At 39.8% G+C, this 143,186-nt stretch overlaps 9 protein-coding genes across 16 annotated transcripts; 5 read left to right on the top strand and 4 right to left on the bottom strand.

Annotated features, from left to right (window-relative positions):
• The first annotated feature begins 6,363 nt into the window (after positions 1–6,363).
• Positions 6,364–9,909, top strand: LOC121635418 (hemopexin-like). The gene is made up of 5 exons (XM_041978547.1): positions 6,364–6,392; positions 6,518–6,623; positions 9,159–9,289; positions 9,387–9,534; positions 9,650–9,909. Exons 2-5 carry the CDS (start codon positions 6,557–6,559, stop codon positions 9,874–9,876), a joined length of 573 nt encoding a protein of 190 aa, XP_041834481.1. The 5' UTR covers positions 6,364–6,392; positions 6,518–6,556; the 3' UTR covers positions 9,877–9,909.
• Positions 9,910–16,112: 6,203 nt separating this feature from the next.
• LOC121635516 (gap junction alpha-3 protein-like) lies at positions 16,113–20,428 on the bottom strand. The gene is made up of 2 exons (XM_041978721.1): positions 20,364–20,428; positions 16,113–17,059 (listed from the first exon to the last, which is right to left on the bottom strand). The coding sequence occupies exons 1-2, from the start codon at positions 20,426–20,428 to the stop codon at positions 16,207–16,209; spliced, it is 918 nt and encodes a 305-aa protein (XP_041834655.1). The 3' UTR covers positions 16,113–16,206.
• Positions 20,429–21,250: 822 nt separating this feature from the next.
• On the top strand, positions 21,251–26,726 carry LOC121635515 (equistatin-like). The gene is made up of 10 exons (XM_041978720.1): positions 21,251–21,346; positions 21,763–21,779; positions 21,961–22,044; positions 23,485–23,597; positions 23,698–23,803; positions 25,166–25,278; positions 25,379–25,484; positions 26,005–26,111; positions 26,222–26,300; positions 26,611–26,726. Exons 1-10 carry the CDS (start codon positions 21,282–21,284, stop codon positions 26,724–26,726), a joined length of 906 nt encoding a protein of 301 aa, XP_041834654.1. The 5' UTR covers positions 21,251–21,281.
• Positions 26,727–26,866: 140 nt separating this feature from the next.
• LOC121635417 (hemopexin-like) lies at positions 26,867–30,537 on the top strand. Its single transcript, XM_041978546.1, has 5 exons — positions 26,867–26,957; positions 27,083–27,188; positions 29,787–29,917; positions 30,015–30,162; positions 30,278–30,537. The coding sequence occupies exons 2-5, from the start codon at positions 27,122–27,124 to the stop codon at positions 30,502–30,504; spliced, it is 573 nt and encodes a 190-aa protein (XP_041834480.1). The 5' UTR covers positions 26,867–26,957; positions 27,083–27,121; the 3' UTR covers positions 30,505–30,537.
• Positions 30,538–45,045: 14,508 nt separating this feature from the next.
• LOC121635196 (gap junction alpha-3 protein-like) lies at positions 45,046–50,273 on the bottom strand. Its single transcript, XM_041978279.1, has 5 exons — positions 50,187–50,273; positions 49,613–49,908; positions 49,346–49,540; positions 47,436–48,295; positions 45,046–45,243 (listed from the first exon to the last, which is right to left on the bottom strand). The coding sequence occupies exons 1-4, from the start codon at positions 50,253–50,255 to the stop codon at positions 47,443–47,445; spliced, it is 1,413 nt and encodes a 470-aa protein (XP_041834213.1). The 5' UTR covers positions 50,256–50,273; the 3' UTR covers positions 45,046–45,243; positions 47,436–47,442.
• Positions 50,274–59,862: 9,589 nt separating this feature from the next.
• On the bottom strand, positions 59,863–80,017 carry LOC121635650 (gap junction beta-6 protein-like). 5 transcript variants are annotated; one of them, XM_041978916.1, is made up of 8 exons: positions 79,940–80,017; positions 67,788–67,874; positions 67,651–67,704; positions 66,809–66,979; positions 64,974–65,126; positions 60,615–60,763; positions 60,331–60,537; positions 59,863–60,197 (listed from the first exon to the last, which is right to left on the bottom strand). In XM_041978916.1, the coding sequence occupies exons 4-8, from the start codon at positions 66,977–66,979 to the stop codon at positions 60,110–60,112; spliced, it is 768 nt and encodes a 255-aa protein (XP_041834850.1). In that variant the 5' UTR covers positions 67,651–67,704; positions 67,788–67,874; positions 79,940–80,017; the 3' UTR covers positions 59,863–60,109. The 5 variants fall into 5 exon arrangements, with proteins under 5 accessions (XP_041834850.1, XP_041834851.1, XP_041834848.1 ...); XM_041978917.1 differs by lacking the exon at positions 79,940–80,017 and adding an exon at positions 79,192–79,261 and having other exon boundaries at positions 60,306–60,537; XM_041978914.1 differs by lacking the exon at positions 79,940–80,017 and adding an exon at positions 79,192–79,261.
• On the top strand, positions 74,470–76,064 carry sap18 (Sin3A-associated protein). Its single transcript, XM_041978920.1, has 4 exons — positions 74,470–74,649; positions 75,375–75,484; positions 75,578–75,700; positions 75,811–76,064. The coding sequence occupies exons 1-4, from the start codon at positions 74,578–74,580 to the stop codon at positions 75,965–75,967; spliced, it is 462 nt and encodes a 153-aa protein (XP_041834854.1). The 5' UTR covers positions 74,470–74,577; the 3' UTR covers positions 75,968–76,064.
• On the top strand, positions 79,271–82,168 carry rtraf (RNA transcription, translation and transport factor). The gene is made up of 8 exons (XM_041978919.1): positions 79,271–79,430; positions 79,752–79,876; positions 79,983–80,082; positions 80,324–80,404; positions 80,999–81,087; positions 81,413–81,481; positions 81,568–81,616; positions 81,723–82,168. Exons 1-8 carry the CDS (start codon positions 79,370–79,372, stop codon positions 81,875–81,877), a joined length of 729 nt encoding a protein of 242 aa, XP_041834853.1. The 5' UTR covers positions 79,271–79,369; the 3' UTR covers positions 81,878–82,168.
• A 40-nt stretch (positions 82,169–82,208) lies between these two features.
• nid2a (nidogen 2a (osteonidogen)) lies at positions 82,209–134,844 on the bottom strand. Of its 4 annotated transcripts, XM_041978910.1 has the most exons (38): positions 134,590–134,844; positions 131,747–131,932; positions 131,448–131,564; positions 125,281–125,382; positions 125,030–125,169; positions 123,268–123,400; positions 122,813–123,157; positions 122,295–122,406; positions 117,077–117,116; positions 116,807–116,916; positions 116,560–116,693; positions 116,365–116,476; positions 115,808–116,008; positions 113,984–114,214; positions 107,500–107,646; positions 106,727–106,852; positions 103,441–103,566; positions 100,911–101,035; positions 100,724–100,829; positions 100,454–100,587; positions 100,271–100,376; positions 98,531–98,664; positions 98,345–98,450; positions 96,908–97,020; positions 96,682–96,787; positions 94,911–95,023; positions 94,712–94,817; positions 94,432–94,547; positions 94,248–94,353; positions 92,763–92,892; positions 90,992–91,092; positions 90,738–90,910; positions 90,197–90,326; positions 89,832–90,003; positions 86,716–86,873; positions 85,994–86,117; positions 85,763–85,875; positions 82,209–82,988 (listed from the first exon to the last, which is right to left on the bottom strand). In XM_041978910.1, exons 1-38 carry the CDS (start codon positions 134,794–134,796, stop codon positions 82,978–82,980), a joined length of 5,052 nt encoding a protein of 1,683 aa, XP_041834844.1. In that variant the 5' UTR covers positions 134,797–134,844; the 3' UTR covers positions 82,209–82,977. The 4 variants fall into 4 exon arrangements, with proteins under 4 accessions (XP_041834844.1, XP_041834847.1, XP_041834846.1 ...); XM_041978913.1 differs by lacking the exons at positions 94,911–95,023; positions 96,682–96,787; XM_041978912.1 differs by lacking the exons at positions 96,682–96,787; positions 96,908–97,020.
• Between the last annotated feature and the right edge of the window lie 8,342 nt (positions 134,845–143,186).

Here is a 143,186-nt window from a genome sequence, read left to right as displayed (position 1 = left end):
TCATCACTTTTTTCTGCTGGGATTGCACGATGACTTCTAAACTGATGATAAAACCACCAGGGTCTTGGGGAGGCGGGGGCGCCTACAGCGGCCAGCTGGGGAGTTGGCTGCCTGGGACGGGGATCTCTCTCCCAGTTGTGCCCCTCCTCGGGCCCGGCTGGGACGGGGATCTCTCTCCCAGTTGTGCCCCTCCCCGAGCCCCTCTCCTCCCCCGCCACCCCACATCACACACACTACACATAGGGCACTGTGGGGCGGGTGGAGGCAGTGGGTTTGGCTGGGGGGTCCCCATTGCGGGATCCCCCGGTGGACCCCTGCGACTGCCCGCCCCACTAGATTTTAATCACAACCTAGACATCAATATACATTTAGGGCCTCGGGGGGTGGGCACATGGGCTGTGGGTGGGCGGAAAGGAGCCACCGAGGTGGCCCTTCCTCCATCCCCTCCCTTTGTGACCTCTCTCCCCCCGATTTTTTTTTTTTTTTTTTTTTAACCTGTCTTGTCCAGCATCGTTGCAAACAGAATGATTGTCTGGCTGCTGTCTGGTGCTGGGCAATTTTACTCTATCAAGCAGGGATTTATACTACATGTATAAAGTCCCTCTTGATGACATGAAAAACTTTATTAAATCAGACTCTTAATGCTGGACTCGACCGGAGGGGACAGAGAGAGAGAGAGAGAAAAGAAAGTAGAGAGAAGAGGGAGGGGAGAGAGAGGGACAGAAAGGGTGTGGGGAGTGCGGGTGGGGACTTGAAACATCATACAGAAGACCATGTAATCCATACTACTTACAACATATATAGCTAAGATCATCCTAGCCAGTAGGTCATTACACAACTAGTTGATAATAGTAACAATAATAATAATAAGAGTAAGAGTAATAATAATAATAAGAACAGAAATAATTAAAAAAAGAAACAAAATATGATAATAGATATAAGTGAAACTGCTGTATTCAAGAACACGCGCAGAGAAACCTGTGTGGATGTGTTGGAGAACTCGGCCACACGGCGACGCAAAGACTGTGTGGAGACGTTCAGGAAGGAGTGACCATGCAGAGTGATCATGCAGATGCCACCTCACTTGAACAGAGGCCAGAGTCAGGCCAGCGGTCCCGAGACCCAGGCCACCAGCCCCCCCGCAGGCAACAGATCCCGACCGGTCCACAGAGACGACCACTCGCCCGCCCAGGAAGGCAGCAGCAGGAGACCCCAGCAGGAGCCGCCCCGCGGACACAGGGCACCGGCCCCGGCGGGCCGAGGCCAGTAGTCCCCGACCCCCCCGGGCACCGGCCGCCCGGGACAGACGGGGCAGAGGGCCCGGGCCCAGGGGCGCAGGGACACCCCCCCCCCCCACAGGCCGATTTTATTTACATGTTAGACACTGCTGCTCTGTCTGCTTTGGCTGTCCCGGGCTTGGTACTCTGTGGATCTGCTTGGCCTTTGGGGCCTCGGGCTCCCCCCGTCCCCCCCTGATGCTTTGGGGTGCGGCGTGATCTCGGCCCTCTTGCGGGTACACATTTCATCCTTGTTGCATGGTCACACATGCATATTAACACGTGCATGCTCACAAACGTGCTCGTCTCTCCATCCGCTTCTCACTAGATGTAGCTGATGTTTGTGTGTTGGTACGTTCATCTGCAGGTACGTTTGATGACTATTGTAATTTTTTTATATCATCATCATTCTATCTTTCTTTCAGTATCATGTAGTACTGTGGTAGTTTATGTTGTTGTTTTTTTTTTGTGATATGTTCTGGGCAGCATAGACAACTGTTATTTCCACATTTTAATCCTGTCCTTTTCTCCCTTTTTTTTTTTTTTTTTTTTTTCTCTCTCTCTTCCTCTATCTCCCTGTCAGGTTCGGCACTGACATATAAGACTAAAAAAAAAGATTACATAAAAATAATAAAAATATCAAGGGCAGCCATGTATATAACATGTCTCCCTTGGTAGAGCAAATCTGTCAAGCAAAATATGGCAAAAAAAAAAAGAAAAAAAACAAAACAAAAAAAAACACCAGCCAATTTTGTTAATAATGATTGATCTACCACATGTATGGATGCAACATTACATGAAAAACAACATAATCACAACAAGGTGATTATCGATAACAACTGTTTAGTGCTGTTTACACCAGGAACTTAGTGGATACAAACCATATTAGAAAGAAATTGAATAAAGAAAATTGAAAACAGGTGGTGCTAGATGCATCCGTCTATAAATCGTGAATCTCAGGGTCCTCTGCTAGGTGGGAGTTCTGTTTGAAAAAACAAGGTTATCTCATTATTTCCAGCAAAAATTCCTTCAGAAAACAACCTGGGAAGATAACTGGAAGGCAGCGATACCTTGGTAACCACGGCGCTCCGTGTGTGATGTCATGTGAGTCACTTCAGGGCCACGACGGTTCACACTGGAGTCTGGTGGAAAACCAGAGGAGCTCAGCTAAGAACTGGAACTGAGCATCAAGACCTGCAGTATGAATATAGTCTAATGGTGCTCCACTGCCTCTTTTCCTTTAATTGGCACAATGAGCAAGTGAAACTAAAGCCGTGAACTTATGACATAATTTTCATTGTTAGAAGTGAAAAGTAAACTCACATTCTCTTAAATTTTTCAATCTCAGCACCCCCCCGAATATTTACACAATAACTGTATAATTATTCCTCCTGAAAAGACCTTACTGTCTATTTCTTTTAAAACTGAGCAAACGTTTATCTAATTTGTGTCTAGACATAACGGAGCGCCACTGTGAGCACCATAAAAAACGTGTGGAGGCCAGAGGCCATTTAATGGGAGCTTATTTACCACAGTGTGATGACAACGGACAGTATCTGCCAGACCAGGTTAGCATCTACTGAGAATTTCATTTTGTATTATCATCTTGATTGAAATAATTGTTATTTAAATTTACAGTCATACCTGAACAATCTTTTATTATTATGCTAGCGCCATGGCTCCACTGGATATCATTGGTGTGCAGACAGCAAAGGACAGAAAATACCAGGAACTGACACGCCACCTGGTGTACCAGATGTAAACTGCAGCAAACCAGGTGAGGCTTTAAACTTCTCCTGACATGCAATATATAGACACATTAATGATCCAAGTCACATCTGAAAGGGAAGATGTAAGTTGAGGTTGTTTAATAATGCACTTTGGTAATGTTAATCCTTAAAACTCCATCACTTATATCATCAGCAGTGTCTCAGGAGCGGTAGTGTGTAGCTCTGTGGGGTGAACCATGATGGAAAGCTTACCATTTAGATTATCTACATAAGTTTTCCAGACATTTCTATCCCATCTAGGAGGTTTACAATCCAGCCACTAAATGTAGTTTTATTCAGAAACTCTATCTGGTAAATCCACAATGATCCATGATAACAGCATTATTTATCATATTTCATCATAAAAACATCACCATCACTACTATGCTGCTAAGAGACCTCTATTTAGACCTGGACATGATGATGAAGCCACTTCCTGTCAGACTTTCCACCAATCAGAGAGCTTAGATTGACGATAACGTCCAATCAGGAGCAGCCAAAGATCAACCAGTGAGCAGAAAATTCTATGTGTGTGTGAAAAGAAGAAAAATAATGCTCCTCTATGGCTGGAATAAAGCCAAGAAGACGTTTCTGATGCACGGTGGCGCCACAAAGCAGCTGAGCTGGAGTTGGTTTAGTGAGGATAGCAGGTAAATAGTAGCAGGAATAACTGGAAATGAGGAAAAAGTGGAAACATGGAAATAGTTTCTGTTGTGTGTTTGTTTCAATAACAATATTTTTTCTCCTGAAAGCCAAGACTTGAGAGAACGATGAGATGAGAAAAGGGTTGGTCACTGTTGATCTGTGTGTTATTTCTACAAAGTTCTGTTAAGTATAATACACACAAAAAGATCATCGGGCGGTTTTGTCCTGATTTTGCCTCTTCCTGACCAAGGATGGCAAACACTCGATTATCATGAGTCTTAAGATTTTCCTGTACAATTATCATTTGGTCTGAGGTGTGTTAAGAGCAGATTTGTCTCAATAATCGGCTCCAAAACGGGTCAAAGCCGAGAATCAGAAATATTGAATATGTTTAATATTTACGACCCGATATCTTCATATGTGTGAGGAAAGCCGAAGACTCCTGAATTGTGACTGTGTGGACGGTGACGTGGAACGGAACGTAGCCAATCAGAGAGCGAGCTGGCTGGGGAACAAGGAAGGACATAAAGTCCATGTTCACACCGTCTCCAGTCAGTTGTTTGTTTCAGTTCTGGCTTTTTCTGTTAACAATAGTCCGAAGACCACCATCATTCCCTCGTTCTGTTCATCCTCTTCCACGCTGGGTGTTGTGTTTCCGGTTGTTGCTATGTTTCTTCTTCGTTTTTGTTAGATCACGTTTGGTCACGTGAGATTTCTGGCTTTTTTTTTTAACCAGATGAACCACAACGTCTCTGTCAGCGCCACCGAGACCGCCAGAAAGGCATCGATGCTTCAGTTGGAGTCTTTGTACCAGAGTGTGATGAAAATGGAGAGTATCAACCAAAGCAGGTTGGCATCTCTTAACTTTATTCTGTATTAGATCAATTTAAGTGATTTCATTTCACATCTGCAGTCATTATAACTACATGATCTTTTATTACTGTGGTAGTGTCATGCTTCCACTGGAGAATGCTGGTGTGTGGACAAGAGAGGAATCCAAATATCAGAAACCAAAATCCCAGCTGGTTCACCACCTCCAGACTGCAGCAAAGCAGGTGGAGCTTCACGTTATTTATGAACCTAAAAAGGAGAGGGGATCACTCCTAATTCTCTTAAATGATTGCATGGCTGGTTTAGGTCCAGCTGTAGTGTGCAGGATGGGGGTCACCAGGTCAATGAAATATCATTTTAGGGCATGAATAACTAATTTACTGCTGCTGACACACTACATCTCTTTGCTTCACCTGATAACTGTGAAACAAATGAGTCCCGTCTGTTTTGCTATTAATTCTCAAGAACACACCTGTTCAAGAACGACTGGTTTTTGAGTAGGTGTGTAAAATGTGAGACAATAGTTTTGTACATGTAAAACCAACTTGTATTTTCAGACTTGCAGAGTAATCTGTACTTGTACATGTGATTTGTTCCTTTACTTGTTCTTACACTTAAAATATGAAGGCAAAAGTCACAAAACTGGAGACATTAGTTATAAAATTTATGTCCTTATTCTAGTGCCATATTTAAACAAAAAATGCTAATATTTCTTGTCTGGCTGTATGTCCCATTCTTAACCAGTTGAGCGTCACTATGAGCACCCAAAACCCCTACTAGAGGCCGATGACAACATCTTCGATACCTTTTCGTCAATGTGTAAAAAACGTGGACAGATTATACCACCAGAGGTTAGCATCGTTCGGGAGACTCTGATTTACAGTTTTACTCTTTTTCTTTTTCTTTTTTAGTAACTGTTCTTTAAAGTTGCAGTTGTTCTAACTACACTGTCTTTTACTAGATCCATGGCAGGGATGCACAATGTCAGTGTGCGAGAAAACAACAAGCAATTGGACCAATGGGTTTCGGTTGCACCTCAGGAGGTAAAGCTTTCACTTTGTTTGTACACCGAGTATATAAAACACCAATTCCAAAGCAGTTGGGATTGTGTTAAAATTTAAAATAAAATTCATCTATTTGTAAATCTCATAAACCTGTATTTGGTTCTCAATAAAACATAAACAACATGTCAGTTGTTGAAACTGAAACATTTGACTATTTTCATGGAAATTTGAGCTCATTTTGAATTTGATGGCAGCAACACAACTTTAAAGAAATGAAAGAGGGGCAACAAAAGTCTGGGAAAAGTAATTGGTTACTGCCTAACCACTGTAATTTGCTTTGGAAAAAAGTGTCTGCTAAATTAGGGGGCGGCATGATTCAGAGGGTAGAGTGGTCTACCTGTAACCCAAGGGTTGCTGGTTTGATCCAGGCCCATGGAGCTCATGTTGAGGAGGGTTGTGGTTAGTGCCTTGCATGGCAGCTTCCGCCATCAGTGTGTGAATGTGTGTGTGAATGGGTGAATGTGACGTATATGTAAAGTGCTTTGGATAAAATGGTAAAATGGTAAATGGTCCGTATTTATATAGCGCTTTACTGTACCTGGGATGATACCCAAAGCGCTTTACATTATACATCACATTCACACACATTCACACACACATTCACACACTGATGGCGGAAGCTGCCATGCAAGGCGCTCGACCACGACCCATCAGGAGCAATTAGCGTTATATATTGGTACAGACCATTTACCATTTACTGTAATGTAATTTAATATTTACCAAATGTTACTCTAGATCCCATTTTTAAGAATCTGCTTGTGTTTTATTTTAATGCAGGGGTGTTTCATGGTTATCCACCACAGCAGGTTAGCATTTCTTGAGATTTTTTTTCAATGAATTATTGTTTGCCAACTTATTACTTAAAGTAATTGTATATTTACATTGGCAGTCCTACTAACTAGGCCTACATTATATTTTATTTCCTTGCTAGTGCAATGACTCCACTGGACATTGTTGGTGTGTGAACAAAATGGGAAGGGAAAGACCAGGAACCAGAACTCCACCTGGTACACAACCTGTGGATTGCGACAAAGAAAGTAAGGTCTTAAACTTGTACAATATGTGATGCAAAATTTCCATTTCTACAATACCAGGTCATAGTTAATAGATGACAACGTCTTTCATATCAGTATATTAACAAAAACCTCATGTACATGTTAGCAGGCTAGAGTTAGCATTTAGCTGCATCTATATATTAGAATTTTGAAGCTTGTAACTACTAGAAGAGGTGGTGAAACTGACACCTGACAATTTTTTAAACAACATATAGATTCACATTTAGGAAATTTTATTCAGGTTTTATTTTATTAGCAAACACTGGTCTCTAAGCTTATGTCAGTGGCCTATCTTTAAGGCATTAGTCTCAAGTTAAGCAAAGCTAGTGTCTATAAGACTAATTCAAACTGGTGTCTTAGCAAGGTTAGTGGCCTCTCTCTATGAGACATGAAGCCAAGCTAGTATTTATAAAATTAGTTAGCTTAGACTTGTGTCTAAGCTAATGTTGGTAGCCTGTTCATGAGACATCAATCTTAAATTAAGCTAAGCTACCGTTGAGACTCACGGATTTGAGTGGCTTCACATGCTCTCCCGCTAAATTTGTCATGCTGAAATATACATGAAGAGCAATGCCGGCTAATCGGGAGGTTCCGGAGGATTCAAAGCATTACTCTTGGGCCGGTGTCCCGGTGAAACAAAGAAAATAAATAAATACATATGTGGGTAAGTATCTAAGTAAGTAAGGATCTAAGTATCTGAGAAGAAAAAACAGTAGTGATGTACGAACCAGTAGTAAAATATCTATTCCTCCTATTACAACATTTATATAACTAAACTTTCAGGATAGGTAGGAACTACTTTCTCTTCCGCCTGCCAGCATATGCGATACAAGATGCACCGTTGGGTCGCGGCAGCGCGTGGTTCATTAAGCGCTCAGTGATCAGTCCAACATGCAGGGATGAATGGAGATATTTCAGCTTCACAAACAGAAACGATGCAGTTTGATGTGTGTGAAGACCACAAACCTCCTTAAATGTCTAAGAAGCCGTCGTAACAGAATCAAAGGTGATGAGGTGAACTAAAGAGTAGAGGTGGAGGAGGACAGGTGCAGCTAGGACGGAGACAGATGTCTGTGTCTTGGTGCTGCAAGCAGGTACTATCAGGGGGAGAAAATGTGCAGCAGTGACTGTCGCTGGTTTTTAGGAAAGTCATTTACGTCTGCTGCTGCTGGCTTAAGTTTCTGTGTTGATGTTTAAACAACAGAAGCTCCCTGCAATCTTAAAACTAAGGCTTCATGTTTTGTTCAAATGTGCAGTAATAAATATCAGCCACTCTGTAAACAGTGCGACGTCAGTGAGACTGGTCCATAGAAAATGAATGGATGGACGGACGGATGGATCAGAAAGCTGTCCAGCCTGCATCTTATAAGATACGGAGTAGAACAAGTTTACAGTAAGACAGGAGGGACAATACAAAACATGACTCGTGTTTGTTGGTGTATCCTAGCAAACGGCTTAGTGCATAACAATCATATATACTTAACCTTTCAGCACCACTTTAACATTATAGCATCAGTGTTGTCAAAGATGAACATTATGAACCACATGGTCCTCAGTTTCAGACCCAGCAGCAGCAGCAGGTCCATCATCCCGTCCAGATGAGTCGGAAGTTCTTCAGTTTACAACTCATCTGAAGCTGGTTAAAAGAAAATGTCATGATCACATTAAGTTTTATTCTATGTATGTTCTGCTACATGCAGGTTCAGATTATCTTGTATCTATCTAGTCTATATGGGGTCTGTCCTCCTTGTAGCAGAGAGTAAAGCTTGTTACTCTGTAAGAAGCAAGAAGTTTCTTCTTGTTCTCGTCCACAAGAACAAGACAAACGTTTGTACTGGTCCGGTCATTTCATCCTCCACAAGAAGCTTCGTCCACAACGGGTGGGATTACTGCAGGGGGGTGTCTGTGTTTGTATGTGCAATAAACATCTGACCTGGTGATTTCATATCTTTATTTTCCATGTGCTGTATTCACTTTCATACTTTCCCACCACCTCCATCATCTGTTAATTAAAGCCTGAAAAAGACCACAAGCCAGTCCGACAAGGCACACAGATCTACAGACATTATTAATGTTGTGAAATTCAGTGAAGTGTCACTTCCTTAGTGTGGTTGAGTTGTTTCCTGTTTTATTTTGAAGTTTCTGTTGGTACTTTGATAAACGTTTTAAAATTTGTAAAGCTTTTTTTTTACATTTTGTTACTCCTGAGTGCTGTATTTTATGATTAAACTGGCACAAAATGACACAATGGTCCACAAGACACAAGTCCAAGTTAGCTTGGACTTGTGTCTAAGCTAACAGTGACCTGTCAGTGACCAGCGACTTGTTTATAGGACATTAATCTTAAATTAGCTCAAGCTAAGGTTTCTCTGGTCTTTGATAACAGTGTGAGCAGTGTTTACGTCCTCATCTAACTTCAAAGCAAATATGTTAAAGAAATACTAAAACGGGATTTTGTAGGAGAAATTGTTTGAGCTTGCTACAAGTTTTTACTAAGGGCTTGTCCGATCTGCACAGGTCGTTTCTACATGCGTCTGGATACCGTCCGTGATGGCCTCCACTCCTTACCTATAACCAGGGCATGGCAAGAAGTAGGTGACAGGGTGGATGCTGCTTTCTTCTACACCAACAAGATGTACTTGATTAAGGTACGCCTTACAAGAAAATATTATCTCAATTTTTTCATTAAAGTTTCAATGGGAAAAAAGGAAATTAAATCTCCTCTCTCTTACCAAACATTTGCAGGGTGAACAGGTTTACATCTATCTGGTAGATTCAAATTTCACTCTCATTGGCGGCCGTCCTCAAAGCTTGAAATCTGAGCTGGGCATTGAGGGACCTGTGGATGCGGCTTTTCACTGTTTTAATGACCACTTGGTTCATATAATCCAAGGTAACCTTTTTAAAGTCTAATCTTAAAAACAAAAGATATAAAAACCTGCTTTTGAATGTTGGATGTTTGCTTATGAGTGATTTCCAGATTTCTTGACAAGTTTTTCTTCCAACAGGAAACAGAATGAGAGACATTAACCTTATTGCCACGCCCAGGTTCATCATGAAAGATCGGACTTTGCCGTTGTCCGATATTGATGCTGGTCTGTGCGATTCAGATGGTGTTAAACTATTTAAGGGCTCAGACTATTACCACTTCCGTAATGTTGAATTATTGGCTAGGGCAAAAATTGCTCCTGAGCCGAAGAAGATCACCTCAGCAATGTTGGGTTGTGAGGATTAAGAATTGGAATAAAGATTTCACAGCACCTTACAATCAATACATTCTATATAACCAACGACTGCAGCCCAGCTGTGTCAGTGTGGAGCAAATAAACACCTGGATGAGAGAGAATTTTCTAAAACTAAATGAAGATAAAACTGAGATTATTCTGTTTGGTAGCAAAGAGAAGAGGGTCAGCATTGGTAAACACCTGGAGACTCGGGCTCTTAAAATCACCAACCAAGTTCGTAACCTTGGAGTGTTGATAGACTCAGACCTGACTTTCAGCAGCCACATCAAAGCTTCACTAAGAAGCTTTTTACCAGCTCAGAAACATCAACAGAATTAAAAGTTTAGTCTCCCAGAAAGACCAAGAGAAATTCCTCCATGCATTCATCTCCAGTAGGCTGGATTACTGTAATGGTCTTTTAACAGGACTTCCTAAAAAGAGCATTAAACATCTGCAGCTCATCCAGAACACTGCTGCTAGAGTTTTAACCAGGACTAAGAGATCTAAACACATCACACCAGTTTTAAAGTCTTTACACTGGTTTCCAGTCAGTCACAGAATAGATTTTAAAACCCTTCTGATTGTTTACAAATCCCAGAATGGTTTAGGTCCAGAATACATCTGTGATATGTTCAGAGAATATAAACCTAGCAGAGCTCTTAGATCCAAAGACTCTGGTCAATTAGTCCAGACCAGAGTCCAGACTAAACATGGAGAAGCAGCATTTAGCTGTTATGCTGCAAACAAGTGGAACAAACTGCCAGTGGAGATTAAACTTTCACCAAATGGAGACACTTTAAAATCCAGGTTACAAACATTTCTGTTCTCATGCTTTTAATCATTTTAATTTATGTTATGATTTTATTATGATTTTTGCTATTTGTACCTTTTATGCTTTCTTGCACCATGTGTGATGATTTAAATGTTTTATGTAAAGCACTTTGAATTGTCTTGTACATGAAATGTGCTGTACACATAAACGTTCCTTGCCTTTTCTCTGGTGAATTAAAAAGTACAGTAAAACCCAATGGAGTGCAAGTTTTTTTTCTAGCTTTACCATAAATACTGTTTCACCATAAACTCTATCCTCTTTATTTCCAGTTTGCAGGTGTTATTTCAGAGTTTAGCCTCTAGAGGACCCACTGCACAAAAGAAAGGGTTAGACCAGACATTCATTGTTAACCAAAGCTGCTTCAGTCTCGATTAGACTGTTTAATGTACTCACCACCAAAAACATGGAGTAAATAGTCTACTGTGACCCTGATTTTGCTGCAGTCATGTAGCCTCATGTCAAAATCTGTCATGTTATCCTAGTTTTATACCCAACTTCTTTGTTGGTTTCCCCAACTTGCAAACAACAAATACGTTGCCACTGTTTAGAATATATTTTGTTTCATCATGACACAGACTATATCATCTTTAAACAGGTCTGAATTACTGGGTATAAAATTATACACAGCCCAATAGACCTTGGTTAGGTTAAATTCTATCCAAGGGTTGATATAAACCTTTTCTTGATGATTCCCATTTTTTTCTGCCTTCAAAATCAAGATATTTTTCACTGTGAGAGAGTTAATTCGCCTGGAACACAGTAGAAAATGTAAATAGTTATCTCCTTCTAGAAGACAACGGCATTACTTTCAGTGAGAACCAGAGAATAGCAGCCCAGTTCATCTAGGAATGAGTAATGTCTGACGAGAAACTGAGCAAAGTAGAAGCTAAAAGAATTTAACCTGAACAGTTTTCCTGATGTTTTAATAGAGGTGTTATGCAGATAAATATCTCAGAAAGCCATCGGCCGATGTTGATGATGGTCACCTCTATCGATGGTGAGAGTCAGGAGGATCCAGGGGTATCCCCCACATTCACACCTTAGAAACATCATGAGGGTCCAGAAAAAAGTGAAGCCCATGATAGTCAGTAGCTGCGTTTCTATTAAAGTAATTCGCAAAATAAAAGCAATATTTCTAAAATTTCAACAAAGTGCAATTGCGATTTGCAGGTGTTTCCTTTGAATGGTGTTTAGCGCATTAGCCGTTGTTCTCGTAAAATTTCATCCCGCCAGTCTCCACTTAGAGGTGGAAGGAGTTTTCTAATTCTTTGTAAAACTCTTGCATTTCGCTGTTGTTTGCTATCAACGATGGCAGTTATGTTTTTTCTTTGTTTGTAAAAGGATTTCCGTCTCCTCCTGCATCTACTCATCTTTATTTGATATGAACTGGTCACGTGACCCCTTACATCATGTCCAGGTACGTGTAAATGCAAAAAGCTGTTTCCATTATACTTTTGTGATTTACTTTTATATTGACACGTCTAAAAAACCACCTCATGAGAGCCTAAAAACTTTTTAGAGATATTTGAGAGGTTTTTTGAAATGCAGGTGTTTCCATTACTGGTTTTTTATTGTGATATTTAGGTTTTTAAGCAGTTCAAGGGGTAATGGAAACGCACCTTATGATAACAGTGAATACTAGGGATCGACATTCGAATAAATTGTCTTAATTGATCATCGGGAGTTAATGATCAATTTTCTAATGATCATTAATATTTTTATGTTACTATTCAGTATTTATAGGCTATATTAAAATGCAGTGAAAGTTGAAAAACAGCATTGATCTTTATTACAAGATCAACAGGATTTATTTAGTGGTTATACTTGAAAATATGAGCTCTTAAGCAGCAGATGCTGATAAACAAAACTGACCTTCTTCTTGTCTCCAAATTATTATTAATATATAAGAAACAATCATGTTAAACAATAACTTAACCAAGAATTTAATAATTTGGTCTGACAGGTTTTGTCAAATGTAACATAAAACTATTTAAAAAAGAAAAAGAAAAAAAGGGCGAAGTTGAGAAAGAAGTCGAGAGAGAGATCAGCGTACCGAACACTGAATTAGGCTCATTAACTAAGTTTCATAAAAAAATACCACTAACTAACATACAACTTCAGGACCAGTTTACTGATTTTTGCTGAGAAAGATGAACATGTAAACATGCTCAGGGGTCAGACGTGAACGCAGCCTGGTCACCGTCAGTCCAGCCGCTCTAAGGGGACTGACGTCGTTGTGATATGCAGGTACCTCCATACCGAGTTGATGCTAGGTCGAGATCGAGAGCAGGATGTGCCGCCACTAACCAGGGTCGGTTGTGCGTTGTTCAAGTGGTACATCATTTGCGTCGTGGACGAGTTGTACTTATACACAGCTTTGCAGTGTTGGCAGTGAACCGAGTCAGTTTTTAAAGTCAAAGTGGTCCACGCTGCACTTCGCCATGACCGCTTCATCGTTAGGCTACTTTTGAAATACACAGAAACTCGCAGGTATCTGAGGAAACATTGCCCTGTGTGGTAAAGTGTTTAATTACTGCCACATAGCAAAATTCACTAATGCACTAGTTTTATCAAAAAAAAAAAAAAAAAAAAGTCAGACGCAATTCTTAATAATTATGCCCATCCCTAGTGAATACGTCACTATAAAACCTCCATCTCCATGAAAACTAGCAGGACCTTCATGATTCATTTCAAACAAAGGCAGTCATAGGAGAACACAGCAGAGTTTTTAGAGCTGGAATCAAACTTTTCACCACAAAACAGCAAAAGTGTTTCTGTCCCGATGATGAGACTCTAGTCAAGAAGAGGTTACAGTAAAACTATGGCAAAAGAAAACATACAGAGAAACAGAGAATCTTTCTGGGTGATTTTGAATCACCGTTTTCTTCTTGTGGTCATTACGTACTGGTTGGGTTCATACATGAGGGCTGTACAGTAGATCAGTTAGGAAGTTTACAGCTTCAGTATTTTGGACCAGCTCTTATTTCATCTCTGTAGACCTGTACAGAGTTCACACCTCTGGCAAAGCTCACCCAGTTTGACTGTCAATCTCTGACACTAGCTTCTTCCATTGATGCAGAGACTCATTCTCAACCCAAAGTGAGCAATCCACCGTTTTCCGACTAATGACTGTGGCCTAGACTCGAAGAGGCTGATTCAGATTTGGTTAACATTTAGAGATCTCAGCTTGGAAAAGAAACAATTATTTTAAAGATATAGAGTTGCTAATTGCTACGAATGGACCCCTCAGAGACAGAAGGATGATTAACAAGGTTCAGTGATAGAAAGGAACTGGAGGAATGATCCTACGACTGGGAGAAGCAACGGAGGAGATAACAGAACATCCTGGAGACATTAAGCCGAGAAAGAAGAAAGAAAGAGGATCGGTCCAGTAGTGATGTAATCAATCAATCAATCAAAACTTTATTTATAAAGCGCCTTTCGTACAGGATTGTGGCTCAAAGCGCCTTACATTTAAAAACATTCCCATCCAATCACCCTCACCCCCCAACCCCCATACAGGCACACACACTCCTTCAGCCTAGAATAATTCAAAGTACATGATGCCAGGTGCAGATGGACAAATGAGGAAACCTCATCAGTAGGGGATCCATCTGCACCAAGGGTGGGACAGTATTCTGCCAAGTTTCTGCAACTGCAGGGACACAGGAGCACGGCGGCCCGGGGAGACCTGGCTGAGACACCAGCCCCCACCGCCAAGACGTACGTCCCACCGCACCGATCAGCCACAGCCGGACACCACCCCCAGTACAGACGGACCCCCGTAGAGGGGGTAATGATAAGGTCCAACAGGGAATATGTGTGTGGTGCTGCAGAATACACTGCAGGGTGAGTGGATTGGATACAGGTGTGAATGATTAGTGATCCAGAGTGGAACCTGGTGTGGGTGTAACACTAATCTTTCCTGTCATTGTTTATGCTTTTTGACCATCAAACCTAATAAATTCCTGATGTCCTTGTTATTTTTGTCCTGGTCTCATTATTACAATAAACAGTGGTTTAGTAACTGTCTGTGCCCATTTTGGACCATATAGGTACAATCCAGCCTGCAAGAGTCCAGAGGTCGGGGCAGCATTATCAGGCATTCAGGGCCTTTTCACTCCATGGAGAGTTTTTGTTCAGATAAAATCCCTGGGACTTTCAGTGTCAGATTGCATATCTGATCCAAGATGACCTTGCAGCAAGACTCATCCACAGTCTCCATTTCAACTTCCGTCAACAGTGCAGACTTAAAACTACAAACCAGTGTTTAAATCATGTTGTTTGACCAAGTAAAACTGAGTTATGATAAAAAATAAATAAATAAATAAATAAAAAATAATTACGGGACACTTTTTCAGGTAAATTACCATTACATTTGATAGAAAATGCTAATTATATGATGTGAAAAATATTAGATCAGTTTAGCTTAAAGTAGTTTAGGTTAGCTTAACATAGGTTAGCTTAACATAGGTTAGCTTTGTAGAATTTAGTTTAGTGTAGCTTAGCTTAGCTTGGGCTAGCTTGGGTTAGCTTAGCAGAGTATAAACAGAGCTAGCCTGGATTCAGTATCACTACTTCTCAAAAATATGACTCATTGGATGGAAATAGAAGGAAAATAAGCAAAAGCAGCTCATTTTTTATGTGAGACAGCGAGATATCTTAACCAATAGACTTGACGTTTTATTTAGTTTCTTTAATTAATTCTTAATTTTAAATTTATTTCAGATGTAACAGCTTCTTGCTACATCTTTTGACCAGGTTAGAGATAGCTGTGAGAAATAAATATCCACAACTCAGAACAGCAGCTAAAAGCTTTTAAAATATAGTTTACTAATTAACTTGTGTTTCATTTTCTTGATTCATACACAAAAAGAAATGTGAACACATTAGCTAATGAGTCAGAATGCTCCTAAATAAAGGATTTTTAGACTCCAGACTGTTTTCCAAAACAGCCAAAAACGTCAGGAGCTGCAGCATCTCAAAATTGACATTCAGTGCAACAGTTATACTTTTGCAACTTTACTGCAATATTAAAAATACTTTGGTAATAACAGACAATCTCCAGAAATACCAAACTGCTAAGGCACATGGTGGTGTTGTGATACTGTCGCCTCAGAGCACAGAGGCTCAAGTATTTTTGCCTGTGCCTGCATCTGTATTTTCCCAGGTACTCACAGTTCAAATAAAATGTAACTGGCATTTTATATGTCTTTGGTTTTGCAACACACACAAACAAAATAAATCTTAATCTTCTTTTAGCCATACTTTAAGGCGTGCAAGGTCAGCTGTTTTCCTTTTTCTCAGTTAATTTAAGCTTAAGCTTGATATTTATTTCACAAACATGATCATACAACTACTCTAGTGTCTAGAGTCTAGTGTTGCAGAACATGGTTGTGGGTTTTATGTTGTTTTGCATATGTGGAAAAATTGCATACTTATATATGGACTCTCTATGTGTAGAGTATGTATGCATCAGTATGTAAAAGTAAGTGTGTGTACATTTTAGCTACACTTCCAGATCATCAGGACGAGCTCGTGTGCTGACGCTCCTGCTGGCCCGACTTGGCTTCCTGATCTCAGTCCCTGCAAAAGGAGGCTGATGCATCTCCACAGTGGTTACCACTGTGAAGTCATGTTGTGGAACCATGCAAGGTGCTGCGGCCATGGTGGTTTCTTCATCCACCGTTTCCTCTGGTGCGATTGGAGAAAGAGGGGTATTCCGAGGGAGTGTGGGGAACATGGAGTGCTGCTTCTCATGTGGAAGTATCATCTCCTCCTGAGGTAAAGAGGAAGAGACAGAGGCAGGACTAGAGGGAAGAGGAGGAGGATATGAAGAAGAGGATGAGGTTTTTCCACTCAGACTTTGGAGCTCCAGAGCCATGTTGTTCCAGTTCTGCTCCATCTCCGCTGGGTGTCCATGGCTTCCAACAATCATTTTCTCACCGTTACCATAAAAAGAAGCAGGCAGCACCTCCAAAAGGAAGTCATCTTGATGGAAAGCAGCGCCATCCATCTTGAGTCCCACAGGCGCTGGGGCAGTGGCCAAGTTAGGGTTTGAGGAGATTACTGTAGGGGAGGCCTCAGTTGGATTGTAAGCTCCTCCCCCGGTTGCTCTGCTACCCATATTAGCATACCCTGGCAAGCAGTCGAGAGCTGACGGAAAGGTCAGCTCAGGAATCGTCTCTGCATCTCCAGGCTCATCTGCACCCAGCAGTGACTCAGTGTCAGGAACACACTCATTACTGACCCCCTGCTTGACTTTCTTCCAGCCCAGGTGGTAGATCTCCAGCAGGTTGAGGACCAAAGAAACACATGCAACTACCAGCATGAAGATGATGAAGATTGTCTTTTCAGTGGGCCTGACAAAAAAAACAAAACAATAGGTTTAATCTTTAGAGATAGAAAGGAAGAAGTATAGAAAAAAAGAACAGATCAATAACATCTTACATGATGAGTTGAAGCATATCCATATTAATGAAGAAATAAAAAGCAGTAAACAGCATGAAGCAGCACCTCTAACAGCTAATATTACCTGCTACATTCAGATAGTCTGACCTGTTTTTTTGTTCCAGTCATTTCACTGGGGGTTTGTGTGGAAAATATTCACAAGAAGTCTGGAGTGAATACTACACAGTTGCATTCTTCCATACCATGCCTTTGGAACATTTCTAGGACCTTTTTTACACCCACTAATATCTGGTTTTACAGTGCAGTGGGAAAGTTTTTATTTTTTTCCTCTTCAGTTCAGACTGGCATCAATGGGAACACAACATCTGGGTGTACATGTAAACTGTCAATGAGGATCCCGTGTGAGGGCAACAAGGGTGGGAACAGTTCTCGCTATTCTCATCCCAAATTAAATTGCTATTCTCTGCCCAAAGTGGCAAACTGTTTATATCAGTTGCTATAAGATCATGTTAGAAATGACTAAGATGTCCCTCATGGAGGCACTGAAAACGACATAACTCAGGTGCAAAAACAGATTATACTAGTTTGACCTGCCTCTAAAAATCTTACTCTTATTTGTGCTGTGCAAAGCTCAGATAAAAATTCACTGGAGTAAATGTTTCAGAAAGATGTAATTAAGAACCTAATGCAGTTTTAACAAGAATCTGTCCTGAATGTGCAGCAGGAGAGGCAGCAAGCTATTCAAGATGTGCTACGATGAGCTTTGGTGAACCACACTGGGATTCACTTACAAGCAGACCAGAGTTTGCATTAGACTGCGAATGAGCATGCACACTACTCCAAACAAGCCAAACTATGAATGGAAGTGGACCACTTTGTTTAAGGTAAGAAAAAGTGATGGGAAGCAACATGAGCAAAAATCAAATAAATACACATAACATGACGGGAATATTAACGATGGACAATCAAATCAAATGTCTAACGTTGCGGCTGGAAGAGCACACAGAGAGTCAGAACATGAAGAAGTTTAACTTATTAAACATGCGCCGATTGTATGGGTGTCGTATGAGTAAACATTTCAGATGGTATTCTACTGTCTATGTTTAGCATATTAAAATGAGTGAATATTTCAAACGGCAGGTCTATTGTAACTCATGTTTTGTTTGCGTTTCAGACGTTGGTGCGGCTCACTGAACAACACTTCTCACCATCCGGCTGGTCCGGAGCAAAGCTGATGACTGGTGGAAAAAGGTTGTTCCCAGTTTTATTATGAGCAGTAGATAGAGAATTGTTGTATGTCCAGAGAGACATTTCAATACATCTTTGGCCGCCTGAAGCCTGGACTCGAGCGAATGGATACAACTTATCATCCGTCTGTACAGCTGGAAAAGAGAGTTGCTGTTGCCCTATGGAAACTCGCCACTAAAACTCGAGCACAGGAGCATAGCACACCCATTCAGAGTTTGTATTTTAACTGCCTGTTGGAAAGAGTTCTGCCCCTATGTGGAAGAAATCTTGTTGTCTGAAGTCATTAGGATGCCAAATGCAAAAAACCTAAAAGACAACCCTTTTCCACAGCTAGATACGCCACTACAACTACCCCACTACTGCTGCAAATACTGCAGGAGTTGGAGTGCGTGCAGCCGTGATGCTTTACCTCGTGCCTTCCAACAAATCACAACACGTGTTGGTATAATAACCATCATGTTTCGAAAGTTCGACACACAGAACACATCAAACTCAACAGTTCAGGGGCAAACAGGAAGTTAGTTCCACTATTTTTCAAAATAAAAGCCCCTGTGCAGATTTACACTGCTTAACCAAGTAAACATCACGTGTTAAACTGTTCAGGGGGTCTCCGTTTTTTTTTTTTTGTTTTTTTTTTTAACATTTTCTTTATTTAAATTTATTTTGCACTTTTATCTGGACTCACAGGCACTCTGCACCTAACATGGTCCCGATGTGGTCTGACGCACCACGAAGGCCAAAACCGGACTGTGCACCTGGTGGAAAAGAGGGGTTAAACATTGGCCTTAAGACTCATGCATTTGAGTGGCTTCACACACTCTCACACCTCCAATTTCTCACACTTAAAATACACATTAAGAGCAATACCTGAGTGACTAATCGGGAGGTTCAGGAGGATTCCCAGTGGGGGGTACTGCAGGAGTGTGGAGTGCCAGGCCTCCTTGTTTGCCTGTAATAAATCAGATTCGTTTCCAGTGAGGGTTGGACTCCGCCAAGGCTGCCTTTTGGCATGGATTCTGTTCATAACTTTTATGCACAGAAGTTCTAGGTTGAGGGGATCCGGTTTGGAGGCTTTAGGATTATTCGCAGTCTAGAGTGAAGCAGCTGGGGTGAGAATCAGCACCTTCAAATCAGAGACCATGGTCCTCAGCTGGAAAAGGGTGGAATGCTTTCTCCAGGTCAGGAATGAGGTCTTGCCCCAAGTATCTCGTGGGTCTTGTTCACGAGTGAGGGAAGGATGGAGAGGGAGATCGACAGGCGGATCGGTGAAGCGTCTGCAGTGATGCGGACTCTGTATCGGTTTGTCGTGATGAAGAAGGAGCTGAGCCAAAAGGCAAACCTCTAAATTTACTGGTCAATCTACGTTCCCACTCTCACCTATGGTCACGTGCTGTGGGTAATGACTGAAAGAATGAGATCGTGAGTGGCAGAAATGAGTTTTCTCCGCAGGGTTGCTGGGCTCTCCCTTAGAGATAGGGTGAAAAACTCTGGGAGGGGCTCAGAGTAGAGTTGCTGCTCCTCCACACCGAGTAGAGCCAGATGAGGTGGCTCGGGCATCTGGACAGGATGCCTCCTGGACACCTCCCTGGTGAGGTGCTCCAGGCACGTCCCACGGGTAGGAGGTCCCGGGAAAGACACAGGACATGCTGTAACGACTACATCCCTTAGCTAGCCTGGAATTCCTCGGGATCCGCATGGACGTGCTGGCGAATGTGGCCGGGGAGAGGGAAGTCTGAGTTCCCCTGCTTAGGCAGCTGCCCCTGTGACCCGACCCCAGATAAGTGGATGGATGGATGGATGGAGAAATTATTTTCTACTTATTGTCCCTTTAATTTTACTCCACATTTCCCTGGCAGACCATCATTTTTCCCTCCCTGCTGTGAGCTGTGAATGAAGGAAAAACAGTACAAAGCTCAGTAGCCCAGCCCCATTCCTAACACAAGAGATTCACTAACTCAAAATACGTAGCATCGCTTGATTCACAGTACATACGAATCAGTCACTCACCTCTTTCCTCCCTGTGAGCTACGAATCACAGTATCTTGCTGTATCCCGGCGGTGACTTGTAACATGAACGAATCACTCAGTGGTAGCTCCCAGTCTGGCCTGGCTCAACTCACAGTACGAAGGAATCACTGACCGACCCAACTCCTCCCTCGGCTCTCAGCTGCAGCCACTCCAGCTTACTACTTTTTACTGCTGTAATTAATGTAACGTAAGAGAAGAACCCAATAAAAACTTACTATTGAGATCTGCCCTGGGTGTTCCCAAAGAGGTATTGGTTTTGTAACATCATGTGTGGATTTACCTTAAAACTGGGGCCAAGCCAGAGAAACCAGGTTCCACAGACACTCTGTGTTACGTCCATGCTCCATGATTTGTCAATGACATCAATAGCACACAAAAATGATTCAAGTAGCTAAATAAAACTATGCCAACATGCTTTACAATTCATTTGGAGTTTTGCTCTTTTTTCCAAGAGTAGATCCAATAAAAGGAGGTCAGAGGTCGTGTTTTGCCCCCAAAGCTATTAAAAAACATACAGTTTGTAAAACATTAACCAAACGGATCGATTATTTACTAGAAGCTTCTGCTGTTAGCTAACTTCAACTTAAATGGAGTAAACATACTTGCTCCGCCTACAGAGAAGCTAATTAACCAAATAAAATAAAAAGATAAACTACTTTAATAATCCCAGAAGGAAATAATAGTTTTAGTGAAATAAGGTTGAGCAGACTGCAATGATTGATGGAAAATGATTGCATCAGAAACAAACAAAAATGTCAGAGAAGTGTGCACACAGTTGCTGACATATCCACCCACACATACGTAAATACTTACATAATCATTTTGGAATATAAGTTCAGCTCCTACAAAGCTCCACTTTAGGACCGTGTCCCAGCGTGGGTCTTCAGAGCAGCAAACATGGACCTGGTCTCAAAAACTCTGTTTCTGTGCTTAGCGTTTGCCCTCACCAGGGCAGGACCGCTGTGAGTATCGATGAATTCCACTTATTTATAAGCATTTTCATCCATGACAGGTCATAACTGTGTACAGGTTTTTTCTGAGGATAATATATAAATATTGAGTATGAATATAGGACGTAGTAAATCATAAACAGATTTTTTTCCCTCTTTATTTTACATTTTTAACATATTACTGACAAGAAATCTACGATTTTTAACATCTCATCTCAACGGTTTAGGTTTTCTGTTCTGGGTGAAAATGGCCAAACGTTTATTTCTTAACTCTGTTTGCTGGTTCACTAAGTTCACCAGCTGGATCAATTAGACAAACTGAAGACTGCTTTATCATCATGTTTCTTTAGTCCCGCGTCTGAAAAATAATGTGGTGCTATACAGAAGCCCAGAAAACTAACATTTTTTGTTCTTTTCATCATTCACAGGCAGGATTCAGCTGCAGGTGGGTTCTACGTGGATTACGATCATATAACTGTGCAGAATTAGTTTGAAGTTAGCTTTTACATCCTCATGTCTAATATTATATACCTAATACTTGTGAGTTTAACACAAAAATTAATGGAAATGTGATTATTTTATGCAAAAAACCAGTAACACGTGCGATGTTGTCTATCCACCTGCAGGTGATGGTAAACCCCCGAAATGCAGTGATGTCAAACTTGGTGCCATAACTACAGACGGTGACAAGACAACGTACATCTTTGCAGGTAATTTCATGGAGAAAACATGAAAATAGCATATTTAATGTTTGCTGTTTTACATGTATAAAGTACAGAGTTAAAGTAAATAGCATACAGGATATGAGAGGGTATGCATTAGGGATGCACAAAGATGTTGGTTTAAAGTGTGTTGGCTAATATTTACCTTGCTGGCTGCAGTCGGTCCATCAACAATCAACATAAGATCAGTCAACCAAAGACAGTGGCCAGTATTTATCTGGTGTGTCCTCGTTAGATGTTTTTGATTTTCCTCTGAAACTGATGTGATTTATTTATTTATACACATGTAATTTTATGGCAAATTACCATTTTTACCATCTGTATCCCCCCAAGAATTTCACAATTGGTGGATCCCTTCGCCTGAGTCTAAGTTCACACTGCAGGAAAAAGTGACTTAAATCAGATGTTTTTGCCCACATTGACCATATCTGATCCTTTCGTTACAATCTAAACAGCACAAATCCAATTTTTTTAAATGCACGTGGAACTAATTCAGATCAATATCCATTATTTTTTAGTCACCGCAGTCTGAATGTTGCATTTCATCCGAGTTTTACATCATTGACTTGAGACAGACATCCTAAATCTACACCAGAGGAGGCGGCACACAGTAACATGTAATGTAAACAATGGACAGAACAGTGTTAGATCATCACTTTTTTCTGCTGGGATTGCACGATGACTTCTAAACTGATGATAAAACTTAAAAACCACCAGCCAATTTTGTTAATAATGATTGATCTACCACATGTATGGATGCAACATTACATGAAAAACAACATAATCACAACAAGGTGATTATCGATAACAACTGTTTAGTGCTGTTTACACCAGGAACTTAGTGGATACAAACCATATTAGAAAGAAATTGAATAAAGAAAATTGAAAACAGGTGGTGCTAGATGCATCCGTCTATAAATCGTGAATCTCAGGGTTCTCTGCTAGGTGGGAGTTCTGTGTTTGAAAAAACAAGGTTATCTCATTATTTCCAGCAAAAATTCCTTCAGAAAACAACCTGGGAAGATAACTGGAAGGCAGCGATACCTTGGTAACCACGGCGCTCCGTGTGTGATGTCATGTGAGTCACTTCAGGGCCACGACGGTTCACACTGGAGTCTGGTGGAAAACCAGAGGAGCTCAGCTAAGAACTGGAACTGAGCATCAAGACCTGCAGTATGAATATAGTCTAATGGTGCTCCACTGCCTCTTTTCCTTTAATTGGCACAATGAGCAAGTGAAACTAAAGCCGTGAACTTATGACATAATTTTCATTGTTAGAAGTGAAAAGTAAACTCACATTCTCTTAAATTTTCAATCTCAGCACCCCCCCGAATATTTACACAATAACTGTATAATTATTCCTCCTGAAAAGACCTTACTGTCTATTTCTTTTAAAACTGAGCAAACGTTTATCTAATTTGTGTTTAGACATAACGGAGCGCCACTGTGAGCACCATAAAAAACGTGTGGAGGCCAGAGGCCATTTAATGGGAGCTTATTTACCACAGTGTGATGACAACGGACAGTATCTGCCAGACCAGGTTAGCATCTACTGAGAATTTCATTTTGTATTATCATCTCGATTTAAATAATTATTTAAATTTACAGTCATACCTGAACAATCTTTTATTATTATGCTAGCGCCATGGCTCCACTGGATATCATTGGTGTGCAGACAGCAAAGGACAGAAAATACCAGGAACTGACACGCCACCTGGTGTACCAGATGTAAACTGCAGCAAACCAGGTGAGGCTTCAAACTTCTCCTGACATACAATATATTTACACTTCCATACTCCAAGTCTCATCTGAAAGGGAAGATGTAAGTTGAGGTTGTTTAATAATGCACTTTGGTAATGTAACTCCATCACTTATATCATCAGCAGTGTCTCAGGAGCGGTAGTGTGTAGCTCTGTGGGGAAACCATGATGGAAAGCTGACCATTTAGATTATCTACTTAATTTTTCCAGCCATTTCTATCCTATCCAGGAGGTTTACAATCCAGCCACTAAATGTAGTTTTATTCAGAGACTCTATCTGGTAAATCCACAATGATCCATGATAACAGCATTATTTATCATATTTCATCATAAAAACATCACCATCACTACTATGCTGCTAAGAGACCTCTATTTAGACCTGGACATGATGATGAAGCCACTTCCTGTCAGACTTTCCACCAATCAGAGAGCTTAGATTGACGGTAACGTCCAATCAGGAGCAGCCAAAGATCAACCAGTGAGCAGAAAGTTCTATGTGTGTGTGAAAAGAAGAAAAATAATGCTCCTCTATGGCTGGAATAAAGCCAAGAAGACGTTTCTGATGCACGGTGGCGCCACAAAGCAGCTGAGCTGGAGTTGGTTTAGTGAGGATAGCAGGTAAATAGTAGCAGGAATAACTGGAAATGAGGAAAAAGTGGAAACATGGAAATAGTTTCTGTTGTGTGTTTGTTTCAATAACAATATTTTTTCTCCTGAAAGCCAAAACTTGAGAGAACGATGAGATGAGAAAAGGTTTGGTCACTGTTGATCTGTGTGTTGTTTCTACAAAGTTCTGTTAAGTATAATACACACAAAAAGATCATCGGGCGGTTTTGTCCTGATTTTGCCTCTTCCTGACCAAGGATGGCAAACACTCGATTATCATGAGTCTTAAGATTTTCCTGTACAATTATCATTTGGTCTGAGGTGTGTTAAGAGCAGATTTGTCTCAATAATCGGCTCCAAAACGGGTCAAAGCCGAGAATCAGAAATATTGAATATGTTTAATATTTACGACCCGATATCTTCATATGTGTGAGGAAAGCCGAAGACTCCTGAATTGTGACTGTGTGGACGGTGACGTGGAACGGAACGTAGCCAATCAGAGAGCGAGCTGGCTGGGGAACAAGGAAGGACATAAAGTCCATGTTCACACCGTCTCCAGTCAGTTGTTTGTTTCAGTTCTGGCTTTTTCTGTTAACAATAGTCCGAAGACCACCATCATTCCCTCGTTCTGTTCATCCTCTTCCACGCTGGGTGTTGTGTTTCCGGTTGTTGCTATGTTTCTTCTTCGTTTTTGTTAGATCACGTTTGGTCACGTGAGATTTCTGGCTTTTTTTTTTAACCAGATGAACCACAACGTCTCTGTCAGCGCCACCGAGACCGCCAGAAAGGCATCGATGCTTCAGTTGGAGTCTTTGTACCAGAGTGTGATGAAAATGGAGAGTATCAACCAAAGCAGGTTGGCATCTCTTAACTTTATTCTGTATTAGATCAATTTAAGTGATTTCATTTCACATCTGCAGTCATTATAACTACATGATCTTTTATTACTGTGGTAGTGTCATGCTTCCACTGGAGAATGCTGGTGTGTGGACAAGAGAGGAATCCAAATATCAGAAACCAAAATCCCAGCTGGTTCACCACCTCCAGACTGCAGCAAAGCAGGTGGAGCTTCACGTTATTTATGAACCTAAAAAGGAGAGGGGATCACTCCTAATTCTCTTAAATGATTGCATGGCTGGTTTAGGTCCAGCTGTAGTGTGCAGGATGGGGGTCACCAGGTCAATGAAATATCATTTTAGGGCATGAATAACTAATTTACTGCTGCCGACACACTACATCTCTTAGCTACACCTGATAATTGTGAAACAAATGAGTCCCGTCTGTTTTGCTATTAATTCTCAAGAACACACCTGTTCAAGAATAACTGGTTTTTGAGTAGGTGTGTAAAATGTGAGACAATAGTTTTGTACATGTAAAACCAACTTGTATTTTCAGACTTGCAGAGTAATCTGTACTTGTACATGTGATTTGTTCCTTTACTTGTTCTTACACTTAAAATATGAAGGCAAAAGTCACAAAACTGGAGACATTAGTTATAAAATTTATGTCCTTATTCTAGTGCCATAATTTAACTAAAAATGCTAATATTTCTTGTCTGGCTGTATGTCCCATTCTTAACCAGTTGAGCGTCACTATGAGCGCCCAAAACCCCTACTAGAGGCCGATGGTGAAATCTTCGATATCATTTCGTCAATGTGTAAAAATGACGGACAGATTATACCACCAGAGGTTAGCATCTTTCTGGAGACTCTGATTTACAGTTTTACTCATTTTCTTTTTCTTTTTTAGTAACTGTTCTTTAAAGTTGCAGTTGTTCTAACTACACTGTCTTTTACTAGATCCATGGCAGGGATGCACAATGTCAGTGTGCGAGAAAACAACAAGCAATTGGACCAATGGGTTTCCGTTGCACCCTAGGTAAAGCTTTCTCTTTGTTTGTACACCGAGTATATAAAAACACCAATTCCAAAGCAGTTGGGATTGTGTTAAAATTTAAAATAAAATTCATCTATTTGTAAATCTCATAAACCTGTATTTGGTTCTCAATAAAACATAAACAACATGTCAGTTGTTGAAACTGAAACATTTGACTATTTTCATGGAAATTTGAGCTCATTTTGAATTTGATGGCAGCAACACAACTTTAAAGAAATGAAAGAGGGGCAACAAAAGTCTGGGAAAAGTAATTGGTTACTGCCTAACCACTGTAATTTGCTTTGGAAAAAAGTGTCTGCTAAATTAGGGGGCGGCATGATTCAGAGGGTAGAGTGGGCTACCTGTAACCCAAGGGTTGCTGGTTTGATCCAGGCCCATGGAGCTCATGTTGAGGAGGGTTGTGGTTAGTGCCTTGCATGGCAGCTTCCGCCATCAGTGTGTGAATGTGTGTGTGAATGGGTGAATGTGATGTATATTTAAAGCGCTTTGGATAAAAGCGTTATATATTGGTACAGACCATTTACCATTTACTGTAATGTAATTTAATATTTACCAAATGTTACTCTAGATCCCATTTTTAAGAATCTGCTTGTGTTTTATTTTAATGCAGGGTCGTTTTATGGTTATCCACCACAGCAGGTTAGCATTTCTTGAGATTTTTTTTCAATGAATTATTGTTTGCCAACTTATTACTTAAAGTAATTGTATATTTACATTGGCAGTCCTACTAACTAGGCCTACATTATATTTTATTTCCTTGCTAGTGCAATGACTCCACTGGACATTGTTGGTGTGTGAACAAAATGGGAAGGGAAAGACCAGGAACCAGAACTCCACCTGGTACACAACCTGTGGATTGCGACAAAGAAAGTAAGGTCTTAAACTTGTACAATATGTGATGCAAAATTTCCATTTCTACAATACCAGGTCATAGTTAAGAGATGGCAACGTCTTTCATATCAGTATGTTAACAAAAACCTCATGTACATGTTAGCAGGCTAGAGTTAGCATTTAGCTGCATCTATATATTAGAATTTTGAAGCTTATAACTACTAGAAGAGGTGGTGAAACTGACACCTGACAATTTTTTAAACAACATATAGATTCACATTTAGGAAATTTTATTCAGGTTTTATTTTATTAGCAAACACTGGTCTCTAAGCTTATGTCAGTGGCCTATCTTTAAGGCATTAGTCTCAAGTTAAGCAAAGCTAGTGTCTATAAGACTAATTCAAACTGGTGTCTTAGCAAGGTTGGTGGCCTCTCTCTATGAGACATGAAGCCAAGCTAGTATCTATAAAATTAGTTAGCTTAGACTTGTGTCTAAGCTAATGTTGGTAGCCTGTTCATGAGACATCAATCTTAAATTAAGCTAAGCTACCGTTGAGACTCACGGATTTGAGTGGCTTCACATGCTCTCCCGCTAAATTTGTCATGCTGAAATATACATGAAGAGCAATGCCGGCTAATCGGGAGGTTCCGGAGGATTCGAAGCATTACTCTTGGGCCGGTGTCCCGGTGAAACAAAGAAAATAAATAAATACATATGTGGGTAAGTATCTAAGTAAGTAAGGATCTAAGTATCTGAGAAGAAAAAACAGTAGTGATGTACAAATCAGTAGTAAAATATCTATTCCTCCTATTACAACATTTATATAACTAAACTTTCAGGATAGGTAGGAACTACTTTCTCTTCCGCCTGCCAGCATATGCGATACAAGATGCACCGTTGGGTCGCGGCAGCGCGTGGTTCATTAAGCGCTCAGTGATCAGTCCAACATGCAGGGATGAATGGAGATATATCAGCTTCACAAACAGAAACGATGCAGTTTGATGTGTGTGAAGACCACAAACCTCCTTAAATGTCTAAGAAGCCGTCGTTACAGAATCAAAGGTGATGAGGTGAACTAAAGAGTAGAGGTGGAGGAGGACAGGTGCAGCTAGGACGGAGACAGATGTCTGTGTCTTGGTGCTGCAAGCAGGTACTATCAGGGGGAGAAAATGTGCAGCAGTGACTGTCGCTGGTTTTTAGGAAAGTCATTTACGTCTGCTGCTGCTGGCTTAAGTTTCTGTGTTGATGTTTAAACAACAGAAGCTCCCTGCAATCCTAAAACTAAGGCTTCATGTTTTGTTCAAATGTGCAGTAATAAATATCAGCCACTCTGTAAACAGTGCGACGTCAGTGAGACTGGTCCATAGAAAATGAACGGATGGACGGACGGACGGACGGATGGATCAGAAAGCTGTCCAGCCTGCATCTTATAAGATACGGAGTAGAACAAGTTTACAGTAAGACAGGAGGGACGATACAAAACATGACTCGTGTTTGTTGGTGTATCCTAGCAAACGGCTTAGTGCATAACAATCATATATACTTAACCTTTCAGCACCACTTTAACATTATAGCATCAGTGTTGTCAAAGATGAACATTATGAACCACATGGTCCTCAGTTTCAGACCCAGCAGCAGCAGCAGGTCCATCATCCCGTCCAGATGAGTCGGAAGTTCTTCAGTTTACAACTCATCTGAAGCTGGTTAAAAGAAAATGTCATGATCACATTAAGTTTTATTCTATGTATGTTCTGCTACATGCAGGTTCAGATTATCTTGTATCTATCTAGTCTATATGGGGTCTGTCCTCCTTGTAGCAGAGAGTAAAGCTTGTTACTCTGGAAGAAGCGAGAAGTTTGTTCTTGTTCTCGGCCGCAAGAACAAGACAAACGTTTGTACTGGTCCGATCATTTCCTCCTCCACAAGAAGCTTCGTCCACAACGGGTGGGATTACTGCAGGGGGGTGTCTGTGTTTGTATGTGCAATAAACATCTGACCTGGTGATTTCATATTTAAAAAGAAACTATGTCCATATCGAGCGGGTATGAGCATGCAGCTGTGTCTGTGTCTTTATTTTCCATGTGCTGTATTCACTTTCATACTTTCCCACCACCTCGATCATCTGTTAATTAAGGCCTGAAAAAGACCACAAGCCAGTCCGACAAGGCACACAGATCTACAGACATTATTAATGTTGTGAAATTCAGTGAAGTGTCACTTCCTTAGTGTGGTTGAGTTGTTTCCTGTTTTATTTTGAAGTTTCTGTTGGTACTTTGATAAACGTTTTAAAATTTGTAAAGCTTTTTTTTACATTTTGTTACTCCTGAGTGCTGTATTTTATGATTAAACTGGCACAAAATGACACAATGGTCCACAAGACACAAGTCCAAGTTAGCTTGGACTTGTGTCTAAGCTAACAGTGACCTGTCAGTGACCAGCGACTTGTTTATAGGACATTAATCTTAAATTAGCTCAAGCTAAGGTTTCTCTGGTCTTTGATAACAGTGTGAGCAGTGTTTACGTCCTCATCTAACTTCAAAGCAAATATGTTAAAGAAATACTAAAACGGGATTTTGTAGGAGAAATTGTTTGAGCTTGCTACAAGTTTTTACTAAGGGCTTGTCCGATCTGCACAGGTCGTTTCTACATGCGTCTGGATACCGTCCGTGATGGCCTCCACTCCTTACCTATAACCAGGGCATGGCAAGAAGTAGGTGACAGGGTGGATGCTGCTTTCTTCTACTCCGACAAGATGTACTTGATTAAGGTACGCCTTACAAGAAAATATTATCTCAATTTTTTCATTAAAGTTTCAATGGGAAAAAAGGAAATTAAATCTCCTCTCCCTTACCAAACATTTGCAGGGTGAACAGGTTTACATCTATCTGGTAGATTCCAATTTCACCCTCATTGGCGACCGTCCTCGAAGCTTGAAATCTGAGCTGGGCATTGAGGGACCTGTGGATGCGGCTTTTCACTGTTTTAATGACCACTTGGTTCATATAATCCAAGGTAACCTTTTTAAAGTCTAATCTTAAAAACAAAAGATATAAAAACCTGCTTTTGAATGTTGGATGTTTGCTTATGAGTGATTTCCAGATTTCTTGACAAGTTTTTCTTCCAACAGGAAACAGAATGAGAGACATTAACCTTATTGCCACGCCCAGGTTCATCATGAAAGATCGGACTTTGCCGTTGTCCGATATTGATGCTGGTCTGTGCGATTCAGATGGTGTTAAACTATTTAAGGGCTCAGACTATTACCACTTCCGTAATGTTGAATTATTGGCTAGGGCAAAAATTGCTCCTGAGCCGAAGAAGATCACCTCAGCAATGTTGGGTTGTGAGGATTAAGAATTGGAATAAAGATTTCACAGCACCTTACAATCAATACATTCTATATAACCAACGACTGCAGCCCAGCTGTGTCAGTGTGGAGCAAATAAACACCTGGATGAGAGAGAATTTTCTAAAACTAAATGAAGATAAAACTGAGATTATTCTGTTTGGTAGCAAAGAGAAGAGGGTCAGCATTGGAACAAAACCTGGAGACTCGGGCTCTTAAAACTACTGACCAAGTTGGTAACCTGGGAGTGTTGATAGACTCAGACCTGACTTTCAGCAGCCACATCAAAGCTTCACTAAGAAGCTTTTTACCAGCTCAGAAACATCAACAGAATTAAAAGTTTAGTCTCCCAGAAAGACCAAGAGAAATTCCTCCATGCATTCATCTCCAGTAGGCTGGATTACTGTAATGGTCTTTTAACAGGACTTCCTAAAAAGAGCATTAAACATCTGCAGCTCATCCAGAACGCTGCTGCTAGAGTTTTAACCAGGACTAAGAGATCTAAACACATCACACCAGTTTTAAAATCTTTACACTGGTTTCCAGTCAGTCACAGAATAGATTTTAAAACCCTTCTGATTGTTTACAAATCCCAGAATGGTTTAGATCCAGAATACATCTGTGATATGTTCAGAGAATATAAACCTAGCAGAGCTCTTAGATCCAAAGACTCTGGTCAACTAGTCCAGACCAGAGTCCAGACTAAACATGGAGAAGCAGCATTTAGCTGTTATGCTGCAAACAAGTGGAACAAACTGCCAGTGAAGATTAAACTTTCACCAAATGGAGACACTTTTAAATCCAGGTTACAAACATTTCTGTTCTCATGCTTTTAATCATTTTAATTTATGTTATGATTTTATTATGATTTTTGCTATTTGTACCTTTTATGCTTTCTTGCACCATGTGTGATGATTTAAATGTTTTATGTAAAGCACTTTGAATTGTCTTGTACATGAAATGTGCTGTACACATAAACGTTCCTTGCCTTTTCTCTGGTGAATTAAAAAGTACAGTAAAACCCAATGGAGTGCAAGTTTTTTTTCTAGCTTTACCATAAATACTGTTTCACCATAAACTCTATCCTCTTTATTTCCAGTTTGCAGGTGTTATTTCAGAGTTTAGCCTCTAGAGGACCCACTGCACAAAAGAAAGGGTTAGACCAGACATTCATTGTTAACCAAAGCTGCTTCAGTCTCGATTAGACTATTTAATGTACTCACCACCAAAAACATTGAGTAAATAGTCTACTGTGACCCTGATTTTGCTGCAGTCATGTAGCCTCATTTCAAAATCTGTCATACTATCCTAGTTTTATACCCAACTTCTTTGTTGGTTTCCCCAACTTGCAAACAACAAATACGTTGCCACTGTTTAGAATATATTTCGTTTCATCATGACACAGACTATATCATCTTTAAACAGTTCTGAGTTACTGGGTATAAAATTATACACAGCCCAATAGACCTTGGTTAGGTTAAATGCTATCCAAGGGTTGATATGAACCTTTTCTTGATGATTCCCATTTTTTTCTGCCTTCAAAATCAAGATATTTTTCACTGTGAGAGAGTTAATTCGCCTGGAACACAGTAGAAAATGTAAATAGTTATCTCCTTCTAGAAGACAACGGCATTACTTTCAGTGAGAACCAGAGAATAGCAGCCCAGTTCATCCAGGAATGAGTAATGTCTGACGAGAAACTGAGCAACAGAAGAAGCTAAAAGAATTTAACCTGAACAGTTTTCCTGATGTTTTAATAGAGGTGTTATGCAGATAAATATCTCAGAAAGCCATCGGCCGATATTGATGATGGTCACCTCTATCGATGGTGAGAGTCAGGAGGATCCAGGGGTATCCCCCACATTCACACCTTAGAAACATCATGAGGGTCCAGAAGAAAGTGAAGCCCACGATAGTCAGTAGCTGCGTTTCTATTAAAGTAATTCGCAAAATAAAAGCAATATTTCTAAAATTTCAACAAAGTGCAATTGCGATTTGCAGGTGTTTCCTTTGAATGGTGTTTAGCGCATTAGCCGTTGTTCTTGTAAAATTTCATCCCGCCAGTCTCCACTTAGAGGTGGAAGGAGTTTTCTAATTCTTTGTAAAACTCTTGCATTTCGCTGTTGTTTGCTATCAACGATGGCAGTTATGTTTTTTCTTTGTTTGTAAAAGGATTTCCGTCTCCTCCTGCATCTACTCATCTTTATTTGATATGAACTGGTCACGTTACCCCTTACATCATGTCCAGGTACGTGTAAATGCAAAAAGCTGTTTCCATTATACTTTTGTGATTTACTTTTATATTGACACGCCTGAAAAACCACCTCATGAGAGCCTAAAAACTTTTTAGAGATATTTGAGAGGTTTTTTGAAATGCAGGTGTTTCCATTACTGGTTTTTTATTGTGATATTTAGGTTTTTAAGCAGTTCAAGGGGTAATGGAAACGCACCTTATGATAACAGTGAATACTAGGGATCGACATTCGAATAAATTGTCTTAATTGATCATCGGGAGTTAATGATCAATTTTCTAATGATCATTAATATTTTTATGTTACAATTCAGTATTTATAGGCTATATTAAAATGCAGTGAAAGTTGAAAAACAGCATTGATCTTTATTGCAAGATCAACAGGATTTATTCAGTGGTTATACTTGAAAATATGAGCTCTTAAGCAGCAGATGCTGATAAACAAAACTGACCTTCTTCTTGTCTCCAAATTATTATTAATATATAAGAAACAATCATGTTAAACAATAACTTAACCAAGAATTTAATAATTTGGTCTGACAGGTTTTGTCAAATGTAACATAAAACTATTTAAACAAAAAAAAAAAAAAAAAAAAAGGGCGAAGTTGAGAAAGAAGTCGAGAGAGAGATCAGCGTACCGAACACTGAATTAGGCTCATTAACTAAGTTTCATAAAAAAAAATGACCACTAACTAACATACAACCAGTTTACTGATTTTTGCTGAGAAAGATGAACATGTAAACATGCTCAGGGGTCAGACGTGAACGCAGCCTGGTCACCGTCAGTCCAGCCGCTCTAAGGGGACTGACGTCGTCGTGATATGCAGGTACCTCCATACCGAGTTGATGCTAGGTCGAGATCGAGAGCAGGATGTGCCGCCACTAACCAGGGTCGGTTGTGCGTTGTTCAAGTGGTACATCATTTGCGTCGTGGACGAGTTGTACTTATACACAGCTTTGCAGTGTTGGCAGTGAACCGAGTCAGTTTTTAAAATCAAAGTGGTCCCACGCTGCACTTCGCCATGACCGCTTCATCGTTAGGCTACTTTTGAAATACACAGAAACTCGCAGGTATCTGAGGAAACATTGCCCTGTGTGGTAAAGTGTTTAATTACTGCCACATAGCAAAATTCACTAATGCACTAGTTTTATCAAAAAAAAAAAAAAAAAAAAAAGTCAGACGCAATTCTTAATAATTATGCCCATCCCTAGTGAATACGTCACTATAAAACCTCCATCTCCATGAAAACTAGCAGGACCTTCATGATTCATTTCAAACAAAGGCAGTCATAGGAGAACACAGCAGAGTTTTTAGAGCTGGAATCAAACTTTTCACCACAAAACAGCAAAAGTGTTTCTGTCCCGATGATGAGACTCTAGTCAAGAAGAGGTTACAGTAAAACTATGGCAAAAGAAAACATACAGAGAAACAGAGAATCTTTCTGGGTGATTTTTAATCACCGTTTTCTTCTTGTGGTCATTACGTACTGGTTGGGTTCATACATGAGGGCTGTACAGTAGATCAGTTAGGAAGTTTACAGCTTCAGTATTTTGGACCAGCTCTTATTTCATCTCTGTAGACCTGTACAGAGTTCACACCTCTGGCAAAGCTCACCCAGTTTGACTGTCAATCTCTGACACTAGCTTCTTCCATTGATGCAGAGACTCATTCTCAACCCAAAGTGAGCAATCCACCGTTTTCCGACTAATGACTGTGGCCTAGACTCGAAGAGGCTGATTCAGATTTGGTTAACATTTAGAGATCTCAGCTTGGAAAAGAAACAATTATTTTAAAGATATAGAGTTGCTAATTGCTACGAATGGACCCCTCAGAGACAGAAGGATGATTAACAAGGTTCAGTGATAGAAAGGAACTGGAGGAATGATCCTACGACTGGGAGAAGCAACGGAGGAGATAACAGAACATCCTGGAGACATTAAACCGAGAAAGAAGAAAGAAAGAGGATCGGTCCAGTAGTGATGTAATGATAAGGTCCAACAGGGAATATGTGTGTGGTGCTGCAGAATACACTGCAGGGTGAGTGGATTGGATACAGGTGTGAATGATTAGTGATCCAGAGTGGAACCTGGTGTGGGTGTAACACTAATCTTTCCTGTCATTGTTTATGCTTTTTGACCATCAAACCTAATAAATTCCTGATGTCCTTGTTATTTTTGTCCTGGTCTCATTATTACAATAAACAGTGGTTTAGTAACTGTCTGTGCCCATTTTGGACCATATAGGCACAATCCAGCCTGCAAGAGTCCAGAGGTCGGGGCAGCATTATCAGGCATTCAGGGCCTTTTCACTCCATGGAGAGTTTTTGTTCAGATAAAATCCCTGGGACTTTCAGTGTGCATAAAAGAAGTGCTGGGCTCAGCATGGCTTTGTAGGAGAGGCCATGAGGATTCACACACACACACAGTCATCATACATGCATGGCAGATAGTACAAACTGTTGTCATCAAACATGCAAAATGCATCAACTGATGGACCTGTTGTGCTAAAACATTCTCTTCAATCATTGATCTGATGTTGTTGTCTGCAATAAATATCTCTTAGCAGCTTTAGTGTGTTTTTCATTAGTTAATTTTGTTTTTATCAGACGGAGTCCCAGTAGGGACAAAATTTCATATCAAATTTTAAAAATGATTTAAAAAAAGTGCTTTGTCTGTTCAGCTTTTTCTTTTTTGTCAACCTGACATTTCATTTTCACGTAGAACTGACAAAAGAAAATAAAGACTTTAAATGCTGACCAAATAGAAACAGAAACTTTTTAAATACATGTTTTGGGAATTCTGTAAATGTGAACCATTTCAATATCACATTACAACATAATTACACAAGGATCAAACAAGTTTCTATGCACAGTCCACGAATTATCTGACCAGTATCAGCGATATTTTATTTATGTTGGAAAACTGTAGACTTTAGGGTAGACATTGTGGTAGTACTTAGCCTAAATTTTTAGCTATCATTTAATCTCTTATTCAAAGGTGATACAAAAGTTTAACAAAATTAGCCTAAAAGTTTCTGAGCTTATAATAATTATAGTTGTATGTAATAAATGTATTAACTGTATGTATGTATACAACTGACAATAATAATCTCAAAATTACTTAAGTGAATTTGGCAAGACAATTTGGTTAGTGGGACAATTTTCCTGTCTCTTAATTTAATTGTATTAAACAATAGACTATATATAAAAGATGGACGGAGCCTCCGTGACATCACCCGTAGAGTTGAAGCTCATTGGGCGGTTCCCACTGTCACCCTCTTGGCAGCGTCACGCATGTCATCATTCCCGGAAAATCCAAATATGAGCAAAGAGGTGGAGCTGAGATGGGCACTGTGACGGTGGGGGTTGATGATTGACACCCATCAAACTCCCAGCTGCCTGTAGCTAAGAGCTAACCAAGCCAAACCGGAGCTAACGGTAGCTAACCAGCTAACAGAGGTAGGCGGGCTAAAGCTAAGGCACACTGTTAGCCGGCTTTCTGCTGTGAAGTTGGTCTTTTTAACATGAGAGTCTATGGGGATTTGCTCTATTTTGGAGCAAACCCCTAGTGGATGAGGGAAGAACTGCAATTTTTGCAATTTCTTGCATTTTTCGCATAGGCTTCACATTTTAGCACCGGAGATTTCCGCTTGTTTTAAACAGTTGTTTAAACGTATGTATTGATGAACATTTTGCAACTGTTGTGCAAACTAACTCCATACACTGTAATGATGTGGTATATTGTGTTGATTCTAACAGTCAGTGTGTTAAACATGCCAGTTCCTCTGAGTTCATGAGGTTTTTGCCTTATCTGGAACAAATTAATATTGAAGGGCAATGATATTGTTGTGCTTTTGGACCTCTGATGGGAGCTATACTTCTCCTTCTGACTTGTGCGTGCGTGGGAAAGACTTCACACAACAAGGAATGTCCGTTTTGGCTACTTTACTGAACGCAGATGGTAAGTACAGACATTTGGCATCTACTTTAGTGTCTGTGTTGCTGAAGTGTTGAATTGTGGTCTCTAGCTCGGCATGGAACAGTAAGCTGATCTGTCCATGCACCAAGCCGTGAGCACCGTTTTACATCCAACTAGAACACACAAAAAAAAACTACTTCCGTGTGGGAACCTCGCTAACTCATGCATATGAATGCTGCTCCTGCTAACCAATCCAAACGCTATACTGGATAACGCACAGAACAGGGGAGGGTCAAACTTAGCTGCTGTGATCTGCCTTACAATATGCTAAAGTGCTAACATGCTAATGTTACCATTTGACGCTAGATTTTGTTTACTTTATGATTTTCTTCCTCTTAGCTCATCTAGATGCATTCTGTTTCTGAACCTTTCTGATGCAGCAGATGCAAGTAGTTCCTCTGCGATAGGGACTTTAAGAACTCCCCCACAGACACTGACATACTCACAAACCAGTCGCTGGATAATCAGTGTCTCTTCCTGCATATTGCAGGTCTCCACCTCTTTATTTACAGAGAATCCTCTCTCCACTGTTGCTTGTCTGTGGAAAAGAAGTAGTTGTTTCTGGTAAAACTTCCATAGCTCCTGATAGCGTTGGGTCAGCACACCTTAGAGAAATGCATCCAGCAAACACTAGCTTGAGGACAGATTTTGTGTATGAAGTCAGACAGAATTGTACAAACATTGAAATAAATTGCAACATAAACTGTCCAGTGCGAGGACATAATTACCTTCATTAACTCAGCCAATTCTGTGGCTAAAAATGGCATCACTGGTTCATCAGTTTGATATCTTGTCAAGCATGGAATGAATGTCCTGATGATAGCGATGTAGAAATGAAGCCTTGCCAGGATGAGGGGGTCTTTCTGAGCTGCTTCAAGGGTGTCAAAAGATCCTGGATTTGGTAGCTTCCTCATTCTGACTGCAGCCAGGTACATAGTCAGAGATGACCACACCTCTAGGTCTCTCTCGGCTACTGGTAAGTTTTCAAGTCATCGGTTGCTACAGAATGCAAGTGGAAATTTAGCAGATTTTGTCAAAGCAGCAAAGTCCTCTCTCCTTTCTGGCACATTATGGAAGAGAACATGCATGACTTTCAAACCTTCTCTAGCTGCCACAAGGAGAAACCACATTTGCAGGCATTATATGGGGTGTGGAGGCCACAGCTCCTCACCACAATCAACTCACACTGCTCACGCTGTTCTTCTTGAAGCAGTTCTGGAAACTTCTAGTTTACACTGGGTCCATCCATGGAGACTGAAAACAGCAAAAATCCAGCTGCTGAGTGCATTCCTGATGAAAAAGTTAGTTTCATTTATCAAACATATAGGCTAGATATTACTAGTAAAATTTATCATAATTAATACTTAAAACGGAAAGCCATATCTTATTAAGAAATAGTTTAAAAATATGTTTTATATTTTACACATTTTCATTTGGCAAAATAAAAATTATTCTCTGTTATGGATTACAACAACTGCACAAGCAATTTTGTAACTGGGATCCCAGGTATCTGGACTGGATTCAGTCCTCTTTCCAGTGATGAACATGGAGGTCCAGTTGCTTTGTTTCACTCATTTGGTTGAGGGTTTCGTCAAACAACAAAGTAAAACTGCCTCTGCTGACATCGGCCACGAGGATGATTTGATTAGCCAAACTGCTCACCTTCTCTAATAGGCCATGTTGTCCAGGGTCAGATGTAATGTGAACCAGGACCACCTCCACCAGGGCTCCAGACTGCGACCAAATGGTCGCATTTTGCAACTAAAATGTGAGCGAGTGCGAGTGAATTTTTCATCTACTCGCCCAATGGCGACCATCTTTTTCTTGTAGTTATGATTTAATTTATTTTGTCGCTAACAAACTTCTGCTCCCCTCTTCAGCCCTGTAGTTGCGCAGTAATGCGCAAATTAGCTGCTGGTTGCAGCTAATGTGTGTGTGAGCGGGGACGAACGACCACTGTGATTGGCTTATGTGTGAAAAGAGGCGGGTCTTGGGGGAATTTATTATTCCTCCGTGTTGCCAACTTAGCGACTTTGTCGCTATATTTAGCAAGTTTTTTTAGATCCCTCTAACGACTTTTTTTTTTTAAAAAAAAGGGACTAGTGACAAACCTAGCGACTTTTTCTGGTATTATTGGAGACTTTTAGAGACTGACGTGAATAAACGTAGTTTACTCTTCCCAATGAGGAGCGGGTGCTGAGCAGACCCCTCCCCCATCCAAAAGCACTCATATGAGGCTTGGCCTTCTCAGAGCAGCAGCTGCTCCCAGCTGCATTCAGAGCAGATGATGTTCACCTCTGTTTCATGACCAGGGCCAAGCTGAAAACAATAAATGTGTTAAGCTGCTGCTGGATGATCCTGTGCTGGCTTACTGTCAGATTGTAATGTCTATTAATGAAAAGTGTGGAAAAAATATTTAAAAAGTTAAGTGTTGTGAAATGTTCCAGATTCCTAATTAAAAAACAAAGTAAACTTAAAAAACCTAAACTTAATAAAGAAATATTGACAGAATTATTATTTTATTTATTTATTGCTGTCTAAACATTTTGCCTTTCCCACTACATCCCATCCATTACAACTTTATGTACCAGGCTGATTATGCTAATTAGCGACTTTTAGGACAGCCAATAGCTACTTTTCTTACTGAGGAGTTGGGAACAGTGGCTGGAGAGGAGCATCAGTCCCTGAAGCTGTTTATTACCAGGAACTACATGGACCAGTCGTACCATGTTCTGTGGGGGACGATGGGGACATAGTTGCCGTTCTGCTTCGACTACAACGTGAATATCAAATCATCAAATCTGACTTGTACACAGAAGATCGATGAAGATGATTCCAAAGTCATGAGATCTGGGTCTGGCTCGCCATCTTGAATCATTCCCACGTGCCGACCGCATGCCACGGATGAATCCTCGCTCCAACCGAGCTTCCAATCCATCAAACCAAAAAACCTGACCTGTGTAGGAGGTCATTCACAAAATGAATTTTTCCTAATCATTCTAGCACACACACAAAAAAGGTTTTACAGTAATTTGAACCATATCATTACTGCTGCAGTAATTCTGTGAATTTAAAATGCACCGGAGTAGCTTGCAAAAACGCACGGCTCATTTTTCCATTCAAATACTAAACATCTCATATTAACACAATATACATTCACTCACATTGTATTGACAGTCATTAACAGTGGTTACCCCTTAACAAACCAAAGATATTAATTGGAAAGCAATTTACGACAGAGATTTTCTTCAAACATCGCTATAATATTAGCATCAGCTTCCCGCTAGCATCTAAACAGTAAACTTCCACAGTTATGCTGATGATACTCAGCTGTACATCTCCATGTCTCCTGATGACACGAGACCAATGGATGCCCTTTTCAACTGTATTTTCGATGTCAAATCCTGGATGGCAGAAAACTTTTTACAGCTTAACCAGGACAAGACTGAAGTTTTAATCATTGGTCCTGAGGCTCAGAGAGAGAAACTCTTAGCTAAATTACAGGCATCCGCATTAAACCCATCATCACAAGTAAAAAACCTGGGCGTTATTTTTGACTCTGAGCTTGGTTTTATTCCACATATTAAACATGTTACTAAAATAGGATTTTATCATCTAAAAAACATAGCCAGAGTCCATCCCATTCTCTCTCAGGCCAACACGGAGATGCTGATGCATGCTTTTATCACCAGCCGTATTGACTACTGTAATGCCCTGCTCTCTGGTCTTCCCAAAAAGAGTGTTGCACCTCTACAACTTCTACAGAACTGTTGACAGAACAGGTCAAATGCACCAGGTTACCTGAAACAGTAAAGCTATGCTAGCATGCGGGTACGACACATCAGGGCCTTAGACTAGGAGGTGGAGTGTGGGTATAATACTCACAAGGCAGGCAGGGTCCTTACCTTACCTCTGCATGTAAGTCGCCTCGTAACGCTCGTAGTCACAGCGTGCCCGTTGTCCTCGATGTGTGTACCTTCCTTGTCTTCAGTTCTTCGTTTGTTAGCTTCCCGCTCGGTGGCTTGCTCCTTCTCTACTTCCTTTCCATTTTATCCCAATGTGTCTCCTAACCGGAGCAGGTGTGCTGATTGCATTGTAAGGTGACAAGTCATGTGGTTGATGACAGCACAAGGGGTGGTGAGCTTACATGCATAAAATTAAAGCACAGCAACTAAGCAACTAAAAGCAGAAAATACCACGCAACTCGTGCCGGATTACATATATTCTCATTCTAACTGAGAACAAGGGAACAAACAAATTCAAACATGAATTCAGGACATGAAACAGAACCCTAACACAGGAAGTGTGAAAATAACACAAACTCAACCAAAAAACACAAACTCTTATTAAACCAAGCTGCTTGTTTCACAACCGGGAGGCTGAAAAAAGTGTTTTTTGCTTCATGGATGCCAAAATGACCAAGAATGAACAATAGGTACTATGGTACAAAAAGTTTATTCAGTAACAGTTCTGTAAACATCTGAGGTAAATGAACATTTACATCAACATGTTCTTTAACAAAAGGTTGAGACGCTAGGCACTTCTCTTCAAAAACAGTCTTTTTACACAGTGGTGGTGATAGCAGGAGTTATCCCTCTGAAACAAGCAGAACTATGTGAGTGCCATAATAATCCCAACACACAATCTCCACTGTTTCCATCTGAGGACGATTTAAGGCACATCCATGGAGTGGCCAAAAGTCTTCAAATCCATATTCAGGACAGAAAATTTGAGATTTATTTCTTTGTCCATTCCCAGTCAATTTCTTTTTGTATAGTTTCCATAAATAAGCAAAACATGTTAATATCCCTCCACAAAGAAAACCCATTTGTTATTGTTCTAATCTCTATCAATACCTTTGTAACTATCTAACTGTGCAAATCTATCAAGTACAGCTTGAAACACCAAAGTTATGAAATAACATTTCAGCAAAAGAAAAAGGTAAATTAAACCTTGCCTCAACAATCTTTCAGACAAGGTTCAACATAGTGTCTCATCTTCCAAATTCACAAATGTAAAGCCACAAATGTGTCAGTAAAACTGAGTTTGACATTGAAGTCATGATTCTTAAAGTCTGTAGTGTCTTGTTCTGGTTTGGTAAATATCAAAAACATCACAGCTAATAACTTATTTTCTGAGAATCCTGAAAGTGCAACACTGGTTTGATCAGAGACAAATGACACAATCTGCCAATGGCATGTAAGTAGTCTCTAGTTAATAGTTGACAATATACAAATAAGATGTTTCGCTAAATGTGGCAAATGTGCAAAAGTAAAGCACCTTTCATGGCAGTTTGCTTCGCGTTTGTTAACTTATGTTTAATTATTTTGGTTTACTGCATTTCATGACAAGAAAAGGTCAAAATGAGGCTAAAATATTCATTTAAAGCCATTTAAATAGGATGGGCAAACCAAGTCCAGTCCCACTACCCTGTACGGTGTTGCTTTGTCAGGCCCGCCTAATATCAAACTGTGACTTTAGCTCTGTTTCCACCAAGGGGTCCTGGTCGGTGCGGTTTTTTGCATTTCCACAGGCAAAAACTGGAATTTCCTCACTGCAGGACACATAAAGTCATATTTTATCTTAGAATATTTAATCCATTAGGGTCCCAGTCTTACTGATCCAACCCAATGGGTTAGAGGTTGACGCGGTGCTATTCACTGACTGGTCGAAAGAATCACTTCACGTGTGGCTTGGCAATAAGAAAATACCAGGAACGGCTCCATGTTTGAATATTCAGTAAACTCAAGCAGATAAGAGGAAACAGATGGTTTGCTGTTTGCCAGAGATACAGGGATTTCAGGGACTGTCCACGAGCTGACCAGCTAAGAGTACAAAGACTAGAGTAAAGGCATGTGTGTAACTGTAATCTGTGTCCTGAGTAACAGCCAGGGATGATGTCAAAGAAATTAGGGTTTATATAAAAGCTAGAAACTGCTATTATAACGTTTTCCTATATGTTTCTGGCAATTGATGCTACTGCTGTATGAGCTTTGGGAGCACAACAACTCGAGACGACGAACATGGAAGATCATCCGTCTCACCTATAGGGGAATTAAATTTCCTTTTTGTTGAGCTTTCATTTTCCTTTTTGCTAGGAATTTCTCTTCTCTTTGACATAAGAATTCTCTGATTTTTCTACAAAAGATATCCACTGCAGGACTGGAAAGGATGCCGGCCATACCTGAAGGACCGGGTGCAGCAGCGTACCCCACGAGCAACACTGTGCCAGGGCAAATAGGTCCACATTCCTCTGAGAAGCCAGTGTGAGGTTGGAAGGGAGCTCTCAGGACCTTTTGAGTCTGACTGAAGGTCTTGCTGGGTTAGCGCTAAAGGGAAACTCACAAGCCTCTCTGAGATACCCAAGCCCAAGACAAAAGACCCACCTGAACAAGAGGTGGAGGGAGACCCTAAAATTTCCCCAGTCTGTATTAAATGTGGACAAGATTCCCAAAGAGCCAAACACTACTGGAACATGAGTGCTGGTCTGTGGTGTACCCCATGTTATACGGCTTGTTTCCCGCTCCAATGTGCCCAAGGGATGCTGATTAAAGCACCTGGCTCAGAATTCCCAGCAGCAGATTTGTACTAGTTCTATAAAATGATTGAGGGGAGAGCTGAAACAAATAATTGTCAAGGTTACGTTCCCCTCTCCAACATCAACGTATTCACAGAGCCTTAACAAAGATGATTTAATACAGTGTTGAGAGTGAGTTAATCAGAAGTTTTATGATTATTATTTGAAGTACAATCAGAGTGGATTCATCCATTTACAGTGATTTCTTTTTATATGGAATTTGAAATTGATTTGACTTTATGATTATTATACATTCTACTGAAGCTCAGCTGTCACCTTTTTTCCTGCTACATTGCTTTAAGAAATATAAAAACCTGCAGTTAGAGTCAACTTGTAATTATTGCTCCTTCTTCAAGGGGTCACATTAGTAACATCATGGTGGTATAACATTATTAAAGGGGAGGTCCAGGTCCCTCACACCCCTGGGGAACTACGGGCCTTTGAGGGAATTAAACCGTAGCTGACTCATTTGGCTTAAAAACCTCCTATAGAAAGGTTACAGTTGGCTGTGGAAATGCAACAGAGATCAGGATTTAATGGGCAAAATTGCATCAAACCGTCTCACCCCAAGCCAGACCCTTTGGTAGCTTAAAGAGATCCCTTTCCCTAACCCTAATCAAGTAGTTTTGTTGCCTAAACCTAACCTAAAAGTAAAATGAGAGCCAAACAATGAAAACAATTAAGTTACAACAGAGCCAAAAAAGCCTTGTTTATTGTACCAGGCCAAAAGGAGGCAAGCAAACGTGTGCCAGTGGAAATATTTTCTTGTTGGTAACTTATTTTACAGGGGCTTACTTGGAGCTAGGGACCAGTGCTTTTGGCACTCATACCACTGGGTCAAATGGAGCTACTCTGGTCTGAGCTGGTGTTAAGGGTTGGACTGGGAGGACTTGTTGCTTAAAACCAAGGAAGTTTAGCAACTCATCACCTTTCTATTTCTTTAGGTTATCTTCTTTATATTATTTCACTCTAGCAAGTGAAATAATTTCACTTGCTTAAATTTAAAAAGGTGAATAAAACATTGCAAAATAAAATTTGTGGTGACAGAAGTTAGCCTTGGTTGATTTGTCTTTAAGCTAATTCCCAGAATGCAGTCCGCGAGTCCAACTCCTTTTATAAATTCATGTGTGATCAACCTTTTAAAACCTGAGGTGCCAAGAACAGATGGTGCCAAAGTGGGCCAAAAGGGCCATTTTAGAAACCTTGCCTGTACTGTTTGTACTCAAACCTATTTAATTTAATAGTTTTCTTTGGTTGTTCCTCTTTTTTGGCAGGAATTAATGATAAAAACAGGGAGAATGAATGATGCCAGGTATGAACTAAGAGAAAATACTTTTAGATAATTTAGCTTTTTCTTCTTTTTTTCAAAACAAATCTAAAGGCTACGATATATATAAAAACCCTTTGATACATAACAGCTCAGGGAAAATTGAGACACTGCAAAAACAATCTTTAAAGAAGATGCACAAGTTTTTAAGCTCCAGTCAAGCTGCAAAGCTGGAAACTGACTGGAAAAGGGATGACTATATTATGTTTTAGTTCTCCTTATATTCTTATTGTTCTAAACTCATTAAACAGGGGATTTTCCATAAAGTGACTTTTTAGGCCAATGTCACAAAAAGCCCAATCACTTTTAAATCTTGGTTTTCTTGATGAAAGTCCAAATTGCAGCTTGATTGGAGAAAAACTGTTTAAAAATGTAGGTAGTTTTGTATAACATCTTTGGTGCATATCAGTGCTGTTAATCATTTATATATTTACACATTTATATTGTTTAACCCTGATGTATCTGGAGAGATGTCCTTTTGTAAACACTGAAACAAGATGAAGATACCTGAACGGACACAAAGCCCGAGGAGTCTGTGGGCTACATCTCAGGGTGGGCCTGATTTATTGCTGTCCTCTAGTCATCTGCACTGTGCATCCCTCTCTTCATTGAAACTACAGGGTGGGTAAGAGCAACGCAAAAAGACAAACAAAATCAAGAAAGCCACAGATCAGCTCCAGTACCACAAAAACATAAAAAGAAACAAAAGTACAAACCTCTCCTCTGATGTCTCCTAGCAAAATACTGTATAGCAGCGGTTACCAAACTTTTATTTCTCAGGGACCCCCAAATGCCATGGACCCCCTGCTCCACCCTGTGCTGAAACCATGCTTGGTTTTCGACTTTCAAAAGTAAGATTCTCACCATATATTATATATTCTGGTTGAGTCCTGTCCTTTGATAAAGCCCAAGTTAAATGAACATACAGCCTTACTTTTATTCATTAAAACAGGAACAATTTGTGGACGTTAATCACAATGGCTCTAATATTCAAAGCCCCAGGGACCCCCTGTACTCTTTGGGGGACCCCCTTGGGGTCCCGGATCCCAGCTTGGGAACCACTGCTGTATAGTTTCGCCATATCTACACTCCAATTATTAAAATTGTCAATATAATCTTTTTTTACTTAAATCTGTGGTGGCTGTGTGTATAGTCTAGATGTTTAAGCGTAAATGAGTGTATGATTGCAATTTGAAATATTTTATTAATCTATAATCTGCTTTTTTGTCCTTCTTTAACCCTCTGGGGACAGTGGACACACCGTTGGGGACAGTGGACACGCCGTTGGGGACAGTGGACACGCCGTTGCGTCCAGATTGCATATCTGATCCAAGATGACCTTGCAGCAAGACGCAACCACAGTCTCCATTTCAACTTCCGTCAACAGTGCAGACTTAAAACTACAAACCAGTGTTTAAATCATGTTGTTTGACCAAGTAAAACTGAGTTATGATAAAAAATAAATAAATAAATAAATAAATAAAAAATAATTACGGGACACTTTTTCAGGTAAATTACCATTACATTTGATAGAAAATGCTAATTATATGATGTGAAAAATATGCTAATTATAATCTTTTGCTGTGAGATGGAAAGATAGTAATACTCATGATTGTGCGCTAACAATGTTAGTTTATCTTAAATTAGTTTGCCTGAACTTTGTTCAGCTTAGCTTTGTTTAGTTTGGCTTAACTTATTTTAGCTTGACTTAATTTAGATTAGATCAGTTTAGCTTAAAGTAGTTTAGGTTAGCTTAACATAGGTTAGCTTAACATAGGTTAGCTTTGTAGAATTTAGTTTAGTGTAGCTTAGCTTAGCTTGGGCTAGCTTGGGTTAGCTTAGCAGAGTATAAACAGAGCTAGCCTGGATTCAGTATCACTACTTCTCAAAAATATGACTCATTGGATGGAAATAGAAGGAAAATAAGCAAAAGCAGCTCATTTTTTATGTGAGACAGCGAGATATCTTAACCAATAGACTTGACGTTTTATTTAGTTTCTTTAATTAATTCTTAATTTTAAATTTATTTCAGATGTAACAGCTTCTTGCTACATCTTTTGACCAGGTTAGAGATAGCTGTGAGAAATAAATATCCACAACTCAGAACAGCAGCTAAAAGCTTTTAAAATATAGTTTACTAATTAACTTGTGTTTCATTTTCTTGATTCATACACAAAAAGAAATGTGAACACATTAGCTAATGAGTCAGAATGCTCCTAAATAAAGGATTTTTAGACTCCAGACTGTTTTCCAAAACAGCCAAAAACGTCAGGAGCTGCAGCATCTCAAAATTGACATTCAGTGCAACAGTTATACTTTTGCAACTTTACTGCAATATTAAAAATACTTTGGTAATAACAGACAATCTCCAGAAATACCAAACTGCTAAGGCACATGGTGGTGTTGTGATACTGTCGCCTCAGAGCACAGAGGCTCAAGTATTTTTTTCTGTGCCTGCATCTGTATTTTCCCAGGTACTCACAGTTCAAATAAAATGTAACTGGTATTTTATATCTCTTTGGTTTTGCAACACACACAAACAAAATAAATCTTAATCTTCTTTTAGCCATACTTTAAGGCGTGCAAGGTCAGCTGTTTTCCTTTTTCTCAGTTAATTTAAGCTTAAGCTTGATATTTATTTCACAAACATGATCATACAACTACTCTAGTGTCTAGAGTCTAGTGTTGCAGAACATGGTTGTGGGTTTTATGTTGTTTTGCATATGTGGAAAAATTGCATACTTATATATGGACTCTCTATGTGTAGAGTATGTATGCATCAGTATGTAAAAGTAAGTGTGTGTACATTTTAGCTACACTTCCAGATCATCAGGACGAGCTCGTGTGCTGACGCTCCTGCTGGCCCGACTTGGCTTCCTGATCTCAGTCCCTGCAGAAGGAGGCTGATGCATCTCCACAGTGGTTACCACTGTGAAGTCATGTTGTGGAACCATGCAAGGTGCTGCGGCCATGGTGGTTTCTTCATCCACCGTTTCCTCTGGTGCGATTGGAGAAAGAGGGGTATTCCGAGGGAGTGTGGGGAACATGGAGTGCTGCTTCTCATGTGGAAGTATCATCTCCTCCTGAGGTAAAGAGGAAGAGACAGAGGCAGGACTAGAGGGAAGAGGAGGAGGATATGAAGAAGAGGATGAGGTTTTTCCACTCAGACTTTGGAGCTCCAGAGCCATGTTGTTCCAGTTCTGCTCCATCTCCGCTGGGTGTCCATGGCTTCCAACAATCATTTTCTCACCGTTACCATAAAAAGAAGCAGGCAGCACCTCCAAAAGGAAGTCATCTTGATGGAAAGCAGCGCCATCCATCTTGAGTCCCACAGGCGCTGGGGCAGTGGCCAAGTTAGGGTTTGAGGAGATTACTGTAGGGGAGGCCTCAGTTGGATTGTAAGCTCCTCCCCCGGTTGCTCTGCTACCCATATTAGCATACCCTGGCAAGCAGTCGAGAGCTGACGGAAAGGTCAGCTCAGGAATCGTCTCTGCATCTCCAGGCTCATCTGCACCCAGCAGTGACTCAGTGTCAGGAACACACTCATTACTGACCCCCTGCTTGACTTTCTTCCAGCCCAGGTGGTAGATCTCCAGCAGGTTGAGGACCAAAGAAACACATGCAACTACCAGCATGAAGATGATGAAGATTGTCTTTTCAGTGGGCCTGACAAAAAAAACAAAACAATAGGTTTAATCTTTAGAGATAGAAAGGAAGAAGTATAGAAAAAAAGAACAGATCAATAACATCTTACATGATGAGTTGAAGCATATCCATATTAATGAAGAAATAAAAAGCAGTAAACAGCATGAAGCAGCACCTCTAACAGCTAATATTACCTGCTACATTCAGATAGTCTGACCTGTTTTTTTGTTCCAGTCATTTCACTGGGGGTTTGTGTGGAAAATATTCACAAGAAGTCTGGAGTGAATACTACACAGTTGCATTCTTCCATACCATGCCTTTGGAACATTTCTAGGACCTTTTTTACACCCACTAATATCTGGTTTTACAGTGCAGTGGGAAAGTTTTTATTTTTTTCCTCTTCAGTTCAGACTGGCATCAATGGGAACACAACATCTGGGTGTACATGTAAACTGTCAATGAGGATCCCGTGTGAGGGCAACAAGGGTGGGAACAGTTCTTGCTATTCTCATCCCAAATTAAATTGCTATTCTCTGCCCAAAGTGGCAAACTTTTTATATCAGTTGCTATAAGATCATGTTAGAAATGACTAAGATGTCCCTCATGGAGGCGCTGAAAACGACATAACTCAGGTGCAAAAACAGATTATACTAGTTTGACCTGCCTCTAAAAATCTTACTCTTATTTGTGCTGTGCAAAGCTCAGATAAAAATTAACTGGAGTAAATGTTTCAGAAAGATGTAATTAAGAACCTAATGCAGTTTTAACAAGAATCTGTCCTGAATGTGCAGCAGGAGAGGCAGCAAGCTATTCAAGATGTGCTACGATGAGCTTTGGTGAACCACACTGGGATTCACTTACAAGTGTACTGTGACCTCTGGCTTTCAAGCAGACCAGAGTTTGCATTAGACTGCGAATGAGCATGCACACTACTCCAAACAAGCCAAACTATGAATGGAAGTGGACCACTTTGTTTAAGGTAAGAAAAAGTGATGGGAAGCAACATGAGCAAAAATCAAATAAATACACATAACAAGAAAAGAGATAATAAATAAAGTTATACCCTCTAACCTTGAGATGAAGCAGTCCACAGTATTGGGGCAGGGCCAGCGGCTGCATTTATAGAGCGGCCTCAGGTGGAACCCATAGAGGAAGTACTGTCCCAAGATGAAGCCCACCTCAAACAGAGTCTTGAAGATGATGTTAAAGATGTAGGTCCTCAGTAATGCCCCGCGGATCCGGATCTTTCCATGCTCATCACGGATTGGGGGTTTCTTCTTTTTCCCACCCCCACCCCCTCCACCATCACCGATTCCATTGTGATAGAGAGGGTCATGGTCCTCCTGCTGCCGTCCGATCTTTCTGAGCTCTTCCTCCCTCTCCCTCCTCTTCTCCTCCATGCGAACAATGTGTAGCACATGGCCCAAGTAAATGAGAGTGGGCGTGGAGACGAAGATGATCTGCAGCACCCAGAAACGGATGTGGGAGATGGGGAAGGCCTCGTCGTAGCAAACATTCTCGCAACCAGGCTGCTGTGTGTTACAGGTGAAGTCCGACTGCTCGTCTCCCCAAACGTCTTCAGCTGCTGTGCCCAGCACCAAGATGCGGAAAATGAAGAGGACCGTCAACCAAACCTGGAGAGATTAGACAACATAGTAAGCCAAGACCAAGGTCAGACTTCTGAATTACTGCAAGAAGATCAGTCTCTGAAGTAACTGGAGGATCTTTGGCCAACTGCTTTTATTGGGCTTTCTGTGAACAACAAACTTCAATTCAGTCTGTTCAGAGTACTATTTAAGTTGTAACTGAATGTAAAAATTAAAAAATTAATTGGAAAGCTTTATATAATATATTGTGTAAGAAGAAGGGACAAAACCTAAAACAATTTGTGTGTAAATCAAGAGTTCGTCACCTTTCCAATCACAGTGGAGTGTTCTTGAGCGTTCTCCAGCAGCCGCCCTAGAGAGCTCCAGTCACCCATGCTTCACTTGATTTTCTAGCCTGGAAAAAGAGACAAGAAGCTGAGGTGAACAGTGGGGGAAGAGCAGAAATCCTTTTCATTAAAAAACTAAAGACACCAAAAGTGATCAGCTGTGTTGAAAGAGGAAGGTAAGAGGGGATAAATACTTAAGAAAAGGCTGTTCTGACATAACAACATTTAATATGTACAAACTATTACTAAACTAAAAAAAACAGTATTTGAGTTTTTTTTTAAAATATCATTACACGGATTGAGATAATGGCACATCTCTTAACCCAAAGAATTCTTGGTCTAACAAGAGAGGAGGATAATCAACCATCATGGCTGCAGAGCGGAAAGATGTGAAAATTTCTATCACTAGTAAATATGTTTGATCTGAAAGTGCTTTGTGATTGTATTTGACTGACTCAGTGAATGACTGAGTGACTGTTAATTGATTTACTTACTAAGTAACTGGCTGACTTACTGAAGAACTGACTGAGTGACTGAGTGACTAAGTAACATAGTAACTGACTGGTAAATGAGTAAGTAACTGGGTAACTGACAGAGTACCTGAGTAACTGAGTGGCAGACTAACTAATAACTGAGTAACTGATAGCCCTTTCCTCACTGGCACGGTGCCAGATCCTGAACCAAAGCTGTAACCATCCGGCATGTTCAGACTGAAAAAAAGTCAGTTTGGAACCCGTGAAATCAGTTCCCAATGGGCACCAACACTATGGACCTCAACTGTGAACCGTGGCATCATCTTTGGGCAAAGGCTGATTCACTCACACAACAGACTAATATTTTACTTACATTTTCATTCAATAAAATTGCCAGAGCAGGACTGGCTGTCAGTGTTCATAAGTGTTGTATTGCAAGCTAGGTTTCAATAAAGTTAAAACACACACACAAACTAATGGCAGACTGAATAATCAATGAGCTTCAGACTGTGAAGAAAGCATACTGTGACAGGGAAAAAAAAAAGTGGACATGGTGTTGCAAGTCTATTCTTAGAGCTACTTCTATCGTAACAGCCATGACTGAGTACCACCTCCCTCCTCCGGATTGTCCACAACTATAGAACACCCGTTAAAAATATAAAGTTTAGATCAGCTCATTGAGATAAATCACTGGACTAATTCATTTTAAATAAAACCTGAACGCTGCTGCATTGTTTTGTTGCCTGACAACCAGAACAAAGTCTGTCTGAAATTGTTACAAGTAACTAGTTGATTACCTGGTTAATGAGTGACTGACTGAATGACTGAGTAACTAGTAACTGAATGACTGACTGAGTGACTGAGTAACTAGAAGCTGAAAAACTGAGTGACTGAGTACCTAGTAATTAAGTAATTAGTAACCAAGAAAGTTACCAAGTTACTAGTAACCAAGTTACTGAGAAACTAGTAACCAACTTACTGAGTGATTGGCAAGTGAGTAACTAGTAATTAAGTAACAGTGACTGAGTAACTAGTAACCGAGTAACTGACTGAATGAGTGACTGAGTAACTGGTACCATGTAATTGAGGGACTCACAACTTAGTAACTAGTAACCGAGTAACTGATTGTCTGAGTAACTAATAACTGAATAACTGAGTGACTGACTAACTAGTAACTGAGTAACTGATTGATTAACTAATGACTGAATAACTGAGTGACTGACTAACTAGTAACTGAGTAACTGATTGACTGAGTAACCAGTAACTAAGTGACCGAGTGACTGCGTAATGCCTTTTTTTCCACTAAAAACAACATACTTTAGGTATGTAAAGCTGCATCTGAACAAACCAAAATACTTCTGGAACAATGTCCTGTGGACAGACAAGACCAAAGTGGAGCTGTATGGTCAGAATGTACAAAGAAAAAAAGAATCAGCACAAACACCTCCAACTGTCAAACACGGTGGTGGAGGGATGATGATCTGGACACCCTGCAGTCATTGAGTGGAACATGAACTCCTCTGGATACGAAAGCATTCTAGAGTTAAATGTGAGTCCATCTGCCTCTAAAGTTTGACTGAAACTGTTTCAAGCAACAGGACAATGATCCCAGCTGTTAAATAGATATTACTTTGTAATGTCATGTTGATCTGAGGTTATAGTAAGACCTGAATTTGTCCTGAATTTCATTGTTTTTTTCTCATTACAAAAGCAAAAGTTTTAAATCAGTTTGGAAAGTGTCATGATAGAAAGAGGAAGCACACTTACTAAAATATTGTGTTGACAGTGATAAATCCATCGACCAGAGATCAGAAGATAATCTGTATCTACAAGGAAGAGACAGGATGGACTTAATTTTCTCTGGTAATTCTTTCAGACAAAGCACACGAAACCAAAGTTTTATTACAGAAGACATTGGTGATGCTGCTGATGCTTTCATCCCAGAACATTTAAAAGGTACCTCCTACACCGAACAAGGTTATGGAAAAATATCTCAAAAGAGCTATTTTGGCCTTTTTCCTTTTATAGATTTAGGATTGCTGCAGCATGGTCCTGGAGGGTGCATGGACGTTCATCCAACTAGTAGGAAATTGGTATCAGGGTGACGTGGTCCTGTTTTTCTCATCAGACTGTGGCTAGGATGAAGATCAGCACTTCCAAATCCAAGACCATGGCCCTCAGATGGAAAGGGGTGAAGTTTCCCATTCAGGTTGGGAATGAGGTCCTTTTGAGGGAGGAATGGAGCGAGAAATCAACAGGTGCATCACTGTGGCATTGGCAATGTTGCGAACTCTGCATCAGTCTGTTGTGGTGAATTAGGAGCTGACCCGAAGGGTGAAGCTTTCCACGTACCAGCTGATCTGCGTTCCTACCCTCAGCTATGGTCATGAGCTGTGGGTAGTGACTGAAAGAATGATCTTGCAAATACAAACAACCAAAATTATTTTCCACCACAGGGTGGCTGGGTTCTCCCTTATGGTGCATTCACATCTAAAAGTTTGTTAGACTTGGTACGATTCAGGGTTGCAAGATTCTTCCGGTCCAGGTTTGCTTTCACACTGTGCTAGTTAAACGAACCAGGCCTTTTAAATAACGCATTCCTGTCCAGATGTGACACTACATAAAAAATTACTGAGAAAGAAGATCAAGCTGCATCAAGTCCTGGTAGTCTTGGACTGTAGTGTGCTAGTTCATGCTTCTTGTGAAATAGTTTAAATAAAACTTAGAAATGAGAATGAAGTAACTACCCTCTTGCTGGGAAGTCATACCCCTGAAGGCTGCAGGCAGTGTGGGCTGAGTTGTTTGGGACTGTTGGCAGGGGGTCTAGCCTTTCCTAATGGCCTTTTTTATTGTCAAGGAGTTGCAGGTATCCTCTGAATCCAGACGAATCCAAATTAGAAGTTGATGAAGCTGATGTTCTAACTTGATTTTTAAGTGTAGGCGGACATAACTTGCAAAGAAATGTTAGCTTTTACTTTCAGAATCTTCTGCAGAAAGGACGCAATATTCTTGTAAGTAATCATAAGCACTCAACGCATGAGATGCTGCTTCTACTGCTTCTTTCCTTTCATGTCTACTTGTAATTTCAGAGCAGGACTGTACCAACATTGCCGAGGAGCATTGCCGGTTTGCTATGGTAGAGTGTGCAATGCATGATGGGTAATGTAGTGAGAAGGAGGTCACGTGGTGGAAGATGTAGGCAAAGACTGAAGGAGGACCTCAAGCAATCCGAATGAGTTCAAGCAACTGAACTCGGATTCAAATCTGAAGGTCTCTGAGTATTACCTCTTCTCCTTCACCTCAAGAGAAGCAAGATGGGTTTGGCTTGGGCATCTGGATAGGATACCTTCGTGGTGAGGTGTTCTGGGCATGTCCCAGTGGGAGGAGGTCCCAGGGAAGACCAAGGAATATGTCTCTCGGCTGGCCTAGAAAAACCTTGGAATTCCTCTGCATGAGCTGGAAGGAGGAAAAGTCTTGAGTTCTCTGCTTGAGCTGCTGTCCCCAGATGGATGAATAGATAGAAACATAGATTTAGGACTGTCTCATAGTTCATTGGCTCCACAATGTCTGAACTTGGTGGAATAGTACAATTTGTTGTCAGAATTCTTTTTGTAGTGGGACATAGTTCTTTATTACTCTTGCTAATTCATTTGTGACCAATCTGGTGTCTCCCTGATGATATTGTGAGAAAAGAAGCTAAACAACCAAAACATATCTAATTTCTTTTTTTTTTTTTTTTTTTTGCATTATTGACACCATGTCTGGTGTCAGAATTTAACCAGGGTGCACACATCTGTGTGTGAGTGCATGTGTGCTGCAGGACTTGTTGGTGGACAATGGCTGGCCATCTGTGGGAAATGAATGAGTGGATAACACGTTGTCCCTGTTGAATGCTGGACTCATCACATCCCAGGAATGCTGAGGGGAGCAAATGTTTCCCTGGAATTTACTGATATGAACACACAATCATATACACACACTTATACAAAGCTACCGTTAATTTAATAACTAAACGTATGGTGAACAGTTTGATCAATTTGAGCTTCGTCACAAGTAATACAACAGACTGGAAAAGGATGCAAAACACAGCAAAGGAAGTATCTGTTATAATTAAGTGTGCTCTGACACGTCTGCCTTTAATATTTTAATACTTAAACAGCAAAATATCCTAAAGCATCTCTACAAAAGCTAGCCATCCACATACACTAAAAATCCTGCTGATAATGGTTACAGTATCTGTGCGCAGATACACTAATCTGACAGTGGCATGTGTGGATGTGCATGAGGTGTTGACGTGATGAAATACCACCTGTCAGGGTGGATAATAGAGAAACTGCCAGATGGACATTATCCTGGCTGTTGTGTGCTTTTGATGGATCAGAAGTCTTTGTGCTAAAACAGCCCAAACAGTTAACTCTTGGGCTGCCATTTGCACCCTGAAACTCTTTTTAAGATATGCAGACAGTCACTGTGAAGCCAGTGCAGACAATTTTTGCTATAGCTCCATAAACGTATTTAGATTAAGTTCTACACACACACACACACACACACACATATACATATATATATATACACACACATACACCACAGCATGGTTATACAGGGTAGGAGATACTTAGTAAATTCAGATTTAGTTTCTATATGTATGTATATATATATACATACATATGTGTGTGTGTGTGTGTGTGTGTGTGTGTGTGTGTGTGTGTGTGTGTGTGTCCCACAACAAGCAGGGTTATACAGGGTGAGAGAAATACTACATAACATATTGAATAATATCAAATAATTTTAACTGAACATTTAAAGTTTACCTAACAGCATATTTAATCGTTATTTAACTACTTCTTCACTTATTGAATTTGCTTTTAACTGAACATTTTTAGGCCTACATGACCTAATTTAAATAACCATTATTTGCCCTAATTTGTTACTCAATATTTACTTACAAAACATTTATGTATTTATTAGGTTTACTTAACTATCTGATGAATATTAAGCCTAATATTTTAAGCTGCCACGTATTTTAAACAGCTGATATTTACCTAAAAAATATTTTTGTTACTAAATATTTAGTTACTCAACATTATTTTCTCAATTAAGCTTAATTCACCTACTAATTTACATTTAATATTAGGCAGTAGCCCATTGCTATTTAGCTAAAATACCTTTCGAAAAAAAAAACTTTAGTTGCTAAACATGAATGACATGTGTACCAAACTTTAAAACACACAGTAACCAGAACAACTTCAACATGTCATAAATAAATCAATAATTAAACCAAATGATTTCTAAAGTAATCTTAATAGTCTGTGACTGTTGTAACCTCAGTAATTTACCATTTGTAGCTCACAGAATGAATATAAAATTACAATTTACACAATGTGTAGCTGTAAATGTGCTCTCAGTAAGATTAACTGTGATTTGTACATTTAAAACTTACAACACCGCATAAAATCAAACATTTCTGGTGCCACATCATCTCGGACTACAGCGGGTGTTTCGTCTTTCCCACAGGGACATGAACGCAGCATGAGAGGCGCGGATAATCCAACAGGTGAAAGGTGGATAATCCCTCCTCTTCCCTCCCACTCAGCCAACACCATCACTCCAGCATCCACCTGCTTACCCTTACGTCTCCCTCCCGGCCGCGCGCTTCTTCTTCCGCTCCTTCCCTTCCCTTCTTCTTCTTTAGTCCCACGGGTGGGCTCGAGGCACCCAGGAGAGGAAGTTGGTGAGAGGAGGGGAGGAGGGAGGGAGAGAGACACAGAGAGAATTTCACGGAGATACCGAGAGAGAGAGAGAGAGATGGCTGGATGGATAGTTTTTTTTTTTTAAAAGAAAAAGAAACAAAAAGAAAAAGAAGAAAAAAAACAAACAAAAAAAAACAAAACAGATGTAGGGTGGGGAGGGAGGGGGCGCGTGTGGAACCCGTCCCGTGAAGGCGAAGCGCAGCGGCTGCGTCCCGCGTGGCCAAGGCCATGCGCCACTGACAAACACTGGGGTCCCCATGCACGGGGCGAGCCAGGAAAGAGGGCTGGGGGACGCGTCTGCGTGCGTGCGCTTCATTATGATGGTGGAAAAACAAAGACATTCAGAGGAAAAATAGACTTTTTAATCATTTCAACTATATATATATATATATATATATATATATATATATTAGTTTATATTTTATTTCTGACAAAAAATAAATTAAATTAATAAATATTTTATTTCTTCTTATTATTATTATTATTATTTATTTATTTATTTTAATTATTATTACATTTTCTAGCATTGTGACAGCAGAATAATGGTCTGGCTGTTGTGTTGCTACCAAACAAATTGCCTTTTCCAAGAGAAGCTTTAAGGCCTTTCTTGACTTCAGTTTTATTTTTTATTTTTAAATTAGTCTTAGTTGTTGAATTGACATATTGATATTGGACTGGATAAAGGCATGGGGGCAAAAGAAAGGAGAAAGTAAATAGAAGAAGAAAGGAGAGTGAGGAGAAGTAAAAAAAAAAACAAACAAACAAAAAAAAAAAACACCAGCAATAAAGAAACAGCATCAGCTGTTCAATCTAAACAGGAAAACCCAGACAAGCCGCTACAGTAAGGAAATAGAATCTATGGCCACAACACATCCAACTACCTGCAACATCTTCTTCAAAAACAAAGTTGACAATCATCAGGAGCACCTATAAAAATACAGACAAGCTAGAAAAAAACATGTTACTCACAGGACGACCCACAGGATGGCGTGGTGACTGGATCAGGTTACTAAATGGGTGGGCAAAATTACTAATTAGTGTGATCATGTAATAACATAAATAAATTCTAGTAAATTCTAACAAAAAAAGTAGATGCCACTCAACCCCATACCCATTTGACCTAAAACTCTTTCTATAAACAGTTCCAGTCTGGTTTTCGCCCCCACCACAGTACAGAAACTGTCATTACAATCACTACACACACAATTCTCCTCAATAGACTGTCTTCCATTGAAATCTCCCACACAGCTCTCAACTGGTCTCACTCCTGTCTTTCAGGCTGCTCTCAATTCATCCAAATCAAGTCCTTTAGTTCCCACCCTTCTTCCGTTACATCAGGTGTGCCCCAGGGCTCAGTCCTGGGGCCTCTTCTCTTCATTATCTATTTCCTTCCTCTTGGCAATATTTTACGTAAATACAACATCCATTTTTACTGCTTCGCTGATGACACCCAGCTCTACCTCTCTAGCAGGAGGTAGGTGCTAGAGTGCCGCTTGGGATAAGTCATGCCTTAACAAGCCCATAGAAGAAGACAGGACACACCTGCACAATGTTACCTGTACTGCAGGCCCCGCTGCATCCAGATGTCTTTTCCACTAGATGTGAGTAATTCTTTCACACTGTACCTTGAAAACATATGAACATAGTCAACATGAGTTTGCACACGTGCTTCATGTCTTCTTCTCTGTTTTGGGGTATTTCTGTGGCAGGGTAATTTACAGGCCTGGCATTTTACTACAGCATTGTTGAATGGTTTTATGTGGATACACATGCACTGCCCATCCAAAGAAAATAAATTTGCACTCTGATATTACATTGGATTGGATATGTCCATTTATTATTAACATGAAGGAATGAGATAACCAAGTTGCAGTCAAGGATTACTAACACAAGTGTATGATATAACTTAAGTCGTGGCCATAGATTACTATTGCAAGGAAAGTAGATATGTACAGTAAGTTCTAGGTTACGGATTACTGACGTGAGGGAACTTGACAGCAAAATTGTGGCCAAGGATTACTAATATAGGGGAACTATTTAAAGTCATGGTCATGGATTACTAATTTAAGAAAAGATAACCAAATCGTGGCCAAGGATTACTGTTGCAATAGAACTAGATAACATAGTTGTGGCCATTGATTACTGACGCGCAAGAACAAGACAAAAGTAATTGTGGCTAAGGATTACTAACGAAAACAAAAAGATAAGACTTGGCTAAGAATTTGTTATGCAATAGAACAAGATAAGCACGTCATGGCCATGGTTTACTAGCCTGTGGGAATGTGATATCCATGTTGTGGCCAATGTTTTGTGATGCAAGAGAACAAAATAATTTACTTGTGACAATGGATTACTATTGTGAGAGACTGAGATAACTATGTTGTAGCCATGGATTACTAACACGTCTGAACAAGATAACTAATGGCGGATCTATACTCGCGGCGTCTCCATCACCGCCATAGGTCCGCAGAGGCTCGACGCGCACCCCTGCTACGCAGACGGTTCCACGGAGGTACTCCCTTGTGATTGGTCAGTTTGGGAATATGTGTTGACGGATATCTGGATCTTCTTGCTGAATTTGTGTAGTAACCACCGTTTTTAAAAACAATAACCAGTGGATCAAGTTGATGAGACGCTGATCGAATTATTTCTTCGCTTTCTTCCACAAGCTAATAAAGACACTGAACCATACTGGTCACCATTGTTGTTTTAAAACAGACAATACATACCGAACTGAAGTGAACCATCAAAAGAACTCTGTGAGTTTACTGGCCGATACCACCCCTGCTGCCACCTTCAGATTAGGAGGAGAAACTGCAACACCACCCCCTACGCTCAAGTGCAAACTCACCAGCATCAGCTACGCCGTAGCTGACCGCACACAGATGCTGCGCGAGTATAAATCCACCTTAAGTCTTTGTCCAATGCCTGCATATCATTCCAACCTGTGCCTTCAGCACCCAAATTAAGTGTCTTACTGAAGGTTCCTGTTGTGATAGTTGCAGGATGTAACCACACCATCATGGTATGTAATATTTTGTGCTTTTGAGTAAAATATAATAACTTATATTATAGTTTAGGCAGAGTTTGGTGGGACTTGGAGAACAATATCACTGTGGAGCTACGGTTGAATAATGAGCCTGGTGTCCTGTCCAAGTCTACTATTTTGTAGTCAACTATTCAACTAGGTGAACCCACTAAGCTCAGTTAGAATACTCTAATTCATTCATTCATGATTAAAGCATGGCCACTAGTTAATTATCTTATTCCCTTGCATTGGTTATTCTATTTTCTATTGATGTCAGCAGAGGGGCTCTATTTTATTGAACTTGAAGTGAAGTTTTTTGGAAGTAAACAGAAATTGTGTATACAAAGTGAATGTACACAGTATTAGATGTATGGCTGCTGCAAAAATGACACAAAGCCACAAAATGACATTTTCCTGTTTATTTTTTCATATTTGTACATAATCTTTGTATAATCAACATTTGTTTAGCAGGTTATTTTTTCAAATACAACTAAAAGAGTGTCTATTGACTCTGTTGACTTTTTCTCCACCCCAAGAATATTTAAGGTATCATAGAAAATTTCTGCTGTTTTAATCATATTTACAGGTGTGGGATATTTCCAAGTGTTTGGGATGACTTTCTTGTGCTGTGTTTGTCTTGTTGCTGCGTCCTCAACTCGACACAAGTGGCTTCTGATTTGTTTTAATCCACATTTTCTCTCTGCTGGTTGATTTTCTCTCCTTCTGCCTGCAGAAACTCCTGTAAAAATGTATTATTACATTATGAGCTGATATAAAACTCAAACAAGTCATGCTCATCAATTACCAAATAAAATCTTATTTTAAGAAATTATTTTTGATTAATCACCTGACTGACTGATTAATACCTCTACCTAGTGATCGCCTTGGCGATAAGATAAGCAAGCTCAGCCATATTAAGGACCATGCAAATAGAAGAGGCAGTGGCCATGAATATGGTGAAGATGGTTTTCTCTGTGGGGCGTGAGATGAAACAGTCCACCAGGTTAGGACAAGGCCACTGATCACACTGCACCAGCCGTGGCATCTGGAAACCATCGTACACCACATACAGGGCGTACCTGGAGAGAAAAAAGACATACTGTGTGCTTACACCAAGCTAGCAATCCACTAGACCACGACAACATCAGCATCTTACATGAATCCAGCCTCAAACAGCAGCCTGACCACCAGGCTGCAGAGGTACATCCACCAGAGGGCGCCAGTTATTGGATGTCTCCGCTTCTTCAGAGCCTCCAAATCCTCCTCTTGGCTCTTGTTGCCAAGCAAACCAGCTCTGCTCGAACTCTAAAACACAGAGAGACGTGACAAGATAAAAACTAGTCAAGATACAACCACAAAACACAGCAAAAAGTGTCAGGACAGGACAGGACAGGACAGGACATGACATGACATGACAACCCCTTATCAATTTTGTTAACAGACATCTGTTTTTACTTTTCAGGGCGGTGACATAGTCCTTTGACTGGAAATCAGAAGTCATAAAGTAATTTTAAACAGCTAATACCAGCAGATTGTAATCAGGATTTGGTACAGAAGCAGTATGTAGTAGTAGTGATGTGCGATATCGCTGATTTTCTTTCCAATCTGATACCAAGTAAAGTTCGAGTCAGTTTTAACAATACTGATCCAATACAAATACTTTTTAACGAAAGCTTCATGTGTTTGGAAATGAATTTCAAAGCAGCCTACACAGAGGGGAAAAACTGATAGTACGCTTTTATAGAATACTTTGCAACTTAAACTGAAATTACCAGTAAAATATACAATAAAATAGATAAATCCGGCATCCAGCGTCCTTACCGTCTGTTGAACTGATGTGAGCTGATCTCAGGGACACAAATTCATTCCTGCCTGAATTCATACAGCAATTTATTATAGTATTCATTTGTTCATTTGTTTATTTATTTATTTCATAACCACATTTACTACTGCACATGTGAACAAAACAAGATGCCTTAGTTTTAAGAAAGAGAGGAACTCCTGTTGGAACATCAACACAAAAACCTGAAGCCAGCAGACAGATGAAAACCACTTCCAGCATCAGTGCTACACAACTCCACATTTCTCCCTCTATACCTGTGTAGTACTCAGAGAGTACCTGATAATACATGGATAGTATCTGATGGTACCTGCCAGCAACATCACAGGACACCTAGTCTCTGTTGTCCTAGCAACACCTATCCTTCACCTCGGCTGGTCTCATCATAATCTCATTATGTTCTGTGTAATGATAATTCTAAGATGTTGAAGGTTTGGTGTTGATATAGAAACTTCTGTTTTCACACACACATTACACATCACACAGCGATCAGCTCTATATGTGACTCAGCTTCAGACTGAGTACCGAGCGGAGCGTGCGCTCTACGCTGCCCTTTATTTCACATATGACTTTGGCAGGTGAAATAAGTCATTCCTACCCACTGGGCATATTTTAGATGAGATCATTACTTCCCACTGTTTTCCAGTTAGGGATAAACTACGTATTTATCCCAAATTACTAAAATATCAATATTTCTAGAACACAAATAACTGGTATCTGAGGGATTGATAGGCAAGGCTAATTTATTTGTACAGCACATTTCATGTACAAGACAATTCAAAGTGCTTTACACAAAACAATACAGCAGGGTGCAAAAGGCAATACATGTGCATTAAAAAAAAACAAAGATTAAAAGAAATGCAATTAATGAAATAAAAACAGAGGGGGAAATGCTAAAATAAAATTTATAAAAAGCAAGGAATAAAGTTCCAGCGTGGGGAAAGACAGTATTAAAACATGATTCCAGGTTAAAAGAACCAGATGTAGATTTTGACATTGAAATAGAAACTACTGAAATGCAGGCTCCTGATAGAGGAGTCGTTGATCGAGTTGATGCAGTCTAGGTGGTATTTGAAGCTCAAAATGGCCAGCGGGTATTGGCAAGTTGAGGTCAAACTCTCACAGTTCACATGGGTTTTTTTTTTTTTTTTTTTTTTTGCATTACCTTGCAAAAAATGATAAGCTAACAGAAACGAATTACATGACCATGGGAAAGTTCAAGTCAAAATAACACACTATTTAGCCCAGTCTGGGGAAACAATAACTTTGCTCCAGGCTGAAATGACCTGGGCTTGTAATTGTGGGCAGACAGGGGAGTTGGACTAGTGAGCGACGTCTATGGATGGAAGACTTCTAACATTTGAACAAGTCATTTCTAAATTTACTATCCCCCGTCAACATTTTTACAAGTATTTGCAACTAAAGAATTTTGTCACGTCTCATCAAAGCAATTTTATACAAACTCCTGCTTTGTTTCAGAAAAATTTCTAACTAAAAATTCATGTGGTGAAGGTATGATTTCTGTACTGTATGAGTTGCTATTGTCTTCTTCTGCTGAATCTTCTATTTCTAAACTCAATGCTTGGAAAACTAATCTACAGGCAAAGATAACTAAGAAACAGTGGAGGAACGCCTGTAAGGTAGCCCAAACACAGGTGGACCATACACGTCTAAAAATGCTGCAATTTAATTGGCTAATGAGAAAACAGAAAAAAACTTAACAAATTCAACAAGCACATCTCAGATTTCTGTAATGCATGCAGAGAGGATAAGGGTACTTTGCTCCATTGTTTATGGTTATGTCCCAAAATTATGGAATTTTTGGAAGAAGATTTTGTCAGTGAAACTAGTCCTGGTCATTGCTCTGTCGTGAAAAGAAATGGGCAAACCGAGCATTGCAAAATGGCTCTAAGAATTGTCTTTATGTTAACCACTGAAAAAAATTACATACATTCTAAAAGATAAACATGATACTGAGTGAAAGGCCATTTTATTTTATAACTATATGAAAAAAAAAAAAAGATTTGATCTATCTGCTGAGGATACCTGGGACATCATAGCTTTCCCTGTACAGGTCTACAGTCATATGCTGTATTTTAACAACACTACTCACCACCTAAGGACTCTCGTGGACTCAAGTACTGATTATAATGTAGCTTAATGTTTGTTTGTTGGTTTGTTTATATGTTTTCACTTTGTACATATATATTCTGTAAAAATGTCAATAAAAATTGTTTTAAAAAAATATACTAATACATGTGACATTATGTCAATGTTAACAGAGGAAGTATAATGTTGTGAAACAGAGTTTTAACAGATGAATTACATGTATAGATGAAGAAGTTTCAGTATCAGGCATGTTGCTGCTTTACTGTTTTGACTGCATGTGTTTTACTTAAGGCTTGTGTTTAGGATATAATGTGCAATGATATGATTTATTGATTTGTTTTGTCTTTTCCAACATGCTGGATTACCATTATAAAACAATATACACTGCCTGGCTAAAAGAAAAGTTGCCACCACTCTAATATTTGGTTGGACCGCCTTAATCTTTCATTACGGCAAAAATTTGCTGCATCATTGTTTCTGTAAGCTTCTGCAATGTCACAAGATTTATTTCCATCCAGAGTTGCATTCATTGTCCACCAAGACCTTGTATTGATAATGTGAGAGTACTTGTACAATAGCACTAGGCATAATGGTTGTATCACTATATCTGCCTCTGTTCTTACCCTGATGCTCCATCACTCTGGAACAGGGTAAATCTGGACTCATCAGACCACATGACCTTCTTCCATGGCTCCAGAGTCCAGTCTTTATGCTCTCTAGCAAACTGAAACCTTTTTCTCCAGTTAGCCTCACTGATTAATGGTTTTCTTATGGTTACACAGCTGTTCAGTCCCTTGAGTTCCTTCACATTGTTCATGTGGAAATGTTCTAACTTTCACTATTAAACATGGTCCTGAGTTCTACTGCTGTTTTTCTTCCATCTGATTCCACCAAACATTTAAGTTATGACCGATCACCATCATTCAGGATGTTTTTCTGGCCACATTACTTCCTGGAAGACGATGGTTCCCCAGCATCCTTCCAGATTTTAATCATGTGTTGGACAGTTCTGAACCCAGTTTTAGTAGTTTCTTAGATTTTCTCTGCTTGATGCCAATGATCTGACCCTTCTTCAACAGACTAACATCTTTTCCACGACCATGGATGTGTCTTTCCACATGGTTGTTTAAAACATGAGAAGCTACTCATTACATCAGTTGAGGTTAAATAACTTGTTGCAGCTGAAAGATAATCACCCTGCAGGAATTATCCAATAGGAGGCTCCTGCCTGTTAGCTTCTCTGTCATTTTCTATCGCACAAACAGCTGATAAGTTATTGGTGATTTACTAAATAAACTATACATTTTTATTAATCATCATTACTGTAAATTATTTTAATGCCATGTATTGTAAAACAATGAACTGCTAAAAAACAACATTCTCCAAAGAAAAATTTAAAATAGATTTGATTATTATGTAGTTATTTAACTGGAGATTGGTTATACTGCATGTAGCTACAACTTAACTTTGTATATGTCTGTCATGATAGAACTGAATCATAATGTTCATTTGATACACTTTTGCTTATGAAAATGTCATGTTTGGTGAGAATAAAACAGCACACACCTGAAGAAGCATCTTCTTATCTCTATGGTTACGGTAAGCCACATACATAGCAACCAGGAGTGTTGGTGTGGAGACAAAGACGAGTTGAAGACACCAGAGACGAATGTGGGAAACTGGGAAGAACTGATCATAACAGACATTCTCGCAACCAGGCTGCGAAAAAAAAGGACAGTCAGTCTTGCTAAACTGCCTGAGCAAGGTTAAAGTTTATCAACACAGCAGGTGGTGGTGTAAGTTACGTTACACATGACTTCAGGAAACAAAAGTGGTGGTATGGGTCACATTTGAGAGAAAAATTAGGAGATATCTTAAGGAGTTCCTTTTAATGGGGCATTTTGTTTTTATTTCTTTTTAAAACTCTTATTCTCTACTAGCAGAAACAGTCATTTTTCGTAAAATTTCAGTATTCTTAGCTAGCATTTTAGCTAACTGGTACTAAAGGCTAATAGCTGAGAGTGTTAGCTAAGCTAGCTCATTTTAAAATATTCTCTTTTGCACTTCTGAAAATGAGGGAAAATATGAGAAAACCATAATACATTTTAAAATACTTTACAAATGCATCATTTTTAACCAAGGAATTTAAATAAATTTAGCACAGAAATGATGGGAAAAGACAACATAAATTTTTTTTTTCCCACGTCAAGATTCTTCTTCTTTAGGATTATGTGAATAAAGTTAAATGTGGTATAATAGTATCACAAGATGAGAAAAGTGGAAATGTACATTGACTCAGAGAGGAGACAAATTTTCAAACATCACCTAGCAAAAACATGGTGTCAATTTCAAGGACAGTAAACACAAATATGTGAGACAATGATGATAACCGCACATACACGTAGTTAAAAACACTTTTAAAATGATTAGTGTATCTTTCACTTTTAGCTTTTTCCTTTTTCCAGTTTTCTTAGCTAGCATTTTAGCTAGATAATACTATAGGCTAAAAGCTCAACTAGTTAGCTCTTCCATGTTATTTTAAAATACCCAAAAAACTTAAAATGTTTTGTTAATGCCTGTGTTCTCTTTTGCACTTCTTAAAATGAGAGGAAAATTTTAGAAAAGAAAAAAAAATCTAAAGTCATTTACTTCATTTTGCCACCAAATAAAGATGATGGACCAACTGTACAGAAAAAGTCTTTCCCATGTCAAATTTATTCTGCTTTAGGATATGAATAAAGTAAAATATACAGAATCACATGCTGAAAAAAAAAAAACAATAGGTTTCCATAATGACTCAAGGAAGTAACGATTTCCAATAATCAGTTAACTTAAATGTAGGGTTAATTTCTAGGACTTTAAAAAACAAGAAAATTAGTAAAGCAGCCATTATAACTGTACATACACATAATTAAAACTGTTTTTTTAAAAAAAAGGAAAAACCAAAAAGAAATAAAAACATGCCGTCTTGTTTTAGCTAGCATTTTAACTGCTAATGTAAGCTAAGAGCTGAGAGTCAGCCATGCTAGCTCATTTTAAAATACATAAGCATTTAGAAAGGACATAATGTGTTAATGCTTGCGTGAAATGAAAAAAGACGAGCTAAAAAAAAAAAGCCTCAAAGATTAAATTGTTTCCAAACATTAGCTAATACAAGCTGGTCACAGTTATCTAAAATTATAGCAAGAAACTTCCTGAGTGTCTCTTTAGTTAAACCCAGGCATCATTTGTCATTATAATTGAATAACAAATGATGGCTAGGGTTTTTGTTTTAAACTTTTTTGGAAAAAATGTTTTAACTGCTTTATTACTATATTTTGTTATTAAGACAATTCCATTACAATAAAGACAATAACAGAGATAAAAGCAGGTGATATGAAACCACTGGCTGGATGCCCTACCTGTAGTGTGTTGCAGACAAAATCAGACTGCTCGTCCCCCCAGACGCTCTCTGCAGCAACAACCAGCACCATGACCCGGAAAATAAACAGCACAGAAAGCCAGATTTTACCCAGAGAGGTAGAGTGGCGGTTCGCTCCGACCAGCTGAGCGTACAGCGCAGGCCAAGACATCTTGTGGTTGAAGAAAAAGACAAGAAAATGAGAAAGAGAGTCAGAAAAGTGGCTTTGATGCAAGAAAAAAAAATTTTTTTTAAATCCTTATAATCTAAGAATTAAATCTGGGAAAAGTGGATAGATTCAGTAGTGTTTCTATCAGCAATACATTTGTAGGAGAGACAAATTTTAGACATTTGGAAGGAAGTCTGTGGCACAAGATAAAAGTAGAGACAGCCGCTGAAACAAAAGACAAGTTTGAAAGAGGAAGGGGATGAAAAGGAATGAAATGAGAGGAGGATAGGAAAAGGCCCATTGCCAATATTCATGTGAACTGATGAACCTTTCTGCCCACTAGACTGAGCCCACTCTAGTAAAACTGAAAACAATGTACAACTGAGCTTCACCATTCACAAACCCAAGTTAACCCATTTTAAGGTTTCTGTCATTTTATTCATTTTAAAAATAGCATAATTTGACCTCAAACTGTTTGTTTTGGCTCAAATTCACTCACTCACTCCTAAGGAGAATTTAGAGTGACCAGTTACCCTAACATGCCCCAGCCGAGGCTCGAACCAGTGACCTTCTTGCTGTGAGCCCACTAACCACCACCCCACTGTGCAACAACCACTTGCAGTTTTTTTTTCTCAAGTTACTGGTCTTTTCCTTAAATCTCAAGTTTTCCTCACCTTGTCTCCGGTATGTCAGGTTATTTGGCGTAAAATATTCCACATATTTCTTTCCTGCAGGAAAATAATATTAAACACATGCAGATCAGGACTGTCACGCTGGAATGTGAAGGATCTGAATCTGGAGGAAAACAAACCTGAAGCTCCAGAGTCATCGGCATGAAATCAAAGATGCACCACCAAGTGTGAAGCCGACCAGGAAAATACGATGACTTCCTGTGAAGCTTCACAGTAAAACCCACTTTAGTGCAACGTTTTTGGAGGAAGAAGCATCACAAATAATACAGAGAATAAGTACTTATATAAATGGTATTAAGGGGTAAAGACAACAAGTACATTTATATTCAAACACTACACATAAATCATGATAAATTGACTGTGTTGTATTTAATTCAGTAATTCTTTTTTAACTTAAAGTGAAAATATAGTTACACCCATCCATCCATTTTCTGCCACTTATCTGGAGTCGGGTCGCGGGGGCAGCTGCCTAAGCACGGAAACCCAGACTTCCCTCTCCCCGGCCACATTCACCAGCTCATCCGGAGGGATCCCGAGGCGTTCCCAGGCCAGCCGAGAGATGTAGTCCGTCCAGCGTGTCCTAGGTCTTCTCCGGGGCCTCTTTCCGGTGGGACGTGCCCGGAAGACCTCACCAGGGAGGCGTCCAGGAGGCATCCTAACCAGATGCCCGAGCCACCACATCTGGCTCCTCTCGGAGCCCCTCCCGGATCACCGAGCTTCTCACCCTATCTCTTAGGGAGAGCCCGGCCGCCCTGCGGAGAAAACTCTTTTCGGCCGCTTGTATTCACGATCTCATTCTTGTGACCATAGGTGAGGGTAGGAACGTAGCTCAACCGGTAAATCGAGAGCTTTGCCTTTTGGCTCAGCTCCCTCTTCACCACGACAGACAGATGCAGAGTCCGCATCACTGCAGACGCCGTACCGATCCGCCTGTCGATCTCCCGCTCCATCCTCCCCTCACTCGTGAACAAGACCCCGAGATACATGAACTCCTCCACTTGGGGCAGGACCTTACTGCAGACCCGGAGAGAGCACTCCACCCTTTTCCGGCTGAGGACCATGGTCTCGGACTTGGAGGTGCTGATTCTCATCCCAGCTGCTTCACACTCGGCTGCAAATTGCTCCAATGAGAGCTGAAGATCACGGCCCGATGAAGCCAACAGAACCACGTCATCCGCAAAGAGCAGAGACCCAATCCTGAGGCCACCAAACCGGATCCCTTCAACACCTCGGCTGCACCTAGAAATTCTGTCCATGAAGGTTATGAACAGAATTGGTGGCAAAGGGCAGCTTTGGCAGAGTCCAACCCTCACTGGAAACGATTCTGATTTACTGCCGGCAATGCGGACCAAGCTCTGACACCGGTCATACAGGGACCGGACAGCTCGTACAAGTGGGTCCGGCACTCCATACTCCCGGTGTACCCCCCACAGGAGTCCCCAGGGGACACAGTCGAATGCCTTCTGATAAATTGAAAATTAAAGAGGTTTTCATGAAGCCAGCTCAGTAGAGGTCTCCACAATAACCATTTTAGCCCAGTTTGGCCCCATCATGTCCCCTAGTTCGGGGGCAACAACATTGTCTTTCCAACAAGGAAGAAAGTTAGGTTTTTATTATTTTTTTAAGCTTTCTTTTTTACATGGAACTGGAACCAACACAGACTTCATCAGAGTTATTGTTTACTGTGTTAAACGGATTTTATCTTTCCATTCAGAGACATTGAAGAGGAACACTTTGAATAAAGGACTGTCTCCATCCATCCATATGGACGAGCACCTTTGTGTGTGTGTGTATATCATATATATATATTGGCATGAAACTTCCCTGGAACTGGAGACCATCTGGAGCCAGCCCCTATTGAATGTTTTTGTTATTGTACATTAAGGCAATAATGTATATTTTCTTTCACCAGAATTATTGCAAACAGTTGTCAGAGGCAAAGAATAGTTAAGTCATCTTTATCTCTGAAGAGAGTGTGTGGCCCTTAACTTAATCATTGTCCTGCAACCTATGTTTACAAAAGTTACATGAATTTTATGTTTGCAGTATTAACGAAAAAATAAATAAATAAAAAAATCAGCGCCGGTTGTTCGACACTGAGCTTGTGCACTCAGAGAGCTAAAAAAACAAAGCTGCTTTGTATATCGAAGGTGTGTATAAAAGTGTGTGTGGTTTATTTGTGGCTGTAACTGGATACGGGTTGAGAGTGAAAATGGCTTCTTAGATCCAAAGCACCTCTTGCCAGCAGTCACCCTGCAGGACAGTGCAGCTCTCTGTGATGCTAATGACTGTGACCAATGAGTGTTTCCCACTGTTTGCTGAAGTGTAGGAGACAGAGCAACTTCCTCAGTTTGGAGTGTGGATGCTCTCAAAACTGAAAGAAAGATTTCTGAAGACTCAGTAGTTTGCTATACATGATTTGCATGTCCTGCTTCAGCTCCTGTTTTCAGGGTGCAAACCAGGAAGTTTTATAGATGAAAAGATTTCCAAACTGGAGACATCCCAGCCAGATACTCGTACCGCTAAATGAGCATCATTGGTCTCTAAACATCCTGGACTGAGAAAGAGAGGGCGTCAGTGATTCTAATGGAGTCATTTGGGGAATAACAGCGACACTTATTCCCGATTCATATCAGTGAATGAGTATCAGTGTCAGGGCAGGACTCAAAGGGCCACTGTTTGATCTTTCAGTCAGGACAGGGCTAAAACAGCCGGGAGCACTCTGGCGGATTGTTTCGGAGGAAGGATCAAGAGCTGATTGTTAAAGTAGCTCCTGGTCCCCGATCAGCCAGCCAGCCAACAGGAGAACAGAGGGGGGCACTGTCAGGAAGCACGACCACATCCACACATCGTACAATCACATACTGTACAACGCTCACATGTATGTTACCCAGGAAACGATACACACTCACCATGCACAGTGTGATGGGTGAGGGGGAGGGCAGCATGTGACTGAATAGCAGGTTTCAGTCCTGTAGGAGGACTTGGCAAACTGACTGATCCCAGATCCTTCCCTGAGAGTCTGTAAAAGTACTCTAAAATCTCAGCTACTTCTAGGTTTTTGTTGTTTTTCTTTGATAAAAATACAATTTAATGTGGAATAAGATTATGTATATTATATTATAATCTGCCATTTCACAACAAATCTGTCCTCCCTTATCAGAATGAAAATGAAAGGGGTAGTGCACCCTAGCCTGACATTTTTTAGCTGTTAACAACATAGCATCACTTAACTGTGATGAAAACTACATATACTGGTGATAAAATTTTTAATTTTTTAATTTCTTTAAACACAGGTTTTTGTGTGTCAAAAATGGCTCATAATGCCCTCTACAAGGTTTATATATATATATATATATATATATATATATTTTTTTTTTTTTTTTTTTTACTGGCCACCACTAAAAAAAGGCTGGTGCATAAAATATTTACAGTTAAATTAAACACTGAATTCTAAAATTTGAGATTTGTACCATATTGCCAAAATGATGGCCGGATTGAGAGATAAAAATGACCCCAAATGGAGCAAAACGTCCAGAAGATGCACAAGGTTCAATGTTCTCTTCATGCTCTCAAAGCAGCAGCATCATTATATCACTATAAAATGAGAAAGTAAAATCTTATAAAGTAACTAAGCTACTTTTGGATTGACAATACTACCAAACATTAAATAAATTAATGACATTTCCCAACAGCATAATAAACCAGACCCATGCTGACATTTACAGATTGTCAGTGAACATGTCAGAAGCTCAGAAAGCTGTTATTTAAAGTGAACGATGGCGTGTCGGTACGGCACTGATCTTACAGCCGTCAGGGCCAATAACAACCTGTATCTTCCTGTTAATAAATCAGCAACACTGGATCACACTGTTCCAATCAGATTATGATTAGGTAGTCAGCCTAATTTTGCCCCCCAGCAGCAGCTCTGCTTTGAACTTAGACAGGAAGGTCTTTTACAACCTCGTTCCTGTCATGTTTAACCAGTTGATCTTTTAAATCAGCTTCATCAACTATGACCTGTTTACAACCTGGTTTTTTGCCTTTCGCAGCACCAAAACAGCCCTGCTAAAAATCACAAACGACCTCCTTCTCTCATCTGGCTCTGGACATCTCAGCATCCTCATCCTCCTCGATCTCACTGCAGCTTTCCACACCATCAACTACACCATTCCTCTAATTTAACATCGTCAGATCATCTAATGGAGAACAGTCGATCCATATTAACAACTCCTCCCTGGCCCCTCTGGCCCATGCTGTTCCCCAAGGCTCCGTGCTTGGTCCTCTCCTCTTCATCTTCTATATCAGGTGTGTCCAGCTCTGGCCCTCGAGGGCCTCAATCCTGCAAGGAAACATTGAAAACCTGCAGGACTGCAACCCTCGAGGACCAACTTTGGACACCCCTTCTCCAATGTTCCCTCTAGTCTGAAAACTTGTGCAATCATGCGCTGCTCCCTCGTTCTCCGCACACAGCAAATCTCTGCAGTGCATGAAATAAAATCCAAACTGAACTGTAAATAAAAGAAACACATAACAATACCAGTCACTCAGTGCAACGCATCGAGTGACAGGTGGGAACAAGCAGTAACTACAGCAATAACTAACACTGTCCAGCCAATGATATGATGCGGTTCTCACGTATTTACTTACGCAGCTAATGTCATTAACTGAGCTTCCTCCAAACATGCTGCTGTTTTGCAGGTTAGCTAAAGCTGTGGCGGAGGTAAACGCAGCTAGTGCTAACTCTTTATTATGGTGAAACAAACTGGCACATCCACTAACCAAGCCAAGGTAAAAAAATAAATGCTGTTCTTTCAAGATGGAATGGCTGTTGGAATATGTGCAAACTGGGTGATATTTTTTCTTTTTCGAGTAAAAAAGGCTGCAAAGCCAAAGTAGAGAGTGAGTTTTTAGAGGGAAAAGGGTGGACTGAAAGGAAGTTGGACTATCTCAAGTGTCACATTTAGCAGAAAAGTCATTTGAATGCTGTGGAATTGTACAAAGACAAAATATGGGAATAGGGATCGGTACATTATTGCAGAAAGCTGGCGAAACAAAAATTATGCCTTTGAATTTGGGAACTCAACTAATTAAAAATGCACCCTGGCATACCCTAATAGTAGACGAGAGAACAAACATAACAGTTCGCAAAATGCTAGTCCTAAATACAGAGAGGAAAATGACATTCACTATAAAACTGTGTTTCGTGACATCATCCACTGTTCACAGTATCGTGCAGCTCAGTTTTACTACATGCATGGACTGGACTTGCAGAGGATGGTGATGCTGACCTCCGATGGTGCCTCAGTAAAGCTCGGAAAGCACAACGGAGTTGTAGCTTTATTAAAGCGGCAAATAACATACCATAAGGAACAACATTGATATTGACATATTTGATTTATTTGTATACTCAGACCCATGAAAAATTAAGGGGAATATTGCCCTGCTCTATACGCTCCCTCTCGTACGGTGGCCAGGACGTGCATAACAACATGGGATCGAGTGAAACACTTTTTCATTGTCATGATGCACATTTACATTATAGAAACAATGTTTACATTTACAAAACAAAAGTACAATACCAAAACACTTTTACCAAGGACTAAACACCTTTACATTTCAGGAAAAAAAAACTGTTGTACAAAAAAAGGTGAAACACTTTTACAATCTTTGATGCAAACTTACATGTGCAAACCATTTTTACAAAGTTCTGATACACTGGTGTAACACTTGATGACAAAGCAACTTTACATTAAGGTGAGACACAAGTTCAGGAAACACAAAGATATGACCCAGTGTTTCACCAAAATCTGTGACCATCAGAATCTGTGACCACAAGGGGGCGATCTTGTATATTTCTCTGCACGTACGTCTTAGAAAAATAGTAAAATCTTGAAAACACTTTTATTGAAGTCTCAGTAGATTATGATGCAGGTACAGTAAAGTCACACATTCTGATAGCTAACAGAAATGGTGACCTATGTCACCCCTTTAGTCTGGACTCTTCTAACATAATGTGACCCTCTCATAGCCAGGATCACAGAGGTTTTCTAAAGTTATTTATTCAGAAATGTAAAGTTCTTAAATCCTTGGTAAAAATTTGTTTCGTAAATGTAAATATGGTTTCAATTATGTAGATGTGCATCGCGTGAATGAAAGGGTTGCAGTGGATGTAAATTCGTATTGCAAAAATGTAAAAGTGTTTCACTCAATGTAATAGTGGTGGTCACTTCCTGGCCACCGTACTATCAGCCATATCATAATGAGATTATAAATTACTGGTCAAAGGATTTTCATTTTAAAAAAAACTAGAGAGGAGCTTCCTTAAAATAAATAAATAAAGACAATGTACAAAAAAATGAAAAAAGAAAAAAATAATAATAAAATTGAGAACATGGACAAACAGGGTATCCAGATGCTAATATACCAGTGTGAAATGCAAGAGAGAGCTGCAAGTCGACTGAAAATGAAACAAAAAAGTTAAAATAATTTATAAATTTGCTTAAAGAAGTGGTCAGTGTCTATATTAACTCAGTGGTTTTTCTACAGCAAGATAATGGATCTAAAAACGTTCCATTAGTACAACAAATGGTCACTTCAAGTAGAGTCAAGAGTAAGCCATTTTATAATGCATGTTTTTTCTTTTTGGCTTTTAAATGTGTCTTTGGCAAAGAAATGTAAATTTACACTACTGAAACACAAAAGGCTAATTGGCGTCAGTCAGGAGGGTGGCAGTAACCCAACATCTCAAAAACATACTGAAAGAAGAAGAAGAAGAAGAAGAGGCGGCGTTTCAAAGTCACATGACCGGAAATCGAACGTCTCCCTCTCCGCTGGCTGCTTCTGCTGCAGTAAAAATTAAAACGAGGAGGCTGAGAAATTAAGCCATATTTTTGTGGAAAAATAACAATGGCCCTTGAATCTCGCATCACACAGGAGGAAATAAAGAAGGAGCCAGAAAAGCCAATTGACCGAGAAAAGGTAAACAACTGGATTTTATAATATAAAACCACTACACTTGTTTACCATTAGAGCCCCGAGCTAACCAGGTCCGCTAATCCTAAGCTAACTTATCAGAGTGAAATAAGACAAATCTTTGAAAGCAGCATGTAGCATATGTTACATCTAACGCAGCATGTATTGGTTACTTTGAACTTTTACAGGTTCGATTATTAATAAGTTAAGTTAAATGGATGTAAAATAAGATCGTGGTGCGTCCTGGCGCTAGCATGCTAGCTAAACTGCGTTCAGCGTTTAACGTGAAAAGGCTTTTCTTTTTTTTTTTTTTCTTGTTTCCAGGCAACCGTTTTTACAACCAATTGTGCAGAAATACAACTGAATAAAAGCATAATCGACGGAGTAAAATAACAATTTAACTTATTTAACATGTTTACCCGTAAATTCATTAAAATGTTCAGTCTTAAGATTACGCTGCTGTATTGTGGCTTTCATACTGCTTTTTATACGCAAAGCTGTTTATTCTGTCTCCAAATATGAATATTTTGTTCATAATTTTAGTTGCAACAATCAGTGTATGCTTCAGAATTATTTAATCAAAAACAATACATTTTATTATGACCACTAGTGAACACATCGATCAGAAACTGGCATAGTATATATTCTGGCGAAAACCTGCAAACAATAACAGTATTTCTTTTTCTAATGATTTTGATGTAACTCTAGAAAGCTGATATTTTTTGTTGCAGACTTGCCCCCTCCTCCTGCGAGTATTTACCACCAACAGCGGCCGACATCACAGAGTAGACGAATTTGCTCGAGGCAATGTTCCTGCCAGTGAATTGCAAATATACACCTGGTAAAACTTTTAAACTTTTCATGCTAATGTTCTGTTATCCTGTGGATCCATATGGAAATTGAAGCTGATTTCTAATTTTGTGTCTGGCTGCAGGATGGATGCAACTCTGAAGGAGCTAACCGGTCTAGTAAAAGAAGTGTATCCAGAGGCCAGAAAAAAGGGGACACACTTCAGTTTTGCCATCGTCTTCCCAGATAACAGTAGGAAAATGTATAAGTAAGTATCACACAGCAATCAGCACAGCTGGACTTGTGGAATCAAAGAGACATGATCTTGTAATTACATGTGTACTTCATTTAAAGTGTTTCCGTTTCCACTGCTTTCAGTTTGAAAAAGATTGGCAGCACCATATCTGGCAGAAAAGGCCCGGATGACTCCATGACGCTGCAGTCTCAACGTTTCCAGATCGGAGATTACCTGGATATAGCCATCACACCACCTAACAGAGCTCCACCCCTCAACACACGCATGAGACCCTTCTGAGCACAAACACATCAACACGTTATCGTTTCAGCCGTCTTAAATGGCTTTTCTTTCTTTTATAGAAACTTGATGTTTAATAAAGTTTTCTTTTTCCAAACACAGACTCTTTTAGTGACTCTTATATTATGTATTAATATTGTCAGCAAATAAAAATAAACCCCAGTTCCTATAAAGCTGGCATTCTGTGTAAAGTGTAAATAATAATAGAATGCAATGATTTACAAACACATATTTTATTCCCACTAGAACATTAAGAACATCAGATGATGATATTAATCTGATGGCAGCAACTCGTCTGGAATAAGTAGTTCCAGGGTGATGTTCGGCACGGTGGAAAAATTAGTTCCAGGATGATGTTCAGCACGGTGGAAAAAGTAGTTCCAGGGTGATGTTCAGCACGGTGGAAAAAGTAGTTCCAGGGTGATGTTCAGCACGGTGGAAAAAGTAGTTCCAGGGTGATGTTCAGCACTGTGTAAAAAGTAGTTCCAGCGTGATGTTCAGCACGGTGGAAAAAGTAGTTCCAGGGTGATGTTTGGCATGGTGGAAAATGTAGTTCCAGGATGATGTTCAGCACGGTGTAAAAAGTAGTTCCAGGGTGATGTTCAGCACGGTGGAAAAAGTAGTTCCAGGGTGATGTTCAGCACGGTGTAAAAAGTAGTTCCAGCGTGATGTTCACCATGGTGGAAAAAGTAGTTCCAGGGTGATGTTCACCATGGTGTAAAAAGTAGTTCCAGGGTGATGTTCGGCATGGTGTAAAAAGTAGTTCCAGGGTGATGTTCGGCATGGTGTAAAAAGTAGTTCCAGGGTGATGTTCAGCACGGTGTAAAAAGTAGTTCCAGGGTGATGTTCGGCATGGTGTAAAAAGTAGTTCCAGGGTGATGTTCAGCACGGTGTAAAAAGTAGTTCCAGGGTGATGTTCGGCATGGTGGAAATAGTAGTTCCAGCATGATGTTCGGCATGGTGGAAAAAGTAGTTCCAGGGTGATGTTTGGCATGGTGGAAAATGTAGTTCCAGGATGATGTTCAGCACGGTGTAAAAAGTAGTTCCAGGGTGATGTTCAGCACGGTGTAAAAAGTAGTTCCAGCGTGATGTTCACCATGGTGGAAAAAGTAGTTCCAGGGTGATGTTCACCATGGTGTAAAAAGTAGTTCCAGGGTGATGTTCAGCACGGTGTAAAAAGTAGTTCCAGGGTGATGTTCGGCATGGTGTAAAAAGTAGTTCCAGGGTGATGTTCAGCACGGTGTAAAAAGTAGTTCCAGGGTGATGTTCGGCATGGTGTAAAAAGTAGTTCCAGGGTGATGTTCAGCACGGTGTAAAAAGTAGTTCCAGGGTGATGTTCAGCATGGTGTAAAAAGTAGTTCCAGGGTGATGTTCAGCACGGTGGAAAAAGTAGTTCCAGGGTGATGTTCGACATGGTGTAAAAAGTAGTTCCAGGGTGATGTTCGGCACGGTGTAAAAAGTAGTTCCAGAGTGATGTTCAGCATGGTGTAAAAAGTAGTTCCAGGGTGATGTTCAGCACGGTGTAAAAAGTAGTTCCAGCATGATGTTCAGCATGGTGGAAAAAGTAGTTCCAGGGTGATGTTCAGCACGGTGTAAAAAGTAGTTCCAGGGTGATGTTCAGCACGGTGTAAAAAGTAGTTCCAGGATGATGTTCAGCACGGTGTAAAAAGTAGTTCCAGCATGATGTTCAGCATGGTGGAAAAAGTAGTTCCAGGGTGATGTTCGGCATGGTGGAAAATGTAGTTCCAGGGTGATGGAAAAAGTAGTTCCAGGGTGATGTTCAGCATGGTGGAAAAAGTAGTTCCAGGGTGATGTTCAGCATGGTGGAAAAAGTAGTTCCAGGGTGATGTTCGGCATGGTGTAAAAAGTAGTTCCAGGGTGATGTTCAGCATGGTGGAAAAAGTAGTTCCAGGGTGATGTTCGGCATGGTGTAAAAAGTAGTTCCAGGGTGATGTTCAGCATGGTGTAGCATCTCTTCTTCTAACAACTATCTGGAAACGTCTGGGAAGTGAGGAGACCAGTTTCTGGAGTTTTAGGAGAGGAATGTTGTCCCATTCTGGTCTGATCCAGGATTCTAGCTGCTCTACAGTCCTGGACCTTGGTTGCTGGATTTCTGCTTCCATGATGCTCCAGATGTTGTGTACTGGTGAAAGGTCTGGACTGCAGGCAGGCCAGTTCAGCAGCCGGACTCTTCTCCTGTGAAGCCATGCTGCTGTGATGGATGCAGGATGTGGTTCAGCATCGTCTTGCTGAAATCTGCAAGGCCTTCCCTGAAAGAGACGTTGTCTGGATGGGAGCAGATGTTGCTCTAAAACCTCCATGTACTTTTCAGCATTGATGGAGCTTCACAGATGTGGAAGCTGCCCACGCCATAGGCACTAATGCAGCCCCATCCCATCAGAGATGCAGCTTTTCACCTGTCCACTGATAACAAGCTGGATGCTCCCTCTCCTCTTTACTCTGCAGGACACGCCGTCCATGCTTTCCACAAACTAGTTCACATCTTCATCCAGGTTTCCACTTTGCCTCAGACCATTTTAAATGAGCTTTGGTCCAGAAAAGACGGAAGAAGCTGGTTCTGGATCCTGTTCACATCTGGCTTCTTCTTTCCATGATGGAGCTTTAACCTGCATTTGTGGATTTCAGGGTGAACTGTTCACAGACAGTGGTTTCTGGAAGTCTGCTTTAATGCAGGGCTGCCTGAGGACCCCAAATTCACCAGCATCCAATTTGATCCTTAGACTAGTCCCATACACACAGAGATTCCTCTTGATTCTCCAGATCTTTTGATGATATTAGACAGTGTAGATGGTGGGATCTTCAATCTTCACAATTTTACATTTAGCATTTTTCTGAAATTGCTCATTTTACCAGATTTTACCATGAAATGGTAAAACATCTCAGTTTCAACATCTGATATGTTGTTTATGTTTAAGTGGGAATATAATACGAGTTCACAAGATTTAGAAATGTTTGCAGTCTGATTTTATTTACATTTTATTGTGTCTTAACTTTTTGGAATTGTAGTTCCCTGTTTAAAAAAAGGCAAGGGGGCATGTTTACATCATAAAACTCTAGAGGCTCTGAACTTTTAAAAGATATAGTTTATCAGTTTAGTAAAAGATGTTGATTTGAAGCAAAAAAAACTGTACTAAAATACACATTAACTAATTTAAACATTGGGTTTGAAGATATATGAAGCCAAGAAATAAAGGCGTGAATACCTTCTGTTTGTATTGATGTCCAGCGTTGATGGAGAATTTTGCTTTGAAAGGCTCAAGCGGAAGTTGTAGTCTTCTGGGGCGCATGCGCTGTTCCACATACCGTCAGCTATCTGTAATAACCGTGTTAGCATTCTGAAGACAGGAAAAGTAGAGATTTGCGCAAATATCGCGGGGTGAAATGTTTCGTCGGAAACTAACAGCTCTAGATTATCATGACCCAAACGGATTTGACTGTTCAGGTAAGGAAAAAGGAGCCGTTTGGCCAGGACGCTAAGTTAATCGATGAACGTGTGTGGACGTATCAAAGGTCCTTTCACTGTAAAGAGACAGCAAAATGCCGGACTAAAATAGTAACTTCAGGTTCCTTTTTATTATTTAGCAACACATATGTTTGATTAAATATCCTTAAATATATATTTTATAAAGACTGGACTAATCCGGCATAGTAAGTTTTTTTTTTCTTACTACAGAAATCTGAGATGTTATCGTAAGTAGCAGCTGAAATGTTGTCATCTGTTTTTTGTTGAGTAAATACGCATCTGTTTCTCATCTCTGCTCAGATGAAACACAGTACAGGAACTGCATTGTGTGGCTGGAGGACCAGAAGATTCGTCATTATAAGATAGAGGACAGAGGCAACCTAAGGAACATCCCCAGCTCAGACTGGCCCAAAGCCTATCAGATGGTCAGACTGCTGGAGGATGCAAGAAATCCAGACTTATTCCTACATATGCCCCCTCACACTCACCAGGATGCTGAGTTCTGCTTGTGTTTTCTCTGTGTTTGTGCAGTACCTGCAGGATTTGAACTGTCCGTTTGGAGTTCAGGAGAAACACGAGGCTGTAGACTGGTTACTGGGCCTGGCAGTGCGCTATGAATATGGAGATAATGGTAAGATGAAGCACACCTGATGTTATTATTAGACCTACTCTGGGAAATTCTGCTCTAGACTGGAGGTGTGTTGCCAGATCCTGCTGGTTGAAGTACTGATAATGACCAGCAGATGGAGATATAACAAAAGGAACAGTTTCTGTGGGTTAATTTGCCCCCAACCAAGCAGCATACATGTTTGGATCATTTAAAGGCTAATATATTATTTGTTCATGGATATGTTTTGTGCATTTCTTTTTAGTGGAAAAGTATAAGAACTGCCAGCCGCTGGCAGCCTCTGGAAACAGCGATAAGGTGGTGGACCCGCTCATCAACCTCGATGGTCAGTAAAAACAGCCTATTGCTACCTCTGCTTTTATTCTTTTAATTTTAATCTTGTTTAATTTTAAAATTTTAATTTTATTTGGTTGCATTTATTTTAAATTTTATATTTTTAAGTTTTAATTGATTAAAATTTTATTCTATTTTTAATTTATTACTCTTCACATTTAATTTGTTTTACTTTTCCTTTAAATTTTACTAATTTAATTTTATATATATTTTTTAAATGAGTTATTTAAAGTATATTTTTTTATTCCTATTCTCATTTTTATTTTATTTACTTTTATGTTCATCTTAATTTAATTTTTCATTTTGTTTTTTATTCTACTTTAATTTTAAATTTTTAAATTTAAATTTTATTTTCTAATTTATTCCTATTCATTAAAATTATTTTCTTATTTGCAAATTCAAAGAAAACTTTATGATAAAAGACTTTATTAATCAGTGTGATTAAGTGTTCTGCATTTAAATGTTTATTCACTTTAATTAAATGTTTAATATGAGTTTCTGCAGAAAATAAAAACAAGCAGCAGGTTTATTTTTTGTAAATCATGTCAGTTTTGACGATTATTTGATTTATTTATTTATTTTGCAGGTAATTCTCCAGATTTTAAAGCAGGCGTTACAGCTCTGGCCAACATCCTAAAGATACAACGGCATGATGATTACCTGGTCATGCTCAAGGTGTGTGATTTGCTTTCTTTCTTTATTTTTAACCACTCCTGAAAGGTGCTCAAGTTAAACGTCAGAAACATGTGAACATCTGGAAAATGGAGCCTAAAAGAGAAAAATAAGAAAAGCTGCTTGTTGAGTGATCTGAATAATATTTTAAACACAGTTGATATTTAAGAGATTAGTTCAGGTAAGGCTTAGACCAGGGACTAGTTTCCTTGCTGCAGCAGGGAAACTTCTAAAACCTGCAGCACACCGGCCTTCGAGGACCAGGACTGAGGATCCCTGGTTCAGAGTTTGACTCACTGATAACTCTGTTTTCATGACGACGTTGCAGGCCATTCGTATTCTGATCCAAGAGAGACTTTCTCCAGAAGCCATTACTAAAGCCAGCCAGAACAAAGAGGTAAAAATGATTTATTCCTCTAATGCACCATCAGTGCCATAAAATGATTTCTGCAAAAGCAACGTTGTTATATTTTTTCTCTCCAGGGTGTTCCAGTAGCCTTAGACAAGCACATCTTGGGTTTCGACACTGGAGGTGAGCTCTCATCATATTTGAAGGAATCCCTGGAAGGTCGAAAGGAACAGAAATCAGCTCGTGCATCCTGTAAATTAAACATCTTTCCTCCTCTTCTCGCCTCCAGATGCCACTCTGAACGAAGCTGCTCAGATCCTCCGACTGCTGCACATCGAGGAGCTGAGGGACCTGCAGACCAAGATCAACGAGGCCATCGTCGCCGTTCAGGCCATCATCGCTGACCCCAAGACAGACCACAAGCTGGGCAAGGTCGGCAGATGAGAGCGAGGAGGAAGAAAGGGACTGAACCACAGGAGATTTTAATTTCACCCTCAAAGAAAAGGCCTTTTTCTTTTGTTGAAGTTGTTTGAAGGACATGAGTTTGCAGGTGTTGCATGAGATGGAGCAGGTTTGAGTCCAGGTATCAGATGCCAACAGCCGTTTTTGTAGAAGATGGTTAATAATAATATGAATGAGGCTGAATCTTGTCAAGCTCCTGTGATATTCAACTAAAGGCTGTATTTGTTTTCAGATATTTTCTGTTCCTGCTGGTGGAATAAATTATTATTTGAGGTTTACATTAATGCTGAAAAACAGATAAAAAAGATGCCCGTCAAGTATCAAATCACATTTTATTGATATAAATATCACATCTCATTAACATAACTTGAAATGTAGTTAAAATGTTTAGCAAAACAAGTCGTGACAAAATGGAGATTAGTGCAGAGAAACGATGTGAGCCTGCTTTGCTGCTTTGGTTACGAAACTGATTTCAGTCTCGTAAAAGCGGCATTAATACAGGTTTAAGAACATTTAATCAGCGTAGTGTTTTCACTTATTAAACCAAAACCTGGATATCCGTGCTCCAAAGTTTGGAATTCTTACAAACCCTCTACATGCTAACGCTAGTGAGCTCAACTGGAAGCATGACAGAAAAACATACCGATCGGTTCCACTTTCTATGCCACAAAGAAGAGTGAGGTTAAAAACCAGCATAAAACTCTGTTTAAGAATTTCTCACAATGTCAAACTGAGTCTGAGTTTTTACAGCCAAACTGGACAAGTTAAAAAGAAAAACCCTGATGCTCAGTTTTATAGCAGGACTTTTGGAAAAACTCACATTTTAGTATCCTATTTTAATTTTCTTTAGCTTTAATTGGTAGAAAAACAAAACGAAACACAATATAAAAAAAATACAGTAAAAATAAAAATGAGGTATAAAACAAATTTACAAAACATTTACTTTGGGTTATATCTTTGGGACAGTGTCGGCCATCTTGCTCCCTTCTGAGCGACCTTCCTCTGGGGTGGTCGTGCTTTCCGACCGGGTGTCGCCCTCCCCCCGAGCGATAGCACCAAGGGACCCTGCTGCCGGCCCGTTGTTAGAGGCTCTCTGCGAAAGGAGACAAAAGAAACTTTTCTTTAAACCTGTGACGTTGCTATAAGAGGAAGCTGGAAGTGAGAAGTGGGATTTCCCTTCCTGTGTCAGGATGAAAGCTTTACTGCTGCAGAGGTCTAATGACAGAACAAACACACAAATCCCTCCACTTAACAGCTCGTGGCCACAAAGAATTCTCCCTGAGAACGAGTGTGTGCTCACACATTCAACAATAACAGTTTTTAAGCCTCTTACAACCGACTCTCCAACCCTGAACAAGTGTGTGTTAGAGCTGTTATCGCGGTCAGAATTACACCACACGTGTCTTTGAAAGCAAGTGAGGCTTCCAAGTGTTGGAGGATGCTGCTTTTACAGCTCCACACGCTGGTGACAGCCATCTTCTTGACACAAACGTTCTCTCTGAGCGAGTTTTGCGCTGTGCAGATGTGTGTAGCTTTATCCGTGACATCTGCCGGGGTGCTACTTTGAGGATTATCATGTGTTTAGGGGACTGCCTTGGACTTTGAAGATGTTTAACTCATGGCTTTGAAAGGACTTGAAGCCATCTGCAGACAACAGATCAAACGTGACGCACCCAAAACACAGGTAGAGGGTCGTAGACAGCTGTGTAATCACTGCTCTTTGGTCTCACGTACACAGCTGTGTAATCATTCTTGTCTATTTCATGGATGAATGTGCAGTCAGCACGAGTTTATAGGTGTGGGTTAGTGGGTTGAAGCCAGCTGTGTCATGACTACTTCCTGGATGGTGAAACAAACTTCGGTTACTGCACACAAAAAATGTTTAATTTAAATCTGTTATAAACGCGTCTACACTGCCTGGACAAAGGAAAAGATCACACACTAGTGTTTGGTTGGACCTCCTTCCCTGTGTCATTGTTTCTAGAAGCTTCTGCAATAAGCCTTCTCCAGCACATCCAAAAGACTCTCCATGGGGTTCAGGTCTGGACTCTGTGGTGGCCGATCCATGTATGAAAATGTCTCCTGTTCCCTGAACCACTCTTTCACAGTCTGAGCCCCATGAATCCTGGCACTGTGCCATCAGGGAAGATGGCTAACCTGCTCATTCAGTATATTCAGGTAACAGCTGACCTCATTTTTGGACACATGATGTCACTAAATCTAGACCTGAACCTAGACCTGAACCTAGACCTGACCAACTGCAGCAACCCCAAATCATAGACTGCTCCAACATGCTTGTACAGTAGATACAAGGTATGATGGCTACATCCCTTCATCTGCCACTCTTCTTACCCTGATGCTCCATCACTCTGGACTCATCAGACCACATCACCTTCTTCCATGGCTCCAGAGTCCAGTCACTGGTTAGTGGTTTTCTTTAGGTTACACAGCTGTTCAGTCCCTTAAGTTCCTTCACATTGTTCATGTGGAAATGTTCTAACTTTCACTATTAAACCTCATCCTGAGTTCTACTGTTGTTTTTCTTCCACCTGATCCCACCAAACGTTTAGGTGATCACCATCATTCAGGATGTTTTTCTGACCACACTTCTTCCTGGAAGACGATGGTTCCCCACCATCCTTCCAAATTTTAATCATGTGTTGATCTGTCTGAACCCAGTTTTAGTAGTTTCTGCTTCTCCTTAGATTTTCTCTGCTTGATGCCGATGATCTGACCCTTCTTAAACATTTTTTCCACGACCACGGGACGTGTCTTTCTACACGTTTGTCTAAGAAATGAGAAGCCATTGCATCAGTTGGGATTAAATAACTTGTTGCAGCTGAAAGATAACGTTTAAGACTAAGAGACTTGTGGGTTTGCTGTAAGACCATAAGTCAGACCTCTATGTACTTTAATGCAGTGACTAAAGGGGTTAAAGTCTGAGGCCCTGATAGGGAGGAATGACAGATGAAAGTTAGAACATCTTCAAGAACCAAGAAATAGAAGTCCAGTTGACACTAACAAGCTCTTAGGATTATATTTAGTTGATTAGCTATGTTTGTGGGGAATCCCGAATGCAGCATCACTGGAACTTAACCTTCTGAGACCCGAGCTTTAGTTTGACTTGCATATGAGATTTCTTCCAGCTATCCGGGATTAGGAGGAACCAACTAAAAGAATTTTATGATTTATGATTATACAGGTTTTTATGGTTATATTTTTGTTATTATATATGATGTAGATATAAATATCATTTTAAAATGAAAACTAAAATCTCTTCTGATACCACCAAATGGCAGTGTTAGGTGTTCAACAAGCCCCAGTTACACAGAATTTAGTTTTGTGGGTATCCTGGGAGTAGTCCTGGACTCAGACCTGGATTTTAGCAGTTATATTAAGACTTACTTAAAGAACATATCGGGGATTAAAGGACTGATGACTCAGCAGGATTTATAAAAACTTGTCCATCATTTATCCTTAGTAGACTGGACTACTGTAATGCTGTCCTCACAGGTCTCCCTAAAAAGTCCATCAGACAGCTGCAGTTAGTCCAGAACGCTGCTGCTCGAGTCCTCACTAAGACCAGGAAAGTAGATCCTAGAACTCCAGTCCACAGATCTTTACATTGGCTTCCTGTCTGTCAAAGAACTGACTTCAAAACCCTGCTGTTAGTTTACAAAGACCTGAGTGGTTTAGTAATTTGGGCCAAAAAGACATCTGCATGATCCTGAAAAGCTGTTGCGCCAATCTCAGAAGGAAGCAGTTGATCTCTAGAAGTTTAGCCGACTTCAGAAAAAAGACGAGTTGAATGCGTCTCGTTTGAATCATTAAAACATTTAATTTTGTCTGGAGTTCTTCAGATCTCACCTGGTAGACAGTGGGTGGTTGCTATGGCGATGCCATACAGATGAGAGCGCTGGTCAGGCAGGTATTCATCAGTGAACTTATTGCTCTCTTTGCTTACTGCGATCACCCCATCCCTGTTAAACAGAAAACAGTAAAAGGCACTGAGGGCTGCACGCTTGTGCTCATTAAATACAACTCGATAACAGATAAAAAGAAATGATCCTAAAATAAAGGAAGATAAATGATGGCTACCTCCTCCAGTCAGTGTAATAGAAGTGGTCCTTGTAGTAGACCATGCTGAATGGGTAGTTGAGGCTGGGCTGGATCACTCTTCGGCCGGACCCATTGGGAAATACACACTCTAAACGCTTTGTACCTGAAAACACACAACAGAAACTATTTCCATGTTTCCACTTTTTCCTCATTTCCAGTTATTCCTGCTACTATTTACCTGCTATCCTCACTAAACCAACTCCAGCTCAGCTGCTTTGTGGCGCCACCGTGCATCAGAAACGTCTTCTTGGCTTTATTCCAGCCATAGAGGAGCATTATTTTTCTTCTTTTCACACACACATAGAACTTTCTGCTCACTGGTTGATCTTTGGCTGCTCCTGATTGGACGTTACCGTCAATCTAAGCTCTCTGATTGGTGGAAAGTCTGACAGGAAGTGGCTTCATCATCATGTCCAGGTCTAAATAGAGGTCTCTTAGCAACATAGTAGTGATGGTGATGTTTTTATGGTGAAATGTGATAAATAATGCTGTTATGGATCACATTACTGTTACAGGATAATATCAGGGGTGGAGCAGCACCTGCATGGACATCAGTGCAAAATCCATGTATTGTGTCAAACTTGTGATTTTCCCTCATTAGAAAGCAGCAGTTCTGAACACAGACTATGGTAATAAAATAAAATAAAATAAAATAAAATAAAATAAAATAAAATAAAATAAAATAAAATAAAAAAGTTTACCTGCATCAGCCCAGCAGACTTGTCCAGAAGAGGAGTCATACGTTAAAGCGTTGGGCAAACCAATCCCATCTGAGACCACCACTCTGCGGTTTTTACCGTCTACAGATGAAGTCTCGATCTTCGGAGCCTCTCTGTTCCAGTCCGTCCAATACAGAGTCCTGCAGGGAGACGAATTAGATTTGCATTAAGCTGACCATTACCACTGACCTCTTTATTAGGCACACCTACTCAGCCAATCACATTGCAGACACTCGATGCATCTAGTCATGTAGACATGGTGAAGACTACTTGCTGAAGTTAAAACTGACGATCAGAATGAGGAAGAAAGGGGATTTAAAAAACTTTATTTACTGGTATTTTCACACACAACCATCCCTAGGGTTTACAGAGAAGATGGATGTTCTTGTTGATGTCAGATGAGAATGGGCAGACTGGTTGGAGATGATTGAAAAGCAACAGGAAGTCCAATAAGCACTGGTTCCAACCAAGGTCTGCAGAACAACATCTCTGAACACACAACACGTCCAGCCTTGAAGCAGATGGACTACAGCAGCAGAAGACCACACCTGGTGTCTCCTGCCAGCTAAGAACAGGAAACTGAGGCAACAATTCACACACACTCACCAACACTGGACAATAAAAGAAGGAGAAATGTTGCTGGTCTGATGAGTCTCCATTTCAGCTCCACATTCAGTTGGTAGAATTTTGTGGAAACATGAAAACATGGATCCATCCTGCCTACAACGTTTCAGGCTGTTGCTGGTGTAATTGTGGGGGGAGATTTTCTTGGCCCACTTTGGGCCATGTAAGCCCTGTTTCTATGCTTTTTTCTTTAGGATCAGGATATCTGATCCTAGCTGTTTTACTTTTTCGGGACTGTTCCGTTAGGGTCTTATGGATCCGCCCCTAAAAGTAGGAGCTTGACTCTACAATTAAGTGATTGGGCAAAAGATTCTTTTGTTACTAAGAACAAAGCAGGAACAGCTCCAGATTTAGTGGTTTTTTAAAGCCACATGCCAAGAAGAAAGAAAAAAAACCCATTTTAAAACTCAGTTTGTCTCAGATTAGAGAACCCATCTTTCCATCTGAGAGACTCTGCCTCTCTGAGATGCTCCTTTTATACCCAGTCAAGTTACTGACCTGTTACCTGATTAATTGTAAAATTGTTACTGTTTTGTTTTTTTCTTTGATATAATTCAAGGAAGGCGTCACACTATAATGTAGCTGATGCATCAGTCACTTACACACCGCCTACCAGGTTAGGGTAGCGTTACCTGTGGAGCCAAACTGTCCTGTTCAGGGCCGGACCCCTGGGTGGAAAAAAGGCTTTAGTACCAACGTGGCCTGGTTTAACCAGCACAGCCTACCTGAGTATTGTTGCTGACCATGTCCATCCCTTTATGACCACAGTGGAGCATCTTCTGATGCTACTTATAGCAGGATAATGCACCATGTCACAAAGCTCAGATCATCTCCACCTGCTTTCTAGAACATGACGATGAGTTCACTGGACTCCAACGGCCGCCACAGCCACCAGATCTCAGTCCAGTAGAGCAGCTTTGGGATGTGGTGGAACGGGAGATTCTCATCATGGATGCAGCCGACAAACCTGCAGCAACCGTGTGATGCTGTCGTGTCAATAAGAAGAAAACCTCTGAGGAAGGTTTCCACCACCTGCTTCATCTATCACACCAAGAATAAAGCCAGCTCTGAAGGAAAAAGTTTTTATTTATATGGACTTGTTCTGGTGCTGAGTGGCCTGATCTGATCAAATATCCCAAACACATGAGAGCACAGAGCTGCTTCATGCTGGTGAGTTCATGGTCAAGTTACTCTGAGCAACAGAGACCTTTGACTTGTGCTCTCTTATCCAGGTCATTTTCCATCTGTATAGATCAGGGAACGTGGACCACACTGACTCAGACTGTCCAGTCACAAACAAACATCTGCCTTCCTAACAGACCTGTTTTCATGAGGAATCAAACCGTCCTATTGTTTAGAACGCTTCAAAATACAAAAATCTGCCCAGCAGGATGATGACGCAGCTTCCAGACAGGGCTGCTTATGATCCACACTGCTTTTCATCTCGAGACATTAACGCTCATTTTGGGAGTCCAGTGGGAACTACAGGTAACACACACCACATGGACCATGTGCTGAAGGATTTGATGAAGGTGTGGGGGCAGCAGATGTTTCTTCGGGGTTGTATGTGTGCCTGACTGAAATGGTAATTACCTCCATGACTGGCTTTCCACCGAGAACACATATATTTTCACTGAAAAAAAACAAACCTGAAACACACATTTTAAGGCTTTATTATCTAAGTTATTGCTGTTAAACGTGAATCAGTCATATTAATCCTTAAAAGTCTGTTTGGTCCACCTGTTTTTTTTAATCCCAGCATCAGACATGATGTTTCCAGCCTCAGCTGTCAGATTATTAGGCTAAAATTATGTAAAATGAAATCATCAATAGATATAGAAGCACAAAGACCAACCAGAAGAAGAAAACAGAATTTATTACTAACAGTACTTAAGTACTTAAGAGTACTACTTAAGAGTAAGCTATCCATCACAATTTACCCCTCAGAGTTACACACTACCGTTCCTGAGACACTGATGAAAAGTTTTACGTTTTAAGGGTTAACACACTTAAACGTGCATAACTGTTGATTATGTGATCATCTAGAGTGATGAAAAGCAGATGTTCATGCAGAGTTGACCATCAGTTTTCTTGGCTCTGCTGCAGAGAGAGCATTAAAAATCACCTATATGACACATGCGTTACTAAAAGGGACGCTCCACCCTTAAATCCAATGGAGACATGTTTACGTTACAGGCTCGAGCCGAGACTCCAGACTCAATAAGCTTTTTTATTTGCTCTGTACTAATTCATTAGTTTCAGACTTTGTTGACTCATAGCCTGTTGGAGGACTGATTTTACTGTTTTAATAACAGCCTGAAAACCATCTGTTCTAATAGAAAACCACTCTGGATGACTCATTCTGTCTCGGTGGAGCACTTCCAGGATGTTACACTTGACCACGAGGAGTGTGTGTGGGCGGATGAGATCTGCAGGCATGTGCAAACAAGCAAGTGGATAAATGGCTTTTTTACCCAGTGGATGAAACCACTATGATGGCCCGGGGGTTGACCAAGTGTGTGTCAAACAGGGTTCGTTTCCCAGTGCCGTCCAAGTTGGCCCTTTCGATCACATCGGGGGACGAGTCGACCCAGAACAACAACCTACGTTTGACGTCCACCGCTAAACCCTCTGGACTGACAAGATCTACGGGGAGCAGGGAGACCACACAGAACATTACGCAACATCCATCATAGACAGAGCTGGCATGTTATCACATGGTAATAACTGTATAAATATATATATATATATATATATATAGTTAACGCGTCAAAGAGTCCATAAAAGCTTTGGCTGGCTCTGATTATACAGACAAAGGAGAGAATCGGTTCATTCTTACTTGTACTGATGAGAATCTCTGGCTCAGCTCCAGATGCCATTGAAGCTCTGTTAATTGTTCTTGCAGATAAATCTGTCCAATACACTTTATTTTCCTGGCAGTCGTGGGCTATACCAACAACTATGGAACCCTGCACACAAGTGGAGGAAATACAGATTTCAGTATTCACATACAGCTGGTCTACTTTTAGTATTGATCAAATCACAACTGAGAGACTTCGAGAACTTTTAACAGATGTGTTGCTGCCATCAGATTCAAAATGAGCTCATATTTTCCACAAAATGATAAAATTTCTAAGTTTCTACATCTGTTGTTGTTTATATTGTACTGGGAATAAAGTATAGCTTAATGAGAAATTATTGTGTTCTGTTTTTATTCACATTTAAATCAGTGTCCCAGTTTTTTGGAACTTTTGTCATTAAACTTGGACACTGATGGTGATGTCCATTGAACTGCATGCACCTCCTCCTGGGGGAAATAATCTGGCTTGGTGTGAAGCTCTGAACTTGCTGTGAATCTATAAAACCTGAAAATCTCTTACATGCAAAGTCAACAGCGTTGTGGACTGAGCTGCATCTAGTCTGGTCCCTTTGAGAGGTAGCACTCCAATTTTCTGTCCCTGAGCGTAGAGCAGCGTGACGTTAGTGTTTGGAGGAGGGGTCACATCTGGGCGGGGCAATGGATGAACGGTGGGCGGGGCCACTGATGGAAGGCCTAAGGCAAGATACAATAATACAACCACATGTTAATCTGATCACGTAAACATACAAAAGTCATTTGTCTCAGGTTACTTACATCCAGGTTTGACAGCATCATGTGATCGGGTACCAGGAACCTCCCGTCCATCCTGGTCCACACACCAACAGTAAGTGGTCTCCCCATAACATTGGACTGGACTGAAAGTGCACGAGAATCAGAATAATTTAGTACTTCTTTAGAAATTTCTCATTTAAAATGATTCTAGTCATGATTACAATTCATAGATGGGTAAATACATCTTTAGATAAACAACAGCTCATTACAGATTACACTACCAGTCATAAGTTTTGGGAAACTTTCCCCTTAAATCCAATAGGAAAGCTTCCCAAAACTTATGACTGGTAGTGTACACAGTGTTATTATTTATTTAACAAAAGCAAACTCAAAAATGCAGGAAAATGTGTCAAAAACTAAATCCAATCTTACAATTTCCATCAAGAATAGGTGGCATCTAGCTGCTAATCAAACACAGATTAATGGATCATCATGAATGTGAGCATCTCTATAAAACTAAGGTTTAGTCAGTTTGCAGCTCTGCAGAACTCAGGTGTGTTAACATGAAGTCAAGGAGGAAAGACATCAGCAATGACCTTAGAGAAGCAACTGTTGCTGCCCATCAGTCTGGGAAGATTATCAGAGCATTTCCAAACTATCTGGAGTCCATCATTCCACAGCGTGGACAATCATCTCAGGAGTGGACGGCAAAAACCCAAGAATACATCTCTGACTCTCCAGAGGTCAGTTAGCAGGTTCAATGTTAAATCAGAAAAAGACTAAACCAGTATGGCTTGTTTGGTTGCAGGAAAAAGTCTCTTCTCTCTAAAAACAACATGGCAGCACAGCTTAGGTTGGCAAAGCTATGTCTGAAGAAACCACCAGACTTCTGGGTCAATGTCCTCAGGACAGACCAGACCAAAGTGGAGATGTTTGGTCAGAATTTCAGGCTTTCAGCACATACACCTCATAGCAGCTGTCAGCACGGTGGTGGAGGGATGATGATCTGGGCACCTTGCAGTCATTAAGTGGACCATGAACTCCTCTGGACACCAAAGTCTTCCAGACACAGATGTGAGTCCATCTGTCCAACAACTAGAGCTGAACCTGTCTCATGCAGCAGGACAATGATCCTAAACACAGCAGCAGATCTACACCAGAACCCAGTCAAAGTCCAGACCTGAACTTGGTTTAAATGCTGTGGCGGGACCTTCAGAGAGCTGCAGAAACCAATGCTGCAAACCTAAATGACCTGAAACAGCGATGGAAAGACCAATGGATCAAAACTGCTCCACAGCTAAGTCGGAGACTCATAACATGATGTTATGTTATGTGTGGCTCAGTGGGTAGAGTGGTCGTCTTGTAGCCTGAGGGTTGCGGTTCGATCCCGGCCTGTCAAGCTCATGTTGAGGTGCCCCTGAGCAAGCACCGAACCCCAACTTTCTCCTGATGGGTCGTGGATGCATGGATTGCATGGTAGCTTCCACCATCAGTGTGTGAATGTGTGTGTGAAAAGGTGAATGTGAGTTATAATGTAAAGTGCTTTGGGTATCATTCCGGGTACAGAAAAGCGCTATATAAATATAAAAACCATTTACCATTTTCCAGACATTGCGTCTCCTTTTATAAACAATGACGTAGAGTAAATATCGTGTTGTAAATCTGAGGTTTATTTGCCTCATTGTTGGATCTGGCAAAGATCTGTTTTTTTTTTTTTTTTTTTGTTTGTTTTTTTTAAAAAAACATCCTAAAAGATCAAATTTTAGAATAAAAAGTTATATTTTCTATTTCACGTGACATATATGATGCTTACCTGAATTGTCCGTCTGGCTCACACTGAGGCAGGTACTGCTGTGGATCTGGTTTCCCACCATAATGTTCGATCAAACTGGCCCTCCATCGCTCACAGACGCTCTCAGGGCGACTGGTTTGAAACACAGGGCCTACAGGGAACACAAATCCTTTATTAATCCAGATAAACTCCTTCATGTTTGTAATATTATAACTCAGAACTTCTGTTGACATTTATCATTATATATTACATCTCGCACACTTACAGGAAAATCACATGTGCTCCACGTGTGTTACACATGTACATGTGCAAACATGGGGTTTGGGAGGTTTTCATGTGATCCACATGTGAAGAATTTGTGGTACACATGTGAACACATGTTCATGTAAGGAACATTCACATTCTTCTTTGTTTGTCTCAACAAATATCAGAAACCATGTTAAAACCCTTTTATGCTCCCTTTACATACGTAAACAGGTACATCCATGTCAAACATCATACTTTATGTGTCCTTTACGTTGGCTTGGTCATTAGCCAATACTTCCACCAAAGGGCAGTGCAGAGTTCAGAGTTCACCTCCAACTTCTGACACCAGTTTTGGTTAATAGTAAACATGGTAACCACGGAGAAGATCATGATGACGCTCATTCTCAGAAATAGACATAAAAAGAGGCTGTGCAGCCATTAATTATGGTACAGCTTTTTCTACTTTCTTTGTTTCACACTCTGCACATCAGCTAAATGGATCAAGGTCAGAAAGCAGGCCAGGGACACCATCAACCGGGATGAGTGAGCCTTCATATTTTCACACACCTGGGACTCAATCAGCTATACTGCTCAACACTGCCCCCCAAGGTTTCCAGTGGTACTACTCCATTTGCTCCATTATGGTAGGAATCTACAAGGGCCCCAAAAATGGACCAAATTACCAAGTAAATGAAGCAGAAGTCAGATTAAATGATCTGTGTCCATCTTTTGCTTAGTGTAAATAAACCATTACACGTTTCCACTTGGAAAGTAGTCACACAAGAAGAAAAAAGATCCATTAATAATCCTTTTATAATCACATCACTGCTGTCTGAATTGTAATCTAATCAAATCGTGATGTGCCAGAAGATTCCCCTCACCTGGTCTATCACAGTCTATATGTGAAGGTGCTAATTAGGTATTCTAAAGCCAAACTTTGCAAACATTTCTAGGAAAAAAATCTTTCAAAAGTTCTTGTTTAATTTTGTTTACATATTAAAGTCAGAGGTTTTTACAGAGGGGATTTTGGATATTTCCATTTATCACTTCATAATTTAGAAAATACTCTCAACAACTACAAAATACTGTCAACTACACAGACCAGTTACAACATATAAGCATTTTTTGCACAGACACATGTAAATAAAATAGACAGCAGATCAAACAATCAGAGCATCAAACCTCATCTTCCTTAGTATTCTTGGTTAGAATAGCTTTGAGCATCCTTGCATGACGTCAACTGTAAATCAGCACTCTCACCTGGTTTGTTACAATCTTTAGGTTGTGTACCAGGTGGAGTCCTGGTTCCTGCTTGCTCCTGTCCACTCTCGTCAACACACCAACAATGTCCAGTGGAACCATGGCACTAAAACAAAAATGAAGCTGGGTTAGGCATTGCATGTATAAGGCAAAACAAGTTAAACAGCTGTTATTCAGTGCAGACCTGCAGTGGTATGTACTGTCCTTCTGTATCACACTGGGGAACATAAGCTGCTGGATATCCCTCCTGTGCTCTCTTTCTATGGTGTTCACACAGTGTTTTGGGTTGCTCTTGTTCATCTGGAAATGGAGTTATCACGTAAACTGCCTGTAGTAATTTAAGTGAAATATAAACAATCCACAACAATCTACATGTCAGTAATGAAGTTCAGATTGGCCTTATTGTTCCATTATGCTGATGATATTCAACTTTTACTAAAGATGGGGTAATGTGACAGCCTAACCTGGTTTATCACAGTCTCTTGGTGGTGTACCAGGTGGAGTCCTGGTTCCTGCCCTCTCTTGTCCAGTGCTGTCCACACACCAACAGTGGCCAGTAGAACCATGGCACTATCGCAGAAATATGAGATAGTGTAGTTATAACTAAAACTATACACAGTCATATTAAAACTCAGTAAAAAAAAAAGAGTCTGAGATGCAAACCTGTCTTGGTAGATAGTCTCCGTTTTCATCACATTGTGGTACATGAGCTCCGACTAAAGCACCAGAGGCCTGTATGCTGTCTCTATGGCGCTCACATGGACCCTGTCTATCACCTGGGTAAGAATAGGACTTACATTAACAGTTTATTTACCAAAAAAAAAAAAAAAAAAAGTGTAGAGCTGTAAGATACAAGAATTTTTTTTCATAGTTCATATAAATATTAGAGTCTAGAAGACTTGATTTTGCAGCTTTTGTGACTCAGTTGAGTCAGACTCAATTAGAGGTCAAGAAATCACAAGTGTAAAGTGGCTGTGTAACAGCTCAATGCACCAACGTAAATCTCAGTCTTTAAAGTGGACCTGGCTTGATCATTTCCATTCATTTAATTATTAATTTTGGATACCTTGAAACTAGTGTTGCATTGAGTGGATTTGGGCTAAGTGTCTTCTGAATGGTCAAATTCCTGAAGGTTTGCCAAGGAGGCAGCTAAATCCACACACAACTAGAGCCACAATTTTTCTTTTCTTTTTTACTTTGTCCTGTCAAGCATCATGGCAGCAGATTGAAGGCTGGTGTGTTATGCTGAAAAAATGTGGTGTACCAAGGAGGAGCTTTGCAGAGAACATGCAAACTCTACACAGAAAGGCCACTGTTTTTTATCCCTTCCCAACCAAGGCTCAAACCTGTGACCTTCTTGCTTTTAAGGCCGCTGTGCTAACCACCACACCTCCATGCAGCCAGAAACTGTATTTGGGTGGAACCATAAAATTTGCATGTTTGGCAGCTATGTTTAGAATGGTATAAAACAGAGATTTTCTGTGCATTATCATTTTTATTTAAATCATTGAATTTTATTTTGTGTTCTTTAAAAAAATTTATCAAGATCTCTTGACATTTCAAGCACACTTTGGGGACCTTAAGAGGCTGCTATGTTTATGCTTTGGGGGGACTTTAGCTGGAAAAACATGCCATGTGATCTTTGTGCTCTCACTAATTGTCTTTTTACAGTTTATAGTGCTGGAATAGTTTCTGTTCACATGTCCTCTCAAATGTTTTCAAGGCTTTTCTCTTTTTAAGACTTTCAAGTGGTTTAAATAACTCTGCTTTGCATCTCATTGGTTGCTCACAGTTGCCACTTGTAGCTTTTTTGGAAAATAGTAGCTAAAGGGCGCTAAATATTGTGGCAAACTTACTAAGTTGGCAACGCTGCATTTGCACATAAACACATTTATAAATGCAAAAATATTTCATTTTTTTTAGCAGCTAATATACAGTTTCTGAGACCTACTGCATTACTTTATGGTAAAAACTCAAAACCCTGTTGTTTTACAATCTGATTCTTGTCTACCACCCCCTGGTGGACACCTTTTTCACTACAATAATTTGGACATATCACACAGTAATAAACGGTTCAAATACGCTAATGAATTTAGTTTTTACATTTTGTTAAAGGGCCAAATAAAGACTTCAGATTACAAAAATGAGAAATTTCTGCTCATTATTTCTTGGTTCAGGCATTAAGTGGTTAATATTTTTTATACAATCCACATTTACAAAGTAATGCAGATTATACAGAGAATAATACATTAGCAACATGTCAATAAAAGGTTTCTTAATTTGATGCTAGTTACTTTTGGGGAAACAGTTGCAAGATTGTGTTGAAATGTCAGTTGCCAGGTCATTTCTTACAGCTCATGAAGAAGCTGGTCAATGATTGCTTCACATGCCAGAGGTTCATCATGTTCTGCTTTAACATTCAGACAAGACTCACCTACTCTGTCGCAGTCCACAGATGGTGAACCAGGTGGAGTCCTTGTTCCTGGTCTTTCCTGTCCTGTACTGTCCACACACCAACAATGTCCAGAGGAGCCATGACACTACACACAATTATAAAAAAAATAATATTATAAACTGCAGTCATAAAGCACAATTACAAAAAAACAAAACAAAAACAAAACAAAACAAACAACTAAAACTCAGTAAAACAGCATTCTAACCTGCCGTGGAAGATATTCTCCATTTTCATCACATTGTGGTACATAGGCTCCAACTGAAGTACCAGAGGCCTGGATGATGCCTCTGTGGCGCTCACAGTGACGGCCTGTATCGTCTGGGACACACATTAAGAAACATATACTTATGCTTTCAGATAAGAGGAAACTTTTACATAGTTCAGAAAAGTTATAAAACAGTTTTCATTTCAACCAGATGGTTGTTACATCACTTCAGATTTCCCCTCTGAAGCATGAATGTAGCAGGAAAAAAAGCTCCTAAAGAGATGTTGACTTTTAGTTTTATAAGCTTTAGACGTTGGGCTTCACAAGATCAGCATCCATCCATCCATCCATCCATCCATCCATCCCTCCTTCCCTCCCTCCCTCCATCCATCCATCCATCCATCCATCCATCCCTCCTTCCCTCCCTCCCTCCCTCCCTCCATCCATCCATCCATCCATCCATCCATCCTTCCCTCCCTCCCTCCCTCCCTCCCTCCATCCATCCATCCATCCATCCATCCATCCATCCATCCCTCCCTCCCTCCCTCCCTCCCTCCATCCATCCATCCATCCATCCATCCATCCCTCCTTCCTTCCCTCCCTCCCTCCCTCCATCCATCCATCCATCCATCCCTCCCTCCCGCCCTCCCTCCCTCCATCCATCCATCCATCCATCCATCCATCCATCCATCCATCCATCCTTCCCTCCCTCCCTCCCTCCCTCCCTCCCTCCCTCCCTCCCTCCCTCCATCCATCCATCCATCCATCCATCCATCCCTCCCGCCCTCCCTCCCTCCATCCATCCATCCATCCATCCATCCATCCATCCATCCATCCATCCATCCATCCTTCCCTCCCTCCCTCCCTCCCTCCCTCCCTCCCTCCATCCATCCATCCATCCATCCATCCATCCAATGCAGGGTTAATAGGAAGAATTCAATGTGAAATATTGTGTAAAGTTGTGACAATATTGTTTGCAATAAATAAAGCACTAAATACTCCAACATTCACCTGTTCCACCTGTGCATGCTAGTTAGTTGTAGAAAATACTTAAAAATACAATTTCCTTCAAGTGGAAAGCAGCCCTCATTAGGAAACCAGTGTTTTTCATATTTCATATAATTGGGCTGATATCACAAAAAATGATAAATTATTGTAAATATTAGTAAGACGGATGTAAATCTTCATACAGGTTTTCATACCTGCTTTAGAAATAAATAGTTTAACACATCAGTGCATTTCAGCTTAGTCTTAACTATTTAAGCTGATGATTTTCTTTAGACGTTATAGAGCTGGAATTGTTTCTCTGTTACTATTCCTATTTTTTGTCTCAGCTTTTTGGGCACAACCCACCCAGTCTGCTGGTGCTGCTTCCTCATAGTGCCATCATCCACCAGCCCTTACTGCTTGTTTCCTACAGCTCATGAAGAGACTCACCTACTCTGTCGCAGTCCACAGGTGGTGAACCAGGTGGAGTACTGGTTCCTGGTCTTTCCTGTCCTGTACTGTCCACACACCAACAATGTCCAGAGGACCCATGACACTACATACAATTATAGAAGATTATGTATTTACAGTTGCTGTAATATTTAAATGAAGTGAAATGAAAGATGAGATGCTAACCTGCTGTGGTAAATATTCTCCATTTTCATCACACTGGGGTACATAGGCTCCAGTTAAAGGATATCCCTCTGGACTGGTGGTCTGTACACTGTCTCTGTGGTGCTCACAGCGGGTCCTAGGACGCTGTGGTACATCTGGATAAAAACAGAGGGGCACCCTTGCCTTAATTTGTAAAATTTTTTCAAGACAAATCGATATTAGCATGAGAACGTATTAGATGGTCTAAAGATTTGGGATGCATCCCCTTCATCTTCTGCTTATCGTTTGAGATGAGATCTAGTGAGTCTGTATTAGATGTACCAAGAAGCTATTTACCCTCTTCATTAGAAGGGCTGTATGTATAATCTTGGTCTCCACAGAAGCCAGACATGTAAAAATAACTACAGAAGTGTCAGATATTTATATTTTCTGTTGTGTTCCAGGTGAATTTACATTTTCACAGTTGGAAATATAAATTGTTATCTCTGTGTAAAAACACTTTAATTAAAAATTGGAAGCTACTGGCCCAATTTATCTGGAAATTTGAGAAGTAGTCCTAAAAATTTGTGAACTATTTCTAAAAAGTAGTAAAGTGGTCCTAAGAATTAGTAAAGTGATCCTAGGCATTATTATTTGTCCCAGGAAGTAGTAGTAGTTCCAGGAAGTTGTAAAAGTAGTCCCCAAATTAAGTGGTCCTAAGAAGTAGTAAAGTGGTCCTAGAAATGAGTAAAATAGTCCTAAGAAGTGGTCCTGGGAATTAGTGAAGTATTATGTATTTTTGATCATTTACTTAAGAGTAAATAAGCAAAAATACAAACAAAAAAGTGAACATGAGCAGTTTTACAGATGTTTTAAGGGAGGCGGTACACAGGTAAATATACCGGTAACTCATTGGCCAATTTCAGTGATTGACGCCTATATTTATTGTCATCGGAGCAGCCAAGGATAGCCCCCAAATTCATCTTAGAAACACCATGAGGGTCCAGAAATAAGTAAACCCCAAGGTATTATAACACAGGAAGAGTAAATACTTTACTATAAAACCTCCTTCATCTCCATGGAAACTACCGGGTTCATTTCAAACAAAGGTTTGCTTGAAGTGAAGACATTAGCAGAAGGTCTAAAATGGACAGTGCTGTTCCAATATTTTTCTTTTATTCCCAATAAATTGTCAATGCTTGTTAGAGTCTTTCAGCTGAGTTTCTGCCTGTCATGTTGCTACGCTACATGTTAGCATTGCTGCTTCCTGGTGTCTGCAAACTTCTATACTGCTTGCATCTCATGCTGCCCCTTGTAAAGTGGGGTCTCTCGGTTAAAAAGTTAAATTCCCTTCTGTTAAGCTGTATGTTGCTAGGCAACACAATCGGACCATTAGAAATCTTACTTATGACTGGTGTTACAGGTAACATCCCATGAAAAGTCACATCAGCTGGTACCTAACTGTGAAAACTGACAAATGTGCAACCATTCAACTTCCCACTGCACTCATTCACACCTGTGTCTTTCTTCTCACACCATGACCCAACGCCCTCAATAGAGCACAACTCTCAGACTTGGACACACACTCACATAAACATGCTGTCTGTTTGATTTGTTAGAGAGTTGAGGAATTAGGGGAGTTCACAGGTCAGTGTTTTACAAGAAAGCCTCAGAGAGTTGTGACATAATACACCTGCTGCAAACTACGAGTGGCTTTAGGCATTGGTGGGAAGTTGAATAGTGGGTGGGAGGTTTCTATTTGTGTATATTTGTCTTACTCACTTGGGTTGTCACAGTCTTTGGGTGGTGCTCCAGGCAATGTCCTGGTTCCTGGTCTTTCCTGGCCCCCACTGTCCACACACCAACAATATCCAGAGGAACCATGACACTGAAAATAAATTTTCCAGTTGTAGTTTAACAGAATAATAAAAACTCAAATTTGCTAAATACCAATGAGGTGCTGACCTGCAGTGGTGTGTACCGTCCTTCTGCATCACACTGGGGAACATAAGCCCCTGCTACAGGAAGACCATCTGGACTGGTGGTCTGGACACTGTCTCTGTGGCGCTCACATATGGTTTTAGGCCATTCTGGTTCATCTACATAGTCAAAGTCAAAGAGGTTTATTTGTCACATGCACAGTTATACATAGTACAATTGTACAGTGCCAAACAAAATACTTTTAACTAATCTAATTGTTTTATTGGGGATAAACTCAAGATAAAAAAGTAATACCTGCTCTTTCACAATCTTTTGGTGAAGTCCCAGGTGGAGTCCTGGTTCCTGCTCTCTCCTGTCCACTACTGTCCACACACCAACAATGTCCAGTGGAGCCGTGACACTGCAACGTGGGATTAAATCCTAAAATCAGTACATCTTTTAACTGAAGACTTAGCCATGTAGTTAGCTAGCCTGTGCCCACCTGCAGGGGTCGGTACTGCCCATCAGAGTCACACTGAGGGATAAAGGCTCCGAGACTTGGACGTCCATCAGCTTCTCCACTCTGAAGACTGTCCCTGTGCTTCTCACACTGGGTCTTTGGTCGACCTGTGACAACAATTTCATACAAAATTAAATGAATGAAATGCACTTTAATCCTCTGGAAGAAAATTATATTGTAGTAGTTTCTTTTTTATATAGAAATAATTAAGTGTTGATCATATTGTTCAGAAGGGCAATGGCAGTTTTCTCTTTGTCTTGTAGCTACATGAAGAGGCCTCTGACTGAACACACTCTGTTGTTTTCTCACTGTGAGTACAAGGTGTGAATAATTGATTAAGGGTCTTGATTCTTCATAGATACTATAGATGAAAACTTTTGCTTGTTAACTTGATTTTGAAGAGCCGGATCATTTGATCCCACAAGTAAACAAATTTTCTATTGTCATGGATACTCATAACAGATCTTGAAAGGGTCCAGTGTATGAGAAGAAACTACTTGATTAGCACAGCCTCCGAACCAGAGTAAAAAAAAGGAACATATGAAAAAATACCCGACCCACTGAATGAGTGGGTTCTCTCTGGGTACTCTGGTTTCCTCCCACCATCCAAAGACATGCATGTTAGGTTAATTGGTCACTCTAAAATCTCCCTAGGAGTGTGTGTGAGCGTGAGTGGTTGTTTCTCTCTGTGTTGGCCCTGTGATGGACGGACAAGCTATTCAGGGTGCACCCTGCCTCTTGTTAATTGTTGGGATAGGAATCAGCTCCCTCGCGACCCTCACTGGACTAAGCGGTACAGGAAATTAATAAATGTGTGTATACATATATATATATATATATATATATATATATATATATGGAAATATATGTGTGTGTGTGCGTGTGTGTGTGTGTGTGTGTGTGTGTGTGTGTGTGTATGTGTGTGTACAAATCTTCTGCAATGCCACAAGATTTATTTCCATCCAGTGTTGCATTCATTTTTTAACCAAGATCTTGGTATTGATGATGGAGAATCCGACCACTTCGCAAAGCTTTTACCTGCACATGCCAAAGACTCTCAATGGGGTTCAGGTCTGGACTCTGTGGTGGCCGATCCATGTGTGAAAATGATGTCTCCTGTTCCCTGAACCACTCTTTCACAGTCTGAGCCCCATGAATCCATCAGAGAAGATGAATAACCTGCTCATTCAGTATATTCAGCTAGTCAGCTGACCTTTTTCTTTGGACACCTAATGTTGCTGAACCAAGACTTGACCAAATGCAGCAAATCCAAATGATAGACTGCCCCCACAGGCTTGGACAGCAGGCACTAGGCATGATGGCCTCTCTTCTTTCCCTGACCCCTTCTTAACACCGGGTGTGTGTGCCTGCCACATTACAGCTGTGCTGCGGCCTCCACTGCTATTTGCGACCATTTTAGTCAATGGTTTGGTTTCCACCAGGTGTGCTGCAGAGTGTATTTCAGAAGCATCCCAGAAGCTTGTTGTTGTGGCGCCACTAAATTTATGCACCAAGTCTATTTTTGACGCTTCATGCACCCAGAACACATCAATTTCCGCAGTTCAGATAGGGGCAGACAGGAAATTAGACACAGGAGCAAGGTAAAAGCTTCTGGTATTTTTCAAAATAAAAGCACCTGTGCAGATTTGTGCTGCTGAACCATGTAAACACTATGTGTTTAACCAGTCAGGGGGGGTCGCAATGTTTTTTTTTTTTTGTTGTTGTTGTTGTTTTTTGTGATCATAGACAACAAGACATTTATCCTGGAAGTGGAGATTCACAAGATTCTCCACTTCTGTGATTTTGTGAGAGTGTGGATCCTGCTGGATAGACTGCACTCGCGGGAGCTCCACACCTGACAAACTCTTGGTAAAAGTGGCTATGCCACGGAGGTTGGAACAAAACCGTGTCACAGCCATAACGTTGCGCATACGCACCAGGTATAAAGGAGGGGAGATGCTCCCATCACTCTGGAACAGGGTAAATCTGGTCTCATCACACCACATGACCTTCTTCCATTGCTCCAGAGTCCAGTCTTTATGCTCCCTAGCAAACTGAAGCCTTTTTCTCCAGTTAGCCTCACTGATTAATTCTTTTCTTATGGCTGTTCAGTCCCAATGAGTTCCCTTCATCTTGTTCATGTGGAAATGTTCTAACTTTCACCATTAAACAGTCCTGAGTTCTACTGCTGTTTTTCTTCCATCAAGTTAAGTGATCACCATCATTTAGGATGTTTTTCTGATCACATTTCTTTCTGGACGATGGTTCCCCACTATCTTTCCAATTTGTAATCATGTGTTGGACAGTTCTTAACCCAGTTTTAGTAGTTTCTGCATCTCTAATGATGTTTTATCTGCTTGATGCCAATGATCTGACCCTTCTTAAACAGACAAACATCTTTTCCACAACCACTGGATGTATCTAATCTGGATATGTCCTCTGTTATAGTAAAAAATGTAAAAATAATTAGTCATATTGCAAACTTAATCACAACAGTAAAACCTTTACTGACCTTCTTGCTGGAAGCAGTGGAAACCATCACCATAAAACCCAGGTTGGCACTGACACTGGAAGGATCCCAGTATATTAATGCATCTGGCGTGGATGTGACATGGAGATAAGCTGCACTCATCAATGTCTAAGAAAAACATATAGGGACATAAATTAAAACAACAAAATGTAAAAAAATTGTTTTAACTGTTTCACATGATTTTTTTAATATAATAGTACATTAATGTCAATGTGCACTATTGGTTATAGGTTTGGGAAACTTTCTTATTAAATCCAATGTGGAAGTTTCCCAAAACTTATGACCGGTAGTGTAAGGTTAAGAACAACATTAAAGGGTAATTTGTCAAGAAAGAAGTTTGGGGGTTTTGAAAGAAGTTCATCTGAAGTTCACACTGATGAGTAACAGGAGGACACTCAAACCCTGGACATAGCTCCTCCACACATTCCAAAGCAACAAACACATTGTGCCATTGCTTCATTTTAGTCTCTGTCCCATTTTAATCCAATTTTCTTGTTCTCTTCTGTGTTGACTGTTTCTGGTTTTTGCAGCTGTGCATAACTACACGAAGCCCTTCACGTTCCAACATTCTTAAGGGATCAGCAATTATTGCCAACAAAGAAGAGGATAATAACATAAGTGCAGGTTTATTTCCAAAATTTGCATTAGTATTGGAGTTATAGTACTTGCAAGTGGACAGGATGACAATGCCAGTTTAACTGATCTTTCTCCAAACTTACACAATCCATCTAGCGTATTTCTTGGAGTATGTTACATATTTTATGGCTGGGTTTCACGTGATGTCACAGCCATCTTGGAAGTTGTGCAAAAAAAGAAGTTGTGGTCTCTTTAGTTGATTGAGGACCCAATCATGTTTTTGATCGCTGGAAAATACCTTATTTTTTTTAGTTGTTTTTGGCTTTTACAATCAATCAAATCATGTGACTGATCAAGGTACTTAATTTAATAAGGAGTTTACTTGCCCTGGGGTAGCAGATGGAAATTAGCCGGTGAATAATTCTGGTACAACACAACCTTTTTCCTCTAAGATTAATGTTTGCTGATGACCTTGACTCAGTGCATTGTGAGTTGGTGGAGGGAATACTTTAAAGATCTTCTCAATCCCATCAACACACCTTCCATTGAGAAAGCAGAGTCTGAGGACCCAAAGGTGGGCTCTTCAATCACTGGGGCTGAGGTCACTGACATGGTTAAGAAGTTGTAGGGTGGCAAGAGATCTCTGGATTTCTCAAGGCTCTGGATGTTACAAGACTGTCTTGGTTGACACTATTTTGCAGCATCACGTGAACATTGAAGACAGTGCCTTTGGATTGGCAGACCGGAGAGCTTGTCCTGCTATTCAAGAGCCAAAGGTTGTGTTCAAACTACAGGGTGATCGCACTCCACAGCCTCCCAAGTAAGGTCTATTCAGACGTCCTGGAGAGGAGGGTCCATTGGATAGTCAAACCTCGGATTGAGGAGGAACTGTGTGTTTTTTGTTTTTGTCAAAGAAAAATGAACCAGCTCTACATTCTCAACAGAGTCCTGGGGGTTTGCCCAACAAGTCTGCATGTGCTTTGTGGACTTGGAAAAAGCATTCAAGTATGTCCTTCGAGAGGTGCTTTAGGAGTATGGGGTACTGGACCTCCTGATGAGGGCCATTGAGTCCCTGTACAACCAGTGTTAGAGCTTGGTCTGCATTGCTGGCAGTAAAGCTTGTTACATACATCACAAGAACAGAAAACTTTGTTCTTGAGGTGGCAAGAAAGTGAAAAAAGTTAGTTTTGGCCCGGTCATGTCATACTCCGCGGGAAGCCTTGTCTGTGGTGGGGCAGGGATTAGTGTGGGGGAGTGTTTGTGTCTTTATATGCAAAGCAAAACTGATTATTTTTTATTTTACAAGAACTTTTATCTAGGGTGGGCTTGTGTGCACAGTGATGTACTTTTCTTTACCTACCATGTGTGTTTCACAAACAGATACCTACTCATCAGCTCAACCAGCTCTTCCTTAAAACTATCCTTTTTTCAATTATTTGTTTTATTAATTTTTTTATTTAAAGAAAACTTGTACAATCTTTCGCATTAGCAGAAAATTTAACAAATGACACTTTTCCACATCCTGCTTTTCCGCACTATCCACACAAGAGTTCCTGGAAGCCACATGAGAAAAAGGTTCTGTTCAGCTGGTGTGTTAAAAACAAGCCACAAGAACTCCCAAACAAGGATCTTGAGAACAAAATTACACAATTTTGTTCTTGCCGTCTCAAGTACAAGAACAAAGATCTCTGTGCTTGTGGTGTATGAAACAGCCTTAAGTTGGATCCGTGTCCAGTGGGAGTTGGACTCCAGGGCTGCCTAATGTCACCAATTCTGTTCGTGACTTTCATGGACAAAATTTCTAGGTGCAGCCAGGGCATCAAGGGGTCAGGTTTGGTGGACTCAAGATTGGGTGTCTGCAGATGATATAGTCCTGTTTCCATTGTACAAATGATAGGGCCATTATTCTACCTGGTTTGCAGCCGAGTGTGAAGCAACTGGACCTAGGATTAGCACCTCCAAATCTAAGACCATGGTTCTCAGCCAGGGTGTTCTCTCTGGGTTGGGAATGAGGTCCTGCCCCAAGTGGAGGGGTTCAAGTAACTCGGGGTCTTGTTCCCGAGTGAGAGGAGAATGGAAGGAGGCAATAATAAGCAAATCAGTGTGGTGTTTGCAGTGATGACTGCATCAGTCTGTTCTGGTGAAGTTCAATGTGAAGCTTGTAAGTTACCAGTTGACCTACGTTCCTACCCTCACCTGTGGTCACCAGTTGTGTGTAGTGACCAAAAGAACAAGATTACAATTACAACTGGCCAAAATTAATTTTCTCTACAGGGTGTCTGGGCTCTCCCTTAGAGATAGGGTGAGAAATTAGATCGTCCCGGAGGAGCTCAAAGTAGAGCTACTGCTGCTCCTCCACATCGAGAGGAGCCAGAAGAGGTGGCATCTAGCATCTGGTTAGGATGCCTCCTGTATGCCTACCTGGGGAGATGTAGCTGTTTTCCTGTTTTACTTGTCAAGATTGTGAGTTTTTATCCAATTCAAAGCTTAAATCTTTCTTGGATAATGCATACGGATCTATGACATCACATTTCCAACCTTTATTTACAGTATCTGGTACTAAACATAACCCTTGCATAACATAAGCCATTTTTGTTTATACTTTAAAAACCAGAGGAATAAGAGTCTGTCAAAGTCACACAATCAAAACCCATTCATGCAGATGAAAGAACAACAAATGAGGACTACTCACCAACACAGGCACGCCTGTCACCCAACTCAAAACCTCTCTGGCACTGGCAGCGGTGGCTACCAGGAAGATTCAAACATTGAGAGTGATCCCCACATTGGCTCAAACCTTCAGCACACTCATCTATGTCTACATCAAAGAGAGGGGGAAAAAATGAGATCACAAGTTTGTAAAGCAGGAATCCCTTGTCTGAAAACACACAGCAAGCCACACATGTGAGATTAAAAGCTGTAATTATGGTCATAACTGATGCTTTTAGTGCATATACAGTGTGTGTATGCTCTCCTCCACACCTGGATATTTGCTTGCAAAATGCATTGTGCACTATGCAGGACAAAGGAGACAGAGGACATATAATCAAAGAGATATTGAGGCCTTTTCATGGGAACTGAGGCTGAGCCTGGGGCTTTCCTGGTGCTGTCATGAGGAGAAAAAGACCAACTGCTGGCCTAATGACAGACCACCCACCAGCTTTAAGTCCTAGAAGTCCCTTTTAACTTGGGAAATAACTTGGGATGGAGAGGAAAAGCATGACAGAACCACTGCTTTCATTCATGCAGTCTGTACTTGAACCTTTGGCCCTACATGGACATGTGTTGATGAAACACAGACACATTTCCTTGAACTTTCTTCAACTGTAAATGTGTGTTTATGTGATACAGAGACACTATTAGACTAAGCAAAAGCAAGGAGGCACCATGAAGTGCTCTAAAATTGTTATATTACATATGGACCTGTATGTACACTGTATACAATTTAGACAGAGATGAGGTTACCATAACAGTTGCGTCCATCTCCTGTATAGCCAGTAGCACACTGGCAACGGAAGGCCTGGCCCTCTAGCGGGATACACTGTGCTGTGGTGTCACAGTCATGGTTCCCAGAGTAGCAGGGGTTGACCACTTCAGGCCCCACAGGTTCAACTACAAATCACACAGAGGAGGAAAGAAACGGTTATTGATGGTTGCAGCAAAGCAGTGATTTGAGTTTAACAAAATGAAGCACACTTGAAAGAGTTGACCAAAATGGTGTACACACCATAACACATCATAACAATAGGAGGGAAATAAGTACTAATAAGGATTAAAAGCACGTAATAAAGATAAGGATAAAAACAATAAAAAATACTAAAAGTTTTTAATGTAGTTTATGTCAAGGAAACAAATGTGTGTTTAGCTGCGTTTTAAAGCTGTTACTAGAAAGAATGGATTTAATAGTAACTAGAAGCTGAACTTCTTTTTCAGGGTCTGTTTGTTATTAGTAGAGAGGCATCCTTTATAGTTAATGGAAAAAGGTTTAACCCCTTAATGCCTGAATTTATTTACAACCTGAAGCACTCAGAAAGTGCAGACCTTTGACAAGACTTTACCTTTTTTTCCAAAGATTGTAGGCATTATTTTTGAGTTGGAAGCTCTAACGGCAAAATGATCTCTATCTCCCCACAGTAGAAATTAATTTTAAGTGATCTGGATCACCCCCAAAATCTAATCACTTCTTCCTTATTCCATTTCTGAGATTTCCTGAACTTTTTGAGTTCTGTTGCTCACAGACAAACCAACTCTGTCGAATTCATGACCTCCGCCTTGACGCAGGCAATAATAACTAATGGATTTATAAACTGCTTTTCAAGGCACTTTACACTGAATCCATTATTCAATCTACTACATGTATAGATACACTGATGGAACCGTGGCAGCCAGCACACGCCAACGGGCTCCAACCACCACTGAAACATTCATGGAGGCAAGGATGGGAAGTGTCCAGGGCAGGATTTGAACCATTCAGTCATTGCACAACATGCTTTACCAGCTGAGCTACTGCTGAATTCATTGACTAAACAGGCTTTTTGTGGTGAAAAGCTTGTTAGATTCTGAATATGCCAACGCTGCGGAACGATCAACCTTAAACCTCCAACAGCTAGAAGAGATACAGAGTCAGAATTTTGAGATAAAAAAATTATTATAAAAATAAATCATAATTCAGAATTAAATCAGAATGTTAAGATAAAAAAAATGAAAACAGAATTCTGAGCTATAAAGTCAGAATTTCTTAGAACCAAACTCAGAATTAAGAGATATAAAAGAAGTCATTCTGAAATACCAAGTCAGGATTTCGAGATTTAAAAGAAAACAAAAAGAATTTTTGCAAAACATCACAATTAATTGACAAGTAAAAAATCTGAAGTAAAAAAAAATTAGAATTTAAACATGAAAAACCAGAGTAGTAGAAACAAAGTCTGAATTCTGAAAGACTCAAGTCAGAATTTTATATCATGGCAAATTATTTATGCTGGAAAATTCATTTCATTTTTTAGGATAAAGTTCTATTCTATTTTATTCTATTCTATACATAAGTTCATGTACTGTGCAATATTCCAAATGTTCTGAAATTGAGATTAATTGAGATCTGGATTGTTGACTGGAAACATTCCAATGATTAGAGCAATGATTACAGGACAACTTAACCAGACACACATGGAAAATCCCTCCAGACTAATTCCCGTGTGACGCTTTTCTTTTGAGAAGCGACTCCCCGAATGTTTGTGATATTTAAAACATATGGATGAGGTTAGATACACATGTGCATGAAAGAGAGGGGACACCAACACGGAGAGGGATCGAGTCCAGGGTTTTCCTCCCTGGCTCAGATGAGGCTTTCAAACACAACCTTGGATGAATTTCCAAAAAGACAGAAGAGAAAACCATGGGAAATTAGCCAAGAATGTAGAAAAACAAAAACACTAATATGATGAGAATTAAACAAAATTTGGGGGAGATTGGGGATCAAACACCAAGTCATGGTGGTGTTAGTGGCCTGCTCCACCACTGAAGCACCGGAATGCTGGAAATGGTTGTTCTTTAAAGTCTGATTCAACTTTAAAGTCAAACAGAACCCTGGTGTCAAGGTTTTCTGTTTTGTTATGCAAGTATGTAGAAAATGCCACACATTACTGTGGGTTTCATTCCCATAGTAATATTCATCTCCACACACATTTTTAAGACAAATAGGAATTTTCGTTGGTTCTAATGTCAACAAACAGTAAACAAGAAATGTAAACACAATCAATTTAATGATGTGTAAGGCTTGACTTTTTCTATACCAGCATAAACAACAACATTCTGAATACAAACAAAACAGAGACCCTGCTGGAGGCCAGAGGGCATCTTTGGCTCATTATCAGAGACATTTCAAAGTCTAACGTGGCCAGGAAGAAGGGCAGATGAGAGGGAGAGACGCACATGGATGGAAGAAAAAAAGGCCAAGGGATAATTAGAGACATAAAGAATGAAGGGGTGAAGAACACACCCCCACGCATGCACTGTATGCATCAAAGTAATGACAGCAGTTTCCCACCTGTTGCACATAGCTCCCCCCACACACACACACACACACAGAGCAGGCTGGGTTTACTGGGGGAGTAGTTGAAGGTGCATTTATGAAATACAATAACTCACTATGTGAAATTATCCAGCATCGCTGGCTTTTACTCACCCTGAAAAAGCCAGAAATTGAAGACAATGTGGTGTTTAAAGCTATGAAAGCAAATTAAGTTGGCGTTTAGGGAAAAAAACACTATTTTCAATATAATGACAAAGAACCTAAAATGTCCAGTTTGCATAACTGATACTTTAACTTAAAGACATTTACTTATGTTATATATGAAGCTGGGTTAAGTCATCATGGGGAGTAATATGCAGCTTAGAGAAACAGTCACATCAAAGCTTTACATGGAATTTTTTTTAAATTTTGTGACAGGAAATGGCTTAAATGTCTTAAAGCTCTCAAAATGTTTCATATCCTGCTACTGCACACACACACACACACACACACACACACACACACACACACACACACACACACATATATATACACTGTACTTACATTATTTCCAAATTTACTTCAGCGATAAACAAGAAATGAAAATGATGCAGCTATATTTTTATAGAATATCCATATTTTATACATATTTTGAAGAATTTATCAATTTAATTCTACATGTCTGTAGAATTAAATATTGTATGTAAAAAAAACATGTAGCACTGTTTCTTAATAATTCATACATGAAAGGGTTAAATATTTTAATTAAATATGTTATCTAATCCAACAAAGAAGCTGGAGCCGGTTATATGTTGATGTTAGTAGACTCGGTTGGTTACACCTGAATTTGTACGTCAGCTCAGTTTCAGGACCTCACCTGCAGAACTGGGCCCTTCCATAGGAGCCATTTGTGATTTACAAGCAGACGTTTATTTGCCAGGCTTAATAAATCTGCCTCCATGGGGAGAAACAGCAAACATACATTCATGCAGATTAATTTATGTTGTGTTTTATCTTGTTTCTATCACTTTAGTGCCTTAAGCTTGTCTGCAATCTCAGATTCTCATGACCTCACAGGGCAGCTACTCTGCCCAGCAACCCCCCCTCTACAAAATCTGTCATTGGCTGGAATATTACTTCCCAGAAAGTGTAAGACTCCTGAACACACACACACACACACATGCTCCTTCTGACACACGTACACACCACTTAACCCATGTTTACAAAACCCCCGATCCCCGAAAGCTCTTCCAGCTGTGTTCTGAGTGTATCGCTGTGAGTGAGCATGTGTGTGTGTGTGTGTGATATGTCATCATAACCTTTTTTAATCAGCGTGTTGACGTTTAAATGACTGAAACTTGGTTTGTATCCAAAAGCTGCAGAAAAAACTGGCTCGCTGTCACAAAGTTTTTATTTTGACTTCATCCTTTGAAGTCTCCTCTCCCTGTGTCACCTTCTGGTTTGCATCAGATAAAGTGGGTAAAAGAAGCATGGCCGCTTCATGTTGACTGTTAATAAAACCTGCATCTACGTGCACGTTTTATATTTGAATGATTGCAGATGAAGTACAGGGAGATAAAAATGGACACAAGGATGACAGAAACATCACATCAAATAAAATACAAATAGCATTTAAGCCTGGCCTACGATGCTCTACGCTGACTAGAGGCCACGAAAAACCTCAGATTTCCATGTTAAACGTACTGATTTACTATCCAGCTGGGAACAATAAAGACTTAACAACCATGAAAACGTAAGTAGTAAAAGATAAATCACTAAGTCGGCCATCAGAACACATCCAAATCTTCCTCTTAGCTTTGCGAATGCTGACCTAACGTAGCTACAAATAATAACAACCAGCTCTTTAAAAACCAGATAAAACAAGGAATTTATTAATGTCTAACTATAGAATACCTATGCGAGAGACTCAAGTTTGAATCCCACAGGGGATGAATATTAATACCTTCCAGTTGCTCAGATGTAAGTCACTTTGGAGAAAAGTGCTAAATGACTATATAATAGAACTGGAGGAGCATTTCACAACTAATAGGGTTAATTAACAGGTCAGTAACATGACTGGGTATAAAAGGAGCATTTCAGATGGATAGAGGGTCTAAAAATTTTCTTAATTTTCTTTAACTTAAAATTAAGATTTGTTAAGATAATGTACACCATCTGCAGTGCATAATATAAAAAGATTCAGAGAATCAGGAGGAATCTCTGTGCGCATGGGACAAGGCTGGATGCTGGTGATCTTCTGCATTAAAAACAGACATGACTCAACTGGAAACCACTGCATGGACTCAGGAAGACTCCCAGAAACCACTGTCTGTAAACACAGTTCACCCTGAAACCCACAAATGCAGGTTAAAGCTCCATCATGCAGAGAAGAAGCCAGATGTGAACAGGATCCAGAGAGAGTGCCGTCTTCTCTGGACCAAAGCTCATTTAAAATGGTCTGAGGCAAAGTGGAAACCTGGATGAAGATGTGAACTAGTTTGTGGAAAGCATGGACGGCGTGTCCTGCAGACTAAAGAGGAGAGGGAGCATCCAGCTTGTTATCAGTGGACAGGTGAAAAGCTGCATCTCTGATGGGATGGGGCTGCATTAGTGCCTATGGTGTGACTTCCTAAGTTTGATTACATTTCTGCCTTATTTCCTTATTTCTCTTGGAGATCATTTAAGTAAAATGGCTCATTTTACCCTAACTTCCACATATATGTTTCTTGACCATCCAAATGAACTAAACCACATACTTGTCAAACTAAAAAAAACACAGGACATCGAAGTTTTACTTGCAGAGAACCAAACCAATCTTGTCAAAATGCTGAACTGTTATTGAATGTAACTGTTTTCCCCACATAAAAATATTGAGGTTAGAGTCATAAATGCTAATCATATGCATGAACAAACTAAATAAGTATAATCCATAAAGCAAGATGTGACGCAAATTGTGGTTTCAATAAGTTTTAAAGTGGTCTGATTTGCCTCTAGCCTTTGACAAACAATGAACTGGAAAAAAGAAGTGGTTATGTAGACAATTAAACATAGTTGTCCCTGGTTTCTGTGTATAACCAACCCCATCATCAGCTTACAGCATGTGTGCTTAAACCTGGGCTCCGTCCAACACTCCTCCGTGGCTTGGCTGTGGTTTCTGTGGCAGGACTATGACAATTACTATCCTGGTTATAGATGGGTTCTCCAAGAGAGAAACCTCATGTTTACAGTGCCTCTGGTGTGATCGCATACTTAAAACACTTACAGCCAGTCAGGAATGGATTTAGGGAATCAGTCAGGCACAATTTTCTCAATGTAATGGGCCACTGATGAAGGCAAAATAGTGTTTGGTGCCATTAGCTGATGAAATTAGGTGAAGCTTGTATATGCGGAAACACTCTATGAACTTCCTTCAAAATAAGCCATTTTTTTCCCAGGAATTTTTAATAAAACTGAACATGGATATCATTTATTTCATCATGTCATATATATAATTAGTTCAAGATTTTGTAAAAACAGTTATTTTACCCCACCCCCTATGTGTTCTTAATGTGCACCATATTCTGGACTGTTAACAATATAATGCAGTTTTTTTCATATGGTGCAAACTTTTCTCTCCATTGTACATGTTTTTAATCACCATTGGCTGAAACACACGTTGCCATTACGGGCATATTAGATTTACTACACTTACTTTCATCATAGTCTCACTCCCTGGGGGTGGAAATAGCATTCAAATCATTACAGCAGACCTAAACTATAGCAGAAAAACTTCAGATACTTCTTCTTATCACCATTATTTCTGTAATATCCTTTCCATTAATTAATAAAAAGAGAAGTATGGATGCTGATAAGTATTTTCTTTAAACCTAATTATATTCTAACAAAAACCACGTCTACAGTAAATGTGCACATCTCCATCAGCCTAACCTTGATTTTACCTACCTCCAACAGGGCTGATTTTGTTTGTGATGGCATATCTCAAGATCCGCTCCTCCTTGACATACATCACAAACACCCTCTCCATGGTGACCTGCAATGTCTCGGGGACAGCGGCTTGGTTGTCATGCCGACAGTCACGATAGGTAAGGTTCTGTTTCGTTTGGAAGGAGTGGGACTCTGAACCTCGCTCTGCCGAAACGACTGAAAACTCCCTGATAGAAGTGGAGGTGGCAACTGTAGAAAGAAGAAAGAGAAAGTAAGATATTTCTGGTAAAAGAAAAGAAAAGAAAACAAAACTAAGCATCAGCTGGAACACATTGTATCTGGTGTACCTTAAGGCTCAATCCTGGGGCCCTGATTCTTCTTCATTAACAAAGATGACTTTATTTTCTCTGTATTAGATTTACTACATTTACATTCATCATAGTCTCACTCCCTGGGGGTGTATATGCTGATTTTATGACTGTATTTTGCTGCTGTGCTGCTCAACTTCATTCTACTATAAAATTTCTTCAGTATTGTTTAGCTACCGTCAGCAATAATAGTTCTCTGTCTAGTTCATACTAAATATAAGATATTCACCAGAGCTAATCATTTTAAAAACGTTGCCATATCAACTATAGTTTAATTTTTTTGTGTTACAGACTGAATTTGTTGAAATTAGTGGCTGACTTCTTAAATAAATTTAAATAATATGGTTTGCTCACAGGAATAAATCATTAATTCAGGCAAAAAACTTTATTCAAATGCTATATTGTTATTGTCTAATCTGTCTCTAGTTGATATTGTCTTAATCAGTTATTGATAAGGTAGGTAATGTCCTGTTTCATATGGAAGGATTGGGACTCTCAGCCTTACTGTGCCGAAATGACAGAATACTCCCTGATATAAATGGAGATGGCAACTACAGAAAGAAGAAAGTGAGAGTGAGATATATTAAAGATTAAAAACAATAACATCAAACTAGGATACACACTGTATTGAAAGAATAACCAACGTAGTAATAGTTGCATAGTTGTGGCCCTCAAGGCTCATTTCTGCCTTTTTTCTTTTCCCTTTACAAAAGATTGATTTGTTTCCTCTGTAATTGACTGTAAGATCCATCTATATGCTGATGATATGACTGTGTTTTCAAGTACAGTGAAGAAACCTTAATGTTTGTCATTTGCACCCACTAATGATATTTATCAATGGAGATCAAACTAAATACAGGGTATTCACCAGAGCTAATGATTTTCCTAACATTACCCTTTCCACTATGGGTCAAATGAAGATTGAAAGGTAATAGCTCATATGAATTTTAATGAATTTCATCATTTTTATTAATGAGAAGCTGTCTTAAATGTGAATGAATTGGAATTAAATTAATCTTTTTTTTCTATTCATTAAAAATAGTTTAGTCAATGTTTTTAGCTTTGGAATATGTCATTTGGACATGCATGCCTTAACCTTAATAACTCTACATTAACTAATTTGTAAAGTCCTTATATTACATTAATGTTATCCTACAATGCAGACACTTTCACTGAAGAATAATCTGAAACTTGAATTGTTTCTATATTTTGAACATTTCAAGTTTTTTTTGTCTAATTTATTTTAAGTTGCCTTTTTTTATACAGTTCTTTTTACATGAATTTCCCAAACTTATCTCAACTTGTTTATGTTGTTTTAATCATCGTGGCTTTTGAACGATTTTCCCTATTTTTTATGTCTTTTTTTAATAAATGTAGTCTGCTACAAATGACGCTTCTATACTTTCCAATACTCTGAGTTTAAATAAGGGAATATATGTGTTTGAGTTGAGTCCAGTGTTGCTGTTACGGTTACCAGATGGGTAGTATTGGTAAGTCTCTTTGAAGGGCTCCATGGTAATGTCAGCTCCATGTGGTATGACAGGCACGTTGCCATTGATTACAGTATCCACTGTGAGGTGGTTGTGTTCGTCAAGGCCACGGCCCGTCTGCATGATGGACAAGCGCTGGTTACCCGGGTAAAACACCACCTCTGCATGACGAGTGAACTCAGCACCTGGTAACACAATCAGTCAACTCATCAATCAATCTATTGTTTGTTTATATTCCATATAATAGTGCAACAGTTGCTATCAAAGGGGAAAATACCTACAAGGGTTACACACACACACACACATGCACACACACACTCATACACAAACACACATGCAGCTGTTTCCTATTAAAGGGGAGGTGGAAGCCTGATATCACATCACAGCCCTGGAGACAATACAGCTGGCCGGGTGACCAAAGACACTTACACAAAGAGAGACAGAATGCCTTGCCGTAAAAGAGATCCCTCATCTCTCTACATATGTCTTCAATATACAAATCTTAAGGGCAACATATCAACACAGACAAAACCACGCTTACCTGTGATTTTGAATCCTGCTTGGCTATTTGGCAGCTCCAGAGCAAACAGCCACCCAAACAGCTCCCCTATAGGTGCAACTGGCATCAGCGCCCAGCCTACTGACTCAGGTACCTAACCAGCCAGGATAGGGGACTTATGTTACTGGTCAATCAAATCTTTTCATTAGTTAAGGGCAGAATAAGTCGAGCTTTTACCTCGCTGATGGCAATGTATGCTCTCCCATCTCCCACCACAATGTACGCATGAAGATCGATGTTGTTCAGCTCCACAGGAGTCGATCCAACAGTCACGGTACCGCTCACCTTACCGCTAACACGCTGGGGAGCCCCTGCAGGAGCAGCAAAGAGATGATGCAATTTAAACTTCAACATCTCAAGTCGCTAAGCAGAAAAATTGTGAAATAAGATGAATGTTTCTGTCAGGTAATGAGCGAGCTCTAACCTTCGGGTAGACACTGGCGTCCATTTCCATAGAAGCCAGGACGGCAGTGGCAGCAAAACCCTGTGGCGTAGTCGGAGCAAAAGGCATTCTGGGAGCATTGCTGCTGGAATCTAGACAATGGGCAGAGCAGGAAAAGCAAAAAAACAAAAACAAAATAACAAGTTAACAATTCTTCAGAAAGTGAAAGATCTTGTTTTGTAACTGTCATGAGTCTTGCAGGGTGGGCAGCATTGCATTAGGATTGCATCACACTATGAAGCTTTCACATACCTGGCACAAGTTTCCTTATTCTCTGTAGTGTACTGAATCACTGAAAGAGAGAAAGAAAAAAGAAAGAAGTTTTATGATTGCGTAGCACCAATAAAAGTCAATGCTAAACACCAGGAATGGGCAACTCCAGTCTTAGAAGGCCACTTTCCTGCAGGTTTTAGGTTACTTAATCCAGGTCCTCAGGATTCACTACCCTGCAAAGATGTGTTTCTATTCCAAAGCACCTGGGCCTGTATACCTAAAGATTCCCAGAATCCTCTCAGAGAGCACTTAACTTAGCCTAAAAAGTTCCTAGCAAGGAGTTTTAGCTTAGGAGTAATTCCAGAACATTCTCAGAGAATTCGGAACAAGGAATGGACAGAAACTTCTGTCTTAGTGAGGAGATGTGGTTGACCCAGTTGCTAGGTATCATTTCAAAAGCTGTGATTGGTTAATCCTAAAAGCCAGATAAAAATACACTTTTGGTGATAACAGGCATAGAATGGACTGTCAAATTAATAGAATTAACCATAGAATCTAATCTCCAGGAAGACTGTATAATTATAGATAATATTTTACTTAAAAAGAAATATCTGTTAAATCGTTATGGCCCCTGGCCTATCCTGGCCATTAGTGTTGGAGCCAGAGATGCAGATCCCACTGCGCTGGAGCAACACAAGGATTGGTGGTGGAAAAAGCACCAGAACTCCCCCCTCTCTCCAGTTGGTCGCCTATTGTTACGGATCACGTCAGCTGCATCAAGAGGGAGGACTCCTCACCCATAAAAGCCCGTGATCAGCAGCATTCATGGCGGCTGTGAACCCTAAGGCACATAGTTAGCCAGCTCGGGGTTGCCCTGTTCGGAGTTTAGTGGCTGTGTCTGTTGTAAGAGCTTTCTGTGTGGATTTACTTGTTGGTGTAGAGAAAAGAAGCTGTCGTTTGGTTTTGGAGAAGCCCTTTGTTTCATACCATTTTAGAAAAGTAAAGCTCTCCTTAGTGAGAAGCTGTGTTTGAGTTGTGTTTTGTTTGTGTACAGTGTGCTGTCCCAGTGTATGGCTTGTTGACATTCTTTTGTTTGTGTTTTATATCTTGAAAGTTGCCGTGAATCGAACAACTTTTGTTATCACTGATTGTGGGTTTATTTTGTTTATTGTTAATTATTACTTGCCGGTAGTGGTATACATATTTATATTTTTATTTTTCTATCTGAACCCGTTTTTTTATTTGTGTTTATAGGAAGACCTTGTTTAAGTTTGTTGCGTGTTGAATAAAACACCTGTTGAATATACCACTTGAGTTGACCCGACCCGGCTTGTTACCAACTTTTCTGCCCTAGAATTGAGCCTGATCTTAGGGTTCGTAACACAAATTAATAGTAAGCTATTTAAATCTTATCGTACAGAATATGTGGAAACTCAGGCCGACTTGCACAGTATTCACATGCTGATAGTCTGCTTACATTTTTTAACCATGCTGGTAATTTTTGCACTCTCAACTCCATTTTGTATTAACAAGGTTAAAACAGCTCAGCTTCCATCAGTGTATGTGATTGCCTTTAAGAAGCAGTGTTGGTTGGCTTTCAACCAACACTGGACAGAAGAACAGTGTGTACTCCTGTCTCAATTCATTATTAATTAATTAATAGTGAATTAATTAATTCACTATCATCCGGTGTTTGCAGAATATCTCCTGAGTTTTGCCTCTTCTGTCTACTATTCTCCTCTACTTACTGAACTCCTCTTAAAAGTCCTCTTCCCTGCTCTTAACAGATCTCACCTTAGGAGCTCTGATAAGAGCTAAGATTATTTATGAACACCTTTTATCTTTATCTTATTCTAAGAGAACATCATGATTCTAAGAATCTTCTTAAAATTTGGCCACTGGGAGCAACTTTTTGTCCTGAGAATCTTTAGAAATACGACCCCAGACTCAGATTGATGAACTTCCTCATCAAGACGGAATGATGTGCAGATGAGAAAAGGCTTAGTAACCACTGTTAAATTAATAATAAATTCTGTTATCTATTACTTTTTCATCATTTTAGTCACTAAATCTGACAACTGAGGCTGTCCTGAAAACATCATGTCTGGATGTTTACTGGGATTAAAAGGGTCCAGCTTCTACATGTAAAGAAAAAATACAAATAAAAAAACAGCTGTACCAAAACTAGGGGAAAAAAACTGGGTGGGAGTTTAAAGTGTTAAACATTAAAAAGTAATAATAAAACCAAACGTCTCATGTAGAAGTAAAGGTATGAACTGTATTTACACTTTGAAAAAGTACCATAATTTTTAAATGAGGTGTTTTCACAGTATTTTTTTGGCGCCACAGTTAAAGGAACATTATCTTTGTTTCTTTTTCTTTTTTTTTACAGTGTCTCCAAGTGAATATTTACTTTCCTCTCTGCTATTTTCTGTCTGTCTTTGTTGGTTTGGGATTGAAATACAACTATCTATCAAACTACATTATGCAAACACACACATTTGCATGCTTTCTGGGCATAAAAGAAACTCTCACAGGATATAAATCCTTCTCAGTAAAGTAAAAACCTGCACTCAGTTTATAAAATAATTAAAACTGCATAAACACCAAACCTACAACAGCTTTGAATAAATATGCAATTCTGCAAAATAAAATCATTCATTTCTTTCATATATTTAGTCCAAAATGTTCTAAAACAATTCTCTAAAAGCCAAGTTCCTCTTCAAACTCCTATAGGTTGAACCTTTGATGGATGTCGCTCGTCTTTCTATACATTTCCTGTCTGTCCCCAATGTGCTGTTTACTCAGGGCAAAACACACAAATAATTCTTTTAAAACAAGCAGAGAAAACAGATTAATGAAACACAAACAGATTTGTTGACAGATCTCTGTGTCTTCTAAGACAAATTCTTGGATTTCTTGATAAGTTCTTCAAACTAACATAAATGACTTATTAAGGGCATTTTTAACACACAGATACTTTTTCACCCTTATGTAACCCGCTAGTTGACTGAGAACACATTCTTATTTACGGCAAAATCCTGTGGGAGTAGTTGCAACGGAGGGAATGCTGAACACACACTCACACCTGGAAGCAGCCCTGCACAACGGCACTATTGTACTGCCAGCTGCTGAGCAGCAGAGGGGTGAGGTAGTGTTACCATCCCTTCATCCGTTCGTAAGTGTATATGTATACATACTTAGCACAAAAAGTCAGTGCATTAGTGTCAAAATGTCATCACAAATCCAATCCAAAGTCGTGTGTAAATATTTTTATTTTTATTCCTTATGTTGTATTTTATTCTTTGTTGCATATCTATTAAAAAAAATGTTTTGTCGCCTCCTTGCGTCATGTTGAGCTTTTGCACGCAATGCATTGTGGTCTATATTGACCCGTCTAGTGACCATCGATGGTCACTACTTTTCAAGATGAATTGTAGGTAATTTTGAGTGCACTACTTTTTTCTCTCTGGACATTTGGAAACTCCTACAAAATGACGTGACCCCTATATAGGGCACTATGTAGGGAGTAGGGTGACATTAGGACACAGCCACTGTTTTAAAACAAGATCTCCACCTACTTCCAACTTCAAGTTCGGAGGAGAAACTGCACCCGAGATTCCAGATTTCCAGATGGCTGCACCCAGGACCACCTGTAGCCCACTGTTGTTATTAAATTTCTTTCTAATATGTTTTGTGTCCATTAGCCCTCTGGGGTCTAAGGTATAATTTACTGTTTTAAACTACTTTTGATTTTACCTTTTATATTTCACCTTTAAAACACTTTACCTGCCTTGTTTGGTTTCATTCTTTTCAGCACAACCTCACATGTGTAATTTTACGGCTTTTTTTTAATTGACAAACTATATAAACACACTGGACCTAAAATCAAACAAAAAAACATAAAATCTAAGTTTTTGTTTGTTTGTTTTTGTGTGTGTGTGTGTGTGTGTGTGTCTGAAAACTATGTAAAGGAACCATTTTTATTATAACTTAAAATGCAAATATAAATAGTTGAATGCTTAAATTGAAAATTACAATTTGTGCTATTTACAAAGTAAGATTTTATTAAAAATGTGTGTTTGAAAAGTTACAAATCACTCAATCATAAATGCAAAAATTGCAGATATTTTATGTCACATTAGAGATGACAGTCATCATGTACAGTAGAGGTTGCTGAGCGGTATTCTTATCGTGAAAGTTGCTTTTGATATTTTTAAAATGTATTTTTCTTCCACTTTTCTGCACTATAAATTCAGCATTTTGTATGTACATGCTGCACCAAAGACTAAACTACCGAGTATGCAGTTCTTACCTGAAGAAACAAACAAAGCTACAGCTTACCTGCCTGGATGCATTTTTTGCAGAAAAAGATGGAACTTCACTAATACTGCTGTAATAACTAATGCAACCATGTCTGGTATTTGTTTTAGACAGCAGGATTATACAGATTTTATTGAGTTTCAGATAGGAAGTTGAAGTAAAGTTGTTGGATAGCAGTTTATTCCATGCAGCTGCTAACACTATATCCTCATCAGTAACCAGTCTGGCAGCAACAGAGTCCACAAATGTGAACCGCCAGTCTTCTTTTCTATCATTTCTCTTTCGATTTACTCCCCCTCTCACTCTCCAACATCTCTGTCACCATAAAATGTTGTTTTGTTTTGTTACACAGTGTGTAATATGTCTTATAACCTAAATCCTTGTCCATTATGTTCTGTTTGGTTTTGTTAAGTGAATGTTAATCCACTACTACATTTTCAACAATAAAATGTGATAGCAAATGTTAGCAATCCTTAGCTAATGTTGCTAAAACACCAGCACAACGTCTCAGTTTCCCCTGTCATGGAAGATATTTCTCTTAATCCTTGTCCTTCCTTTCAGGTTTTTAATAAGAATATGGTCTGCATTTATATTTCCCACCTCTTCATGGTCACAACTCATCTGTGGATCCATATTCTTGTTGCTAAACTCGTCCTAGCTTGGCTGTCTAAACTGTGCATGCAACCAAAACTGCTGTGCGACTGCATTGTGCACTCAGAGAAATGGCTGATTAATCCCTTATTCATTCTACAGCAAGGCAGCAAGCCCAAGCAGTGTTATAAAGAACCATGTTAAATTAAAAGAAGAGTCCTAAAAAAAGATTATGTGGTGCCCACAGAGGCCTGAAATATGCAAAATAATAAAAAGCTTTTTGACAATTTCTCCCAATCTTTCTATAAATAGCCAATAAAAACAGACAGAATTTACTTCTTACCTCCTGTGTCAAAATCAACATTATCTTCATCCACACTGACCACATGGCCTCCAGGGGAGAGAGGTGGATTGTTTCTGTTAGGAGGGTAAAAATCCACCACTTCTAGAGGAAACTAGAAAAGAAATATGGAAACATGTATTTTCTAGAACGATGAGCTAAGAAAACATATTGCATTCAGTAAGTATCTTGTTTATCATGATTACAGTTTTGCCAGCACTTTGCTGGCAGCACCATTCTGACTCCAGCAACCATAGAATTTAAATAAAAACACCTACAATTTAAAAAAGTTATTACTTTGTGCTCTAACAGCACTGTCAGTTTTGATTGGTCTTTTATGTAACTACATATTATTGAGCATATTATCACAGATTATTACCATTCACATGACTAATCTTATGAGCCCTTACAGTCTTGTAGTCTTGCAGGTTTTGCTATATTTGTAGTTCAGCCATTTTATCGAGAAAAAAAAACTGCATAGAATGAGCACTGATTTTTGTTATGTCATGTTTTACTGTTACCTGAGGTAACTGTTCCTGTTGAGCACCTCCCTCTAAGACCGTCTGAGGAAGATTAGGAGGAGCGTATTGCCTCCCCGCTGGCTCTGAACCATACCTGGGTTGAGAGGTCAATGGCACATCTTCTTTGTTGTACAACACCTGATGACTAGACTCCACTGAAGGAGAAGAAGGAAGATCAGGACTTGCAGGTTGGGGGGAATTTGAGTCATCACGACCAGCAGAGGGGGACTTAAATTCAGGGACCCTGCCAGTTAAGGTGTAGTCATCCCCATCCACATGGGTGGATGGGTTAAAGGTATTATCTGGATATTCCTCAAACTCCGCATACTCAGGAGTGGTTGTATCCTAGAAGAAGAAGCCAGGGTAGGGTTAGAGGAGCAAAAGCAACATCTTTTTCCTGTCTTCTAGCAGCAAATAAAAGCTGAACTGAAGAGAATAAAAAAGAAAAAAATCACCAGGGACAGCCTATGTCCTTGAGTAGGTGGAGTAGCCAAGAGACCACCAATGGATGCAGGAACAATGTTGCCGAAAGAGTAACGATTACCAGTATGAAAAAGCCAAACACCTGGAATCCCGGTATTCCCAACCCTAGAGAGAAAAACAAGTCAGGTATGCACATAAATATGACCTAAATATGTTTCTGCACTTTCAAATCCACATGGTTAATTTGCCATCAGTCTAATAAATAACAGCTGTGCTTTCATGGCAAGTCAATAGTTTGCGTGAAAATAAGGTGAGTATGCAGAGCAGACTCAAGAAGCAAGTTTAACAAACATGTTTTTTTGATTTTGTCACATTTCTACTAAAGTGAGGTAAACAAATTTTTTTGCTTATTTGCCATCATCTTCTGTGCAATGAATTCTGGGAGAGAAAAAAGGCCATGAAGGATGCACCACCAGTGCGGGTTTGTAGGGTGGGTTCGGGTGGGTGAGTTTGTGAGTCTATTAGCTAACTACAGTAGCATGTGAGCCTGTTAGTAACTACAATAGCCTGTGAGCCCATTAGCCAACTACGGTAGCCTGTTAGCCCATTACCTAACTACAATAGCTGTGAGCCTGTTAGCTAACTATAGCAGCCTGTGAGTCTATTAGCTAACTACAGTAGCATGTGAGCCCGTTAGTAACTACAATAGCTTGTGAGCCCATTAGCTAACTACGGTAGCCTGTTAGCCCATTACCTAACTACAGTAGCCTGTGAGCCTGTTAGCTAACTACAGTAGCCTGTAAGCCCATTAGCTAAATAAAATAGCATGGTAGCCCGGTAGCTAACTACAGTAGCCCGTGATTCTATTAGCTAACTACAGTAGCCTGTAAGCCTATTAGCTAACTACAGTAGCCCGTGATTCTATTAGCTAACTACAGTAGCCTGTAAGCCTATTAGCTAACTACAGTAGCCTGTGATTCTATTAGCTAACTACAGTAGCCTGTAAGCCTATTAGCTAACTACAGTAGCCCGTGATTCTATTAGCTAACTACAGTAGCCTGTAAGCCTATTAGCTAACTACAGTAGCCTGTGATTCTATTAGCTAACTACAGTAGCCTGTGATTCTATTAGCTAACTACAGTAGTCTATAAACCCTTCACCTAGCTACAGTAGTAAGCCTGTTAGCTAACTACAGTAAGGTGAGCCTGTTAGCTTACTACTGTAGCCTGTGAGTCTATTAGCTAACTACAGTAGCCTGTGAGCCTGCCTTCTTAGGTTTGCTCTAGCGTCCAGTAGTTTTAAATTAAAATGTGATGTAATTAAACAGTCTTATGATCTCAGATTCAAAACAAACTTATATGATAAAAAAAAAATACCTAGAATGTCTGATGATATCAACAGAAAAAAATAATTATTTTGTGGCCACAGATAACTAACACAAGGGAATGAGATAATAAACTTGCGACCACACATTACTAATTAACAACTTGTCAAATGTCAGCATATACTACAGTTTTCATTTCAAACTGCGATTTTAGCACTCAAATTAAGTAGCTCTTATTGAAGTGTTAGGTTGTGACACAAGTTGTTTTTGTGTTTTGTTTTTCAATGTCACAAAATGGGCTTGGTTAAAAAAAAAAACTTTTACCCATACAATATTTTCTTTTCATATATTTCTTTTTCCAGAAATTAGACTAACATGTTGTACATCTCCAAATCTGGGATTGATTAGACTGTTGCCAACAGATGCTGGTTATAAGGACACATGTTACTCAACACAAAGTTGTCACTTACTGGTAAAGGTTTTTAACACTCTGCTCATTGCTGGTAACGCTGTAATAAGGTCCTTCAGTGCGGGAGAACAAAAAATATGTTACTTCTCCTCTACTAAAGCCAACTCTAGCAGGAAGCTCAATCTCAACATTATACGATTCCTAGAAGAAAAAAAAGGTACAAATATATGAACATAAGTTTCTTCAAGCCAATTATCAAACTCAGCGTATGTCTACAACTGGAAAATTTCCCAGTGGATCTAACCAGTTTACCTTAGGCCGAGTCCCAAAGAAGTTCAGACCACCCTCGGGGTAGAGGAAGAGAACGTATGAGTCAGTCTCATCATAACCAATCACTGCTTGGAACGTATTGACCTTCAGAGACAAAAGAGATAGAGTTTGATTGAAACTTGAATTAAATACATATTATTGCTGGGTGATAATGAAAATTTTGGTATTGATCGAATACCAAGTCCAGTAAAAGTAAATCCAGGACCAATACGGTTCCAATACTTTTTGCTTGAAATTTTACAATCACTTAGTGATTTTGCCTGTAATTATTAATCATGATTATTATCATAATAAAACACAGTACAAAGATTTATGTCAAATGAAATATGTTTATTAATAAACTGAATGGCAGAGTTGAGAAATTTAATTTTTTTTTGTAAACAAAATAAAATATCCCTGTAACAAAATAATAAAATCGCTCCTGTTCACTTTTATCATACATTTTTTTTTAGAAAAGTAAAGTCAGCAGAGTAAACTTGCTAAACAAAAGCCAAACAAACTATTGGTTGACTCTCAGTCACATTTTTTGGCTTTTTGCCCCCAAAACCTCTGCAAGAAAAATATTGATCTCATCACAATGGTATAAAATTACCAATACTAGCCTTGGCATTGATACCATTAATATTTGGATATTCCATCCAGTTCTAGTACATATTTTGCTGGATGCATTTGTATACTTAAAAAAGAAAATGTAGTGAATACATTGAGAAATTACCTGGACAAGTCAATGTTGACCTGTATGGCTTTGCTCTACATACTGACCACTGCCACTCTACATGTTTAGTGTAAATCTTCTGATAAAATTTCTACTTTAAGAGACAAAGCACCTTTATTATTGTATTAGCCTTATCTAATTATAGCATTAGCTTTGCAAAGAGTTTCTATTGAGTACTTTAAGGGATCAAAAACTATAAAATTCCTGAAAAAAATGATCATTTTTTATTTATTTATTTTCTTGCCCCTAGATGGCAGAAAAATTAGCACCTTAGAAATTTTTCATGTAGTGTAGCTCTGCTAGTTTTCGAGGGATGAGGTCACCTCCTGTGTCTACAGACTCATACCTGCTAAACCAACTTCAAATAATTCAAATGCTCACTCCTCATGTTTAAACTTCACACCTCCCCCCTTCCTCCCTGTATCTCCTCCCCCTTCCTCTCTCATCTTGTGCTCCACTGAGTTTCATGGACTTCTCACCCCTCACTCCCCATCTTGCAACCACCTCAAGTATCTGTGTTTCCAAACACCTATGTTGCATAATGAGGATGAATTAAAGAAATTGAATCCATATGTTCAGATGAATGAATGCTTTACTTTATGTTTAGTCCACTCTTCCCACTACAAACCACAACAGAATAACAGATTTTGTGAATGAAGGTAAAACTGAGTAATCTTATGTTGTTTTTCTTTTGGGGTAGAACCTGATTATCTGCACACACACACACACACACACACACACACATGTATATGCACACACCTTGTACTCATAACCCCCAGCCCAGATGTTGATCTCCCCAGCTGTCTTCCTGTGTCTGACCATCTTTCATGATGTTAGCCATGGGCGCCGAAGGCAAGCAGACAAACACAGATGTCCCTCAACATATATTCATCTGATGTGTATGTATGTGGGTCTGTTCCTAATTGTTTACATCAACATCTTTAACCTATCTTGTTGTTTGTGGGTGGAGAAGACTTTGTAGTCTCCAGACTCTTTGTAATTAGTGGGGGGGGAATTGTCTGTAGGGAAGCACGATCGGATGTTTTTTGTGCAATTACTGCCCCTGTAGATAATCTTTTAGGGATATTTCTGCATCAGCAAGCAAATAAAATGCAACATACAGGTCAACAGAAAGAAGGCAGAACATAAAGCATATGCGTTCCCTGGCAGTAAATTCTCCGGTGGATTACCTGCAGCTTTCTCTTGTGATTTCGCTGGCTGATTTACCACACCGCTTATTATCAAGTTGGCTTGGTGATCTCTGCAGGATTTTCACACCAAACTGATATTTGGGAGTTCATATGTAGCCCTTCTGGAGATCGTCATTAAAATGTCAGGACTGCCATGTGGGCATCTGTTGCAGAATCAGAGGTGTTTTTCTCTCTCTTTACATCCAATTTCATGCAGTTATCCTGTAACTGAAGAGGCGAAACTGGCCATTCAGGGTAAAAAGTTGATTCTGCTAATTGCATCAATGAAAGCACTACAACCACTGATTGGTTAGTGGCTTAAAACTATATGAGGCGGACTGGATACTAGCATTCAAAACATGTTCAGCTTTGTTTATGTAGGGTTTACATCCTTTTCTTTGTGACTTTGTGGCTAAAAATACCATAAATGATCTGAAATAGTTTCTACAGGAAAAAGATGCTCATAGGAAAATTTTAAAAAACTGCATTCATTATTTTGTTAAATAGGTTCTTCTAAATATTTTTACAAAATTTAGTATAGCCTAATAGAAAAGAGCCATTTGTGTGTGTGCGCTGCCCCCCATCCTACATCTGTCTGTGTGGTCATGTGCCATATGTATTAGCGTCTGTCTCACTGAGAGTATAAAGTAGTCCTGGTGTTCTTTACAGACTCACAGCTGTAAGAGAACAAATTACACCCAACACAGATTAAAGACTTTCAGACAGTGCAGCTCGACACCCAAACTCCCTGCAGGAATTCTGTCACGCCTTTTTTTTCTTGTTTTTACGCTGACCAGACAAAAACAGACTTTAACTGTCTTTGGGAACTGCAAGTGTTTGTTTTCTAGGTAATCCTGGTGGATTTAAGTTTACATTTAGGTGATAATATCACCTATTTGCTATGTTTGCAAAGTCTCAGAGAGCTGGAAAAACAGCAAACAGCTCATTTGGCAAAACATCCATTCACCTGGCACAATTTAAGATAATTAAATTGCCATTATAAACTATGTGGTTATGTTTTGAATCACTTAACAGTTATCTTAAGCTGGAAATCACTCTGGTTAGCCTTGAGCATTCCATGGAAAATAGGTCAGGATGAGTGCCTTGAATTTGCTGTTTGGTTGCTGGTGTTTCAGCTCGTCAACCAAAGCACAGCTGCAAACAGGCAAAAGTGAGACAGACAGCAGCTGCCGTCCAGTTGCCAGCATCCCCTGGACTGCCTACAGCGTGGGAACTGGCACACTGCACACACACACACCACAACCCAGGATTGTGGTCAGAAGCAGTCCAGTCAGTGCACAGCTACAACTTCAGCTCTACTCAACTGGATCTTTGCTTTTTAAAGCTGGAGGAAGTAGGAAAACTTCATGCTTATGAATGGTTTCAAACCCTTTAGTCAGGTCGCGAGCATGTGTTCTGTCAAAAGAGAAAAAAATCCCAAAAGTTTTGTGAACATGAAGGTCTTTGCCCTGACTACAAACCGGTTGGCTATGACTGTAATGCTTTCAAGATTTCGAGCCCATTTGAGTCAGTTTATTGGACATTATAGAGAAGTACAGCCAGAGGATCCCTGTTGTTTGTGTAGCGGTAAAGTGAATCTGTCCCACGGCATGAGGACAGAATAACATGTTATGAAAGTTGAAGTACAGTCGCAGCCTGCTTTGAGGTGGAATGAACAAAATTTGATGGGTGCCCCCTGTGTGCCTGTATGGGGGCCTCAGAAACAACAAATACCAGTGATGGTAACAACACTTTCCACTGTATCGTACCACAGATCGAAGAAAGTTCATGTTTATGTTATCTTGCAACTTTATTAGTAACATATTTTGAACCATGACTCGACTAATAAATGTTCTGGCTCAATGACATCTTGTATTCATACTTTTTTTCATTATACTTTTTCACATTTTGACATCATACCTGACTGTTAGCTTTTTGTTTCATGAAATTGTTTTAGAAGAAAACATGATAAATGTCCTTCATTCATTATATCAGCAGGAACTTTTTACATTTCTGTAAGTTTCACCAGACAGTTAAATATATTTGTGAGAAATGCAGATTATTCTGACTATTGTTGTTTTTCTCATTGTTTTTCTTCTTATAGATGTTCTTGATGATTATCTGCTTTGTTTTCCTACAGAAGCCATAAGACATTTTGTTTTAAGGTTGTTTTTGTTCTTAATCTTTTTTCTCTTCTGCATTAATTTAAGAACAATACTCTGGTATCAAGAGGAGCCTTATAGCCACAAACTTCATTCTTGCCTTGGTAAAGCTAACTTGTTTGGCTAACATTGGCAGCTAAGCCATCATTCTGCTGCATGATGCAGGAAAGATCCAAAAACCCAGCTAATTAAGTCACATTGACGTTAATATAACTGCGCGTGTGTTAAAAGAGATGCAATTTCTTTCCAATTAGACTATGCTAAAAACATTTCAAACTCTATATCTACAAAAAACACAAATTCCTTCTTGGAACATGTGAACCTTTATTTCCCTCGTGTTCTGTTATGTCTTCCCTTTTGCTCCACTTCTCACCACATCTGACCCCAAACACCATAAAGTCTGCCCCTTCCCCCAAATCACCACCCCACTCCTCCTAATACAACCCTTAAAACACACCTCAGTTCACACACACTTACCACTCCTCCCCCAATGCCCCCCACCCATCACCTCTGGCTAATCTCTTCAAAGAAAGATGCTATCAGTCCAAAGAAAGACCTAGTGAAGCAAATCATAGCCAAGACTGAAACAGCGCCCATCTGACAAGCCAGACAGACCATTTAAATAACAAAAAATAAGTAATTCACTTCTTAACACAAATAATAACGTTTAATAGACGAGTCCAGCCTCCTTTAAACTTTGTCATCAGTGGAGCGAAAGCTGAAGGTGTTCAGTTAAACTGGGGTTTAAGGTGAAGTCCTATAAGGCTTAATGTAAACTCCCATTAGATTGTTTCAAGATGGAAATAAGTAAAAAGAAACCAGATTAAGGAAAGAACAAACACAAACACAGAGCAGAGGGTGGGACACTTACAAAGAGATCCCCTGGGGTCTTTTTTTCCTTAAATCCACCACTCCCTTCACCCCACTATCCCACATGCTACACCCAGCGAACTACAAAGCAGTGTTTGTTTGATCGATAACTGCAGTAAGCCCAGCTTAACTTGGAGTCTTTCCCAAAGTTTAACCCAAACAAACCCGCTAATGCTCATAGTGGTAATTCTTTCAGTTAGAGAATTGTAAGTTATGATTTACAGCCCTATTTTCACCATAATTAGACATATTTATTTAAAAATTGTGTTATTAAATGGTGAAGTCTTCAATTTGAGAAGTGTTGCTTTACCAGGTGATAAGGGTGAGTTGATTAGAAATTGATTAGAAACAAAAGTTATGATGTTTTTATTGTTTAAGAAGGAAAAGGGACAGGTGCTTAGGGGAGTTTGGCCCACTTAAAGGACCATTTATTATTAGTGCAACAGCTGAAGCAGCAGCAGCAGCATTTGTTAAACAACTCATTGGTAGCTGATTGCTGGATTTCAGTTTCTCTGTTTTCTCAGTGACTCTTCATGATACACATGATAAAAGTCCTGGATAGCTGTTCCTGTGCTCTTTGCAAACATACATGATGCATGTTTTTAAGTTTTCTCGAGCTACAGGATTAATCTGGTGGTAGTCTGTACATTTAGGGTTTTTACTGCTAATAAAGAATCCTCTAAATGGCGCCAGTTTTGTGAAATGATAACAAATAGAGGCTTAGCAAACAAGGCTCAAGTCATAGCCCAAAGCTGACTAACTGAGCTGAACCCCATCGTTTTTCTTCATTACATCCTCCCAAAGCGCTCGGTGATGAGAAATGTAGGGCAGACAGTAACAGGGTGAAATATAAAACAAACTTTGAATGATTACATGCTAACAATCAAGGAGGGGAGTAATGGCCAATGCATGAGTGGTCAAGGTATGTTAGCGTCTACCTGTGTTTGAACTGAAGGAAGGGATAATGAGTCGGTGAGGCGGGGGGCACTTTGATGACATTTAAAGATGACCTGTGACCCTTTCAAAAGGTTAAGAGGCAGATTAGGAGGGGAAGGGGGGAGGTTACAAATAGACCCCAGGCTGATTATAAGTGATGCACAACTTCCAGGAATTTGGTTGTGTGTGTCTGTAGAACAAAAACATGGTTGTGATGGTTGAAAACTCCCATAGTAGGTGGACCAGAGTTACCGGCAGTGGCTTGGCCTTTCCTACCTTGTTTGAAGGTCCACTTTCTCGGGTTTGTTCTTCATATGCTGCAACGTTCTCCCATGTTGCCACTACAGCATGAGTGGGTGTAAAATTTGCATCTGGGAACCCCCGATGGACCTCCTACATGAGCAAATGAATGAATGAATGGAGGGAGAAGAGAAAGAAGAAAAAATAAAAAAGGAAAATAAACAATGGATTGAACTAATTGATGAGAAAACAAAAGAAGAATCAACAATTTGTGGTTAGGTAGTGGTTAAGTTTCTACATTTCTTTACTTTAAAATCACACGATTTAAAACTTACCTGGGCTACTCTGTTGAGGACACTGGGCGTTTCAGTCACCCGGTAATAAATCTGTCCTCGCCCTCCGCTGGTGTCAATGTCAGCCAGGAACGGTGCCACCACGGGGAAGTCTGTGGGGAAGCCATCATCAACGTATTGCTTTTCCATTGGCAGGTCTTGGGCTGAGATGATGCCATTGGTGGCCACCTAAAGCAACAAACAGAGAGGGCTTTGGGACTACTGAACCCATGTCCACCAGAAACCCCTGGAACACCTTCACAGAATGCAGGAAATGCTGAATACACACCTTTATTCCTCTTACAAAGCTCTTTCAGATGCTTTTCACTTTCCTTCAAGAAAATAATGTTTGATCTGATCATGAAGAAACTATATTATGCTCACTCATCACTTCAGAAGTTTACTGGGTTCTCCAAAGATGACATGAAACTCAGGGGAATAGTTGCAACCACAGCCTGATTGTTAATGCAGATCTACTGGGACACACTCCACCGTGCAGACACTTATTCGGTTACATGGTGGTAGAGCTCATTGCTGGTAGAGCATCATGCATCAAGTTTTCTATTTTTTCACTATTTTTGGTCTGCCTGTGTTTTTGTTGGTTTTTATGTACAAAGGCATGTAGACCTTCAATCCCTTTAACCCTTCAAAGCCAGACTCAAGAGAACTTTTAACAAAAAGTAAAAAATAATAAATAAAAACTTACAAAATAAATTGTTGATTATTTACCATTATCATGTGATATGTCAAAATTATTGTAGTACAAAAGGTATCCACTAGGAGGCAAAAGTTATTGCCATGGGGTAGGTTACTGATCACAATTTACCCCGCAGAGTTAGAAACTACCGTTACTGAGAAACAGTTGACAACATCAGCAATAGCGCTCTGGGGTGCTGACGATGTTGTGGCGTTTGAAGGGTTAATGAAGTCCATGTGGTTGTTCTCCACAGCTAGGACAAAAACTCAAAGATGGAAAACAGAAGCAAGGAAAAGAAAGTTTAGCAGCTTTACCCATGTGCATAATAAATGACACAGAATGCTAAGCTAGCCTGGATGCTAGCTAGCTAACAACAGATTTCAGTATTTAATAAGACAGCTGCTGTACTCATTAAATATATATTAAAAATGTATTTGTTCTGAGTTGGGCTTTAAAGGATTAAAAACAAAATTTGAATAAAACCTGCTGGAATCAATGGTACAACTTAATTTCAATACAATCTAAAATTAATGACAAAAAATGAATGAATTCAAAAGGTTTTTAGATTGTTTCTTTGTTGTAAAAATCCTTCTTGGCAATAAATCTGATCCTGTTGGAAATTCACATTTGTAAGGAAAATGTATTTGTGGGATGAGCAGCAGAGTTGAGTGTGTGGGATGTGACGGTGAAAAACTTGCTAAATCTTCTCTGCCGATGCCAAACAGCTGATCCTGATGAGATCATGGATCTTGCGGTTAATCTCACGGATCTTGCGGTTAATCTCATGGACCTTGCGGTTAATCTCACGGACCTTGCGGTTAATATCATGGACCTTACGGTTAATCTCACGGACCTTGCGGTTAATATCATGGACCTTACGGTTAATCTCACGGACCTTGCGGTTAATATCACGGACCTTGCGGTTAATATCATGGACCTTACGGTTAATCTCACGGACCTTGCGGTTAATCTCACGGACCTTGCGGTTAATCTCACGGACCTTGCGGTTAATATCACGGACCTTGCGGTTAATATCACGGACCTTACGGTAATCTCACGGACCTTACGGTAATATCACGGACCTTGCGGTTAATATCACGGACCTTGCGGTTAATATCACGGACCTTACGGTAATATCACGGACCTTGCGGTTAATCACAGGGTCAGAGTGTGGAGAAGAGGCAGAGAACTCTGCTGACGTCTGCACTGATAGGAGAACAAGCCACAAGCACAACTCTGCTGCTCATCCCACAGATGCATTTTCCTTACAAATGAGGCTCCATTTAAAAGAAAAATAAACAGACTTTCCACCGAACAATAATTTTATTACTTTTTCTGCTAACTTTTTACACGTGTTTCTTGGTTTTCTGGAATTCTTTAACACTTCAAGTGTGTTTTTAGGTTTGTTTGCACCAGATAGTGTATTGCTGTACCACTTATTTGCAGAACAGTGACGGATCTTGATTCTATTTATGAACATATTGCAATGATATCAGCGTCATGTCTGTGTATTAAATGTATACTCAACTTTGGTGGTCATCCCACAAATACATCTTCCTTACAAACGCTTCACCATTTAAATGATTAACAAACAGTCTTTTCAACTTTATTTATACTTATTTATTTATTCATTCCAATTCAGAGTAAGTAGCCCCCATATTTTAGTGGACCACATTTTCTTTTTTCTTATAAAACTTCCTTTTCTTGTTTGCTTTGTCAGCATACGACATCTTCTATTTCCAAAACCTTCTGTGCAATTTAGTGAAATGTCTTTTGTAAATTTACATGTAAAATATTTATTTTACAAAGTGCAATCTGTGTAATAATCTGAGTTACTCAGCTGCTTTGTGAAAGTTGCTTTCTGCATACTTATAAACATAACTTTTGGTTTTTACATCCGGTGAATGTTTAGATTAACGCACAGTGGAGAGAATTAGATAAGAGAAAAAATTTATACAAACATAAGGAATAATTTGTGGCCCATGAACTGGACGCCTAAATAGATGATAATGAACCCAATACCCTCTTTGTCCTGATTTCCCCTTCATGCATGTTACTGAAACACTCAGTTGAGGCTGCAAGTCAACAGCTGCAAATATCACCTGTCAAAAGCTGGAAACTACTCCAAAAGTTAAGAGTTTATACTTACATAAAGCTGGGAGAAGCTGGAGTCATAAAAGTATAACGGTTTAGGGAGGGACAGCACTTTGGACGTCTCATCGTCGCCTTCTGCTAAAATAAAATCCCCACTTAAAGTGCCATAAGGGAACATATCAGGCCTGTGGATGGCAGTAACCACACACAGCGAGCAGCTCCAGCACAGCAGGGCCACAGCCAGCTTGAACCCTCTCTCCATTGTAGAGCCGGGCTGATCAGGAGCTCCAAGCAGAAAGAGAGGGCTTCAGCTGGACTCAGAGAGGGCAGCAGAAAGGAGGAGGACTCACCACCACCTCCACTACACAGGGACCCTGTTACTCAGCTGAGAGGGAGGAGCTGAGGTCTGCTGTGATTGGTCAGAGGTGGGCTGAGTGACAGCTGGCCAGTGCTGGTGGTCACATCTGGCTCATATTAAGACAAGACAAATAGGGCATTTTTAATCCGGATGTAACTGTATCTGCTTCTCAGCACTGACTCAGACACATGGTGGGTAACAGAAGGAGGGGGAGCGGCACAAAAAAAAAAAAGAAAAGTGACTAATACATACGGATGAAACATTTAGGATAAATAATAATAATAATAATAATAATAATAGCTTTCTGTTTCTATTTTAAACTTTCATTTCTACAGGGTTTTTTTTTTTCTTTTTTTTAAAGAGAAAAAAACAACAAACATTTATATGTGAAAGAAATACTTTTATAAAAAAAAACACTAACAGATGAAAGTTGTCAGTTTTAATGTTTTACCTTAATTACCAAAAATAAATTAATAAATAATAAATACATTAATTAATAAAAATTAAAACATTTTCTTTTTTCCTTTATTTTACTTTTCATTTCCAATTACATTAACGTTTCTTCTTTAAACTCTTTCATTTTTGTCTTTAAACTGTTTTATTTCTTTTTCACGTTTGCTTTAATGACTCTTCTGCACCCCCCTTATATGCTGTAAATGTTTGATGTAAAGGACTTTAAACTGTGTTGAATTTGCCCATCTTATTTTATTTCAGACATTTGTAATTACTAAAGGAGTATAGATGTCAGTAAATGAATGAATAAAAAATAAATAAATGTGAAATGGCCTATTTTATTTTAGACCTATGTGATTACTAGAGGTCCAGATTTTTTTTAAAAAAATCATTAAATAAATAATTTAAAAACAGTCTTTAATGCACATCAGAGGGACTTTAAAAATAATAATGAAAACAGAAGAAAGTGGCTTTCAAACAGCAGCAACAAAAGCCTAAAACCCACTAACACAGGAAAAACTCTTTTTTAAATCACTTAACATGAAGGCATGACAAAGTGATGTATTTCTATTTTAGAATGATTTCAAAGCTAAGGGCTGTAGATTTCCAAAATAAATATAAATGATCAGAAAACACCATCTGTCATAACCAGTCACCCTAATAGAGTTTCCACTGTTCCAATTTTAAATTATGAGCCTTAATCTGAATTAAATGATCATTCCTCCTCAAGAAATGTTTGTATTTGATCTAAGGAAACTGTATACTGGCGCTTCTCTGCCACCAAGTGGCTGCAACAGCAAACAACATGATCCCAGCATCATATTTCACCACGTTAAAATGGTTGTGGAAGAAAAACCAAAAAAGTACAGAGGCCAAAATTAATAATACTTTTCAGGACAACTTAAATCCTAAAATGTACCTAACGGTCTGAGAACTGAAGTCCAGATAATCTGGATGCAGATTTTAAAAAAGAAAATAGTAAACAAAGATGATTAAAAGCAGTTCTTACTTCTTTGTTTGTAACTGAGCACAAAAGAACCCAAAAATCACGTTAGAACAGTTTGTTTCCCAAAATTTTCAGACCTTTACGGTCTGCTTTGTCTCAGCCACTATTTAAGTTCCCCTTTGTCTCATTTTCTTGTGTCAGTTTTAGTCATGTTTTGTTAGTCCTAACTTTGAGTAAAGTTTTGTTATTTTGACCTTTTATGGGCCCATTTTCTTGATTTTGTAATAATTCATTTCTACTTATTTTGGGAATAAATAAGAAAAAACTTTAACCTGACTGTCCTTTCAGCGTTTGGTCCATCAGAGTAAATAACCTCAAATTAAAGAATTTTAGTTAAAAAATAATCTTGGAGTTGGACTTCAAGTGAACATTTTCTACGCTGGTCATCCAGGACAACAGTTTTCACCTGCTGGTTTCCAGACCAGCTGCAGGGTTTGTGTGTCAGATCAAATAAAGCTGGAATACAAATATAAAATACAAACAACATGCAGTTAAGTAAGCATGGAGCTCCTTTGCTCAATAAAGTCTGTTCAGTCTCTATTATCTGTCTCTGTTTTCTGTTTATGAGCAGTTTTAGATTCATCCCCCCGACATCAAACCAAGGCTTTGGCTGCACCTCAGACCTGATTTTCTTCTGATGCACTGGCACAGCTGCTGAGCAATGTCTCCATTTTTCTTTCATCAAACCATAAAAAGCTACCTCATGTCCTCAGACTTCTACTAGCGGGGTTCTCTTATCTTTCAGCCTCAGAAGTTGATTTAATTTGGTAGAGGTGGACTTAAACATGCACTGTAGAGAGAAAAAAAAAATCCATTTAAGTTAAATATTGTGCAGCATCAGCGCCATACTTGAATCTTGCAATTACCCTAAATAACCTGCAGGTGGCAGCAAAGGCACGGCTAAAATCATAACCCACACAAACATAACAACAAACTGTTAATAAGTTAAATCTTTAATTCATTATTTATGTATAAATATCCTAAAACCGTCTGGAATAAACGAATCCTGGAATATAAATGTAAACAAATTTAAGTTTGCTTCTATTTCATTTATAAATCTGATTACTACCTTGTCTTGTATTTTAGTATCTGGTGGTATTTTTCTTTCAGTGTGATTACGGGACACCGGCTTCTGTCGAGACATTTGATATTTGCAAAAATCAATGAGCTCATCAATGATTCATGTCCAGACCATTAGCAGGCACACAGATGCAGACTGTGTGTGTGAAACAGAGGAAGAAACAATAAATACAGCATCTGTCAGCACTTTCACCCGAGCTTCCGACTTAGACGCTTTACATCACCACACAACACACATTTAATGGACCAGGATGCTGATCAATATCTGAACTATAAGGATGCAGACACTCTGATTAAAAACTGACAATCTGGATCAATAACAAACTGAATACCTGGATTCTTAGATCAATAAATTAAACTCTTCCTTGATATGGTTTCTAACTGACCGTGTCTGTGATATTTACTGTATGATGGTCGTATGATGATTTACAATTAATTAAAATATATAAAAGCCTGAACTAAAAGCTGCTTTGTGCATTTAATTCCAGCCTATTAAATTACTGTAAATGTATTTAAATGATCGATCGAGAAGCTGCAGCTGATTCAGATGCTTGAGTTCTCACTAAAACCAGAAACATGAAGCAGGTTAGAGGTCTGAGGTCTCCAAACTAGCCTCATGTTAAAGAATGAAGTTAATACCTGAACAGTCGCCATCCATCGTCACAAAAACAATACAAATAAACTCAAGATCCAAAATCACAGGATGAAAGAAGCAATGAAAATATGGTCCACAATATCTTTGCATTCATTTATTTTATTTAATCAGTTTATTTATGTTATTTTTTTTATGTATTTTGATTTATTAATTCATTTGTTTTTAATTTATTAAAGTTTAAAGTTTTTAAAATGCAAAAACCTGTAAAGCACTTTGTGCTGCTGTTATGCATGAAAAGTGCTGTATACTTAAAATTTCATTTAATTGTTTAAGTTAAATCATGTGAGCAAAGTGAGGAAATCTAGAATAGCTGAAAATGATCTTATACGTTATATTTTCATATCTTATACCACGTCGCATCGCCACATTTTGAGAAATAGACCAACACAATAATAACTTTTATAGCACAACTTTGAAATGATTTCTAACACTAAAACGAGAATTTAACTCACTAAACAAGAATGTTTGTAAATATCTGCAACTGAGACATCCAGAATCTTACTAAATGAAATATTCAAGGAACCAACCAAACTGTATAACACACCTGAGTATAACACACAACTGTATAAACCACTAGAGCATGAATCCAAAACAGGAAATGGAGCAAAAGTAATTCTAACAGAGGAAGACTGAGGAAACAGCCGGGACATGAATGAATCAGCAGTTCAACATGGAGGGAAAATGATTAGAAGAGCATTATTAATACCCTCCGGTTATTACCTGAGTATCCATTAAAATGTCTTATTAATGCTGCAGGAACGGTGGGCTGGTGGGAGACTTCTCTCATACATTTTGGGACTTCTGGGAATGTGTCCCAAATGAATAAAGAGAGTTTGAATTAAGAATTACATCCTGAGCCAACTCTCTTCACAGTGGGAATAAAAGCTAAGAGTCTTACAGACAGAAACTTTACATGTTTACTAAGAATCCTTTTTTAATGAAAGTGATTACAACCGCCTGGCTGAAACCAAGAACAAAGGTCTTTATTATGAAGGAAACTACAGAAAATATAGAGAGGAGGAAACCATAAACATGGGTATAATATCTTTTTTAACATCTTTTTGTTTGTTGTTGTTGGAGAAGCTGTTTTCAGTGTTTATGCTCCATGTGTGGAAGAAACTGTCAGAAAACTGCAGGTCATTTACTCTTTGCCTCTGGATTTCAACTTACACTGCACTTATTATTATTATTATTATTATTGTTGCATCTGTTCTGTCTAAGGCATATGAATCCCTTTATCTTTTCAGTTTTTATCACCCTCCTGGCTTCTTTTTATCTTTGCTCTGTATTTATTTCCTGTCATCAGGGCCAATTTTTCACCTCTGCCCCAATGACAACAAATTAACTTCCTTTCCATTGACCTACCCTTCCTTTCATTTTTCCCTTTCACATCATTTTCATTATTTCCTTTCCACTGTAGCTGTTTGTTAGCTATTTATTTATTTTCTGTCATTTGCTTGCTCTCTTTTCTCCTCGTTTAACACATTTCCTGTTTCAATTTTCTTTCTTATATCCCTTTTTTCACGTAATGAAAATAGTTAAATTGAGATCCTCCAAGAGCTGTTGCTCCATCATTTTTGGCAGGGGCAATAAAAGAAGAAAAGGGATAGAAAAAGAAAATGAAGGGAAAAGAAAGGGGAAAATGGGGGAAAAGATAGTAAGCAAATGTAAAGAAAGGAGAAAGAGATTAAAATAAAGACAAGGGAGCATAAAGGAGTCAAGGATCATCCAGTTATTTACTATAGCAGCCAGTTTGGTTGTGCATAACCTTTTATCACAAAACCACATGATTTACAGCAACAAACTCAACATGAGACGGTTTTCAAAACAGCTTCAGGAAGGAAATTAAGGAAGGAAACAAGTGTGAAAGATAAAGTACTGGAGAATAAAACTGAGAGGCAGGGTAAATTGATGTTATTATGTCAGTGTGTCACCATTAAGAATCAGCTAATGGGCCTTTTCAATGCGTACATCACATCCCATTTTAAGATCCAGTTGGCATTTATTCTACTACAAAATCAGTGAAATATGTGATTAGAATGACATTTCAATGCATTATAGAGCTTTTAAAATCCATTTAATCAATGCTGAAGTCCTTCAAACTGTCTTCATTTGAGACATTCAGTAATGATGTCTCAACTGAAAACCATTTTTATCTTTGTCTACATGTCCATTATATGTTTTAGATGTTTGAAGGAACAAAACATCTAGGTTTTTATGTCTACATGCTGCGAGGAATCAATTAAATGAGCAAGTAAGGACAAGTTAGCTGCTAACATCTGTAGCTGCTGCTAGCAGCGTCTGTAAACGCGCAAACAACATTGGTCAAAGTTGTCTTTAATGGTCATTTATTCGCTTTGTATCACTTTAAGGTTAAAATCAAAAAGTGTTGGCAGCTGCATACTCTAATAGCTGCTAGCTTACAGAACTGCTAGCTGACAGAGGCCTTAACTACTAGACAGATGTTAGCATCCATCGCTAAGTTAGCGCTGTGGCTGCAAATACCGACTACCTTACAAAGCTGCTAGCTGACAGAGGCCTTAACTACTAGACAGATGTTAGCATCCATCGCTAAGTTAGCGCTGTGGCTGCAAATACCGACTACCTTACAGAGCTGCTAGCTGACAGAGGCCTTAACTACTAGACAGATGTTAGCATCCATCGCTAAGTTAGCGCTGTGGCTGCAAATACCGACTACCTTACAGAGCTGCTAGCTGACAGAGGCCTTAACTACTAGACAGATGTTAGCATCCATCGCTAAGTTAGCGCTGTGGCTGCAAATACCGACTACCTTACAAAGCTGCTAGCTGACAGAGGCCTTAACTACTAGACAGATGTTAGCATCCATCGCTAAGTTAGCGCTGTGGCTGCAAATACCGACTACCTTACAGAGCTGCTAGCTGACAGAGGCCTTAACTACTAGACACATGTTAGCATCCATAGCCAAGGTAGTGCAGGTGTTAGTGGGCACCTACGGCTAACAGCAGCATTGGCTGCTATGCCAACCAGCTTCACTACTGTTAGCCCTTAGCTTGGGTTAGCAGGTGAGTGATTTATTTAATGTTGTCAAAAAAAAAAGAAAGTGAATTAATTATCATTTGATACTTTCACTTGCATGTAACCTTAATATATTTTTTGTTTTAAATAAAAAAAAATCTTGAAATATTACAGTTTGTGGAAAGAAATCAGATTTTAAAGTGTTAAAAATAGCTGGAAGGACAATTTCTTTGCTGCACATTTATTTTAGAAATAAGAAAAGCAGTGAATAATCCAGAGTATCAAATTAATGTTAAAAACTGCTACTTTAAACATGATTTGTTTGTTCATTCATTACTTTATAGCAGCCACGGGGAAAGTAGACATTTATATGGACACAAAGAGAAAGACGATAGGGAATATTAATCCCAGGGGAAACCTCTAATCCATTACATTATCGGAGGAAACCGAAGAAAGCAACATGCAATCTTTACGTGCATGCATGCATGCAGACACTGAGAGCTGCATAGTCCCAAAATATCACAAATTAAACATCGGAAGCAGTTGTTTATTTAGAGAGATATTGCTTCTGGGATCTCAAAGTATGGCATTTTTTTCCTCCATTAAGGACATTTTCTCAGTAAGAATGTTTTGTGGAGCATATATTAAATCAGTTTGAGTGTTCTGTACATTGATCAAATAATTTCTTTCCTTATTACCACTGCCAAGGTGCTTGACTCTCAGCAACATAACTCAAAAAGTTATGATAAAATTTTCAGGAAATCTCAGTAATGGAATAAGAAAAAAAGTTATTTAATTTTATGAATGATCCAGATCACCACCTGAATCCAGGAGTTGTTTATAGCAGTAGTTGCTAACCTGGGGTCCGGGACCCCCCCAAAGGGGGTCTCCCAACAAGCACAGGGTGTCCCCGAGGCTTTGAACATTGAGAGCCATTGTCACGGTTTCTGGGTTTTGGTGGGTGTTTTGATTGTTTAGGATTTTGGTTTTTTGTCATGATTAGTTTGGTCATGTTCTTGGTTTGTAGTTCTTATGTTCATGCTTTAGTTTTCAGTTTTGTCATGCTTGGTTTTCCCTCTTGTGTTCCTGTGGTTTTCTGTTCCTGCCTCGTTAGTTCACCTGGTCTGATTAGTCATCCACTTCACCTGTGTCTTGTTACTCCCTCTGTGTATAAGTACTCCCGGTTTTCAGTCATTCATTGTCAGATCCTCATTTTGTCATGTTTGGTTTTTGTTCTCTGGAGTTTATCCCCGTCGTCTGTGGTTCCCTGTCGTGAGTTCCTGGGTAATAAACCTTTTTACCTGCACCAGTTCTGCCTCCTGCCTGCATTTGGGTCCTCACCGCCGCCCGCCATTCATGACAGTAGGATCTGACCACAACTGGACCCAGCAGGTTTGATGGCTTGGCGTCAGTATTACGATCCGGGGGTTGCTGACTGGTTCCCTACGGTGGAGGAGCCAGACCCGTGGTTTCCTGATCCTCCTCCTACAAGGTCCAGGAGGAGGAGGACGTCCAGGAACCAGGGGCGACAGCCCCTCGAATACATGACATCAAGCGAACTGGTGGGAATGCTCCTGGGACTGGAGACGGAGTGGGAGCCGCAGGATTATCCAGAGCGGTCACCATTCTGGGGAACCAGACTGGCGATTAGCCCCAAACCACTGGGGCGGTCTGCATCTCGGAGGTCAACACCAGCGCCACGGTCCACATCTCGGGTGACGCCATCTGCTGTACTGTCACGGTTGCCGCCACCAGCTCCCAGGCCTACGTCTCCAGCTTCGCCTCCTGCTCCAGTGCCCCAGCTCTCCACGCCGGCTCCCAGATCTGCTCCAGTGCCTCAGCACCCCACGTCTGCGCCAAGGTTCTGCCCTGCTCCGCAGCGTCCGACGCCGGCTCCGAGGTCCTGCCCTGCTCCGCAGCGTCCGACGCCGGCTCCGAGGTCCTGCCCTGCGCCGCAGCGTCCGACGCCGGCTCCGAGGTCCTGCCCTGCGCCGCAGCGTCCGACGCCGGCTCCGAGGTCCTGCCCTGCGCCGCAGCGTCCGACGCCGGCTCCGAGGTCCTGCCCTGCTCTGCAGCGTCCCACGCCAGCTCCGAGGTCCTGCC

This window comes from Melanotaenia boesemani, chromosome 24, assembly GCF_017639745.1.
Source record: "Melanotaenia boesemani isolate fMelBoe1 chromosome 24, fMelBoe1.pri, whole genome shotgun sequence".
Lineage (NCBI taxonomy): Eukaryota > Metazoa > Chordata > Actinopteri > Atheriniformes > Melanotaeniidae > Melanotaenia > Melanotaenia boesemani.
The sequence above is the reverse complement of the archived record's forward strand: the minus strand, read 5'-3'. Positions and strand labels throughout refer to the sequence as shown.

Excerpts from the sequence above, each read along its gene's own strand:
- LOC121635516 (XM_041978721.1), bottom strand. The coding sequence starts at position 20,428 with ATGTTACAAGTCACCGCCGGGATACAGCAAGATACTGTGATTCGTAGC. Across the intron at positions 17,060-20,363 it reads AGCTCACAGGGAGGAAAGAG|GCCCACTGAAAAGACAATCT; the intron begins GTGAGTGACTGA and ends TTTTTTTGTCAG.
- LOC121635417 (XM_041978546.1), top strand. The coding sequence starts at position 27,122 with ATGGGAAGGGAAAGACCAGGAACCAGAACTCCACCTGGTACACAACCT. Across the intron at positions 29,918-30,014 it reads ACAAGATGTACTTGATTAAG|GGTGAACAGGTTTACATCTA; the intron begins GTACGCCTTACA and ends AAACATTTGCAG. Across the intron at positions 30,163-30,277 it reads CTTGGTTCATATAATCCAAG|GAAACAGAATGAGAGACATT; the intron begins GTAACCTTTTTA and ends TTCTTCCAACAG.
- rtraf (XM_041978919.1), top strand. The coding sequence starts at position 79,370 with ATGTTTCGTCGGAAACTAACAGCTCTAGATTATCATGACCCAAACGGA. Across the intron at positions 79,431-79,751 it reads AAACGGATTTGACTGTTCAG|ATGAAACACAGTACAGGAAC; the intron begins GTAAGGAAAAAG and ends ATCTCTGCTCAG. Across the intron at positions 81,482-81,567 it reads AAGCCAGCCAGAACAAAGAG|GGTGTTCCAGTAGCCTTAGA; the intron begins GTAAAAATGATT and ends TTTTCTCTCCAG.
- nid2a (XM_041978910.1), bottom strand. The coding sequence starts at position 134,796 with ATGGAGAGAGGGTTCAAGCTGGCTGTGGCCCTGCTGTGCTGGAGCTGC. Across the intron at positions 117,117-122,294 it reads TGTTGATTTTGACACAGGAG|TGATTCAGTACACTACAGAG; the intron begins GTAAGAAGTAAA and ends TCTCTCTTTCAG. Across the intron at positions 94,818-94,910 it reads GAGACTATCTACCAAGACAG|TGCCATGGTTCTACTGGCCA; the intron begins GTTTGCATCTCA and ends TTTCTGCGATAG.
- LOC121635418 (XM_041978547.1), top strand. The coding sequence starts at position 6,557 with ATGGGAAGGGAAAGACCAGGAACCAGAACTCCACCTGGTACACAACCT. Across the intron at positions 6,624-9,158 it reads TGTGGATTGCGACAAAGAAA|GTCGTTTCTACATGCGTCTG; the intron begins GTAAGGTCTTAA and ends CGATCTGCACAG. Across the intron at positions 9,290-9,386 it reads ACAAGATGTACTTGATTAAG|GGTGAACAGGTTTACATCTA; the intron begins GTACGCCTTACA and ends AAACATTTGCAG.
- LOC121635650 (XM_041978916.1), bottom strand. The coding sequence starts at position 66,979 with ATGTCTTGGCCTGCGCTGTACGCTCAGCTGGTCGGAGCGAACCGCCAC. Across the intron at positions 65,127-66,808 it reads TTGTCTGCAACACACTACAG|CCTGGTTGCGAGAATGTCTG; the intron begins GTAGGGCATCCA and ends TTTTTTTCGCAG. Across the intron at positions 60,538-60,614 it reads CTGTTTGAGGCTGGATTCAT|GTACGCCCTGTATGTGGTGT; the intron begins GTAAGATGCTGA and ends TTTTCTCTCCAG.
- sap18 (XM_041978920.1), top strand. The coding sequence starts at position 74,578 with ATGGCCCTTGAATCTCGCATCACACAGGAGGAAATAAAGAAGGAGCCA. Across the intron at positions 74,650-75,374 it reads AGCCAATTGACCGAGAAAAG|ACTTGCCCCCTCCTCCTGCG; the intron begins GTAAACAACTGG and ends TTTTTGTTGCAG. Across the intron at positions 75,701-75,810 it reads AACAGTAGGAAAATGTATAA|TTTGAAAAAGATTGGCAGCA; the intron begins GTAAGTATCACA and ends CACTGCTTTCAG.
- LOC121635196 (XM_041978279.1), bottom strand. The coding sequence starts at position 50,255 with ATGGGTGACTGGAGCTCTCTAGGGCGGCTGCTGGAGAACGCTCAAGAA. Across the intron at positions 49,541-49,612 it reads ATCGGACGGCAGCAGGAGGA|AATCCGTGATGAGCATGGAA; the intron begins CCATGACCCTCT and ends GAAGAAACCCCC. Across the intron at positions 48,296-49,345 it reads GTGGACTGCTTCATCTCAAG|GCCCACTGAAAAGACAATCT; the intron begins GTTAGAGGGTAT and ends TTTTTTTGTCAG.
- LOC121635515 (XM_041978720.1), top strand. The coding sequence starts at position 21,282 with ATGGACCTGGTCTCAAAAACTCTGTTTCTGTGCTTAGCGTTTGCCCTC. Across the intron at positions 22,045-23,484 it reads GACAACGTACATCTTTGCAG|ACATAACGGAGCGCCACTGT; the intron begins GTAATTTCATGG and ends ATTTGTGTTTAG. Across the intron at positions 26,112-26,221 it reads GACAGATTATACCACCAGAG|ATCCATGGCAGGGATGCACA; the intron begins GTTAGCATCTTT and ends GTCTTTTACTAG.